The 144,179-nt window shown below is 40.9% G+C and overlaps 2 protein-coding genes and 1 pseudogene across 8 annotated transcripts in view; all 3 read left to right on the forward strand.

The window, feature by feature from the left end:
- LOC121921424 (myosin-1B) overlaps positions 1–22,867 on the forward strand; it is a 110,870-nt gene extending 88,003 nt beyond the window's left edge. For 2 of the 3 annotated variants that reach the window (XM_042449512.1, XM_042449514.1), the window contains 35 exons: positions 1,237–1,264; positions 1,938–2,055; positions 2,141–2,233; positions 2,376–2,439; positions 2,567–2,665; positions 2,777–2,880; positions 2,970–3,108; positions 3,509–3,627; positions 3,717–3,866; positions 4,357–4,527; positions 6,571–6,877; positions 7,004–7,071; positions 7,551–7,638; positions 7,732–7,849; positions 8,560–8,683; positions 8,768–8,904; positions 9,082–9,337; positions 11,083–11,325; positions 11,432–11,608; positions 11,695–11,840; positions 11,942–12,032; positions 12,127–12,516; positions 13,770–13,896; positions 14,338–14,456; positions 15,092–15,288; positions 16,596–16,779; positions 16,897–17,062; positions 17,369–17,493; positions 18,374–18,682; positions 18,756–18,959; positions 19,390–19,515; positions 19,608–19,778; positions 19,857–19,961; positions 20,561–20,656; positions 22,570–22,867. In XM_042449512.1, coding sequence (XP_042305446.1) covers positions 1,237–1,264; positions 1,938–2,055; positions 2,141–2,233; positions 2,376–2,439; positions 2,567–2,665; positions 2,777–2,880; positions 2,970–3,108; positions 3,509–3,627; positions 3,717–3,866; positions 4,357–4,527; positions 6,571–6,877; positions 7,004–7,071; positions 7,551–7,638; positions 7,732–7,849; positions 8,560–8,683; positions 8,768–8,904; positions 9,082–9,337; positions 11,083–11,325; positions 11,432–11,608; positions 11,695–11,840; positions 11,942–12,032; positions 12,127–12,516; positions 13,770–13,896; positions 14,338–14,456; positions 15,092–15,288; positions 16,596–16,779; positions 16,897–17,062; positions 17,369–17,493; positions 18,374–18,682; positions 18,756–18,959; positions 19,390–19,515; positions 19,608–19,778; positions 19,857–19,961; positions 20,561–20,656; positions 22,570–22,722 — 5,312 coding nt within the window. In that variant the 3' untranslated portion in view covers positions 22,723–22,867. The remainder of the gene's footprint in view (positions 1–1,236; positions 1,265–1,937; positions 2,056–2,140; positions 2,234–2,375; positions 2,440–2,566; positions 2,666–2,776; positions 2,881–2,969; positions 3,109–3,508; positions 3,628–3,716; positions 3,867–4,356; positions 4,528–6,570; positions 6,878–7,003; positions 7,072–7,550; positions 7,639–7,731; positions 7,850–8,559; positions 8,684–8,767; positions 8,905–9,081; positions 9,338–11,082; positions 11,326–11,431; positions 11,609–11,694; positions 11,841–11,941; positions 12,033–12,126; positions 12,517–13,769; positions 13,897–14,337; positions 14,457–15,091; positions 15,289–16,595; positions 16,780–16,896; positions 17,063–17,368; positions 17,494–18,373; positions 18,683–18,755; positions 18,960–19,389; positions 19,516–19,607; positions 19,779–19,856; positions 19,962–20,560; positions 20,657–22,569) is intronic. The other variant, XM_042449511.1, reaches the window with a different exon arrangement.
- Positions 22,868–33,075: 10,208 nt separating this feature from the next.
- On the forward strand, positions 33,076–85,146 carry LOC121921426 (annotated as a pseudogene).
- A 27,243-nt stretch (positions 85,147–112,389) lies between these two features.
- GAS7 (growth arrest specific 7) overlaps positions 112,390–144,179 on the forward strand; it is a 194,629-nt gene continuing 162,839 nt past the window's right edge. The window contains exon 1 of one of the 5 annotated variants that reach the window (XM_042449525.1): positions 112,390–112,675. In XM_042449525.1, the coding sequence (XP_042305459.1) occupies positions 112,472–112,675 (204 nt within the window). In that variant the 5' untranslated portion in view covers positions 112,390–112,471. Of the gene's footprint in view, positions 112,676–113,336; positions 113,373–124,786; positions 124,805–144,179 lie in introns of those variants that run through there. The other 4 variants (XM_042449526.1, XM_042449527.1, XM_042449530.1 and 1 more) reach the window with 4 other exon arrangements.

The raw sequence follows: 144,179 nt of genomic DNA on the forward strand, positions 1-144,179 counted from the left end.
TCTTCCTTTTGTGCGGACATATCCAAAAAAGCCCTTTTTATTGTTCTTAACCTCTCACAGTTGAGTTCATTCTGCGCTTTAGCTTTTCTGACTTTACCCCTACATGCTTGCTATTTTTTGAATTCCTCTTTGGTGATTTCCCATTTTTCCATTTCTTATACATTTTTCGTTAAAAACTTAGCTCAGTTCAGATAATGATAGATGTCTGAATCACTGACATCTAAAGCCTGAATGCTTGGGAAGACTGCCTAAAGATGAAGGTCTGCTGGGCTGGGGGCTCCTCTGTGTCCCATGATTGAGGTCAATACACTGTTTGAGGAAATGGGAAAGGGTCTTCTTCGGTATGATACTCCAACGAGGGAATGTCATTCCCTTGGAAGCCTGATTGGCACCAATGCTGGTTTCTTTTAAAGTAAAAGCATGGCTATTCATTAAAGATTTTGGGTCTCACTAACTTACTTCAAATTTTATGCAGGGTTTTAAAACTTTTAAAATCTTTTAAACTTGCTTCATCTGTTTAATATGTTTTTAGTCTATTTAAATTATTTTTATTCAAAATTCCTTTAATGTGTAAGTATTGATTTTACCTGTATGTCACCCTGACATTTTTTGATATAGGGTAGGATATATGTGTGTGTGTGTGTGTGTGTGTGTAGGCGCGCGCACTAGATTTTATCAGATAGTATGTCACTTTACGTGAAAAATTCTGAGTCAACAATCCAATCTCTGCATTAAACTCTGCAGACTTTATAAAATATGCAAATTAAACAAAGTTATTTTTTGTTTTGCATAATTTATTCCAGTTTTGGCAATAGTAAAGAGGTAAAAAAGAACTATGCAGATCACTGGAATTCAACTTACCCTTGCTTTTGATTTTTCATCAAGAATTGTCAACATGCAGCCTTTGCAGGCATTAAGGGCTATATAGGTGTTCAAAAAGAAACTGACATAAATAATAAAAGATTCCTAAGTATCGGAATTGTACGTGTTTCATAAAATTCAGTACTATTGTTTAGCACTTCTATGGTAACAAACCATACACACAATCTTGGCTTTATCTTAAGTACTTGGTGATTATTATATCATGTCTACATCAAAGTCATAATAAAAAAATCTTAAGCATATGTACTCAGAACCAAATCCCAGTGAATTCAATGTGACTCTGTTACAAGTAAGTTCACAAAGAAGTATAGTCATAGTATCCTAATAAGACTCCTTAATTACATGTCTTTCCAGATCGTGAGAATCAGTCAATCCTGATCACGTAAGTTTATTTCTTTATTGGGATCTGTGTTGGATTTGTTGTATCATACAGCTTTTCACCATGAAATAGCTCCTGTTACCTTGCTATTTTGCATACATTTTGATAGACAATGGTCAAGATTCTGCATCATCAGACATAGCTACAATGATGGAACTCTGTCATCATAGTTATGTGTAATGATGTCAGCTACCCAACACATACTTTTTGGACTTGGCAGTTCCCCAGTCAAAGAGTTTCTGAGGCACTATTGATGAGAGCACTGGGAAATTATGTCTGAAGTGTTCTCTTGGCTACAAGACACTTTGGGAACAACATTCAGATGGAGATATCCCTCAGGGTCCTGTCTGCTTGTTTCTAGCCACCCAAAATCAGGAGAGGGCTGTAGACATCATTTTTAGTTTCCCAATCTATAATGTCTCAAAAGATCTTTAACTGAGGCACTGCAAGGATGAAATTGTAAGTTTCAGTTGCCCACAGCCATAACTGCGGATCCCCAGCAGTTATGAGATCGAAAGTTCAGCTTACAGTTTAGGATGCCAGCCAATCTTTTCTATATAGAGATTTTCAATCTCTCATTTATTTTATCTTCTAGTTAGTTAATTCACTGTGAAAAAATGTGTCATTATTGGCTAGTCCTCTTTAATTTTACACACTTCTATGCTTTTGTCAACAGTGGAGAATCTGGTGCTGGAAAGACTGTGAACACGAAACGTGTCATTCAGTACTTTGCAACAATTGCAGCCACAGCTGACAAGAAAAAAGAGGAACCAGTTGCACAAAGCAAAATACAGGTATGCTTTTTCTGAACAAGGATGAGATGGCATTTTGTACAACTTCTGTTTGACTGATTTTGATAATTTGATATTTTCATTGCAGGGCACTCTTGAAGATCAAATCATCAGTGCCAATCCCTTGCTGGAAGCTTTTGGAAATGCCAAAACTGTGAGGAATGACAACTCCTCACGTTTCGTAAGTATTTAACACAGTATTTTTTATTCATTTTTGTTTAGTATAATGCTTTCTCAGATAGTATCTCTGAAGTGTCCATGAAAATGTATGCCAAACTGGTCTCCTATTATTTTTAATTGCATATAATTTCCTCTTTTTAAAGGGTAAATTCATCAGAATTCATTTTGGTGCCACAGGCAAACTGGCTTCTGCTGACATTGAGACATGTAAGGGACCGTCCTTCCTTCCTTCCTTCCTTCCTTCCTTCCTTCCTTCCTTCCTTCCTTCCTTCTCTCCATCCTTCTTTCCCACTAGTTTCTTATTTGGTTCTTTTTGTTTCTTCTTTTTTTCCAGATCTGCTGGAGAAGTCCAGGGTTACTTTCCAGCTGAAAGCTGAAAGGAGCTACCACATCTTTTATCAGATTATGTCCAACAAGAGGCCAGAATTGATTGGTAAGAGCTTTTCCCTGAGTAGCAGGCTTAACTTTTGTTAAAAATTGTCATGGATTATTTGCATATTGAATGAGAGGGGAAAATGACCATACTTGGTTTTCTACATTTCAGAGATGCTTCTCATTACCACCAACCCTTATGACTTCCACTTTGTGAGTCAAGGGGAAATCACTGTTCCTAGCATAGATGATCAAGAAGAGCTGATGGCTACAGATGTAAGTAATATGAATAGCTCAAGGTTTTTTGCCATAGGTGTGAGAAAAGATGAAGGATAGTCACTCAAAAATTTTTATTCAATTGTCAGAGTGCCATTGACATCTTGGGCTTCAATCCTGATGAAAAGACAGCCATTTACAAGCTGACAGGAGCTGTCATGCACTACGGGAACATGAAGTTCAAGCAGAAGCAGCGTGAGGAGCAGGCTGAGCCAGATGGCACTGAAGGTATTTGCACAATTTCAAATGGAAATATTAGCAAAGATTTTAAAAGCTGCTTAATCCTCAGCTGCCCCTTACTTTCACTTGAACAGCTGAAGTTGAATGCATAAGAACAAGGTCCAAAGGCTACAGTCCCATTCAATACTAAACTGGGAATAAGTCCCATTTAACTCAGTGGGGCCTGCCTCTGAACAGACATGTAAATAATTCCCCTGGTAATCACAATTTTTTAAAAAAATGAAGGAAGTGTTCTGCAACAATGATTTTTCTGTTGTTATTCCTTCTAAAACCTGTCTTAATGCTTTTTTGTTGTTGTTCACTCCATCAGTACTGTTTATTTGCACATACCTTTTTCCAGTATAAATAATACATATATAACATTTCATTTTTTCACCTTTATTTTCAGTTGCTGACAAGGCAGCCTACCTCATGAACCTCAATTCAGCTGATCTGCTGAAAGCTCTGTGCTACCCTCGAGTCAAGGTCGGCAATGAGTTTGTCACCAAAGGCCAAACTGTCCAGCAGGTAATAATCTTCAATACAAGGTTTGTGGTGGATACAAGTATTACTCCATTTGCATGCTGATCAGACTCTCTCTCATTACATTTTTGTAGGTGTACAACAATGTTGGTGCTCTGGCTAAAGCTGTCTTTGAGAAGATGTTCTTGTGGATGGTTGTTCGTATCAACCAGCAGCTGGATACCAAGCAGTCTAGACAGCACTTCATAGGAGTGTTGGATATCGCTGGCTTTGAAATCTTTGATGTAAGGAAATGGGGCCTCTGCACTCACTGTATGAAGCAAGAAGTGGGAATTTTAGAAGTATTCAGCAGTTATAATATGTAAAGTTCAACCATGTTCTGAATGTAAAGGCACTGAAGAAGTGAAATTGTTTTCAAGCTGACGAGAAGGATGATTGACACAGAAATATCTGGCACAGATAGGAAATTGTAGAAATGATTTGGCACAGAGGACATGGCTTATGAATGCAAGGCATCTCTGGGAACAGGGCAGAGTATAAGGCAAGCACAGAAAATGGTGAACCAAGAGCATATATGTAAACCTGACTAGACCTTTTAGGACTTGGAATACTTTCCAGGAAGGTATTCAGCCATTTATTAAATTTACATAGACCTTTAATACTGATGGAAATGTGTGCTGTTGTTTTTTAAATTAATACTAAGCTTTAGAAAAGTATGGTTAAGAGGATTGATAAACACTGTAGTCTCATTAAAAATATTTTTGCATTGTTTAGTTTAACAGCCTGGAGCAGCTCTGCATCAACTTCACCAATGAAAAACTGCAACAGTTTTTCAATCACCACATGTTTGTGCTGGAACAAGAGGAGTACAAGAAAGAAGGAATTGAATGGGAATTCATTGATTTTGGAATGGACTTGGCTGCCTGCATTGAACTCATTGAGAAGGTCTCTTAAAATCATTTGTTTAACTTACATGTATCTGCAATCAGTCACTGATTTAGGAGCACACTTGAGATCAGCTTTAATTCTAAAAACGGTTTTTCATATTTTCATGAATTCCATTTATTCTTAGGATATTCAAGATCATGTACATTTCTTAAGCCTATTGTAAGATATGGAGATGACCCACTCACTAACTGAAGTGTCTTTATTATTAATTGCTCTTATTACTCTTGGTAGTGTGTTTGTTGTTAACTGTAAATTACTTCTGGCCACTCGTTGGTGAACACCAAGAAAATAACTTTATTTACATTGAGAACCTATGATTGTATCTTTCCTTGTGGATGGTTCTCAAGCTTGTATACAAGTATACAAGTTACTTCAGTATTTATTACATTTACTTTCTTTCACTGACTATATTTATAGCAATATAATAACAACAAGTACATTTCTATTCCACTTATCAGTGAACTAAGCACTTCCTAAGTGGTTTACAATGTGTAAGCTAATTGCCCCCAACAAGCTGGGTACTCATTTTAGCAACCTACGGAAGGATGCAAGGCTGAGTGGCCCCTGAAACCCCTGGGATCGAACTCACAACCTTGTGGCTTGCAGGACAGGCATTTAACCACTGCGCCAACAGGGCTCCCTATATATTTACATTTCTTTACTGACTTAGTTCACACAGAACATATGCCCTTAATACCACTGGACTTCTCTTGTCCTCTAGAAGTTCCTTTTTACTGAACTGGGAGTCTTGAATCCCATCCAGCTGAACTCATATTTCTAACTGCACCTCCTGGCAGTTTTAAAACACTTCCTCAACAGGTTCAACAGACACACTCTCTTCTACAATCTATTCAATAGGAGTATGAATCCTATGAATCTTAGACTTTATACACAAGTCACAATTCTTCAGAACTATTGTGGACCTGAGCCTTTGCTTCACTAGGTCACCACTACTCACAGAGCCTATTAAACTGGTTTCCTAGGACTTTCTTTTTAGTCCTTTTTAAATTTATCCATCCCTATTTGGGAACCTAAATCCCAACTGCTCCATAGGCAGTTTATGTCACACACACACACCAGCTTTCTTGGCTGTTAATCCCTCAGGACCACAACACACTCTCCCACTCTCAATTGTTCCTCCTCCTTTTTATATCTGCTCATCCAACCAGCTCCCACCTTTTTTTGCCAGCTGGATCTTGATTGGCTTCCTTCAGTGACTGTCTCTCCACATAGGGTTATGGCTTCTTCTTAAAAATAATGATGTGTTTTATACTGTACTAGTTTAATTCTATTTTAATTCTCACTTTTATATGTTTTTAATGTATTGTTCTTTTAACCTGTAAGCCACTTTGTGTCTTAGTTTTGAGGAAAAAACAGGATGGTGATGATAATCATGGTGCGTTACAGACCGCTGAAAAGCGTCGGCCTGTACCCACCCCTTTCCTTGGGGTATCGGGGCCTCAGCGGCCAGAACGGCAGCTGCTGAGGCCCCAATCCGCCGCTTTCCAGGCCGCGGGGAAGCAGCAAAAGGCCGCTTCCCCGCAGCCTGGAAAGGGGTGTCCTTGGAGCTTCAAGCCCCAAGGACACCCCGTGGCGGTGGGGAGGAGGAGAAAGGGACCGCTTGGCCCCTTTCTCCCTTGCGTTGCTGGGCGCAGCCGTCTGAAAACTGCGCCCAGCGACGCAAAGCAGCGCCGCACACCAGGAAGGAGCTCCAAAATGGAGCTCCTTCCTGCTCCGTGCAAAGGGCGCACTAAGCATCCACGTGTGGAGCGACGACGTCATGTCCGCGCTGCCCAGTATAGAGGCGGCGCGGTCGTGACGTCATCATGGCAGCCCCCATGTAGATGGGGCGCCACCATTTTGTATGGACTCAGTACGTACTAGGGTTAGGGGGGGTGCGGAAGCACCGCACATTCCTAACCCTAGTATGGACTGACTCCGTACTAAATGGCCCGTCTGTAACGGGCCGATGATAGCTTTCTACAAGACTAATCTAATTTAGTAATCTTATATTTGTCTTCTGTTGTTGCTTCCCTCCAGCCTATGGGCATTTTCTCCATCCTAGAAGAAGAGTGTATGTTCCCCAAGGCAACAGACACTTCTTTCAAGAACAAACTTTATGACCAGCATTTGGGCAAGTGCAAGAACTTTGAAAAGCCCAAGCCTGGCAAAGGCAAAGCAGAGGCCCACTTTGCCCTGGTGCACTATGCTGGCACAGTTGACTACAACATCAGTGGCTGGCTGGAGAAGAACAAGGACCCCCTGAATGAGTCTGTCATCCAGCTCTACCAGAAATCATCCATGAAGACTCTTGCATTACTCTTTGCCGATCGCCCTGCAGATGCTGGTAATGACTCTACAGCTACAAACTTAATAGTTCCAAAGAAGATAGTTCTTTATGATATAATTTTATTTAATTGCTCAAAAGATGTCTAATTATTTTGTATTTTATATTTCTAAATGTTTAATTTAGAGGGCGGTGGCAAGAAGGCTGGAAAAAAGAAGGGTTCCTCTTTCCAGACTGTGTCTGCTCTCTTCAGAGTAAGTACAGTTTCTTTTTACTTGTGGAAGTGGCCATACACTTGCTTTAAATTAATAAGTACTTTTTCTGAATTATATCAGAAATGCAAAATCAGATCAATTAAAAAAAACCAGTAGAAGCAGAGAAAAGTATCCTGCAATTGCTCACTTATGCCACTATATTATTTCATATTAAACTTCATAAACACTGCAGAAGCAATGATATAAGGGTAGTGTGTTCAAATGCAGTATCCAAAAAGATTTTGGAAATGTTAGTAATTGTTCAAAGAGGTCTAATATGGGAGTGAGATATATTTAATGTGTAAGTGAAATATACTTAATAGTGAACATGACCAGATGTTTCTTACAATTTTTTTCTTCTTCTTAAAGTGGGTATCTACTACTTAGTTTAAAAACTGGTTTGGATAATTTGGTAGATAGAATCATGCGAACTGCACTTTATCCACATACAGATATAACAAATCCTTCTGGTCCCACAGGAGAACTTAAACAAACTGATGAGCAATCTGAAGAGCACCCATCCACACTTTGTGCGCTGTCTCATTCCCAATGAGACCAAAACTCCTGGTAAGGCAAATTAGTATACTATAATCAAAGAAAAAGTGTGATGTTCTCTGAGTTCTATCCTGTTGTGCTAATTACATTCTAATATTCTCTAAGGTGCCATGGAACATGAGCTTGTGTTGCACCAGCTGAGGTGTAATGGAGTGCTGGAAGGTATCCGAATTTGCAGAAAGGGATTCCCTAGCAGGATCATTTACGGTGACTTCAAACAAAGGTTAGCAGGCCCTATATTTTTCTCTTTTTATGCTTCTGAGATTTTTTAAAATACATGTTTACCGAGATATCAGTTCTACAAAGGCTAATCATTAGTAGCTCATAGTTAGTGTATTTAGAATATCTTAATGCTGGTTTTTTTTTAAAAAAATGTATCCATTAAGAACTAACTAAAGGATGAATAGTTCTATGTTTATAGTACATGTGCTTAAGTAAGTACGGATAGGATGAAGTATAACAGAGTTAATCATCAGGTGCATAACGGTATTCCATTATGGATTTTTTGCATTTCATCAATTTTTAGCAGCACACCAGGGCTTCAGGAGGGGCTAGGGAGAATAGTAATAGTAAGGTACTGTTGCTAATAAATCTATCAACAAACATTGTTGATGTTGCTGCTGGTGTGTGCCTTCAAGTCATTTCCAATTTATACTGGCAGGGTTTTCTTGGCAACATTTGTCCAGAGTGGGGTTTGCCCATTACCTTCCTCTGAGGCTAGGAGTGTGTGACATGTCCAAGGTCACCCAGTGGGTTTCCATGGCCAAGTGGGGAATCAAACCCTAATCTCTCAGAGTCAACAAATTCCCTGGACATGTGGTGGTATAGCTAAATTCAAATTTCATTTTAAGCCATAATAATTACATTGAGGAACATTTGTTCCATTTTTTGTCATGCTTTAACAAAATAAAAACTGTGACCTTCTCAAAACAGATACAGAATTCTAAATGCAAGTGCCGTCCCAGAGGGGCAGTTCATGGATAGCAAGAAGGCTTCTGAGAAGCTTCTTGGGTCCATTGATGTTGACCACACCCAATATAAATTTGGGCACACTAAGGTAAAATTACTTTCTGTCAAAATAATGTGACATTTCGATTTGCTGAGTGAGTGGCCAGTACTTTACAACATTTTATTTTTCCAGGTGTTCTTCAAAGCTGGGCTTCTGGGTACTCTAGAGGAGATGAGAGATGATAAACTGGCACAGCTGATCACACGCACCCAAGCTGTGTGCCGTGGCTACCTGATGAGAGTGGAGTTCAAGAAAATGATGGAAAGGAGGTAGGGTGTTTCCACCCATAAATCATGATCTCACTGACCTATTCAGTCCATAGACACTAGATAGCAGCAACAAAGCACTGAAATAATAGATTAATAAATGGTAAATACTGAAGCTTAGATCAAGTGTCTCAGTTAATTCTGGAATAATTCTCAAGATTTATTTTGTCTTCTTTATAGAGAGTCCATCTTCACTATTCAGTACAATGTCCGCTCATTCATGAATGTCAAACACTGGCCATGGATGAAGCTGTACTTCAAGATAAAGCCTCTGCTGAAGAGTGCTGAGTCTGAGAAGGAGATGGCCAATATGAAAGAAGAGTTTGAGAAAACAAAGGAAGATCTTGCAAAGTCAGAGGCAAAACGGAAGGAACTTGAAGAAAAAATGGTGTCCCTGATGCAAGAGAAGAATGATTTGCAGCTCCAAGTCCAGTCTGTAAGCATTTTTGTAACATTGTTGTCTTGTTCATTCAGGGTCTGATCAACATCTCATAAAGATATTCTTCACTGCGCATATTTTAGACTAAATGGGCATCAAGAAAAATAGAGTTCCATTTTTATGATTGTGGCACTGGCAGTTGGAGACTTTCAGGTCAGTAGGGTGATTCATCCACTCTGGGTTGTAGTTTGAACTGCAAGTGTGTTATCCAAGTTTTGACTTCAGCACCTTGATTAGCTCCTATTAGGTATGGACTAAACCTTGAAGCAGATTCACTGTTCTGTTGAAATGGGAACCATCATCTACCAGTGATTGGGGTGCACAATAAAGTACAAGGTGGAAGACAAAGGGGAAATGAACATCATTATGCCCTATTCCTTATTTTCTATTTTTGCTCTGGAATTTTTTGTTTCTCCATGATATCTCCAGCTTCTAAACTCTTTCCCTTTGTTCACTCTTTCCAACTCCACCTCAAGGCACTCATCTTCTCTTCTTTAACTTCCCCACATCCAGCTTCCCCATTTTTCTTCCTTGCCCCCTGCCCTTGAGCAATCCCCCACCACTTCTATTCCTTGGAGAATTGTCTAGATTATTTCCAAGTGTGCCCTGAGTTCCTCCATTATGTGAAGTCGAAGGCTTTCAAGGCCAGCATCCATATTTTTTGTGGGCTTTTCAGGCTATGTGGCCATGTTCTAGAAGAGTTTCTTCCTTCCTCCATTAAGCCTACCCCAACTTCCATCATTCCACAATGGCATAGCCTTTGGAGGGAGCAATTACACTTCTGGAACCCTCAGCAGCCTGCTTGTAGAACATAATTTTGCCGCTGGTTGCTAGTTCCTACTTCAATAGACCAATAAAATCCATTTGATTCATATAAGTGTTGACTTATGTTCAGCTATTGATTAGGTGGGTGTACTCTAGCTGGTGCTAACCTACTACTACAAATCTTAGTCCAGTCTCTAGTAGGAAACTCTGCCAGAACATAGGAACTCCTGAAATACTACCATTGCCTTTGCCTTCCCCATCCTTGAGTGAATTTCTGAGGGAACTTGGCTTTGCCGAAGGAGGTGATACCAGCCGTGGGTGCTTTCTTGATGTTTGGTAATTTCGTTGGATATGGAAACAAATGCTTGGGACAAACATGCAAAGGCTTGAGCCTTTTTGTGCTAATTAGACAGATGCTAAGGCCTTGTAGGAGTCCGTTAGGCACCCACACTGTAATATCTGCAGCAAGGTATAATCCTTGTCTATGAAAGTATGAATGAAGAGTTTGGATGAAACAGTTTAAATGACTTGAAGTTTTCTGTGAAAGTGAGGCAGATTTCCCCCCCCCCCCCCCCCCCCATGATAAAGTCCAGCTTATTATTTCTGCATCTTAACAATCATCAAATACATATTTAATTGATCTATGAAACTATGAATTACAAAAACACTATAAACTGATCATACAGCTCATTCTTGACACATGAACTGCTCCCTTTGGAGTTGTTTCACACTCAGTTCAGTAGAGACATGGATATCCTTTAAAGTGCATGGACTAATTCCTTCTGCTAAAGTGAATAGATGTACGCAAAAGATCTTGTGTGCCAGCATGTTCTTGAATCCATATCTGAGGAAAATTATCTTACTATTGCTATGACTATACTATGAGTTATAAGTATTTACTGAGAACCTCCTTTATTTCATGAAGACAGAGAAGGAAAGCAAACAGACTTTTAAAAAATAATGTTCTCTATTCATAGGAATCTGATGGCTTGGCAGATGCTGAGGAGAGATGTGACCAGCTGATCAAAACCAAAATCCAGCTGGAAGCTAAAATTAAGGAGCTGACTGAAAGAGCAGAAGATGAAGAGGAAATGAATGCTGAGTTGACAGCCAAAAAGAGGAAACTGGAGGATGAATGCTCAGAGCTGAAGAAAGACATCGATGATCTTGAGCTAACACTAGCTAAAGTTGAAAAGGAAAAGCATGCCACAGAAAACAAGGTACTAACACAAATATGCTTGATCCTGTGACAGATAGTCAGAATGTTGCATTGACAATGCTGAGAATATTAATATTTTGAATCATTCCTTCCCCTACCTCTAACAGGTGAAAAACCTCACTGAGGAGATGGCAGTCTTGGATGAGAACATTGCCAAACTTACTAAAGAGAAGAAAGCCCTCCAAGAGGCCCACCAACAGACCTTGGATGACCTGCAGGCAGAGGAGGACAAAGTGAATACTCTGACCAAAGCAAAAACCAAGCTGGAACAGCAAGTGGATGATGTAAGCATGATTAACAAGGAGAAACACAGCTCTGAGGTGAAGACAGTGTTATAATGGTAGAGTCTTTATGTCTTTTTTGTCTTCAGCTTGAAGGGTCTCTGGAGCAAGAGAAGAAGCTCCGTATGGACCTTGAAAGAGCCAAGAGGAAGCTTGAAGGAGATCTGAAACTGGCCCAGGAATCCACAATGGACTTGGAAAATGATAAGCAGCAGATGGATGAAAAGCTTAAGAAGTAAGACTTTTCAGTAGATGACATCTTAGAAGCTCTTTATTCCAGACATTGCTCTTAACACTTAATTTGGTGACTAATACTTTGCGATTTGTTGTTAAAAGGAAAGACTTTGAAATCAGCCAGCTACAAAGCAAAATTGAAGATGAACAGGCCTTGGGCTCCCAACTTCAGAAGAAGATCAAGGAGTTACAGGTAAGTCAATCCAACATTGGCTCCCTTTTGCCTGGGACAATAAATTATCCTGGGATGATGCTTTGAATATGTGTGGTTGCTCCTTTTTCTCTAGGCCCGTATTGAAGAGCTGGAGGAAGAGATTGAGGCTGAGCGGGCATCTCGGGCCAAAGCAGAGAAGCAACGGGGTGATCTCTCCAGGGAACTTGAAGAGATCAGTGAGCGCCTGGAAGAGGCTGGTGGGGCAACAGCAGCCCAGATTGAGATGAACAAGAAACGCGAGGCAGAATTCCAGAAACTCCGTCGGGACCTTGAAGAGGCCACCCTTCAGCATGAAGCTACTGCAGCCGCCCTCCGCAAGAAGCATGCAGACAGTGCAGCTGAACTTGGGGAACAAATCGATAACCTACAGCGTGTCAAGCAAAAGCTGGAGAAGGAAAAGAGTGAGCTGAAGATGGAGATTGATGACCTTGCTAGCAATATGGAATCTGTTTCAAAAACTAAGGTGTGTGTGTGTGTGTATGAATTATTTAAAAACACACAGCTTTGAGGGGTAAGGCTTAGTAACAGGTATATTCAAGAGATCAGGTGAGGTTTTTGTACTATATTTAATTGCTCGTTGGACTCATAAGGCCTTTTCTTATGAATACAGATTGTATGTTCAAACCAATTCCTTTACTGACACTTGCAACTGTGTGTTAATATACTGAAGGCTGAATGGTCAAAAATGACTTCAGCACTGCGCAGACAAGCCAGGAAAGCATGGCTGAGCCCATGCTTTCCTGTCCTTGGTGCTCATCCAGGTCAGTCCCTGGGTTGGCACCCACCCATCCCTGTGCCAACCTGCACACATTCTTTATCTTGCTGCGCCATCACTTTCACTCAGAAGCCACCCCCATCTCCATGTCTGACGTGGAAATGGGGTCCTTGGCCATGTGCGTGCAGGCAGGTGCCCTGTTTCTGCATCAGATGTGGCAATGTGGACTTCTGAGTGAAAGTGGTGGCTGGCAAGGTAAGAAGCGTGTGTGTGTGTGTGTGTGTGTGTGTGAAGAGCCCAGCTTTTCTGCACAATTTCCTAGAAACTCTTTAGAGGCAGAACCAGGCCCAGTTGTGAGGCTGGAGAGAACCTTGGCATTTTGGCCCATGTGGACAATCCCTCCTTCAACCTTATAGAATGAATAATTGTTTCTTGGCTTATGATGGATTGTTCTCTATGTTTCAAGTCCATGTATCTTTACAATGTGTCCATTCAATTTTTGCATCAAACTGTATTTTTTAAAAGGGAGGACGCTCTTAATTTAATTTTTTCTATACAAAATACATTCTATGTATTTTATACTAAAATGTGTATTTTGGTATGCTTTTTTGAATAGAATTGTATCATAATTTGTAGGAAATTGCAAAGAAGTAAAGGAGCTGTCTGTTGTGCCACATAAAACGTAATCTAGAAAGTATGAATTAGGTCAGTTCACATTTCAAAAATCTAGACTACCTACCATAACAGCAGAGTTACCATATTGAATCTCTTTGCAAAGTCAGTTATTTCCAGGACAAGTAAGTATCAGTTTCTAGAATCAATTTGGTTCTATCACATGTCTAGTCCTTTATGTTGATTGCAATTGAATGTATTTGGCATACATCTAAATAAATGTATTGATTATCTATGGTATTTTTAAAAATAGCTGCATACTTTTATGTTCATGATTTTTACAGCACAATTTGAAAGCTATTTAATGTATTTTTAATTGCTCATTTTAGTCAACTCTTGAGAAATTATCCCGCTCCTTGGAAGATCAACTCAGTGAGGTTAAAGCAAAAGAGGAGGAACATCAACGGACAATTAATGACCTATCTGCTCAAAGGGCTCGTTTACAGACAGAAACAGGTAAAAACCCTTGTACAGCAAAAGTGTTTTTGATCCAATCTGTTACCAATAATTGTATGAAGGAATGTCAGTTGACCAGTACATTGGTTACTGTAATTTAAAATTTGAAGACTAAAAATAATGATTGAGTTAAGAGTGGCACTGGCTGCATTGTTTCAAAGTAAAGGTTGCCATTTCCATCTCTAGTGAGATTTGCAAGCTCTTCTTTTAGTAAACATTAAAATTTGAATGAATACTGTTTATGAGCTATTTGAGAAAAGCATTGAGCAACAAGCAACAAGTTATTTTTAAAAAATGATTCCATATCTTGGATTAAATTAAATGCTGTTTATATTACTTTAAATAAACAATAGAAACCTTCCACCTGCTCCAGCTTCTATTTACTTCCACCTTTTTAGTTCAGTCATATTGAATCTACTCTGTTCTGCTTGTACATCTTAGGTGAACTTTCCCGCCAAGTGGAAGAAAAAGATTCTTTGATTTCCCAGCTCTCAAGAAGCAAGCAAGGTTTTACCCAACAGATTGAAGAATTAAAAAGACAACTTGAAGAAGAAATAAAGGTGCACATTGATCTGTAGATGGTATTTTCAGTATTGGACTGCTAACATTGGGAGTTGTAAAAAACTGATCTGTCTACATTCTTATAAAATAGCAACCCACAAGAAAAAAGACTTGATCTATTTGTTCTACACATCAGCTGTTAGTAAATGTATGTACAAGGGGAAATTTCTCAAGTACAGTTGGTTCTTTGGATCCACAAATCTGATCATTCGCGTGCAGGTCATCGCACACCATATTATCAAATGGCACTGATGCGAATGCGTACATGCTGAAACATGCATGTTCATGTTGCCACCATCTGATAATATGGGACACGAGCATCTGCCAAAACTGAATCCCTACAGATCAAAGGGCCAGCCGTATTTATTATTTGTAATCCAAAACATATTTACTAGCAAGTAAACCCTGTTGAGCATATTGGATCTTGATTTCTATGACAGCATGCTTGAGCTTTCACTGATACACATATTGTTTAAAACTAGGCGCTTTTACATTAGAGAAAAACACAATCAGGCATTTGCAAAACCTAAATGAATATGAGGAAGGCAGGGAAAGGGAACTATCACAAGAGGAGTGTTTTGAAATCCAGAAAAAGATTTCAGCAACTCATTTAATAATTTTTTCACTTGTCCAGGCTAAGAATGCACTAGCCCATGGCTTGCAGTCTGCTCGCCATGACTGTGACCTCCTTCGGGAGCAATTTGAAGAGGAGCAGGAAGCCAAGGCTGAACTCCAACGTGCCATGTCCAAGGCAAACAGTGAGGTTGCCCAGTGGAGGACCAAATATGAGACTGATGCCATTCAGCGCACTGAGGAACTTGAGGAGGCCAAGTATGTGGGGTCAAACTGGACATAAGAAAATATTTTAACTAGGTGGTCTAGCTGTCTCATCAGGTTGTTTTTACTGCTCATCTTAAACCATTTTTGATCAAGATTTTTTGCATATACTGTATGGCAAATTTGGGAATATACCAGGCCTGCTGTTACCACTTTCTTGTGTATGGTTGGTGTCACTGTAGCCAAGTAAGAATCAATACTCAATTCCAAACTTTTCAAATAAATGGAATGATCCAATAAAAACCTATTAATGTGCTGTCAAGATTTTAAACACTTTCTGCTGCTGTGTACCTTCAAGTCGTTTCTGATTTATGGCAACCCTAAGGTGAATTTATCATGGGGTTTTCTTGGCACGATTTGTTCAGAGGTGCCTGCCATTGTATTCTTCTGAAGCTGAGAAAGTGTGACTTGCCCAAGGCTACCTAGTGGGTTTTCACAGCTTAGTGAGGATTTGAACCCTGGTCTTCTGGAGTCCTAGACCAACATGCAACATACTTTACACTTTGCAGCACTACTGACCTGGAATAACCTTTTTGACAGGAAGAGGCACATTAACTTAGATGTTATTTCACATGTTTGCAAACACAATGTTTGGAAGATTATGCACAATAAAATAAATTATATTAAACTGTATGTTGTGTATGATCTTTTATAAATTAAAACAGCAATACTTTTTAATGACTAATTGGAATATTATTTGCTTTATTTAAGTTTGGAACAAGCATCTCATTGTTAAGTTTCATGCTGGCAGGCCATGTAGCTTAAGACATGTCTTCAGTGCTTATTTATTTAGGTAACCAAAATGTAGCTATAAACTCTCTAAAGCAATCTACACATAGTCCAATATTTGATCCAATAAAGACATTGTTAATGCAGGTATAAATTAACTGCCTGATGAATGCCAACATAAACTGAGAATTTGCACATGTAAAACTGTAGTCATAACACAAGCAACACAGATACCACTTCATTTGCATCACCCACAACAAATTATCATTTCATCTAATTTCAAAACAAATACTTCTCAAAACAAAAAATAAAGTAGTTCACATTCCTTAATGAGTCACTAAGTGTTGGGAAATATGGTTTTCTGTCTAAATGTGCTGGATTTAATTGTGGCCGAGTCAGCATAAGTCATAATTGACTTGAAGGCACAAACAACAACAACAGAAAATGAAGCAGCATCAGAAATACAAAAACAACAATAGTTAATTATTTGTCATGTCCATGGTAGAATATTAAATTTTCTTTCTTCAGGTTTCCAAAACCACTTAAAACCAATATATTTTATGTTCCACCAGGAAAAAGCTTGCCCAGCGTCTGCAGGATGCTGAGGAACATGTGGAAGCTGTTAATTCCAAATGTGCTTCCCTTGAGAAGACAAAACAGAGGTTGCAGAATGAGGTGGAGGACCTGATGATTGATGTGGAGAGGTCCAATGCAGCCTGTGCGGCTCTGGATAAGAAGCAGAAGAACTTTGATAAGGTATTTTTGGCAATCATCATTGTCATCACCATCGTCATCATCATCATCATTGTCATCATTAATGACTGTTCCATAAAGGTCTCTGGTTCAATAAATTAATTCCTTGGTGTATTACAGATTCTGGCAGACTGGAAGCAGAAATTTGAGGAAGCTCAATCTGAACTGGAAGCTTCACAGAAGGAGTCTCGCTCTCTCAGCACAGAGCTCTTTAAGATGAAGAATTCTTATGAGGAATCCTTGGATCACCTGGAAACTCTGAAACGCGAGAACAAGAATCTCCAGCGTAAGTCCCTGGTTTTGTCTTTGAAAAAGTTGGTGTAGCACAATGTAGACACAACAGTGAAAATTTACCAACATTGAAAACTATAAGCATGCCTCATTTCCAAAGGAAAAGTTCAATGATATAATCTTATACACTTCTCCCAGTGCTGATACAGTCACCACTATGCTGTTCAGTTCAATTCTGAATGCAGTACTAATGGTTCTAACCCTGATTAATGTGTTTAGGAGAATCAACACCTTCCTCCCATTCCAGCCCACTATTATTTAACCTCATCCATATAAACCTATTTTTAATTGTATTTAACAGAGGAGATTGCTGACCTCACAGAACAGATTGCTGAGGGAGGAAAAGCTGTTCATGAATTGGAGAAAGTGAAGAAGCAGATTGAACAAGAGAAATCTGAACTCCAGGCTTCCCTAGAAGAAGCTGAGGTACACACATCATTATTCTTAAGAGGAAAGTGAATAAAATCCCTTAATTTGTAATATATATTTAAAATGATGAAAGAAATTTTAAAACATTAAGAGAGCAGAAACATGATTATAATGGACACTGTGCCAGATGGAAAAAAATGCTATTTGATGTTAATCATACCTCAATGCACTGTAGAGCCAGCATAGTGGATTAGTTTGAGCATTGGACTGTGACTCTGGAGATTAGGGTTCAAATCGCTGCTCAGCCATGAAATCCCACTGTATGACCTTGGGCAAGTCACACTCAGCCTCAGAGGAAGGCAAAGGCAAAGCCCTTGTGAATAAATCTTGCTAAAGATACCACAGTTATAGGTTGCCTTAAGGTTGCCGTAAGTCAGAAACTACCAGAAGGCATGCAGCAACAACAATAGCTTTTAGGTAGTGGAGAAGAAGTTTGCATTTCATATCATTAACAACTGGTGTGATTGGTTTTCCTTCTTTGGAACAAGAGGAAGGGAAACCACTAGGAAGTCCACAGACAGGGCATGAAGGCAAAGATCCACTCCTGCTGTTACCCTATAGCAAATAGCAATTGGTGGACTATTGTCTCTAAGCCAGCAGTTCCATTTAGCAGTCATGATAAGCACCGATTTCTAACCTTGTACTCTGTGAGCTTCTCTACTTACATTTAGTGAATTCCAAATAACAGACGAGTGAAAAAGCACTTCTGTTTAATTGTCTTGAAAGTTCTGCCAGTCATTTCATTCGATGACCACAACTTTTTGTATGAGAAGGGAGAAAAAAGTGTCTCTGGTGACCACCCCTCATGAATCTTATATGTATAAATGTTTGCCTGAGGCTCTGCAATGTGTCATCTCATTAACTCTTTGGTTTTAAGGCCTCACTGGAACATGAGGAAGGCAAAATCCTCCGCATCCAACTGGAGCTCAACCAGGTGAAGGCTGATATCGACCGAAGAATTGCAGAGAAAGATGAAGAAATTGATCAGCTGAAGAGAAATCACCTGAGAGTGGTGGAGTCCATGCAGAGCACACTGGATGCTGAAGTGAGGAGCAGGAATGATGCCCTAAGGGTCAAGAAGAAGATGGAGGGAGATCTAAATGAAATGGAAATTCAGCTTAGCCATGCCAACCGCCAAGCTGCTGAGGCAATAAAGAATCTCAGGAATACACAAGGGCAACTCAAGGTATGTAGAAAACCACTTCAAGCAATTGTAATGATGCCCAGAACTTTGTATCTAATAATAATTTGTTTTACAGGATACACAATTACATTTGGATGATGCTGTGAGGAGCCAGGATGACTTGAAGGAGCAGGTGGCCATGGTTGAGCGCAGAGCTAACCTGATGCAGGCTGAAATTGAGGAGCTCCGGGCTGCTCTGGAACAGACAGAGAGGGGTAGGAAAGTGGCTGAACAGGAGCTTCTGGATGCAAGCGAACGTGTGCAACTCCTCCACACACAGGTGTGTCTAAGTCACTATGTCAGTAGTTGAGTATGGTTCTAGAAGGCAAAACTTCAGCTTGAGGGATACATCTTTTTCTTTTTTTTGCCCATTATGGTTGAAGAAAAAGCTATGACTGAACAAAATTTTTGAGTTTTACATGAAAATGTGTGGAAATTATGATTACTCTAAATTGTACTAAGAGACTTTACAAAAAAAATAAGACAAGATAAGGAAAACCTTGAAAATATTTGCCACAGAACTTTGTGTAACTTTTCAATATTCACTTCTGAGAAGATGCCAGTTTTCTGTTTTCCAATAAAACCAGTCTTGATTTTTAAAACAATCCGTTCATGTAAAGGAAAACACCAAAAATTCTAACCCCTCTGCCAGGATAACAACTTGATCCAAACCTTGGGAATAACAACAATCTGTTATCATTTTAAAACAGAACACCAGCTTGATCAACACCAAAAAGAAGCTGGAAACAGACGTTGCCCAAATCCAGTCTGAAGTGGAAGAGACTGTTCAGGAAGCCCGCAATGCAGAAGAAAAAGCCAAGAAGGCCATCACTGATGTGAGTTGGATAGACTTTCCTCAGAAACTGTAATTCTGTTTGGAGCCAGCATGTGTAGCTTCTTAAATTGGGATATGTTATTCTATTAACAGGCAGCCATGATGGCTGAGGAACTCAAGAAGGAGCAAGATACCAGTGCACATCTGGAGAGGATGAAGAAGAACCTGGAACAAACTGTGAAGGACCTACAGCACCGTCTTGATGAAGCAGAACAGTTGGCAATGAAGGGTGGCAAGAAGCAGCTGCAGAAACTGGAGCACAGAGTCAGTATCTCTCATATATTTTCAGTTTCTGAAAAAAAGGGCTAGGTCTGAGTGCTAATTATCACATTCCTCCCTCAGGTGCGTGAGCTGGAAGCTGAAGTAGAAAATGAGCAGAAGCGCAGTGCTGATGCTGTCAAGGGTGTGCGCAAATATGAGAGGCGTGTAAAGGAGCTGACCTACCAGGTAAGGGTGGTAGATATTTGCCAACAATTACATGACAACCATATAATTTACCCATAAAAGCCAAATCTACAGAAATTATTGAAACTAAAAACTGGAAATAAGTGATAGTAGGAAAATAGGGCAGACCCCCCCCCCCCCCCGAAATATCATGGCTCTGTTTGTATTTGTATCTTGTCCCTTCCTGAGAAACAAGTATAGTTTTTCACAGCTCAAAGCTGTTTTCTTCCCATGTAATTTGTAATCTAAACTATAAAACCCTCTTAATGGTATTAGTAACCCAACCATAACAAATGCCAGCATTCTGCAAGGATATATAAAATGCCACCCCCACTGTCATGGTATGATAATGCAAATCATACCCAGCAAATTAATGAAAATTGCATTGTCCATCTCCAAAACACCAATGGCTATCCATTTCCTGAAATCACTCTTTAATTCCTCTCCAATATGGATACTTTTTGTCACATTGTGTTCTGCACATTTATATTATTTTGCCTTCCATTGCGGAAAACAATATTACTTATAAAAAGCCAAATTGAAGAAAAGGTGTTAAATTACAGAAACTTACTTTCTTCCCACATTGTTCTAACTTTTTTTAGTCTGAGGAAGATCGGAAGAACGTTCTGAGGCTTCAGGATTTGGTTGACAAACTGCAGTTGAAAGTAAAAGCATACAAGAGGCAGTCTGAGGAATCTGTAAGTATTGCACTGAAGATGGAACAGTTCTAATATACTTCACAAAGATAATATGGAGTTACTATGATGGACATGACTAGGAATAGTGAAGCATAATGTGATATTACAAATGAGGACTGGGAGAATCAACAGACGTTTGAAATGGAAATACTAAATTCAGTAAGGAACCTAACAATATTGCATGGAGAGTAATATTAGCAACAATATTGTGAGATGTAAACATGAGATCAATATTTACATAGGAGGGAGTTGCTAAGTATCCTTCTGATTACTTTTGATGAGTCTCTTTCATAGTCCTTCTCAGCTGATGAAAGATTAGTTTCCCATATTTTCATACCATGTTTTTGAGCCTTAACAGGAATATGACAAACAGAAATGTTCTTCCACTATAATATTGATAGAAAAAAGCACATTGTTGAAAATAAAGGAGTCCTACTTTGTATGTAGGAGGGGGGATTATTATAGGTTGTGTAAGCAAGTTCCTCTACTGTATTCCCCCTTTTTGTATACCTCAGTTAATAAAGTAGATGTGTTCCTGAACATTACTTCTTTAACAGAAATATTGGTTCTAGAGGCAGAAATAACATGGAGATTATAGAGATAGGTTCATATACCATCAGAGAGTGAGCGAGAGAGAGAGAGGGGGGGGGAAGGAAGAGCAGTTCAACATGTTACAGATAACTCATTCCCCATCCACCCCCCCAAAAACTAACAGTATACACATATAAAATGAAACAAGCAGGATAGGTAAGCCTTGCATAACTAAACAAAAACCTTCTGGAGACCACTTAAAAGCTTCTTCCAGAGTATATTCAGGTATGATTTTTTTTAAAAAAAAATCAGCTAGTGAGGTAGTCTCATTTAATTTCCCCATTCCTCTCTATGTTGCTGTTCATCCATGCTTGGTGAGGGATTGAAGCAGTTGCTGTTTGTCTTGCCTGTTGTAGGCAAGAACACAAACAACAAGAATATTTTACTCTAGCTTTATCACACTGTTTACTGTAGACATGGTGCTATACTTCTCCAACTCTCCTTAGCCATCTTCCCAAATGTATCAAGCTAGACAGAGGTCAAAAGGGAAAAGGGGGTGCAATGGACAAGCATAAAAAGATTTTGTAAAAAGGAGCTTCTTTGTCAGAGGCTTTGCTAACTGAGGAATAGCGGTATATAACATCATCACATAATAAAGTTGCTTCCTCTGGATCTCTCCAGAGACAGGCTTTACCAATTCAGACACCCTGACTAGGTCCTGAGTTCTTCAAGAGAGGCCCTTCTCTTCACAGGCATGGCTTTCTAAATACTGCATGGTCTGCATATTGTAGATCTCTCTCTGTTCCATTATGTATTTATGATGGCAACAGAAAATAACAAGCATTCAAATCTTCAGATTTTGAAGTAAATGAAACTTCTTCTCATTCATTTTAACTGAATTACATCAGCTGAGATTAAAATCTTTCACACACTTTTGAGTGACTTGGAGATCAGGATGCATCTGTGGGTATATTCTATGTTATTTTTATGATTTAATAATTAAAACGCTCATCTCTAAGCTTGTTTGATGTCTAGTTCTCTTACTTTACCTAAAAGACTGTAACTTAAGGATTTTTAAAATTTAGAATATTGTTAGGTAGCATATTCCTTGAAAAGATTACAACAGATTTCAGTTCTCCAATAGAACAAAAGCATTATTTGAATTGGATATCTGAAGTATTTTAAATGGAATGTTAATAAATTATGAAAAGCAACATTGAACTGCATACTTACTCCTTAAATTGGGGAATATGATAGGGACTCAAGATCTTTATCCTCATCCTAGCAATCTGCCCCGGCCCCATCACTTTGTTAGGCTTCAGATAAAGCAAAAATAAAATCTTTTTATTCTTTGATGTTCACAACTCTGTTTCTATTCTCAGGAGGAACAATCCAATCTCAACCTGTCCAAGTTCCGCAAGATTCAGCATGAGCTGGAAGAGGCTGAAGAGAGGGCTGACATTGCAGAGTCACAGGTCAACAAATTGCGGGTGAAGACCCGTGATGCTGGAAAGCAAGCCAAAAGTGAAGAATAAGCTTATCTACATACTTCAAGGTGACTGAAGAGATGCACAAAATGTGAAGCCCTTTGTCACTTTGATTTGTAATTATTGTTTATTCTGTTCTCAATGTCTAGGTCCTAGGAAATAAAGATCGTAGAAACCTTTGCACACATAAAAATGTGTGATTTTTTTGTGAGTTCTGCTCTTCTTTATGTCATCTCCAGCTCTTTCTCATCTGATAGCCATCAAGTCTCTAAACTTCTGAATAAGACTGAAACTATAATTGTGCATCTGAGAATAAGTTTAAGTGAACTCAATTGGGTTCATTTCTGAGTAGACATGTATAGGATTGTACTATATTTGAACACTGTAGTCACTTATTAATGTAATAGTTGCTATTCATATGTGAATGTACCTCAGATATATGAAATTTATAACAAGGTTTTGGATCAAATGAATCATAAGAATACAGTATGACCTCCATACCCACAGGACCAGTAACTGTCATTACATTTACCTGCATCTAGAAAAAAATTCTCTCTCCAGTGCATCTCTGTGGTCAAATTCTGGTGGGAACATAGGGTTTGCCATTATCCACAATTTTTGCTATTCAAAGTAAGTCTGGGAACATAATAATAATAATAATAATAATAATAATAATAAATTTTATTTTTATACGCTTTTCGAAAAGATCAAAGCGGTGTACACAAAATTTACATATCTTTTGTTGATATTTGGGTCGTACTATGTAAGAGGTCCATCAAACCCAAGTTCTGTTTGATTTAATATTTCTTCTCCTACACATACTTCTAGGAAGCTCAAAAACAATACATCAGGCTTATATTACTTTGCTGTTTGCCCCTCAGAACTGGTATTGAGAGATGTAGCATGAGGATTCTTTATTTAGTGTTTTAAGTCTCTATATATTGTCTTTCAGGACCTAAAAACCCTAAAGGCACTAGGTCCCATCTGATTTTGGAAACTAAGCAATGGAGACTGCCAATGAATCCTGGGTGCTGTAGGCTATATTTCATAGGAAGGAACTGGCAAAACCATCTCCGAGTATTCCTTGCCTACAAAAACCCTATGAAATTCATGGTGTTGCCATTAGTCAACAGGTGACTTGAAGGTGCATGTGTGTGCGCCCACAAACACACACAAACTTTTAGGCCAAAACCCACATAACACAATTTACAAGATGATTTAAAATTCTAATCCAGTTTTTAAAATGCAAAAAACCCCAATCTAATTATATGACCAAAGCAGCAGTTAAAAGCCTTAATGCCAAGAAAACTAAAACAGAAGTGTTTTAAGGTGTGTTTAAAAACTAAATATGGGACCATAAGTGATTATTTCAGGAGAATTCAAGACATAGCTGTGTTAGTCTGTAGTATCAGTATGTAGAGAGATCTTCTAGTACCTTTAAGACTAACTAAAGAAAGAAGTTGGCCAAATGCATCTGAGGAAGTAGACTTAAGTTTACAAAAATTCATGATGCCAGCTTCTTTTTTTAAGTCTCAAAATTGCTACAAGATCTCTCTACATATTTCAGGAGAGGATGAGAATGGTCTAAGGCAACCATAAAAAAAGAATCAGTGCAGCCAATCAGTCGGATAGACTTTGATGGATGGTCTACAAGCAAGGGCATCCAAGGTACTTTTTATCTGTTATGACTAACAGACACCGAAAATAAAATAAAATGAATGAATGAATGAATGAATGAATGAATGTGCAATCTCAGAACAAAAAGTTGTGCTGTAACTGAAGGTACAATACTTCTTGATCTAGACTTCATGTGTAAAGTGCAAGTCAGAGAAAACCTACAGATCTCTCATAAACTAATTTCTTCCAGTCACTCCGTTTTCTAACCTGTAATATGGGGACAATAAATTGCATTTACTACAGAATTTGTATTACAGGGTAAATTTCAAATGTTTCTAAATAAAAACAGAATTAGGAAGAACAAAAGAACTGTGTGCCACTCCACATGCCATATGGTGTTGCAATGCTCCTCTGGCATTGCATCCACATGACACAGCTCCAAAGGAGTGCCTTAAAGCCATGATGCCACTGCTATCACACCATTTCCAGGGTGCAAAAAGGAGTAACTTTTTGCAGCTCCTTTTTGCACCCTGGAAAGGCCAGACCGAGGCCACGGCATACAGTTGCCATGGCCCCGATCCAGTGCAGCTGAAGGTGGCTGCAGGCTGTCCCTTAGGGATGAACTGCACAGCCCTAGGAAACATTTATAAGATTTTCTCATCAAGAAACACATCTCTATATGGTACCACATCAATATAGGTTAACTTTGCACAATCTATACACTAATGGTGTCAGAAGCAAAGAAAGTGCACAGACATGGGTCAGTGCAGGCCAGACATAAACCCTTTGTAAAATATGGATAAAGATAGTGTATTATTTGCTAACTATTCATTTATAAGATGCAGCAGAAAACATCTCTTTGACAGTTTTAAAACAATGAGGAAGCAATCAGCGAAAGAAATGAAAAACTCAAGCAAAGTTTAGGAAAATATGACAACTTGCCCCAAATGACGGAATCCAAAGTGACTTGAGCGTTGGACTATAACACTGGAGACTAGGGTTTGAATCCCCACTTGGCCATGACCTTTTGTGAGTCACACATTCTTAGTCCTAGTAAACCCCTGGTATCCCTTAAGATCGCCATAAGTCAGAAATGAGTTGAAAGCACAGAACAATACCAACAATAACCCCCAAACTACACAATATATAGAATTCAAAGTCATAATAATAATAATAATAATAATAATAATAATAATAATAGATTTTATTTCTATCCCGCTTTTCTGCAATGAGCAAAGCGGCATACAGATTAAAATTCCGACATCAAAGTGCATACATAGCAATAAAAACAATGTATAAAAATATCATAGTAAAAACAATTACACAGCCAGCTGAGTTGAGGAACATAAAACCTTACAAAAATCAATTACAAAATTACAAAATAGGGGATGTCACATTTCATGGGGGAAAGCTTGGCAAAAGAAAAAGGTCTTAAGATTCTTTTTAAAGAGATCTAGGGAGGCGGTGGAATGGAGCTCATCAGGAAGGTTGTTCCATAATTTTGGGGCCGAAATGGAAAAGGCCCTTTGCGAGGTCACCGCATATTGCACAGTTGGGACCCTCAGCAAATTCTTCCCGGCTGACCTGAGTGTGCAGTGCGGATTATATGGGGAGAGGCGGTCCTCCAAGTACCCTGGGCCCAAGTCATAGCCATGTTAGTCTGGAAAATCAGAATGCACTTATCCCCACACTCACAAAGTTCTGAATTCCTATGGACATTCCCACACAGAGACTGCTTCCCTGGACTTTCCACTCCACCCCATATATCTTGGGAAGTAGACTCAAGTCCACCAAAACCCATGCTACCAACATCTCTCTTTCACTTAGGGGCAAAGCAGATTGCCCCAAAGAAGTGGCTTTTGGCCACCCCTTTGGGCACCGAATTGGGGCTGTGGCAGCCACATGCTGCAGCCCTGATCCTGCGTTTTTCCAACCCCAAAAAGCCACTCCTTTTTGGGTTGGAAAAAACCTGCCCCTTTCGCAACATCAGTGGCTCTTCCATGTTTCTGCAGTGTGCAGCATCTAATCGCCATGCCACAGGAACCTCCCAACACTGCCCACCATCTAAGAGAGTGGGCAGTGTAATGCTGGCTTGAGATCAGGTGGGGCAGCATCCAGATGCCATGCCCCCACGCCACCCTGAAGTGGCTCTTTTTGCCAGTCTGTTCAGCCAGTTAGTTTCAGCGGTGCTACAAGATCTCTTTGCTTGCACAATATATATTATTCTTGTCAAGAGCACTATTAGCACCTTTCATAGCCAAACTGAACACCACTGCCCCTTATGTCTCCTGCCATTCTTACATTCACTTAGGCAAGAATCTAAGATTACACATATTTCTTTCTCTGGTCTACACACACTGCCACAGCCTGACCCTTCTTGACCAGTGCTGGATTTATGCAAAAAGTAAACCATTGCTTATGGGCTCAGATCACAAGGCTCTACAAACAAACAAACAAACAAACAAAATACACAAACACTGTTAAAATAATACACATTTTCAGAGGTAATCCTGTGAAGTCTCTTAATATGGGCAGATTATAAATCCTCACAATGTCCAATCTGTGTCAATCTTGCCCTGGAGAGCATGCAACTAGTCCAAGGGCACCATATAGCCAGTGCTGGGTAATTTGGTCATTGGCAGGGGATAGTGTGGGTAGAAATAATTTAGGGGGCCAGTTCAGTGGTTGGCCTTGAGGGGATGCTGGACCCCACCAGCAAATGGGGTTGGAATATTTGTCTGCCATATACCATCTATTGTATCATTTTCATCAATAAAACTTATCTAACAGCAGTAACATGTGTCAGTGTTCAGCACCAAATGAACTGTTGAGGTGGCCTGGAACAACAACCAATTCCAGAAGAAAACAGACACCCCCCTCTGCCTCCAAAGAGTAAAATCTGCAGCACCCAATGACCCCCTCAGTTGCCTTCCCCAGTTATAAATCTGCTCCTTGAAGTTCTTAAAACAAGACTAGAATTTACCCTTCTGTATCTCTGGCATTTCTTTATGAAGGGATAGAACCATGGCTCAGATAAGAAAGAAGTGAACAATGACACTGTTAATTAACAGTACTTTCAACAAAACAAGGAGCCTGTGAGCATTGGACTATGACTCTGGAGACCAGGGTTCAAATCCCTGCTCGGCCATGTAAACCCATTGGGTGGGTTTACTCACTCATACTCACTCAGCCTCAGAGGAAGGCAAATCTTGCCATGAACAAATCTTGCCATGAAAACACCATGATAGGTTTGCCCAAGAGTTGCCATAGCTTGAAAGCACACAACAGCAACTTCCAAGAAAGGAATACTTACACATTTCAAAGAAAAAAAATCAATAGTATAATCATAGGAGATATGCAAAGGAAGGGAATATGACTGCTAAGTTATAACTTGAAATTAAAAGAGTACAGAGCGCCCATGTCATATGCAGGCGTGCTTTATGCGGCTTTCAGCATATGCTGAAAGCTGTGCGAGGAAGAAGGGGTGGTGCGTCCCATAGGGATGAATGGGCCGTGCGCCGTTGCACGCACACTGCCACACCGCCACATGCACAAGCCCCATTCATTTAAATGGGGCTCAAGCATACACGTTATTTGTTTTACGTGAGGGAGTCCGGAATGGATCCCCCGCATAAACAAAGGGCACACTGTAGTATAAACTTTCGTACACTTGGTGTACTTCTCAGATGTATGGAATGAGCTAGTGTCATGCATCTAAAACATCGTTCCCACTTACTGGAAGATCCGAATCTTGATCCGGCTCTGCTCCACTATGCCAAATTGATTCTAAAAGGTCCCTTGTCCACATATGAATGGGGACTTTTTGGAACTGCTGTTTTTTGGTACAAACCTTTGTCCCCACCTGCTCCCCAACCTGACCTTGGCCCCTCCCCTGGCCACAGCGCTCCCTCCCCCTGGCCCGCCCATGGTCCCTTCCGTGCTTGCCTTGGCTCCTTCCCCAGTTGGGTATGAGGCTGAGAGACTGTGACTTGGCCAAGGGAAGTGGGTGGCTCAGAGGAGGAAGAGACACACCGGAGGGCAGAGATGGTGTCCGCCACCAGATCTCCCGGTCCCTCCCTCCATCCCTCCCCTGCCTGAATCACCTCCAAATGGAGAGGAGGACGGAGGCAAGGCCGGGTGGAGGGAGTGCGGACACTGGGGAATGGAGCCGGAAGGAGGAGGAGGAGGAGGAGGAGGAGGAGGAGGAGGAGGAGGAGGGGAGACTGTTTTTTTTTTTAAAAAAAAAAACTAATCGCAAAATTGCTAGAATGGCTTAGCAGCTACTTGTTTCTACAAGTAGTTGCTTTGTCATTCTATCACTTTTGTGCTTAGTTTTTTTTTTTAAAGACCCCAAAAGGTGGCACTGGCAGTGTGTGTGACATCTCTGGGGATGGACAACACCCCACACACACCATATGTCCCTCCCTTTTTTTAAAAAGTGATTCTAATCTGGTGTTCCCACTGTTAGGAATCACATCAGAATTTATTTTTGCCAAAAGAACCATCAAAAAAGGGCTACCAAAATACCCGGGGCTTTTGGCGTTTGCCTTGCATTTTTTCCCACTGGAATCGATCCAATGAGGATTGGGATCGATTTCCAGTGGAAACTAGATACATTGAATCAGGATTCAAGGCTTTTCCCAGTGGGAACAACCCCTAAGAAAGTAGACCAAGATTATGAAAATTAAGCTACAGTGTCTTTCACTCAGTCTCAAAGGTGCTACAAGATCCCTTTGCATCCTGATATTCCATACTAACAAGTTTATGTCTGTGAACACTATAGTAGGTGTCACTGGTGTGGGTACAATGGATGTAAGCATGGCTCTATGCAAGTACAGAAGACTTTGCTTTTTAAATTTTGCATGTATCAATGATACCCACTCCCTATGAGAGCAGGAATATAATCCAACCTGAATGCCTGCCAGAGGTCAAAGTGATTAAACTGAAGCTGGAGATGACACAGAATCATAGAATTGGAAGAGACCACAAGGGCCATCCAGTCCAACCCCATTCTGCCATGCAGGAACTCACAATCAAAGCATACCCGACAGATGGCCATTCAGCCTCTGTTTAAAGACCTCCAAGGAGGGAGATTCCACTACACTCCAAGGAAGTGTGTTCCACCATCAAACAGCCTTTACTGTCAGGAAGTTGCTCCTAATGTTGAGGTGGAATCTCTTTTCTTGTAGCTTGCATCCATTGCTCCTTCCTGAATATGACATCCCTTCAAATATTTAAACAGGGCTGTCATATCATCTCTTAACCTTCTCTTCTCCAAGGTAAACATCCCCAGGTCCCTAGGTCATTCCTCATAGGGCATGGTTTCCAGACCCGTCACCATTTTAGTTACCCTCTATTGGACACGCTTCAGTTTCTCCACATCCTTTTTGAATTGTGGTGCCCAGAATTGGACACAGTATTCCAGGTGGGACCTGACCAAAGCAGAGTACAGTGGCACTATTACTTCCCTTGATCTAGACACTATACTTTTATTGATGCAGCCTAAAATTGCATTGGCTTTTTTAGCTGCCACGTCGCACTGTTGACTCATGTTCAACTTGTGGTCTACTTGGACTCCCAGATCCTTTTCACATGAAGTCTCGTTCAGCCAAGTGTCCCCCATTCTATATCTGTTCATTTCATTTTTCTGCCCTAAGTGCAGTACCTTACATTTCTCTGTGTTGAATTTCATTTTGTTAGCTTTGGTCCAGCTTTCTAGTCTGTTCAGGTTGTTTTGAATTTTGATCCTGTCCTCTGGAGGATTAAGTATTCCTCCTAATGTGGTGTCATCTGCAAATTTCATAAGTATGCCCCCAATTCTGTCATCCAAATCATTGATAAAGATGTTGAATAGCACTGGGCCCAGGACAGAGCCCTGTGGGACCCCACTGGTCACTTCTCTCCAGGATGAAAAAGAGCCATTGTTGAGCTCCCTTTGGGTTCGGCCAGTCAACCAATTACAAATCCATGTAATCATCATCATTATTGTTTTTTTCCTATCCTGCCTTTTCCCCACATTGGGACTCAAAGTGGCTTACAATGATTTAAAATATTGTTAAAATTCCGCAAGATGCAAAAGTTAAAACACAACTAATAAGAAATTAAAAACATGTGTCATTAAATCACAAATAAATCTGAAGATGCAAGCTACAGATGCAGGAATAAACTCTTTCAGAACACGGCCACATAGCCCGAAAACCCACAAAAACTATGAGGCAGACTACAATTAATAATTCTGGTCAAGTTATCACTGCCACAGTTCCTTCTTACAATGCTGCCTCTGCTTTTTTACACTTATAAAGGGGTTACTTATCCTTCCCCTCCTAATCTGGTCTCAGCAGCTATTTGCTTTAGATTCTCTAAAACAGCTTTCATTACATGCACACCTGAAACCCCTGTGTAGCGTTGCTGGAGGCCACACTTGTTATATTACTTTACTGTACAAGATTTTGAACCCAATACATAAGCCCCTAACTTCATCAGCAACTACACATTTCTACATTTAGAAAGAAGTATGTTCTGCATTCTTCTATTGAGCTCTAATTTTATTACCAACTTGGTAATATGTCTTCTAATGCAATTTTAGTGTTAACAAATTTGGAAAGCATTGCTCTCACAAGACATGAAGTGAGCTTCACTTGTTTGGTTCTGAAGGCGTAAGTATGTGGAAACTTTAAGTGGTTTAACCTTGAGGAAATGAACTGACAGCTGACAGTAATAGAGAGATAGTAACACTTGTTTGTGAAAGAACGTGGCTGCTAATTCCACTGATGCTGCACATTTACTCTGAAGTTTCAGATGTAGAGTCCAAATCTCTCAAAGCCTGGTAGACAATATCTACATATCCTGTTTCTTATTGCTAAGTTCAGTAATGTGCTTAAAATGTCAACTGCATAAAATCTTGGTTTTATATTTGTATAAGAGCATTGTCTAAAATAGTAAAGTTTCCTTCTGCTCATGTGGTTAAATGGGTCCCACATTTTAAAGAATTCATTTATCTTGCTATTTTTAATAGGACTGTCGTTTTTGTCGTCTACCTTCAAGCTGTTTCTGACCAATGACAACCCTAAGACGAACTTATCATGGGGTTTTCTTAGTAAGATTTATTCAGAGGGGTTTTTCTATTTCCCTCTTCTGAGACAGAGAGAGTGTGATTTGCTCAAGGTCATCCTGTGAGTATCTATGGCAAAGTGAGGATCTGAGTCCCAGTCTTGCAGGAAGTATAGTGTCACTGTATTCTGCTTTGGTCAGACCTCACCTGGAATATTGTATCCAGTTCTGGTCACCACAGTTCAAGAAGGGTATTGACAAGCTGGAATGTGTCCAGAGGAGGGCAACCAAAATGGTGAACAGTCTGGAAATCATGGCCTATGAGGATCAGCTTAGGGAGCTGGGTATGTTTGGCCTGGAGATAAGAAGGTTAAGGAGTGACATGATAGCCATGTTTCAATATTTGAAAGAATGTCATATTGAAGATGGAACAAGCTTGTTTTCTGTTGCTCCACAGAATAGGACATGGAGCAATGTATTCAAACTTCAGGAAAAGAGATTCCACCTCAACATTAGGAAGAACTTCCTGACAGTAAGGGCTGTCAGAGAGTGGTGGAGTCTCCTTCTTTGGAGGTTTTTAAACAGAGGATGGATTGTCATCTTGTGGATAGAACTAGGCTGACACCATTTTAAAACAGAAAAGGCACAACAGCCATTTTATAAAAGCGAAAGAATAATCTATTTGGAGAGTGCTAAACACCCATGGAAAAATCATATTTATATAGTTTCTCTTTGCAACAGTAGGGAAATACTTTTCAGATCACCCCCTCCCCAGACATCGAATGTACAAGCCTAGCAAGAATGGAGTTGTTTGTTAGATGTTCTCCTGTAAGAACTAAAACTGCAAGCTTGCTTCTTAGAAATAGTCAAAATGGGAAACTGTGTACTATATTATTATTATTATTATTATTATTATTATTATCATTATCATCATCATCATCATCATCATTCCATTTATTTATATCCTGCCTTCCTCTCAGTACAGGGACTCAAGTTGGCTCTTTGGTCTAAAGTGTCTGAATAAACAGACACTTGGCCAACAGTTGACCTAAAATTGTGAGTTTAGATATGAAAATACTTTTGCGCCACGCCAAGTAGAAGAATAATATGTAATCAAGATGAGTGTCTTAATTATGTTTATAACCAATCATTGAGCTAAAATATGCATAGATTAAAATAACCACAAACTGGGAGTATAAAGATGGCAGCTTTGATAGTGTGTGTTGTCCCGACACTCCAGCACTCAATAAAACTTTTTCTTGAACCAAGAAACGTCTGGTCTTTCCCTGTGTGTTCCTGAAATGGCCACTCTGGAAGAGAGGCTGGGGTGACAATCTGTTGGGGGTCCTTTGATTGTGATTTCCTGCATGGCAGGGATTGGGCTGGATGGCCCTTGTGGTCTCTTCCAACTCTATGGTTCTATGATTCCAGAGTCCTAGTGAACACTCAAACCACTTTAATTGTTATGTTCTGTCCCTTATTTGAGACTTCACTGCAAGCTGCCTATTTTTGCATAATGGATTGAAGCTGGCAGAGGGTACTATAAGGTGTATGACAGAGGAGGAAGAGATGTCTCTGGCCAGCTGACTCCTTGTAACCTTCAGCTAATCATGTCTCTGCCTAATTAACAGAAAGAACATGTGAGATCAGGCCTCCAACACATTTGCAACTAAAGTATAAATTATTAATTCACCAAAAATAGAGGCTTAGAATGCTGCGTTGGCAGATGGCTGTGTATAAAGTCTCCAAGGCCCAAGGCTCCTTGTTTCTTCACTAGCTCAGTATCTTAAGGTAAGTTACAGTCCCTTGCTGTGTTCTTTGGGAATGCCCCATGCTGCTTCCCATTAGTGCTTCTCTGGATATGTTTTACATGGGCGTTCAGTAATTGCCAAGTATCAACAATATTTATACAAAGCACAATGATGTGCTTACCATGGCAGGAACCAAAATGTATTGGCATGCATGCTAGGTACCTTTTTTTTTTTATCAGTGCCAGTTTACAGGTTTATCATTTCCCAGAGTCACACTAAAACAGTTAACAATGAAGAGGCTGGTGGCACCTTGAAGACTAGCAAGTTTTATTCAACATTGAAATTTGGTTTACTTCCTCAGTTGTAATCTGGGCTACAGCCTGAAAAAACTTGTATTAACTAAATCTGGTTAGTTTTAAGGTGCCACAAAATGGTTGTTTTTGCTGCAGTAGATTGATATGGTTATTCTCCATGAAGTTTTACAAAGTAAAGCAAATAATATTCATAAAGCTAAAATGCATGCAGTTATATCTAATTTATAATATATTGGAAGCATTTCTGAAAAGCATGCTCAAATGAACAAAGGGGATCAACCCAAACTCTCTTGGAACTGTGTCTATGTTTGAAATGAACTGCAAGGGTATTCTACAAAAGTTTAGAGCTTACTCATAGATGAGAAAGCACAAATAATAGAAGTGGAACTTTCAATATGAATTTATTATTATGCCTTCCACAACAGTATTCATTTGTGTTACACAGAGTTAGCTATATGCCAAACATGTTCTCTTTCTCACCAATCTTTCTTTTTCCAATTCCAATTCAAAAGAAATAGATCTACGTACTTGGTAATTGACGGTAAGAGCAATTTTACTTCAATTCAGCATGCCTGTGGTTTGCAACATAAATAATTAATATACTGTACTTAAACATACATCTGATATATCTGACTCTTCACTTCCATTAAAAGATGAGTTTAGAGAGGAGCACAGTTAACTAAGCCCATTCAGTAGGTCAGTGGTAGACCACCTACTTTGCAGACAGAAATTCACAGAATAATCCGTGCTACCTTTTTTCAAAAACAGGAATCTCAAGATAGATGGGCAGGGAAGGACATATGCCTATATATTTTGCAAGCTGCTGCTAGTTACAATAGAAACTACTGGCCTTGATGGACTAATGGTCTGACCCAGTTTAATGCAGTTTTGCTTATATGTAATAGCCTTTATATGCTCATTCTGTAATGTTCACTTTAACATTACTCACATCATATGCTACAACCAGATCTAATAATGAAATATTTCAATGGAAGGTGTTTATCATCCTCACTGAAATGATGCTTGAAGGAAATGGCCACTGAGAGAACAGTAACATTGCTTTGAGTTACATCAGCATGATCCTTTTTTGTCTAATTAAAGTGGTATGTATAGGATCTGCATGGATTATAGAATGAGAATGTGTACATAATGTGTCAAATGGCAAGAAAAGTGATCCTACCTAAACATTATGAATACATTCCTGGTGGTAACAGCTATTTAGCAGTGGAATAGACTGGCATGGAGAGTAGTTGATTCTCCTTCTTTGAAGGTTTTTAAACACAGAGTGGATGCCCATTTTTCATGAGTGTTTTAGCTGTGCATTTTTGCATGGCAGTGGGGTTTGAATAGATAACCCTTTCAATTCTTTTCAGCTCTGTAACTCTATGATACTAAGATCAAATTCTAGCCACTTCCCTCCTTCCCCTGCCTTTTTGAATGAACAATTATCTGTGTCAACTGATATAAAACAAAATGTATTGTTTCCAATGGGTCTTTTAGTCAGACTACTGTAATCTAGTTCTGGTTGGTCAGACTTTAAGTTTATAGGAACTTATTCTTTCATGAAACCCAAAATTTACCCACTGAATGCAGGAACAAAGCAGCACTCAGAAAGGCAGACACAAAAATGTCTCCATGTGGGATCTTGTTTTTAACTATATAACTTTTTTTTAACTTTTGTATGTTTTATGTAATTGTTTTATTGAAATAATTTTAATTGTTTTTTAATGTTTATATTGTAATTTATAACAGTGAGCTTTCTCGAATCTCTTTCTGGGAGAAAGGTGACATATACATTAAATAAATAAATAAACTGACTAAACATGCTCACTGTAAAATGCATTTTCTGTATCAGAACAGAAGTACAGTGGGACTTTGTTATCCTCTGGGGTTTAGTTCCAGCACGCCCCATGGATAACAAAATCTGTGGATGCTCAAGTCCCATTAAATATAATGGCAGAGCAAAATGGTGTTCCTTATATAAAATGGAAAATCAAGCTTTGCTATTTTGAATTTACCCTTTTTTTGGAATATTTTCAAGCCTTGGATGCTTGAATCCATGGATAAAGAATCCATGGATAAGGAGGGCCGACTGTACAGGAAATACAATGGTATGGAATAGCTTTTTTACAACTTTAGATTGATTATCTGATATAAAAACCTAACATTAGCTTGATGAACTGTTAAAAAACATACTATATTTTAGTTATATAATGGGAAATGGTAGAAAAAGTATATTAAGAAGGACATCATGTTTTTTTTTTTAAAATAGTTTGGTTACAATAGTGTATCTTTGTTTAGAACTGCCACCTCCAAAGTTGAGCCATACTTTTGTCCATTTTCTGATAGATGAGAAATAATGACAACTAGGAGTGGAAGATCATAACTACAGAATGTTTACAGATTGTTCCACACACAAATATATGGCCTATCCCTGGTCATACCATCTAAATCCATGTAAAACTACTGTTGCACATAAAAAAATTAAAAGTAATATAAATATTTCTCTTATTTCAGTGATCTCTAGTATACTGAAAAACTGACTATTTTGTTAATCCTTTCAGCCAATCTATAATCATGACTTCGGACTCTGAGATGGCCGTATTTGGAGAGGCAGCTCCCTATCTCCGGAAACCGGAGAAGGAGAGGATTGAGGCCCAGAATCGCCCATTTGATGCTAAATCATCCTGTTTTGTGGTCGATGATAAAGAAATGTATGTCAAAGGCATAATCCAGAGTAGAGAGCCTGGTAAAATCACTGTAAAGATCACTCAAGATGACCGTGTAAGTAGGAGTTTAATCTTTTTGCTGCATGACCCTTGTTTGATTACCGTTTCAGGAGTCTCTCAGTTCTCCAGACAGTGATCTGGAAACTGGGAACAGTCAGCTTCATTACAAAACTGACACCATGTAAAGAAAGGGTTTCATAATTGTGGAGCATACAGGTTGAGCCTCCCTTATCTAAAATGCTTGGAAACCAGAAGTGTTTTGAATTTTGGAGTTTTTCAAAATTTGGAATAGTTGCATATATATTTATATATAATGAGATATCTTGGAAATGGGACCAAGTCTAAAAATTAAAATTCATTTATGTTTCATAATTCAAATTAATTATGTTTCATATACAGATAGCATGAAGGTAATTTTATACACAATACTTTTAATAATTTTCTGCATGAAACAAAGTTTGTGTACACTGAACCATCAGAAAGCAAAGGTGTCACTATCTCAGCCACCCATATGACAATATTGGATTTGGGAGCATTTCAGATTTTCGGAATTCCAGATAAGGGAGACCCAACCTGTATGTGCTCATGAACAGCTTTACAGGGAAATATATGCAGTGGCATAATGCATACAAAATCCAAAAGAAGCAAGTAAAACAATTGTGCTGAACTGAAGGGGGTTTGTGAATCATCTTCTGGCTTCTTACATGTGTTGTGAGAGATATGATGGCATTTGTTAGAGGAAGCATGTCTTTGCTGCTTTAAAAACCTTTTAAATATTTATTTTTATTATATTCAACAGACAATATGATGTTGAATAGGTCATAATCAGTGTGGGGAAGGCAATGGCAGACCTCTTCTAAACAAATATTTCCAAGAAAATGCTAAGTTCACCTTTGTAATAACTTGAAGGTACAAAACAACAATGACATCATCATTCTCAGTATACACACATACATGAGAGAGGCCTTACCACATGAGAAAAGAAATCCAGAACATAATGGGAGAATACTGGCTTTCTCAGTGCCTCTCTACATGACATCATAGCACTTCAGTTCTACTTCCTAAGGGGATAGTTGTAAAAACCTGCCTTTTGCTGAATAGGTTTTTCCAGCATAACAGAAGGCATGCTTTTGTAACAGTCTTCATTGGAAAGAGAATGGAAGTGACACAACGTCATGCAGAGAAGTACAGAGAAAGATGGTACTTTTCCTGGTATTGGGAAAGCCCTTGAGAGTTCAACCAGTTTTCATAATGTTTTAAAATAAATCTTAGAAAGCCATTACTAAAGCTTCAGATTATTTAATATTCATTTCTTACTTTTAAGAGAAATGTTGAAGACGTTATTGTTTAAAAACACCACAAATCTGATCTTAACTTTTTAAATGTTAGAACACATTTTATTCATCGTCTTTTCTTTGCTTCTGATTCAAGAAGCATTTCATCTGGAAATGAGCAGATGTTGAAATCAATATCACATTATTATTGGCTTCATCATAGGCCATCACTGGATTGCTGATATCATGATATCAAATAACACAGTTATGTTCATGACTGGCAGAACAGATAAGATTGTAAACACAGCAGATACAAACAGCTATTAACAAACACTAAAAATGTTGGTTTTACATGCATGGAGCCCTGGTGGCGCAGTGGTTAAATGCCTGTACTGCAGCCATTCACTCAAAACAACAAGGTTGCGAGTTCAAGACCAGCAAAAGGGCCCAAGCTCGACTCAGGCTTGCATCCTTCCGAGGTCACTAAAATGAGTACCCAGACTGTTGGGGGCAAATTAGCTTACTTGCTAATTAGCTTACTTGCTGTTCACCGCTATGATCTTTGGAATAGCGGTATATAAATAAAACAAATTATTAAATTATTAATTATTAAAAGGAATTTACTTAGCCCAGCAATAATTATTAAAGCATTTTAAGTGTCCTAACTTCCGATTTTAAAACATTTTGATAGGCTAAAAATATATAAGCATGTAGACCTCAGGCTACTGGCTGGACATTTCTGGCCTGCATCAAGACACTCCTTTCTTATTGTTGTTTATGTTTTCTGCCTTCCCCCCACCCCTTAGACTGTAACAGTTAAGGAAGATGAAGTCTTTCCAATGAATCCTCCAAAATTTGATAAAATTGAGGACATGGTTATGATGACCCATCTCCATGAACCTGCTGTCCTGTATAACCTCAAAGAGCGTTATGCATCTTGGATGATTTATGTGAGTTGAAACTAAACCTGAAGCTTAACACCATTTTTTTCAATCCAACATCTATTCTATATATTAAAAGCCAATATTGTTATCTACTTTTTCTGTAGACTTATTCGGGCCTCTTCTGTGTCACCGTCAACCCTTATAAGTGGCTGCCGGTATATAATCCAGAAGTAGTGTCTGGCTACAGGGGTAAAAAACGTCAAGAAGCCCCTCCTCATATCTTTTCTATCTCTGACAATGCCTATCAGTTCATGTTAACTGGTGAGTAACGAGAAATTAGTCTCCAGCTAGAATATCACACCTCTAGGTCACGCAAATATCGGTGTCATGAAAGTTAAACCCATTATCTCCACTACAGTCCCCTATTTATTGTTTTCTAGCTCTGATCCATGCAGTCTTTCATTCATGAACAATAGAACCCCTTAAGAGGAAAGCCAGATGGGTGGAATGCTGTTTTAGGAGGCACAGCATGATAGGTAGCATGATAGTTAAGAAAAAAAAGGAAAACACTAGGCTGAGAGTGGGTTTAAAATTCCAAAACAAAAACAAAATGAAACAAAACAAGAAACAGCAGAAATAAATAAGTCTTGCATATGAAACCTATATATTCATCCTACACATGTTGCTTTTTAAATATCCTAACTGGGGCCCTACTGTTCAGCTAAGTATGACAGCTGCTTCAGGCTGCACATCCTGAAATAAGTGAATGGCAACAAGGTGCTGGATGACAAAACTAGTCTGCTGTCCTGTGGTATATTGGAGGATGCTGCCTCATTGCTACTGTTGAAATTCAACTGCCAATCTTGCAGGCCTACGTACATGGATTTGGGGTGAGCACCTTCTTGTATTTTCACTTAAACAACAAAATATAATGAATCAGTCCTGATCACAACAAATGTCCTAAGAGCACTTACTCACCCACGTCTGATACCCCATTACCTTGTAAGTTTACACAGTATCACCTAGACAGACCAGTGGTCTGATTCAGTGTAAGGCAGCTATCAAAGTAGAATTCTCAAATTAACTAATAGGAGGTTTGGCTAAAATATAACTGATTATTATTTCTTTTTTAAACTTTCAGACCGTGAAAATCAGTCAGTCCTGATCACGTGAGTATTTTTCAAAAATAATTAATACTGTAAAAGAGAACAATGCAGTCACTATTTGCTTCCATACTTGCTTTTCATTGCCATCATTGTAGCCCAAGCCTGCTCTGTATTGATTAATCAAGCATAATTGAAATGCTTCAAGGCGACTGTATCTTTCATGAAAAATTTCCAGTTTGAGCATCTGTGTCATTTTATTCCTTTCTGTTGAGCAATGTTAACAGGTTATCTGCTGGTTAAACAATCTGTTTTGATTGTCCTGTTTTGTCAGTTTCTGTTCCTCCTTTGGAAATAACTTATATATATATATAAATGAGAGGAGGAGAAAGTGATAGAGAAGGCAGTAGAGAGATGGATGTAAATGTGGCAGGTGGCTCTCTATAAAGTATGGTTTAAGAAATTCTGGAACGTCTTTCTCAGGGAGGAATAGGGACATGTGAAACAAAATGGGACCAAGCTTTAAAAGAACTAATAGCATTTTCCTACCACATCTGGCACCTACCAATTTCTGCTTCAGTTGTTTCTAGGCCACAGACCACGGTGGACCTAGGTTTCAAATACAACCTACTGCATTTGCAATTGTAGTTATTTTCAGATATTTGACCTCCTTTGCCTTTTTTTTTCCATTTTGCTGCAACAGCTTTTGCATTTGCTAATATGAATCACATGCCTCCTCCACCTTTTCCCCACCCAAATGAGAGGGAACATCTTCTCTCAAGGTACAAAGGAAGACATACTGTTCAATTTACATAGAATTTCCAAAAGGTTTATATTGCAATGCACTACTAACATAATCATCAGTAACTCCACTATTTTGGTCAACAAAAGCAATAAAAGTGGAAGAAGCTGCAAGCAGGAAGTTTTTAATTAACGTTGCAGAGGGACAAAACTGACTTCAAAGTAAATATTATCAAAAGCTCTTGGTCATTATGGCAGTTCCCCTGCTACAGAAAAAGCCTTTCCATGGGCCTTGTGCTACCACTGAAGATATAGGATTACAGTCAGTATAAGCATCTTTACACACCAGTGATAGTGCTACCTGAAACCACCCTTAATTCCTCAGTCAACTGATCGGGAAAAAACACACGAAAGAAATGAAGAAAGACTGTGAGCTTAACAGATCCTGGAATAGAAGCAGCAGGTATTTGTTCATTTAATTTTCTTTATATCATTTCATTCCAACAGTGGAGAATCTGGTGCAGGAAAGACTGTGAATACCAAGCGTGTCATTCAGTACTTTGCAACAATTGCAGTTGCTGGGGACAAGAAGAAAGAAGCACAGCCTGGCAAAATGCAGGTATGTGATACAATCCAGACTTATTTTACATATATCCTTGTCAATCTGGAAAATCAAGCAGGTGTGAGTGGAGAAATTAGTTGAAACCACAATGAAACCCCTACTGGAAAAAATATTTTCTTCAACCATCCATAATACAAACTATTTTAATATTGTATCTAGTTCAACAGAATATCTGAGGCCGCTATGATCATTTGCACTTTCCCATGCATGTAAAATGAAATTCAGTTTAAAAATTTCATGTTACAATTAGGGGACCCTGGAAGATCAAATCATCCAGGCCAACCCTCTGTTGGAGGCCTTTGGTAATGCCAAGACTGTGAGAAATGACAACTCTTCACGTTTTGTAAGTATAGGGCATTTTCTTAAGAAAAATATTTATTATAAATTAAATGTGTGCATGCTTTTGGTAACTAGGAAAAGAAAATTTAATACCAATGGACTATTTTTTCAATTCATCAGGGTAAATTTATCAGAATTCATTTTGGGACCACAGGAAAGCTTGCCTCTGCTGACATTGAAACCTGTGAGTGGCAACCACATCTCTGCATAATGAATTAAGAATAATAATAAAGAAAACACCTTCTGATTTTCTTACTTATTTTTATTTTCAATTCTCTCAGATCTTCTTGAGAAATCCAGGGTAACATTTCAGCTTTCCGCTGAAAGAAGCTACCATATATTTTATCAGATAATGTCAAATAAGAAACCAGAGTTGATTGGTAAGTGGAGGCTGTATTATATGTACATTAGGCCATCATTTAGATTAATCAGGGTTGTGAACAGGAAACCAGTATAGCTGATCTTATTCTTTCCTTACAGACTTGCTGCTAATTTCAACTAATCCCTATGACTTCCCATTTGTGAGTCAGGGAGAACTCACTGTGGCTAGCATAGATGATTCAGAGGAGCTGTTAGCAACTGATGTAAGTATCCCTGAGGATGTATCATTTAATTGCTCACTTAATGCACATTTCTTTCTCACCAGCTAAAAGTGTATGGATATCTTTCCCCAAACAAGCACTTTTAATGCAGGGTTACTGCATTTGTCTAGTGGGTGAATTTCTATAGTCAGCAGTATATTTTGGTCCAGAAGGCTGGAAAATAATCTGCCCAGTTTTCTTACTGAAGCAGAACCTCATCTATCCTTGGAGGCATATTGAAGTTTGACTTTTTGTGTTCTCCTATCTACAGAGTGCCATTGATATCTTGGGTTTCAGTGCGGAGGAGAAGGTAGGAATTTACAAACTGACAGGTGCAGTAATGCACTATGGGAACATGAAATTCAAGCAGAAACAGAGGGAGGAGCAAGCAGAACCAGATGGCACAGAAGGTAAATGTTATGTAGTGTTATTTATAGACTGCACTGTGTTGTTACACAAATCTTTGCCAAACTGCTGTTACCAGCATTCTCTGGTACTTCAATTAACATATTATATGCTAAAACCAATTCTTAACATTCTGCCTCACGCTTCCAACATTCCATCATGTTCAGCAAGATGAAGAAAGAGAATCTAGTCTGGGATTATGGGAATGTGAGTCTGAATAGTTATGGTCAACAGAAGCAGGGAAGTGATTTATCTATAATCCCAATGGTATCATTACATACATGCCTTTAATAGAGGCAGCAACAAACAGAGGAAGGCAGTTGTACAGTCAGAAAAGAAAGGAAGCATGCAAAAATGTTCAATGATTGGATGACAGTATTAAAGCTGTGTACCCTTTAAGTGAGCATGTTACATGACCATGATCAGTATAATCTGTCTGAAGTTTTAAGTGGAGATGACATGAACAAAGTTTATAATTTCTGGATAATGACAAATGTTAACAATGCCAAAGAGATATCTTACATGAGACTAAGATTTTTTCCCCCCCTATTTTGTTTTCTTGTCTCTAGTGGCTGACAAGGCAGGATACCTAATGGGCCTAAACTCTGCAGATTTGCTCAAAGGCTTGTGTTACCCAAGAGTGAAAGTTGGAAATGAATATGTGACCAAAGGACAAAATGTCCAGCAGGTAGCAACAGCCCAAAGACATTTTCATTCAAAAACAGAGATTAAATTGAAACATTTCCAGATATCCATCAGAAAAAAAATAATCTCTTAAAAATCAAAACAGGGTGGTTGTGACCAATATTTCCAGGTTATACCAGCATAATAACACCGAGAGCAAGATTCTGACCATTGACCAGAGTCTATAGAGAGGGCTCATAAAAAAAATCAAAATCAAAACTTGCACTTTAACTGTATATGGAAATTAGATTGAAGCCAGTGCAGCATTCCAAACAAGTAGTTATTTCTGTTGCTTTTCCTTTGGTAGGTGTACAATTCTGTGGGTGCACTGGCAAAATCAGTCTATGAGAAGATGTTCCTATGGATGGTAACTCGTATCAACCAACAACTAGACACAAAGCAGCAGAGACAACACTTCATAGGGGTGCTGGACATTGCTGGCTTTGAGATCTTTGATGTAAGTTCAAGTTACTGTGATTTTATTGAAGAAAACCTCTTCAGTATGTACATAGCCATTAAAAATGCAACAATTCTCTTCTGTTTGTAAAGTACAACAGCTTAGAGCAGCTGTGCATCAATTTCACCAATGAGAAACTGCAACAGTTTTTCAACCACCACATGTTTGTACTGGAGCAAGAGGAATACAAGAAAGAAGGGATTGATTGGGAGTTCATTGACTTTGGAATGGATCTGGCTGCCTGCATTGAACTTATTGAGAAGGTGAGTAGTATTTCTTGTAGAGATCCATGTTTTATTTCTCAGCATTATTTTGTATGGCTCAGTACTTGCTGTTCATATCAGGTTCCTTGACCATTCTTCCTCTTCACTGCTATGGGGGTAGGGGAAAAAAAGGCATGCATCAATAAGTGAGCCAATGGGTGAGCAAAAGCACTCAAGAGATCTTAATGATTATTGGCCAATGTCTCCTACGATATGCTATGATACTGTATACCTTCCTTCATTTTTCTCACTCCCCACCATCACATTTTAAAGGGACTAAAATAAAAAGTCTAATATCACACTACACTGCTATAGTGCTATAATTCCAGGTTATTCCAGGTTAACTGCTACGGCTGCCTTGTGTGGAATTCTGGGGCTTGTAGTTCAGTGAGGCCTAAGAGCTCTCTGGCTGAGAATTCTAAATGCCCCTCCCTAAGCTACAAATCCCAGAATTCCACAGGAGCTAGCCATGACAGCTGCAGTGGAATTATAGCTCTGTAACAATATAGTGTGATATTGTTCTGTGTGCATGAGAGGCTGCAAGTAGACATAGAGGGAGCATCAACTGGCAATTCCTAGCATCACATGAATGGCTGAAGAGCTATTGCTTCTTTGTGCCAGTCTGGAAGAACTGTAAAGTGAGCAATTGGTTCAGGGATTTGAACTAAACATTTTAGTTGTGCAACGTATAACTCTCCCCACCTCACACCACCAAAACTTCCCTTGTATTATGTTCAGCAAGGACTCCTTTACAACAAGGCCTCTTGGTATCAAATGTTTTTAATACAGCTTCAAATGACAGTTAGAAATTTCACAGTTTAATGGTAAAGAAGGTAGGGATTAAAATCTTTGTTTCTTTCATTTTTTAACACAAGAATGGAAAATACAGTTGTCCCTTGACACTCGCAGCTTTGGCACTCGTGATTTTGATCTTTCATAAGGTTTTGATCATTCCTCCTCCTCCTCCCTCCATCCCTGGCTTTTCCGCTTGGGAGAAAAGAAAGCCCAGGAGGGAGGGAGCAACCAAGATGTATGCGTGTGCCAACTCCTGCCCCTTTCCAGGATGGAGAGCTACCTGGTTCCCCATCCTGGAAAGGGGCTTAGGGGACCAATCCTCCACCTCTTTCCAGGATGGATAGTTGCCTGGTTCCCCAGGATTGGTCCCCCAAACCCCTTCCCAGGACCAATCCTCCACCTCTTTTCAGGCCGGATAGCTGCCTGGTGAACCAGGCAACTCTCTGTCCTGGAAAAGGGATGGGGGGCTGATGCTCCACCTCTTTCCAGGGGTGGAGAACTGCCTGGGAATGTGATAGGGAGTCAGTTAAAAGGGCAGGAGGGTGGGGGTTTTGCGATTTTTCCACATTTGTGGGGGTCTTGCACCTCTAACCCCCACAAATGTGGAGGGACAACTGTATAAAAAATGTTGATTTGGAAAAGAACAAAATATAAGTGTTTCTTTTTTATTTTATTTTATTTTTTAATATTTTTGGGTGGGAAATTTACACAGTGGATTTTATGCCAAAAGTAGTGATCCTTGGTGCAAAATTATGTTTTTGCACTGAAAACCAAACACAGCCTTTTGGGTATGAACCATTGTTTTTTCTGCAAAAAATCTTCACTTTGTTTGCCAAAAAATTCTCAAAATACAAAAATTGTCTTGATGGTTGGCAGTTTTTCAAATAAGGAAAAGAAGATTTGTGAATTCCTATTCAAGAGCACCTAATGTAACAAAATATGCAACTGAAGCTACTGTACCAAATCTTCCATAACCTATCACATTGCTGTATCATTACAGGTACTCTGTTAACAAGATCTCTATCTGCTTCTCTTTCTCCCTCTAGCCCATGGGCATTTTCTCCATCCTAGAAGAAGAGTGCATGTTCCCCAAGGCAACAGACGTTTCTTTCAAGAACAAGCTCTATGACCAGCATCTTGGCAAGAGCAACAATTTCCAGAAACCCAAGCCTGTCAAAGGCAAGGCTGAGGCTCATTTCTCCCTGGTGCACTATGCTGGCACTGTGGACTACAACATCACTGGCTGGCTGGATAAGAACAAGGACCCTCTCAATGAAACAGTTGTCGGGCTGTATCAAAAATCATCATTGAAATTGTTATCCTTCCTTTATTCCAACTATTCGGGTACAGAAACTGGTAAGCACAATTTCAGAAAATCAGAGACTTGTGTACCATCTCTAGTTCTTTCTTATTTGTCTCTCTTATGCTGTCTTGGTTCAACCATTTGGACCAGGAATCTCAGATGATTCTTGGGTTAGGCGCTTGCTCTACACAGGATGGTAAGGTTTTGGACTTTGAAAACTGCACAGATTAGTTTTCAGGGAACAGTCTTTCTTATTCAGCACAGCTGACCCCTAGAAGTCTACATCTCTCACATTTAGCATAAGCTAAATTTATTTTGCAATCATGGTAATTTATTCTACAAACATGGAAAACTGCAAGATGAGACTATATAGAGGGGAAATGCTATACATTGAATCTTCCTGGGAGACTGAGGGGCTAAACAGATTGGCGATAAATGGCAACATCAGGGCAGAGTGGGAGTGTGGTGACTGCATGCTGCACATTCGACTCCACCCAGATGTTGGCATCACACTACCTGCCCGACCAGACAGTGGGCAGCATCATGCCATTTCTTTGGTGTAGCATTTAGAAACCCTGAAAAGCCGCTGCAGGTGCAGCAAGGGCACCTTTTTGCCAGCACTAAAAGGAGCAGCATTTTGTTGTTCTTTTTAGTGCTGGCAAAGCATGGGATCGGGGCCGTGACATGTGGTTGCTGTAGCTCCAATTCAATGAGGAAAGGGGTGATGCAAAGCCGCTCCAAAGGGGCTGTCTGTTTTCTCCCTGAATCTTGCTGTCCTGGTCTGAAGCAGCAAAGCAGAGTCTTTTGGGGAAATTTGCAGAACCCTCTCTTGCAAACTATATATCAGCAAACTCATTAGTTGTTTTGAATTCATAGATCATTCTTGTCTTATCTGAACTGACCTTGACTAAGCAGATCACCAAGGTATCTGTTATACTGGCTCCTTCCTAGGCTGCATCTACACTGGAGAAATAATTTAAGTTGACACCACTTTATCTACCATGGCTCAATGCTATGGAATTCTTGGAATTGTAGTTTATTGTGGCATCAGAGCTCTCAGACAGAGAAGACTAAATGGTTTACAAAACTACAATTTCCTGTATCAACCTGGATTATTTCCACAGTACGGATGTTACAATGACAGATAAATATGTGTTTGCATGCTATTTAAGACTTCAAGGAGCAGTGATGATTCTAGTTAAGGGCCAGGCTTTGAGGGACATAATCATGAGAGATTATCCTCAGTTAGCTTTCACTAGTCTCAAAAAAGTAGGCTTCCTCCGTTAAACTTTAATCCCTTCCTCTCAAGTGCTCAACAGAACCATTATTTATTTGTGATCTGGAGCATTAGGTTCTTAAATCAAATCAAAAGTGTTTCAAGCATCCCAGTCTGTAAGCATCATCTTTGTTTGTTTCTTCTTCAAATAAAGGTGGGTTTTTTTTAAATCACAGCCTTTCAAAAATTATTATTACTTTTTTCCTTCAATGGCAGGATACAGACGGGCAAAAAGGGGTGTGTTCATGACGTCATGAAGGTATAGCCTTCAGACGGCCCTTACCTGAATGCCGCCATGAACACACCGCCCGCACGCCCCAAGCAGGAAGAAGCGGCATTAAAAAGGTGCTGCTTTTCCCCGCTTCTTTTCTATATAGTGCGTCTGTAAGCTGCTGCACCGGTACGCCAGAATTGCTACGCCGCTAATTTAAGTTGCCCATTTAAAAGCTCCATGTCTGCTGCGTCGCATAATGAGTCGGGGTCCTGGAACATGCGCAGTTTGCAGTCAGGCTTTAATTGCAGCGTCAGCTGCCATGCAGGTGTGGAAGCTGCAGCACAGCTGCAGCGCATTTTAAGACTCGTAACCCTAACCCTAACCCTAACCCTAACCCTAGAGCTGCATGTACGCATGCACTGCTAGAATTGTGGAAAGTTTGGAATTTAAAGTGAACCCCTACACACATTCTTGCGCCATTTTCACCTAACAATAAAAAACGCTAAAACTTTAAATATTTACATATGTACAAAGGAGGTGATGGGGGATGGCAGGGGGACAGCGGTGGCAGCGGCTCTGCATTGCAGATTCAGCAAGAGCGCAGGGACCAAAGGAGAGGAGGCATCCATGATGCTGGTGACACTGGCAACGTGCAAGCGGACACGGATGCCAACACCAGCTGATCACCAGCTGGCAGGAGACCACCTTTGTTCTTGGCCAGGGCGGGGGGAAAAGTTTAAAGCAGCTTGGGTGCTTTAAATGTGCACATATGCTTTCTGCCGCCGGTGCTGAGCGCCGCAGGTGCACAGCTGCACATCCGCCAGCTGGCAAAAGAAAAAAAAAGCCCTGTTTTTGGCTGCCCATGCGGAAGCTGCCTCTCTCTTTGCAGCGTCCTGCGAGGCGGCGGTATGGAAACTGAGGGTTAGAAACGGCCCCAGGTGAGGCGTCTTCAATGCCCCCCATGTGGAAGCCCCATACACCTTAGCCACGCCCTCGGGGCGGTCGGTCTGGAGGCTCCGTATTCAGCAGAATACACCTCCAAGACGTCTTCCCCTGCCCGTCTGTATCCCGCCAATAACACTGAAAGTTTATCCATCTCTGTCAACTCCAAAATTTTAATAATCCAACCTTCATTTGAAGGAATTATATTCATCATCCAATTCTGGTCATATATCATTCTCTGCTTGATATTTTATTCTAAGGTGACAGTGGTGGCAGCAAGAAAGGTGCCAAGAAGAAGGGAGGCTCCTTCCAGACAGTGTCGGCTGTCTTCAGGGTATGCAGCACTTATTTCAGCTTTCTAACAGAAGTGGGAAAACTCTGGCAGCCTGAAGAAGGGGGAGCATGATCAATCTTTCACTTCTAGGGGCCCACCATAGACCACACCAGGGGAAAAGGGAGGAAAAATTAAACATGGAAGTGCCTGGACTCCCATTTCTCTTGTATGGTTTTGGACTGCACTTTGCCCACCCCTATGTTATAGTACAGCTCAGGGGTAGACCATCTTTAGCCTTAAAGCTGTATATAGCCCCCTGACTATTTAATGCCAGTGGGAAAATCCCAGAGGGAGAGGAATGGGGGAAATAAGTGGGGTGGGGTGCTGGAAGAATGGACATCACAGTTATGAAAAGAAGCAAGCCACCTACAAAGGTTCATTTCAGACACCTAATAAGAACAATCTGTCACTCCCCTGGTAGCAAGCAGGAAAGAGAGAAGAGATAGCACAATAGAAGGAGATAGCAGAAGAAAGGACAAAGTGTGATTAGAAAGAGTAGTGAAAAGTGAGACAGAAAAGAGGATAGAAGAAGCACAAGCATGCAGTCTTTGCACGTTTTCCAGGGAGATGTAACCCTCAGGTTTTAAAAAGTGTTACACCCCATGGATTAACAAGGGAAACATCTACATGCTGCCAAGTTTAAAACTTTTTCCTTCCACCTCCCTCCCCTGGTACAGGAGAATTTAAACAAACTGATGACTAATCTGAGAAGTACCCATCCTCACTTTGTCCGCTGCCTAATCCCTAATGAAACAAAGACACCAGGTAAGTTAAGGTCTCAGTGCTGAAGCTTCACATCAGTGAAAAGTCTGACCTTCCATTTTGAAGCCAAGCCCTCCCTCCAGTCCATCTGCCTTGGTCCAGGCCTCGGAGGTAGAGAGGAACTGCTGGACCTCTTACCCTTTTCCTCCACCACTCCCTTCTCCTTCTGTGTCATGTCTTTCTAGATTGTAAGCCCGAGGGCAGGGAACCGTTTAACTAAAAAGATCGTATGTACAGCGCTGTGTAAATTTACAGTGCTTCATAAATAAAGGTTAATAATAATAATAATAATTGTAATCTCTGTATAGGAAATGTTCATTCTTTGTAAACATCCATGGCATATGGATCTCCTAAATCCATATACAGCTTTTATTTAATACTGTTAAGAACAGGTTTTCTATGTAGTATAAAACAACTGGAAGGACCACAACAAAATATATTAAATCATAATTCTGAACTTTAAAGTGTTTTGTTCAAATAATCCATTATTGCTTCTCAGTACGAATGAGACATTACAGAACCCGGAATGACTGTAAGTGAGATTTTGATATTTTCTCTTATTTTTTCCTCTTCCTATTCAAAGGTGAAATGGACCACCACCTGGTGATGCACCAACTGCGATGTAATGGGGTGCTGGAAGGTATTCGGATCTGTAGGAAAGGCTTCCCCAGCAGAATAATCTATGCTGATTTTAAGCAACGGTATGACTTCTTCTAACAATTAATTGGTCTAGACTTTGCTAGGGAGCTATTGAATCTGAGGAGAGGGTTGACACAGCCTCACCTTGGTTCTTGAACCTATTTGGTTTCCTAAATACTACTGGAGAGGCAGTACAGTTCAAGTGATCCTAAAATTAGTTATACAGTCAGCCCTCCATTTTTGCAGTGGATCTGTTCCAGATCCCCCCCCCCCATGAAAATGGAGACTCACCTATATCCAAGCTCCATAGGCTTGAATGGGGCACATGCACACGAGCTCAGGGCATGCCCCATTGATAATAATAGAGGTTGCCCCTCCGTGAATAGTCAAGACAGCAGACCTCAAGTCCGCAAGAAAGGAGGGGCGACCGTACTCTACTTTCACAGCTATAGAAATAAGAGCTACAGATGTGTGCAAGCTTTGTTAATATGGTATGCTATATGCTATAAAGGTATACTTTTAGGAAATAAAAGATACAGCATTTTTTCATGTACCTTACCACCTCAGACAGGAACAGAACAAAGCATAGGCTGTTTATATATAACCAAAAGGTTGTGTTCCAAGTGGCATAGTAAGGTTGTTGTTTTTCATGGGAATACTAGCAAAAATATGCAGCTTTGCCCAGGTTCAAACCCCATTTGTCTCACCCTAAGCTCAATGTGTTCTCCTCTTTCCCCCACCCACCAGCTTTTTTCTTTCCAGCTGCTCTTTCTCTCTCTCAAAGTAGCAGCTAGATACATTTTCTCCAAAACTAAATCTTGCCCCAGTAAGCATCTGAAGAAGTGGGTTTATAGCCATGAAATCTCATGCAAATATAAAAACCAGTTAGACTTAAAGGTGCTATCACATTCCCCCTCCTTCCTCCTGTTTAACTTTAAAGAAGACCTCCACTGTCTCATTGTACCTTCAGGAGCAGCAGAAGTCTTTGTAGCTGGAGTCAAACAGAACCTCACTCATTGGTAGAAATAGATGAGACTGAAGACCAGATCTTGTAGGACTCACAACTAGATGGCATTTAGGCATCTTCTAAACAGCAGGTTTTTAGTGGGAGTTATAAATTGTCTGATTGAGAAGCTTGCTGAGAAATACATATCATTGCATTCAGTGGGCTTACTCTTGAGTGAGTACATATGGAACAGGTGCAGCTTGAAAGATAAAGTCTCCCTTACCTCTACGCCACCCACTGTTGGCCCCTTGATCTCCATCTTCTTTCACTCATATATACTGATTTCCTCCTCCCAATGCAGTTTGCACAGTAAAACGACAAAGTACAAAAAGCTATCATTCAGCTAAAGGAGAGAAGAGAGGAATACATATTAAGCATGAATTCTCATTTTTCCTGTGTATGTGTATCTCTCTGTGTGTGTTAACCTGTGTTGTTTGAATAGAGGAAAGACCAGAAATAAAAGTTTTTATAGCTTGGTTCTCCACTGCCCTGCTCTGAACCAGCTGCAAGCATTTGGAGTAAACATCAAGGCTTTCTTAGTTTTATGTGGGTTTTTCGGGCTATGTGGCCATGTTCTAAAAGAGTTTCTTCCTGACGTTTCAGGGCTTTCTGCTCTTAAGTAGACTTCTTCCTTCTGTGCATCCCTCTTACTTCAAAGGATTCTGGTGACTGTTGAGGCATAGCCCAGTAACACAATGGCAACTATCAATTCAACATGCGAATGTAGGCAAGAGATAATTATTAATTAGTTAAAATGTATCCATCTATTTTAAAATCTAAACAACTCCAAAATGTACATCCTCAAGGTCTTCTTAGTGTGCACATCAAGTTCAGAAGTCCAGACTGATTGTTCTGAAGTTGGGAGACACACATAGTCACATATACAGAGACCCTTTTATTATTGTAAATTAATCTGAAATACTGTGTGTTTTCTGCTAACATATTGATTGCCATTAAAAAATTCTTACATGAGCAGTGAGAACCTGCTTATTCTTATTTAAAATACTTATCAAAGATAATGGTTTCTTGTAATGATTGATCCTTAGTGTCAGGTTGATTTCATAGAACATATCACAATTAGACAATTCCATAATAGTTTTCTTTTCAATATCAGTTCTATTAATCCTTTCAGCATGTTACAGTGTAGACTGCCTCAGTCCACATTTCAGCTTACCAAATGAATGCATGTTCTGCTGGATTATGGCACAACATGCATTCAACGTGCTATCATTTGTGGAAAGTTATAAAACTCTTCCATGGAGATTAAGGACTTTATCATATGAGGCTAGAAAAGCAGAATTTTAACAGGATAAAAGTGCCTTTAGATGATACTTATCACACAATGGTGTGTCCATCCTGCTGTTGCCTTGCATTCCATTTGTTACTGAACTGTACTTTTCATTGATGGGCAAAACCCCTAAATAGGCTCTCAGTCTTGCTGCTGTTGCATTACTGCCTTGTGCCTTCTTCTGCAGTTCTGCTTCTCAGGCAGTCATGTGATATGAGCCGGCATGATTCTGTTCCTCTCCTCCTACCCCTAACAGTGATTTGCAGCTGCAAATACCGTCCTGAAACTGGCTTCTATGTCATATTCACACAGCAGCTGGCTTTGGGAGGCAGTTGGTAACCATAATTGTTTGTTACCATCCTTCCTCTCAAAAGATGGTATTTGGCAGGGCAGAAAACAAATCATGCGGCCATGGATCGCCAAAGCACTCTCATGGGGAAAAGTGTAATAAGAAATGCCAAACTGGTATGCTTCCATTTTTAAACTAGTGTGATTGTGGCAGGACAGCAGGCTGGTGTGATAAAATTCTAAGTGTATTCACATTTATTTTTATTAAATATTTTTATAACCATAGGAACATAAAAACAACACATGAAGACAATAACATGAAAACCACACATACTTCTCTTAAACATACCAACATATATCAACATAGCACATTTATGTTCATATAAAAGCATCTGTGAATCTGGTCACAGAATGACAGATTTGTATGCAGAACTCATAAACACTTTCCTTGCTCAAACCCCCCTTCCTCTACACCTCTTCTTTGTTCTCTCCATCTGTCTGTCTCTGACACACACAGAAAGACAAAATCGTATGGGATTTGCTTCCTTGTGGAATATTGCATGGTCCGAAAAGATCTGTATAGATAATTTAATGAAAGTGATAGGACCTATTCTCAACATGGATGGTTGTTACCTGAGCATCATCCTAAGAGTAGGAAAGGTTCTTCTGAGGTGAAAGACCCATGTTATTAGGATCACCCTGGAGTACTGATTTGTTGTTATTTATTATTAGCATTTTATTGACTGATAGATTTTTGACTGTGTTTTTATGTATTTTAATATTTGAAGATTATATATATATGTATATTTAAACTGAATGTAATTATATTCTTGATGTACACCACTTACATCATTGGAAAAGCGGTATATAAATAAAGTTTATTATTATTATTATTATTATTATTATTATTATTATTATTATTGAGTACTGGAGGATTACTGAGGAGAAATGACATTTGTGCTAGTGAAGGGGGTGGCAGAACAAGTTGTCCCATATGTTTTATTTCCCCATGAAGGCCTGAAGGCCTTGCACTAGTGATACATATTCTCTGATTTCTCTGTTCTTTTCTGCATCTCTTACCACAGTTATAAAATTCTAAATGCTTCTGCAATCCCAGAAGGCCAGTTTATTGACAGCAAGAAGGCCTGTGAGAAACTTCTCTCATCCATCGATGTTGATCACAATCAATACAGATTTGGCCACACTAAGGTACTGACAAGCGCAGAATCTGGCAGCTGTTTCCAGCAGATAAAGATTAAAGGGAATACTTGAGAGCAGAATAGTGAGGGGGGAAAGGAGGTAATATTAAGTATGCTGTGGCTTGCATACCTAGTTTATTTATATAATGCAAAATCCCATTATGTATGCAAATGTATCCTTTACCAAAGGTATGGGAGTCTGCCATTACACATAAAGAGTCAATTTCCATACAAAAGTAGCATCTTGTCAGAACTGTTGATGACTGGGTCCTATTTTATTGGCTTGGGATGATTTGGCCTTTCAATACACTTCTCCACTTTTCCTTACCTTGTTGGTGGGAGCAGAAGCAAAAGATACCAAGGGACAGGGATCATCCCATTCATGTACCTTTTGAAGAAGTGGCTGGTGTCTCCCGTGTTGAGGGAGCAGTGAATCTGTTGTAGGTCTTAATCTTAATATTCAGAAAGAGATCCAAGATACTGAACCCTTTGGAGTGTCAGAATTTTGGCTAGCTCCTTTAAAACTGGGATTAAAACCTAGATCATTTTGACTACCTGCTGATATGTATGGCCCTGGCCACTACATATTACAGTCGGCCCTTCTTATACATGGATTTTTTATACACGGATTCAAGTATCCATGGTTTGAAAATGTTCCAAAAAAGTATACATTTCAAACATCAAACCTTGATTTTCCTTTTTTTATAAGAGACACCATTTTGCTATGTCATATTTAATGGGACTTGAGCATACACGGATTTTGTTATACACGGGGGATCTTAGAACCAAACCTCAGCATATAACAAGGGTCCACTGTACTCATCTTTCCCTTTGTTATTGTTATGAGATTGCTTCATGAGAAACAGTGCTTCTAACTGACCAAAATGTCACAGGTATTCTTCAAGGCTGGTCTCCTGGGGCTGCTGGAAGAAATGAGAGATGAGAAGTTGGTAGCCCTCATCACCCACACACAGGCAATGTGCAGAGGATACCTTATGAGGCTTGAATTTCAGAAGATGAATGCACGAAGGTAATTAGCTGTTTCCTCTCTGAGCCTCCAGAGAGCGGTCCACTCAAATTTATTAGTAGACATTAGCATCAGAAAATGCCATTATCAGTCAATATGATCCTCTGCCTGTAGGATGTCATCCGTTGTAAGCAAGAATGTGTGGGAAATATTCCACTGTTACTTTCTCATCTTCAGTTTGAGTTGGTGCTCTTGAACTCGGGTTTTGAAATCCTTGTGGTCATTTATCCACAAATCCAGTCCCAATCTTTTGGAACTTTTTCCTTCTTATTATTTGGAAAGTAGAAGCCATAGGAGATTTCTACTGATAAAGGTGATCACTTTTTATAGAATTGGAGCATGAAACCATTTCCCACCTGAGGCACCTTTCTTTCAATACATTCACAGAGAATCCATTTACATCATCCAATACAATGTTCGTTCATTTATGAATGTCAAGCACTGGCCCTGGATGAAGTTGTATTTCAAGATCAAGCCTTTGCTGAGGAGTGCTGAATCTGAGAAAGAGATGGCCAACATGAAAGAAGAATTTGAGAAAACTAAAGAAGAGCTAGCAAAGTCTGAAGCAAAGCGAAAAGAACTTGAGGAAAAAATGGTGACACTAGTGCAAGAGAAGAACGACCTTCAGCTTCAGGTTCAGTCTGTAAGTAATTCATGCTTCCTTAACAGCACCCTTGATCTTCCTACTTGGCCAACACTAACTGCTTTCATCTCTAGACAAAGTAATAATTTCCCATAATGTAACAGCATGGATCACAGCAATATCTTACTGCCAGTTATCTACCTGAACACATAAGACTGTTACAGAATGTCTTCACAATGTTTGTTAAGGTTCAGATGTACTGATGCATTGTATTTGGTTTTTACAAAATTCACTGTTTCCATGCTGATCCCTGAGCCAATTTCCATTAACATAGGCAGCCAACTATGGTTGGACTACTGTAACACATTCTACTTGGGGCTGCCTTTGAAGAGTGTTTGGAAACTTCAGCTGGTCCAGAGAGCTGCAGCTAGACTGTTAACTAAGGCAGGTTATAGAGACCACACAAAGCCCTTGTTCAGGCAGCTCCACTGGCTGCCAATTTGTTTCCGGGCACAATTCAAAGTGTTGCTTATGACTTATAAAGCCATATATGGCTCAGGTCCAAGCTATTTGGCAGACTGTATCTCCCTGTATGAGCTGGCTTAGGCTCTGAGGTAATGAGGGGAGGTCCTCCTCTTGGCCCCACCACCATCAAAACCACAGTGGGGACACAAGTGAAGGCCATCTCTGTGGCTGCCCTAAACTCCGGAGAGTTATCTTCCTAGGGAAGCCAAAATGCCCCCCTCCTTGTTGTCCTTCTGTTGGCAGGCTAAGACATTTTTATTCAGACAGGCTTTTAAAACAGAAAGTCTTGGGTGTTTTAATGTTTTGATTGTACTATTTTTAAGCACTTCTATCTTTTAAAACTGTATTTCATTTTTAAACGAGTGATATGGTTTAATACTGTAACAGTTTACTTCTACTTTGTTGGAGGTCCCTAAATCCCATCTGGCGAGGACCTCACAGAGGGCTTTTACTATTGTTGCCCCCTCATTGTGGAATAAGCTTCCTGTAGAGCTCCGTTCCTCTGCATCTTTAGTTTCTTTTAAGAAACAATTAAAAACGCATCTATTCCAGCTGGCTTTTTCACCTTAGGTAATAGTGCTTCTTCTCTGCTCCTTGTCTTTTTGTTTTTCGACCCCGGACTAGTGCAAACATTGTTTTTTCTTGCCCCTGGTGAATTGCGATTTGTATAGATTCCCGTTCATACCCCTTGTAATGATGTTTTAAAACTTTTATATTGTGATGTTTTTAACTGTAATTTATTATTCTTTGTCTTGTAAGCCGCCTTGATCATGCATTTGGAAAGGCGGGGTAAAAATAAAAATTATTATTATTATTATTATTATTATTATTATTACTTTAATGTTCACTTTAATATGTTTTAATTGCATTCTTATAAATTGTAAGTCTCTTTTGAGTCTTAATTTTGAAGAAAAAGTGGGATATAAATAAATTAATAATAGTAACAATAGCCAGGGCAGGTGGAAGAATGTTATATAAAACTCAAGTAATATTGTACTGTAGGATGGGAGTAGAGATTTTAAGTCTGCAGGGGTGGATGGAGTGGGACAGAGGCACAAATATTTTGAATGAATTGATTGTGATAAATGAGGCTGCTATTGCTATAAATCACTTCATTTGTTTTAAAAAATATGTTGCTAGTTGTAAAATGTATAGAAAACTTATCAAGGCCTAATGAAAACAGACTATAATAGACTTTAGTCTAAAAAATCTGCTTGTATAGTATAGCATAAATTATTGATACCTAGAATCATAGAATTCTAGAGTTGGAAGAGACTGCAAGGGCCATCCAGTCCAACCCCCTGCCATGCAGGAAGTCACAATCAAAGCATCCCCAACAGATGGCCTTCCAGCCTTTGTTTAAAGACCTCCAAAGAAGGAGACTCCACCACTCTCTGAGGGAGTGTGTTCCACTGCTGTACAGCCTTACATTAAGATGCCTCTTAATTATAAGGTGGAATCTCTTTTCTTGTAGCTTGTATCCATTTATAGATATTTTACAGATGAGTCAGAAAAGAAAAGAACATCTTGCCATATTTTCTCCATATTATAGACAATTTCAGTGGTGGTATATAGCTCTGATTGTTATGAATAATAATAACAAAAGTCTGGCTTTCTCTTTTTTTACAACAGGAAACTGAAAATTTAGCAGATGCTGAAGAAAGATGTGAGGGTCTCATCAAAAGCAAGATTCAGCTCGAAGCAAAAATAAAAGAACTAACTGAAAGGTTGGAGGATGAGGAGGAGATGAATGCTGAATTGACAGCAAAAAAGCGGAAGCTTGAAGATGAGTGCTCAGAACTGAAAAAAGATATTGATGATTTAGAACTAACATTGGCCAAAGTAGAGAAGGAGAAGCATGCAACAGAAAACAAGGTGAAGAAACTGAAGTGTTATATTATACTATTATGAAACCTCACAGTTAAATATTTTTCATAAGAGAATATGTAGGGGGGGAAAATCTCAGGCCAATAGAGACAGGCAAATAACTTTAGTAAATTCTTGAAAAAGTGTTACTGACTCAGTATGAGTATGTTACAGTAACTGGAGTTTGTTGTATGCAGATATGTGGCATGCAGATTTATATTTGGTGCTGCTCACTGGGAGATCCTCAGCCAATCATGTGGTTTCAATTCTTTTACAGAGTGGGACAATATATATTTTGCTTTGTTGACTCTTTTAAGTCCAGTGGGAATGATTTTTTTAAAAGAAAAAAAATGATAATATAAATAGAGAATTTAGGTATATGCACATAATCCAAAATAAAAATAAATCCAAATTGGTCCCAAGATTTTGGATAAGGGAGACTCAAACTGTATATCAATCTGTGATTTCTTAACTCACAAGTTAAGAAGTCTGTATAGCTAGCTACTGTGCTACGAGCAGGTTGGTGGTCTCACTTGTTATTTATTGTTTCCTAGGTTAAAAATCTTACAGAGGAAATGGCGGCTTTAGATGAAAACATATCCAAACTCTCCAAAGAGAAGAAAACCCTCCAAGAGGCTCACCAGCAGACCTTAGATGACCTCCAGGCTGAAGAAGACAAAGTCAACACTCTGTCCAAAACAAAATCTAAGCTTGAACAGCAAGTGGATGATGTAAGATAATAGCTAGTGATGAGTAAACATTTCAGATTAATTTGTTGAGAGAGGGGAAAAACATCTGGTGGGAGAAGTGAAATCTGCTTATATACTTTTGTATACCTGCATTACAGCTCTGCAGTTGCTGATTGTAATTCATTTTGAATTTGCTGAATTTTCACTGTACTGGATTTCTTATATATTAGATCTTTGTAGCATCAACTGCTCCAAATAATTAAGAAACTAGTGTGCGCACAGGGTTAACACAATGTGATGTTTCATTTTACTAGCTAGAGAAGGGTGAGTCCCACTGCTGCCCTTTCTGTTTGTTGGGCCAGGTCAACAACAGTTGGCAATGTAAGCTGATATTTTTGTCCTTTCATTCTAATTGTTTTAACAGCAGATATATATATTAGCTTGGTTCCTAGGATAGTAAATGGAAGAAGGTTCTTGGAAGGGGAGTTTTATGTCTCCTGCTCCCTGCTATAGTTGCCTGCCTCTGCCCTAATCAAAATGCTCTCTGGAATGTCAAGGGAGACATTCTGAGAACATTCTCAGAACGTGATGAGAACGGAACACATTTAAGAATACCGCACGTATGTGTTCCAATCGGGTTCTGAGAACGTTCTAAATGTGTTCCAAATGTGTTCCAGGAGGGTACAGATTGAATGTGTTCCCAGAGAGCTGTAATGTGATGAGAACGTTCCAACAGAGGTCTGTGCTGTATTCTTATCCATTCTCAAATCCGTTCTCTCATTCCTCCGTCTCCTGATTGGTTGAAAGAATGACAGGCAGGGAGGCAGGCAGGCCAGCGACTGCAGTGAGGGAAGTGGTGTGTGTGAGAGAGAGAGAGAGAGGGGGGGAAGAAGGAGGGAGGGAAGGGAAGGAAAAAAACTTCATAGTAAAACAAAAAACACATGGAGAGGACAGGTGGGACAAGGAAAGAGAAGAGGAATGAACAGGGAAAAGAGAAGAGAAAGAGAGAGGAAAGAGGACCAGAGCGAGAGAAGAGGAGGAGAGGGTCTGGCTGCTTCTGCGGGGGCCTCTAGTGTCATGTCCAGTGGGGCTCCTGTGCTGTCACAATGCAGGAGGCAGGATGCCCAGGACCTTTCCTCCTTCCCTCCAGGAGGGAACCCACAAAAGCTCCTCTGTTTGGAGCACCACAAAAAAGCAGCAAACAACTCCCAGAATTCCATAGCAAAGAGCAGACAAGAGTTAAAGTGGGGAGGGAAGCTCACAACCTGAAGGCACACAATTACATGCACACACACACAGGAGCAAAAGGGTGTCAAGCTGCCAAAAGGGGAAATGGGATGACAGCCAGAGGACTCTTCTTTTCTAACCGGTTTTTAAAAGCTGCAATGGCTGCCGGGGCTTGCCCTTGGTCCAGTCCCCTCCCTTTCCCCCGCTTGAAGGGACCTCCGTGGAGCTCCCTTAAAGCCAGGCTGCCAGAGGGGACTCTGCCTTGGCCCATCAATTTACATAGGTTTTATCCTATTTCTTCCAAACATATGCCAGCATATGAAGCCCCCAACGTTTTATAGGGCTTGCCTTCCTTCCCTCAAGAGAATCCTCGGACTCCCTTCGAGGAAAGACAAGCTGGGGGGGGGGGCGCTTGCCTTCCTTCCCTCCCAAAGGAATCTTCGGAGGGAAGACTTCTCAGTGAGCTGAGAAGCACTCTCCCGGCCAGAGTCCCTAGGCTTACTGAAATCCCCCACCTCCCTTCCCCATAGAAATCAATCCAAAAACTGAGTTTAAAGGAGCAGAGGAGAGCCCTTTGGGTCTGCATCTGGGAGAGATTTTAAACTCCGTTTTTGGATTATTCCTAGGGGAAAGAGGGGAGAAGAGAGATGGCAGGACTCCCCTAGCCAGGCAACCTCTGCCTCCCCAGGTGAAGACCCATAGGGCTCTCTGCTCCTTTTAAACTCGTTTTTGGATTGATTCCTATGGGGAGGGAGGTGGGATTTCAGTAAGCGGAGGGACTCAGGAGAGGCGAGCTCCATGCCCAAGCCTCCCTTTTTCCTCTTTCCTCCCTCTCCCGAGCTGTCCAACCACTGAGTGGACGTCATCAGTACACAGCCCACAAAACGTAATACAGCAAAACGTTCTGGGAACGTTTCAGAAAAAGGAAGCGTCTGTACGGTAAAATGTGTTCCAATCACGTTCTGATCACGTTCCAGTTTACTCAATGCGGTAATATCCTTCCAGGAACATTCTCATCACATTACGTGCAGAACGTTCGAGAACGATATGCGGTAATCTCCAAGGATGGAAGGCTGTTTGAGGCAAGGCTATTGCTTGAAACAAGGTGAAGCTCCCTTCATGACCAGGGTGGTTCTCCTTTATGCCCACTAGTTCAAGAGGCTCTCCCAGGGGTTTTGAGGAAACATGGCAACTATAGCAGAGAGAGGGGAACAGGAAATCTTCTTTTGCTCACTTATTTTTGGATTCAAGTCATTTTTTTTTTTACAAATCTTCCATTGATTTTAACTGTGATTTTATACTCTGTTTTAATATCTGTCTGGTTTAATTACTTTTTAGTATAGTATGTTTTATACTGGGGGGAGGGATAATGGTTTTGAATTTTAACTGTATCCTCTTTTATTGTTGTAATCCGCTTGGATTCCAAGTGATTAAGCAAATATAATAATAATAAAATAAAATAAATAATAATAATTTTCATGATTAGGAAGTGAGATGTCACACTATAACTAATGGATAATAGTCTTCTATTAAGAAATATATGATGGTTGACTCTTGCTGATCCTGAGTCATAAGAGCTACTAATAGCAACTAGCAACTGTGAACATTTTGATTTTTTTTGAAATTGTTAAGTGGCTTCATTTGGTTTTTAATATGTACGTTCCCATATTGCTACTTGCAAATAGGAGTGCAAAAACACAAATTCCTACCCCACAAGAGACAAAGTAGACACACAGGTACTGAGGATAAACAGAAAATAACAATCAAGTGATTTCTTGCCTCTGCAATGGTACAGAGGATGATGGGGCACTCAACAGGTTCTTCCCAGCCTGAACCATGCTTTGGGCCTCCTCAGGCTAGGCAAAATTCTAGAGGTCAAATATCCTGTATATATATCCTGTTCTTGGGCCCTACATGAAGAGGCATGTCATTTTTCTCTCCATTGCACAGTGAGCTTTAAGCATTCAAATTACTTTCAGCAATGAATTGTGCCACCCAGCAATTATCTTTTTGTCGAAGGACATAATTTATGGTATTCTTGAAATAATCAGAATTTATAGTGTTCCTGAAGGAACTATTTGTAGGCAAGGCAGCTCACCTGAAAATGATTGTATTATGTCACAACTCTGTAACTGGGATGAAAGAATGTGTGATGTGATGCATCTGAAGGACACTGGATTGGGAAATCTGACAGTGAGTTTATCACACACCTTTTTTCCCCATTTTGGGCCCTGTGGGAGGTCGGGCTTGCGCGACCTGGAAAAAATTGGATTTATCTCTCACTGCAAATCGTCCTCCAAAGGGCCTTGTTCCATCCCCTGGGTGCCAAGTTTTGTCCCATTCAGTGCGGAGGAGTGTTAAATGTTCTGGTCAGAAGTCTTCCTTCCAACCAGGAAAATGGCATCCCTCAGCACCTGAATGGGGACAGCTTGGGACTGGGGGATGGAACGGGGCCCTTTTGAGGACGATTTGCTTGCGGATAAAATTCGTTTTTTCTAGGTCACGCGTGGCTCCAAGCGTCTCCTTCCAGTTCCATAACAGGGAAATAAATAAGGTGTGTAATTAACTTCCAGTGTTCTTCTAGCTTGGAGAACCACTGTTTTTCTGTAATGTTTGACGTGAATGTTTGTGATACCTCTCCTCACCTGGGCATAGGGTCTGAATTGAGCCTAAAGGGCATCTATTGCTCTGAGGCCTTTCAAAACTAATGTTTCATGATTTTCAACACAGTGTTTTCCTTGAAAAAGTAACTTTATACCATACCTGCTCTTCAAATGCATGTTTTGTTTTAGCTGTGAAGGCTCCCTGGAGCAAGAGAAAAAACTTCGTATGGATCTCGAGAGAGCTAAGAGGAAGCTGGAGGGGTTTAAGATGTCTCAAGAACTGTCATGGATCTGGAAAATGACAAGCAGCAATGGATGACAAATTAAAGAAAGTACACTGCTAAAATTTTACTTTTATGCATTTAGCCTTTTATTGATTGGTTCCCCTTAACTGTTTCTTTCCATATTTCTTAACTTAATTTGAATTTTTCTTGTTCACAGGAAAGAGTTTGAATCAGTCAGCTACAAGGAAAAATTGAGGTGAACAGCTCAAAGCTCTCAACTACAGAAAAGATCAAGGAGTTACAGTAATAACATAGATACTATACACTTTATGTCTTGGATACTGTATATACTCATGTATAGTCTGAAATTTGGTCAAATATGCAAAAAATCTGAGTCGCTTATCCATGGGTCAATGTAAGACAGTACTTTAACAGTTATAAGAACAGGACATTCTCCTGGTAAAGGCAAGATTATTATCTGTCCTGGAAGTGCTGACCCCTCTCTAACCTCTCCATCCATCCAAACTTTGGTGGGCACAGTTATGCCTGATGAATTTTGTAAGTTCTTTGACATTGTTTTTCTTTGCTTCATTCTTTTGATCCTGTTACACACCCCTAAGTTTCACCCGACTTATCCATGGTCACCAAAAATCTAATTTTGGTCCCCAAACCTGTCCTTGACTTTACATGAGGTTGACTTATAGCAAGTATATATACGGTATTTTAGGCCCTACACAGACAGGCCAAAATAAGACTGCTTCGGGTCACTTTGGAGGTATACTGTTTAAATGATGCATGCGTTACTAAAATTCCAGAAGCTGCGCCAAAGCTGCGCTCCCGTCCTTAGATGGGATCGTGGCTTTGCACAGCTTCCGGACTCCTTAGTATGCATGCACATTTAAACGCATACCTCCAAAGTGCCCGAAGCAGCTTTATTTTGGCCTGTCTGTATGGGGCCATAGTTTACTATCAGGCCAACCAACCCCATGTATTTTAATTTTTAATCAAATTATTCTCTTATTCAAAATTTAAACACATACCAGTTAGTATGAGAACCTGGACAAAACATCTTTTGACAGGCTGCATTATGGCTCCAGGTGAGGCCATCCTCTTTAAAGACTATGTGCCTGGTACAGACTGATTTATTAAATTGCTGAGGAAGTTCTTAACTATGTGCTGAACGGACAGGCCAACATAAAGTTGCTTCAGGTCACTTTGGAGCTATGCTTTTAAATGACACACGATCTTAAGAGGCCTGAAGCATGGCTTTTCTGCGCATCCAGCCTCTTAGGATGCATGCATATTTAAACGCCTATCTCCAAAGTGGTCTGAGCAGCTTTATTTGGCCTGTCTGTTCTGGCCCAAGTAAGAAGTTCTAACACTCAAACTGTTTTAATCATATGTATTTCTCAGGAAAATGGAATTTTCTTTTACGTTTCTAAAATAAATTGATTTGCATTAGTTTATTTTTTAATTGAATTGTATTGGTGGAATTTCTTTGCTGGCATTGTACCCTCTGATCTTAATAAATCACTTTTGCTACATTTAGTGCCTCACCTAAAATCTGATTTATGTTCAAGTACAATTAAATTTGCATATAAATCATAATCACTCTCTCAAATCTAGAATGAATTTATTTTATTTCCAAAAGGCCCGCAGGAAGAACTGGAGGAAGAGATTGAGGCTGAGCGGGCATCTGGGCCAAAGCAGAGAAGCAACGGCTGATCTCTCCAGAACTTGAAGAGATCAGTGAGCGCCTGGAAGAGGCTGTGTGGCAACAGCAGCCCAGATTGAGATGAACAAGAACGTGAGGCAGATTCCAGAAAATGCGTCGGACCTTTGAAGAGGCCACCCTCTCATGAAGCCACACAGCTGCTCTGCGCAAGAAACTGCAGATAGTGCAGTGAACTTGGAGAACAAATTGATAACCTTCAGCGTATCAAGCAGAAGCTGGAGAAGGAAAAAAGTGAGCTGAAAATGGAATTGATGATCTTGCTAGCAATATGGAGTCTGTCTCCAAGGCCAAGGTAGAGAGTTGAATTTCAACATTACTGTTAAAATTTACTGCATTCTGTAATATTTGATTCCAGCTATACCTATCGTAAAGGCACCCAATCCTATGTGAGTCAATCTTTCATGGCCAGCACCATAGTTTTTTTTTTTTTTGGGGGGGGGGGGTTCAGGCTATGTGGCCATGTTCTCAGAAGAGTTTCTTCCTGAGTTTCACCAGCATCTGTGGCGGCATATTTCAGAGAATGCTGGCGCACTCAGGAAAAAACTTTCTCAGAACATGGCCACATAGCCCAAAAATCCACACAAAAAGCACCCAATCCTGTCTGATCTGGAAGCTAGGCGGGTCAGCCCTGGTTAGTTCTTGAATAGGAGACCCACTCTAATAATAACAGGTGCTGTAGGCTATACGCCGACGACAAACTGGCAAAACCACCTCTGAATATTCCTTGTCTAAGAAAACCCTAGAAAATTCATGGGGTCACCATAAATTGACAGGTGACTAGAAGACACATACACATACCTAACAAAATAAATTTCAACAAGGAAAAATATAAAGTACTATATTTAGACTGAAATAAAATGCAGAGATATAATATGGGTGACACCTGGCTTGACAAAAGTACATATGAAAGAGATCTAGGATCCTTAGTAGACCACAAGTTGAACATGAGTGATGTGGCAGCTAAAAAGACAATGTGATTCTAGGCTGCATCAATAGACATATAATGTCTAGATGGAAGGAAGAAATAGCACCACTCTATTCTACTTTGATCAGACCTCACCTGGAATATTGTGTCCAGTTCTCGGAACCACAATTCAAAAAGGACGCTGGAGCATGTCCATGGGAGGGAGATCAGACTAATGAAAGGTCTGGAAACCATGCCCTATGAGGAGAGGCTTAGGGGGCAGAGAATGTTTAGTCTCTGGAAGAGATGGTTAAGAGGTGACATAATAGCCATGTTTCAGTATTTGAAAGGATGTCATATTCAGGATGGAGAAAGTTTGTTTTCTACTGCTCCAGAGACTAGGACATGGAACAGTGGATTCAAGCTATAGGAAAAGAGATTCCACCTAAATGTTAGGAAGAACTTCCTGACAGTAAGAGCTATTTGACTGTGAATATGCTGCCTCAGAAAATGGTGGTGTCTCCTTCTTTGGAGGTTTTTAAACAGAGGCTGGATGACATCTGTTGGGAGGGCTTTAATTGTGTTTTCCTGCATGGCAGGGGATTGGACTGGATAGTCCTTGTGGTCTCTTCCAACTCTATGATTCTATCTCCATTAAGGCAGAAGCTGTGCTTCTGGGTATTCTTTTGTTAACAGAAAAAAATGGTACAAGAAGCAGAAATAATGCCAAAAGAACAGGAACAGATTCATGCACTACAAAAAAGAAGAACAGTTGAATACGTTCCAGTGAACTTTTTATTCAAAACAATATCTGCATGAGAAATGAAACAACCAAGTCAAGTATGCGTTGTGTAAATAAACAAAAACATTTTGAACCTTCTAGAGATCATTTGAAAGTTAATTCCACTTTTCTTATGATTTCCATTTGGTGGCCTGACTTATAGATTTGTGCTTTTTTAACATTTTGGGGGAAGCTGCTGAGACAGCCTTAAATGTCCTCCCCTCTTCTTCATGTTTTGCTGGTCACACATGCTCAGTAAGGGATTCTGGAGACAGTTGTCCTTTACATTGCCTGTTGCAGATAGGCACAGCTACGGAGGGATCGACTACAATAGAATCTCATTCTTTCCTGACTCAAACATTATTGCTTTGTCTGTTGCAGACACACTACTGCAACCCAATATCAAAGGTCTGTGTTTCCTCCTTCATCATCATCCCAGTGTTGTTGCTACTAAAAAAATTCCAGCTAGAGAATAAGGAGGAGAGAGGAACTGGGAGCATAAAAAGACTTTCTAAAAAGAAGCTTCTTTGTCAGATGTTTTGTTAACTGAGGTGTGCCTATAATTAAAAATAAGACTTTTAATTTAAATTATTATTATTTTTTACAAAGAATAATCTGGAAAAGATGTGCCGAACCCTTGAAGACCAATTCAGTGAAATCAAGACAAAAGATGAAGAGCATGTGAGGCTGATCAATGATCTGAACACACACAAAGCACGGTTGCACACTGAAAATGGTGAGTTTGGCCACTTTCAAACTAAAAAAAATCATTTATCCTGACATTTATATATTTAAAATATATCTACTTTGTGTTTCCATGAATATGCTCAAAGTGGAAATTATCTGACTGTAATGGTAATAGTTGTGAAATAAAACAACTAGCAAAATTATAATATCATATGCACAGCCTAAATGTATTTATGTATACATATTTTCACGTGATTAACATGAAAATTTGGTAAGATTTGTTTTTAAAGAAAATGTAAAAAAATTAGAAATTAATTTTAAAAATATTGTTTTTAAAATTAAAAATGTAAACATTTTAATTTTATTTTATTTTTTTAAAAAACAAAAACCTGGGGCCCTCTCCTTTCTCCTCCCACTAAACCTTTCTCCACTCACACAGTCTCTTCAGAATTTTGAAGGGATGCAGGCAAACTCCACAGCTTGTTTCTGCCCAAAGGCAGATGTTTGGGGAGCAGTAGTGTCACCCGTCCTTAGGGTGTCACCTGGTGTGGTTTGCACCTCCCACACAGCCCTAGTGACAGCTCTGCTGTGAACCTGATGTGGCTTGCAGGGATCATCCTCTTCTACTGTTATCTCCAATCTGTGATGAGAGATAAGAGTGCATTTTAATACGTTGCTTAGAACTGAGCTTAGCTTTGCCAGCAGGAAAGATGTAGCACAAAACTGAGCTGTGCTTTGCAGGCAGGAAAACTATTGCACTGGATTTACACCTGAGCAGACATAGACTCAAACCCTAAACTCACCATTTTCACTTTGAATCTTAGTGGAAGAGTGTTCATATTGGTAAATATTATATCTGGCTCTACTACTTTGCTTTGCCCATGCCTATTTTCTCCTGGCCCTGTCCTGTGACCATAGCTTTTTTTGGAAAGTAAGCCCCAAGACCTTATCCAAATTGAAATTTGACCCAAAAAGTGGTTTCTACCAGATAGTGAAGAAACAGCCTCTTAGGACATTCTTTATTGTCTCATCTATTTCTGTTTACTGCAGCTTAATGCAGAGTTGGATATGTGTCTTAGATAATATCTGATCTGATAGTATCTGATCCTCCCTTCTGCGGCCTCTTGATCTGTTTGGCTCCTTTCTGCCATTGTCTTCTGGTGGGTGTGACTTCCTTTTTCCTTGAGGGTGGAGATCCTTCATAATAAAAACACTGATCTTGCTCAGGGAAGCTTCCTATCTTTGCTGTCTTGGTTTGTGGGGATGGGACAGTGGCACCAGGATGCTGGGTTACCTGGGATGAGACTCTTCTCCCCATCTGTACCCAGGAGGTTCATGGTGGAACACCAAACCTAGTGACACCACTACAAAATCTGAAACTTTTTGCTACCAGTGATCCGCTTTTGCCATCGAGCTAGCAGCTGCACTCCTGTTCATTTGTTTTTCAAGTCCTTGGTCAGTCTCTAGCCTTATGTCTCATACACAACATAAGTAGTGAACAAATGAGATGCAAGGCTGGAGAGATATGAACAAGAGGAGGATTGTAACCTCCTTGATAGTAGAAGCGGGTGGCTGGTGGCAAAAAGACACGCAGCTACAGAGAGACTGAGGTTTGGTAAAATGGCAGTTATCCACCTACCACTTCACAGATCCTTCCATCTCTCTCCAGCCACATGTCTCTCTGCAGCCTTCCAAATACAGTACAGGTGCCTACTACATTACTTATATATCCCACCCCCTCCCCCCAAAAAATCCCAACTCTGAAATGCTTCTGGCCTCAAGCATTTTGAATAAGGATATTCAACCTGTATATGTCGTAAAAATAAATGAAATATGCCCATTTTCTCCAGAGTGGAGAAGAAGTAAGGCAACAAAGATCCAAATCTGAATACATAATATTTGAAAATTTAAACTATATAAAATAATACCAATATTTTTTTTCAAATGATATGGGACATAGATGGGAAAAATTTTGGAAAGTCATGTACCATAGATGATCATACCTACCATTCACAGCCTATTCATCTATGTGGATATTTTTCCATCAGGTGAATTTTCTCGGCAGCTTGAAGAAAAAGAATCCTTGATTTCTCAGTTGATCAGAGGTAAACAAGCATTCACCCAGCAGACAGAGGAGCTCAAGAGGCAGCTAGAGGAAGAAAACAAGGTGATTTTTCTCTTATTGTATAATATTTAGTATCTGAGGGAGGAAAAGTCCAGATGGAAATTGGCAGAAGAACTAAACAGTAGTGGAAAGAGGCAATAAAACAATCACATCCAATTTCTGATATGGATATCTGATATGGACTGATAGTTATTCAAGGACAAATTATAAATATGGATAGGGCAATTCATACAACTAGCAAAAGTAAAGTAGACGCTGTTGCAAATTCTGCCCCTCTGGTTAAAAGGGCTGCAATAATGGTCAACTGTAGAATTATATTTTCACTGAATAGAATTACCCTATAAAATTCACTGTGGTGAGATAATAAAAGATAATAATAAACTGAAGATAATAAAAGAGAGAGAGAAGAATTCTCAAAAAGCAATGCCAATAATATTTGATTAGCTAGGGGCCTCAAAGGCACCTGATCCCTGTTAAGCAGCATCCGGAAGGAGCTAGCAAAACCACTTCTGAGTGTTCCTTGCCTAAGAAAAACCTATGAAATTTACCATAAGACAACAGGCAATTTGAAGGCACATATACACTCCATTAAGAACGGAGATAACTGAAACTTTTCAAGTTGGTATACAAATCAATGCCTGAAGGAAAAGACCTCCTTAGGAAAGAGTTGCTGAACAAATCTCCAATCCCCAGATGCCTTATGTGGCATCATGGACAGACTAGATATCAAATAGTCAATAAAAACAGACTGCACATTATGCTACCAGTGTGATCACATTTACAATTAATTTCTGAATCCTCAGGCAAAGAATGCTCTGGCTCATGCATTGCAATCTGCTCGCCATGACTGTGACTTGCTCCGGGAACAGTTTGAAGAGGAGCAAGAAACCAAGAGTGAACTCCAGCGTGCCCTGTCCAAGGCCAACAGTGAGGTTGCACAGTGGAGAACCAAGTATGAAACAGATGCCATTCAACGTACTGAGGAATTAGAAGAAGCCAAGTATGTACTGGGGAAGAAATGATTGGAGGTGTCAAGAAATGACCTATCAGTTGGAGGGATGACCTTTTGGGTTTTGACTCCAAACTCTCTTTTTCTGGTTTTGAGCTGTAGTTGCTGTTACTTAGTTTCTGTTGTTTTACATTAAAACTGAATTGTTCTCAAAGCCCTTTGTAGTCCAGTAACCTGCCCTTGCACCATTCCTCTGCCTTCCTTGGCTGTTGGTTCTCTCACACTGTTTCTCTAGCAGTCTTGCTCCTAGATGCACAACCCTTACTTTCACACTCTGTCCTGCCTGCACACCTTTCTATTTGTCTCCCATCATCACCACCGCCACCACCATCATTATGCTAGAGTCTGACATCTATCCAGGCTTCTTGACCACTCCTTCCCAAATTGTAGCCTAAGGCTGTTTGGAAAATACACTTAATTTGGATTGGGTTTTTTGCCTTTCAGGAAGAAACTGGCTCAGCGTCTTCAAGAATCTGAAGAACAGATCGAAGCAGTCAACTCTAAGTGTGCTTCGCTAGAGAAGACAAAGCAAAGACTGCAAGGAGAAGTTGATGACCTTATGATTGATGTGGAGAGGTCCAATGCAGCCTGTGCAGCCCTGGACAAAAGGCAGAAGAACTTTGATAAGGTGTCTTTTTCTTGTTGAGTAGAAGGCAATTAGTGCCATTGGTTTGGGAGAGAATTGTTGTAAAGGCTTCCTTTTGCATGAGGTGAACTCAGACAAATATTCTGTGCTAGCACCTAATTCTTCCCACTTTCACACATCTAAATGTGCTGTGTTTCTATGCTATATAAACATGCATTATTTAGGTACTAGCAGAATGGAAGCAGAAGTACCAGGAGTGTCAGGCTGAACTAGAGTCCTCCCAGAAGGAGTCACGATCTCAGAGTACTGAAATCTTCAAAATGAAGAATGCCTATGAGGAGGTGTTGGACCAGCTCGAGACTGTCAGGCGAGAGAACAAAAACCTGCAACGTAAGCTTCTTTTTCCCACACATAAATGCTTGCTAGTTCCTGATGTAAAAACCGTACTTGTTGCATTTGCAGCTTTAAAACAGAGCCATCTTCACCCTGGTGGTGGTGGGGGTATATTTGGGGGTGAAGTGTGGGGGGGAGACATTCTTCCTAACTCCCTTTCCCTCCATGCCCAGTCTTTAACATCTCTTCTTCAGAATAGTGAAACATGTATTTATCTGGTATACTTTCCAGTCCAATGGTACAGAAGACCTTCTTTCTTATTGAAAACAGTAATCTAAAGAATGTTCACATATCACATGATGACTCTAGCATTAAGTTAAGTTTTCTGTGGCTGAGATTGTGTAACTCACCCAAGGTCATCTAGTGAGTTTCCAAAGCTGAGCAAAGAATCAAATCCTTATTTCCAGGGTTGTAGTCCACACTCTACTACAACATGCTATCAAGGACCAAACAGCACCGTCAGAATTTTTTTAGATCAATTTAGTACAGTGGACCCTTGTTATCCGCTGGGGTTTGGTTCCAGGAACCCCCATGAATAACAAAATCCATGTATGCTCAAGTCCCATGGCATAGCAAAATGGTGTCCCTTATATAAAATGGAAAAATCAAGGTTTGATACTTGAAATTTATAATTTTTTGGAATATTTTCAAGCTGTGGATGCTTGAATCTGTGTATAAAAAATTCACGTATAAGGAGAGCCAACTGTAAAAAATTGTTTCACCCACATCCACAGTGATGTTCAGACTCTGTCTTGGGTACTTATGTCAGTGGTTATGCCTTTTGTATCTTAGATTGTACAATGTAGCCTGGTCATAGCACCTCACAATAAGTCATATATGTTCCCCCAAAAAACACACACTTTAAAGTCAGTTGAGAAGTCTCTCTGGTCCACAAGCTGTCAGTGTGCAATTGTACTTTAATGACGCTGCTGTGTTAGACATATTTATAATGATGAAATTAACTATAAATATTTGCTTGCTTTCTTCAGAGGAAATTTCTGACCTGACTGAGCAGATAGCTGAAGCTGGCAAAAGCAATCATGAATTAGAGAAAGCAAAGAAGCAGGTTGAACAAGAGAAGTCAGACCTCCAGGCAGCTTTGGAGGAAGCAGAGGTGAATATGCACTTTTCAGAAACGTTGTTAATTGGAGCTCTTATAAATGGAGTGTTTCTGCCCTCCAGAGGCTGCTCAATGCTACACACAGAGCAACACAGCCCAGCTTCTATGAATATTTTGCACAGTCTCTTGCCTGAAATGATAGGCTCTGTCAGAGCTCATGTGAATTAATTTACACAGTTGAAGTAACCACTGCTGCTCAACTGAAGTCTTGGATTTGTAGTGCCATCTCCTGGCTAAAAATAGAATGCATGGTTGAGCTGAGAAGGGCCATTAGCTTGTTTTGTGTGGGTTTTTCGGGCTATGTGGCCATGTTCTAGAAGGGTTTCTTCCTGACGTTTCACCAGCATCTGTGGCTGGCATCTTCAAGATTCCATCCACAGATGCTGGTGAAACGTTAGGAAGAAACTCTTCTAAAACATGGCCACATAGCCCGAAAAACCCACAAAAATCTATGGATGCCAGCCATGAAAACATTTGACTTCCCATTAACTTGGTTAAACATCCTCAGGGCAGCCAACTCAAAAGACAAAAATTAACTGCATTTTCTGGAAGGTGCAGGAGGATGAGGACTGAGTGAGCATCTAAAGATGCTTCCAGACAGGGCTGTTTTAAGTGAACAGCAGCATCTTCTGCTGTATAAGTGTGCAAAGGGATGTATAAGTGTGCAAAGCTGTCTTTGACCACCCAGGTAGAAGGATCAGCTGCACACTGGAGCAGAGTACCTTCTTCCCTATGTTTACAAGAGCAGCAGGACTATGACTGTTGAGATGGCCACTCAATGGCCCGGGAATGGAGCTGTGCTCAGGGCCCCCAGCAGCTGTTGTGTGCTAGGGAAGAAGCAGAGAATAGTTTCCACATTATAGGCAACCAGCATAAGTATATGAACAGACATTGATATTCCACCACTGGGCTACTTGGGTCTCAGCCAGACTTAAAAGTCAAAATAAAAAAGGAATTTTCTAGGATAAATAGAGGGAGAAAATGAAGTTCCCAAGCCACAAGTACAACTGGAGGCAGAAACAAATTGGAAAGGAAATAATTAGGAAGCAATTAGTCATGCTCACATCAACATCACAACATCACAAACTGTATCATGAACATACAACAACAAATGAAGCCAAATGTGTTGTCCTATACTATGTCAGTGTACCTGGAAAATATCCATTTATTTTTAAAATCAGTTTAACAAAACAACAACAATTGCTGGGGGGGGGGGGAGAAAATGATGTGGAAGAGCCTATAATCAGCAGATTGTAATCTGGATAACAGAAAGAAAAGTGATAACAACCACTCAGAAAGCCACCAGTAGATTAATGCAAATGGTATCTGAATAATCCCTAAGAGGCACCGGAGTTGTGATGAACCTTTCAGTTTCCTCTGTTGTGGAGACATCAGATTTTTATTTATTTTATTTTGATATAAAATCTGTTTTTGTTCATTTATCTGTGGGTTTTTTTTTTTTGTTCAGATAGATTCTGATGTAGGACTGTTATTTCAAGATGTTTAAACAAAATCATTATGAGGGTAGGAATATGAATGCTTTGGGATTATATAATGTTTTAGTACTTATTAATTTGTTTAAAGTTTTTTGACCCTGCTCTTCAACAGAAATGAAGAAAAAACAACCCCCACCTCCAAAGGGTAGTCCTCTCATCCAGCAGGAGTATGATACAAAGGAAAATGAGATGAGGGAAAAGGAGGAAAAGCAAACGTAGGCACTAGTTTAAATGGTATAGATTCTTATTAAAAACTAGCTGGAATGGCAGCAGTTCAGAAAGACAATTAAATAAAGACAGCTGGTGGTCTGAACAGAGTGGTGGAATGGCCTCACTTTGAATCTTTTCCTCTGCTTCATCCTGATGAGTCACAACATTTTGGGAGTTTCCATCTTATACATTGTGTTGATGACCTTTTCTAATATTTCCTTGTTTCAACTCAGAAACAGTAACAATATCTCACTCATCCCCCATGAAAGTTCTATATTGATTGTATTTTGAGAATATATTTCTCTGCAGAGAAAGGACAAGAATTCTGAATTTGCCTATATTCATAGTTTAAATTGTTTTGCATATTTTCTAATGGAAAAACAGAACTGAAATATGTAATTTTGTTTGATTGACTCAGGGCTCTTTGGAACATGAAGAGGGGAAAATCCTGCGCATCCAGCTGGAACTGAACCAAGTGAAGTCTGAAATTGATAGGAAAGTTGCAGAGAAAGATGAGGAAATTGAACAACTGAAGAGGAATCACCAGAGAATGGTGGATACCATGCAGAGTACATTGGATGCCGAAATCAGAAGCAGGAATGATGCCTTGCGGCTTAAGAAAAAAATGGAAGGGGATCTGAATGAAATGGAAATCCAGTTGAGCCATGCCAACCGCCAATCTGCAGAGACACAAAAACACTTAAGGAATATTCAAGGACAACTGAAGGTCAGTCTAATCATATTAATTCTTTAAGCCTTGTAACCATTAGCCTGATTCATTATGTAACTGAATAGAGGAGAGGGTCAATCCTAACTTCTGTAGCTGGGGTGGGGAACTTGAAACCTTGCAAATATTGTTAGACATTATCTCCCATCAGACAACAGTGTAAATAGGCAGGGAGGATGATGCTTACAGTCCAGCAACATATGGAGGGCCCGAACCTGCTGTCCAAAGTAATAAATGGTATGCTAAAAATTGTTATAGAACTGCTGTTTTACTGTTTTTGACAAATCACAAATGGAATGTACAGTGCCATAAAATACTGTAAAGACCTCAACATTTTGTTTGTTTGTTTTTGTTTTAAGCCAACAAAAAGAACAAGCTTAGCAAAAGCCTTCAACCATGATGGTGAAAGTAAAACACCAGTTTGTCAATTTTATCTTCTGGAACAAAATAGCAGAAAATGAATGATATGCTTTTTGTTTATCTTGGTTGTGTAGACTTGTTTCTGTTAAGCACTGTTCGATCTTTGTCATAAATTTATACAGCTGTAATTAGGGCAATAAAACATAACACTAGGCTTAGCCTTGCTCAGTTTGTAAAACATAAGGGGCTTTTTAGTCTAGTTTTATAGTGGAACAGAATTTAGACAACAGTGGGAAGGAGGGGTCTTGCTTATGTTTCACTTTGCTTCTGATATAATTCCAGGGATTTTGCTTTAAAAAAAAAGGGGGGGGGGTCCTGTTTGCCAGCCCTATTATGGTATTATTCTGTTCCTTTATCCTGGTGCAAAAGACAGCTTTCACACATATCCCTATTTAGGGTTGAGGTGGTTCCAGGAGGATGTGTTTTGGGCACATGGTGAGTGTGATTCTCAAGGCAGTGTCTCAGTCTTGAGCCTTTTCACTTTATTTCTGTGGAAGGGGAAGGAAATCAATAGTAACACTAGAAGTTGCCAGTTTTACCCTCCCATATTTCTCCCACACTGTTTTTTCTTGTAATTGTACAGTTGCACTCCCCCATCAGAGATTGTAAAAATAACAATAAGAGTGCAGTCTGCTAAACTGATTCCTGCTTCTGATCTCTCAATTCCCCTCCTCCCCACTCCAATTTAACAATCTCTCTCCCACTTTCCCCCTCGCATCTGCCAAACTCCCACCCTCTTCCTCTTCCAATATCTCAATCACCTCTCTTTCAAGGGATTGTGATTGCACTCTTATGATTTATTTTATGTGATGCAGGAGCACATTTTAAGAAACAATGTGAGAAATGTGAGGTAGTGGAAAGTGACAACCTCCAGGGCTGCAGCCAAATATTGATAGGGTAGGACAGTACTTCTCAAATAGTGGGGCGGGTCCCCCGGGGGGGCGCGAGGCTCCGTAAAGGGGGGCGCGAGGCTCAGGATACAGTGTTATGCAGAGGTGTACTTATAACAATTTTATAGACAAATGATACTATTTACAGTCGCACAGGGGGCGCGAAATGTTTTCTTCTTCCTAGGGGGGCATGACAGAAAATAACTGAGAAGCACTGGGGTAGGAAAATATGCAGGGGAGGTATTAAGGAAGTATTCAGTGGACACTTCAATAGGCTCCCACTTTTGGAAAACTAGAGCAAATGGTGATTGTAAGCATGGGGCTGAAGTTTGAAGAGTCACTTAGAATCCTGATAGCATAATGCCAGTATAAACCCCATTTCTCTAGTGGATCAAGGAGTTAGTGTCAAACAGCTCAATTATGACAAACAATCAAAATGGCAGCTGGATAATGGGGATAGCATTTTGTGGCAACCATGGCACAGAAATTTGAAATTAAATCAGTGTCTGGTTCTCTTAAAGCTGTTGGTATAAACAATGAAAAACATTAGTAACTGATGATTGGGGAGAAATGGGAAAGTGTGAAAGTTGCTTGTGAAAATTGCTTGAGCTGATCCACATTGCCAAGGGAAAATATATTTGGCCTAGAACCAGTACGGCAATGTCTGTTTTTTGAACCATCCAATGCTTTTAAAAAAAATTCTTTTGAGGGATGTAAAATGCTGTCTTAAATGCTATTGTTCAAAGAATACATTTAAACAATTGAACATTTGTGTAGGACCTGTGCCCCACCGCCTCCACCCTTCATCCAAGGAACTTAAGTAGTCTAACAATCCGTTAATATCATGCTGATACTGTTTTATCATGCTTATGTTATGTTGTTCTGATAGTTTTACTGAAGGGTTATATTTTTTTACATCTTTTAAATAAAACAAGTCAATAGAAACCGTTCCTGTAACAGGCGACTAGGCTGAGAAAGATTGGCTTATCCAAGGCCACTAGGCTGAGACAGACTGGCTTAAGCTTTATTTGTCTGGGAATTTGGATCTCGAGTTCCCATTTCTAAGCTCAGTGTTCAGATGAAATATTAAAATATGTGTCAAATAGCTAGGAAGATGTTAACACTGTGATGCTCAGTATGTTTTTAAATAAAGCTGTGAGATTTTTTTATGCAAGAGTTATGATCAATGGTTTATAAACTGCCTGATTTTGTTGGAAGGGTTTATCTTTAAAACCCTCAAAAAAGACTTGGGGGCTTGACAGACCACCCCAAAAAGGTGGTCTGAAGCCATCTTGTTTTAGCTCTCGAGGGAGCCTGCAGCAACCAAACCATGCAGGCACCCTCCGCACCAAAAAGAAGCTGGGAAAACCAGGTTCTTTTTGGCACGCATGGGTGCCGCCATGATTGCACCATTAGTGAAGTATGGCATGTCAATGATGCAAGCGTGGCACCCCGACGTATACACATGGCACCATGCTTGCATCATCATGGCGGACCCCATGTGGACGGGAGGCTGCCGTGATGGCGGCATCCATACAGACTAGGGTTTGGGAGCATGTGGTTGGTGCACGCTCCCAAACCCTAGAACCGGCACTGCCACGCCGCTTCACACCCATCGGTCTTGGGCCACGGTTTGTTTGTTTTTTAAATCAGCCATTTTAGTTATTGTGTTATGATGGAGGATAAGAATCTTTGAGGTGAAAAGTATTTATGCATACTATAGGATTCCCAGCTTCATCTGGATGATGCTCTGAGAGGTAATGAAGACTTAAAGGAGCAACTGGCGATGGTAGAGCGCAGGAACACCCTAATGACGACTGAGCTGGAGGAGATGCGAGCAGCTCTGGAGCAGACTGAGCGTGCTCGCAAAGTATGTGAACAAGAGCTGACGGATGCCAGTGAGCGTGTGCAGCTCCTACACTCCCAGGTACAGAACCATAGCACCGAACGGCCACTCTGCTGCTAAAACCCTGCTGTCCATCATGCCCTCAAGATCAGCTGCACCATCACAGCCATGAAGTGTCATGGAAAGAAGATTTACTACAGAAAGATGCTTTACAGAGCAAATAGTTAGGGATTTTGGCCTTCCTCTTTTATTATGAGTTATCAGAGTTAACTGTCCAGTCTCTTTGGGGATTAGAGTCATTGTCCAGCCTTCCCAGATAGCCTGAGTCATAAGCAGATCCTGTCCACTGAGCTATCCCATTGGAAATATAATAGGGCACCTTTCTACACTTGATTGTGTAGCAATGAACTGATGCTGCCATATAGTTAGGGGATGACACTGGAGGTAACTATATTGTCATATGTGCCCACAGAACACAAGCTTTGTCAATACAAAGAAGAAGTTGGAGACGGATCTTGCTCAGTTCCAGGGGGAGATTGATGATGCCATTCAGGAGGCACGGAATGCTGAAGAAAAAGCCAAAAAGGCCATTACAGATGTAAGTGTCCCTGCTTAGAGTCAGGTACTTGGAAGTGCAGCCAGACACTGGTGGGCCTATCTGACAAGCCATTCATGCAATGTTCATCTTGTACTTGGCAAGTTTATGATCACATGATGTAAATTATCAAAGCTACATATGAGGTAGCTTACATATCTTTCACACAATGGCTTTGTAGACAAACATGCATAAAGTTTCTTGTCTGTCTAAACTGAGCTTCAGAATTGTACAAAGAGGAAAGATAATTGTCACTAGGAAAGATATTTGGAAATTCTTTTTGTGCATTATACACCAATACTTAACAAGTTTTATCTAGTTGATTTATAGTTTTGTAGCTAAAATTTACCCTTTGCTCTGGCAAACCTCTAATGTCTACCACTTAGGGAAGGAAGTGAGGAACAATTCCTCCCAACAATGTTGCTGCTTGTCTATTTCCCCAGATTCTCTCTTGTGGTTGCAGGTGTTTTTTCCAGATGATCTTACTTGTCCCAGGGCATATAAATAAGACAGGAAGGAGATTAGTCCTCACAGGTATATCTGGCAATATGGCTTTGAAGGAAAGCTTATACACAAAGAGTTGCTATATCCCTAATCTACATGGCCTTTCATCATTTGTTATCAAACTCTTGTAGTTAAGAATGCCTCTAACCACACTTGGAAGTGATCCTACTTTTAATTAATGGATTCTGGCTTGATCTCATACTGTACCTGTTTGTTTGTGTAAGAAATTCCATCTGTGTAAGAAATTCCATCTCTTTTAGAGATGAATGAAAGAAGATGGTCTTTGTATTTTTCTACTTCTGCATTAGTGCAGTAAGCACAAGAGCAGAAAGGCTGTTTCTCCAGAATTTTTTGCATACAACTCCCATGAATCACATTCACTATGGCCAATGGTAAGGCACTGTGGGAACAGTTGCCCCATAACATCTGATGAACCAAAGATTCACTACTCTTTAGCTAGCTGGACAGGGTACAGATATTACTGCAGCACACAGAGACATAGCCATTTTAGTCTGAGTTATCAGTATGCAAAGGGATCTTGCAGCACCTTTGAGACTAACTGTGGGAAAGAAGTAGTATAACCTTTTGTAGACTTGGTTTACTCATGCATCTGAAGAAAAGACCAAGTCTATGAAAGTTTATGCTACAACATGCACAGTGCTACAAAGTCCCTTTGGATACTGCAGCACACACGAAAATAAAACATGCACGTACATTCTGCACATAAAAAATAAAGCAAAAATAATCATCCATTTTATCTCAGAGAGGGTGTATAAACTGAAGTCTTGAGCTCGGCCCAAATGACCAACCACAGAAAAACAAACTACGTAAATTGATTGTTGTAGACACACCATGATAAGCATCGAATATAACACTGGGAGCAAGACAGATAGGTGGGCATTTACAGATACCATTTGTGATCTGTCTAACTAGGCAGCCATGATGGCAGAGGAACTGAAGAAAGAGCAAGATACCAGCGCCCATCTGGAGAGGATGAAGAAGAACCTGGAGCAGACTGTGAAGGATTTGCAGCACCGTCTGGATGAAGCAGAACAGCTGGCACTGCGAGGTGGCAAGAAGCAACTGCAAAAGCTAGAGGCCAGGGTATGCATGAGCAATGGGCAGCAAGCCCTATTCTTTGGATTATTTCAGTTTGTTAGTTTGATTGGAGATGCAATGATTTTGTTACCATACTGATACTTGAATGAAATGTTTTGAAAACTGCACCTCCAAACCAGTTCTTAATATAATAATTTTCAAAAGATGTGTTGTTGTAGTTTTGTCTTTTTATTATAATATTCTGTTTAGGTGCATGAGTTAGAAAATGAGCTTGATGCTGAACAGAAGCGAGGAGTTGAGGCCATCAAAGCAGTGAGAAAATATGAGCGGAGAGTCAAAGAAATAACTTATCAGGTAATGCCACTTTCTTCCACTTATCTCATTTCTGGAGTTCCATTCTTCTCCATTACTACCAGACATACTGTTAATCTGTGAGAGAAGAGGTGTTTCAGTAAAACATTATGGTAATTTCTTCTGTCTGTGCTCCCTGGAGGATAACCATACCCCTCATATTCTCAGAAACCAGTTTGTAAGATCCCTGCATTCCTTTTAAATTCCATGCAGGCTGAAGAGGATAAGAAGAATGTTTTCAGGCTCCAGGATTTGGTAGACAAGCTCCAGCTGAAGGTGAAAGCATATAAAAGACAAGCTGAAGAGGCTGTAAGTACACAGATCTCAAATGGTTCTCACCATGCTTAAATATATATTGTCTAAATGAAACAAACAGGCAGCTTCAAAAATACCCAGAACCCAGTGAAATGCCCCAAAATTACCAGTGAAGTGATTTAAAACAACAACAAAAACCAACCCTGCCATTGTTTATGAGCTTGGACAACTGTGTAAACCATACCAGATTCTTATCCCTAACAGCACCAAGTTGGGGGGGAGGCGGGGGGAACCCTTAACATGCCCTTGTGACAACCTCCAAGCATGTGAGGTTGCAAAGCCTCCTTGTCTATACTCCTCAGAGGCAGGACCACTAGGACTTGTGCTTTAATAATTCTCACACCTTAGATATGGAGGAGTCCAGTATCATGTGATAATGTATCCCTTTCTTAAAACCTACATTAAACATCTGAACAACCAGACATAGTGTAATGATTTAAGTATTGAAATACAACTCTGGAGACCAGAATTCAATTTCCCACTCACCATGGAAAACCCACTGGGTGACTTTGGTTAAGTCAAACACTCTCAGCCCCAGAAACCACGTGATAGAGTCACTTAGGGTTGCCATGAATTGCAAATGAGTTGAAAGCACACAACAACAACAAACAACAGCATTTTTTTTTTTTTTTTTGCCAAGCAGTTTGCATATGGTGAAGTCAACCCTCATACTGAGCATGGAAACCCAATCACATTTCCCATTCAGGATATTTATTCAAGAACAAAAGCAGAGAAAACAGATATAGTCAGTTGCTTTAAAACAGCCTTTCTCAAATAGTGGGGCGGGGCCCCCAGGGGGGGGGGCGAGGCTCTGTTATGCAGAGGTGTACTGTACTTATAACAATTTTATAGACAAATGATACTATTTACAGTCGCGCGGGGTGCGTGAAATGTTTTCTTCTTCCTAGGGGGGGGGGGCATGACAGAAAATAATTGAGAAGCACTGCTTTAAAATAAAATGAATAATAAAACAACTAAAGCTTGTCAGTTTTCTATTGGGGAGAAGAGGCTTAAAACATTGGCCTGAAGCTTTTTTCATAGGAAATGGTATACTGTTGGGTAATCTTGGAGGACTTGGCCAGGTGATTCATGCAGTTTCCTACATCAGGTTTTATTCTTTGTTTAAAGACATTTTTGGAAAGAATGGGGAGAGTTTGAATTCATTATTTTGCTATATCTTTGGACAATCGTCTCCTCTACAAGGGGAAACAGTTGTTTCTTGTAGTTACCTCCTTGTATCAAAGGTATGTGGCTGGTAAAAATAGCATTCCTGATACCATCACTCGCATCTTTACAGTGCCTCTTCACATGGTAACAACACTCTCAAAGATGTCATCTGCAGTCATGAGTATCAATGCCTCTTACAATAGTTTCATTCTCATAGCCTTTAAAATAGCACTCATACTAACCTATTTTATTTATTTACTTAATAAAATTCTAAGTCATCATCCAAAACATAAATAACATTTAAAATCAGTGTATAATACCCAACAAGGACAGTTAAAGTAGTCATTTAAAACAGCTAAGTAATAAATCAAGAGCAACTTGATTTCATTTCAAATCAGCTATACTCTCATAAGAGGTAAAACCCAATCCACCACCACTGCAATCATATAGCCAATATATATGTGTGTGTGTGTGTGTGTGTATTTAACCTACCATTCTAATTACAGTTCCTCCACATTCACTGGGGTTAGGGGCACAGGACCCCTGTGAATGTGGAAAAAATGCAAATAACAAAAACACTTTGTTTTTACCTGAGAGAACACTTCTCTAGGAAGTCCTCCAGTGCAACTCTGTGGTCAACATCTGCCAGACACTGACAACAGAATTGCGCTGGAGGAGCTACAAATGACTAGTAGAGTGTCCTCTCTACGTTCTTCAGTGTGACTTTTGGTTAAAGTTGACCATAGAGTTGCACTGGAGGATGTGGATATTCCTAGATAGAACATATTAATAAACTCCATGAATAATCAATTCCACAAAATTCAAAGCTGCAAAGAGGGACAAGTGTAAAATGACAAATAAATACACATTCTGTGCTCTAAAAGAGAATGGGAGGATTTTCATAAGTATAACCTGCTTTGAATGCCTTCCTGCTCTAGAGCTTCTGAGCAGATGGTCCATTAAGTAACTTGATCTGGAACGTTTGGGGCCTTTAAAGCTCAATACCAGGATTTTATGTTGAACTCATAACCAGCATCAGATCACTGCATTCTATACTAGCTACAGCCTTTGAATCAATGGTTCTCAACTTTAGGTTCTCCAGATTTGTTGAACTTGCGGTCCCAGAATTGCTTATGATGGGTCATGCAGGCTGGAAGAACTAAGAAACACTGCTCTGAACCCTCCAAATATATCCTCATATAAAGCCCATTACACTGGACTAGTCTAAATGTAACCAAGGCATCAGTAACTGAGGTCTCCTTTGTCCAGGTAGCATACTGGTCTAAATGAGTGGTTCTCAAACTTTGCTCTCCCAGATGTTTTAGACATTGACTCCCAGAAGACCCAGCAACCTTGTACAATTGTGAGGAATTTGGGGAAACCCAAGGTCTAAATGATTAGAAGGCACTACTAGCCATCACTGCTTACACTTCTGTTTTTACAAGTAGTGTTGAGTCTAGAAACCCTAAGCTATGCACTTCAGAGGAAGTGTATCTCTGTCCAGGACAATGTATTCCCCACTCTCAGTAACTCTGTCATGCCTGTGTCTTCAGTTTGCTTGTCCTCATCCATCCCATAACTGCCTCCTGACAGCTGGTTAGATACCCCCCACCCAGTAATTGGAAGAAATGTCCAGATGACTTACTTTCTTAGCTGTTTCATGTAAATGCCCTAGTTTGGGACATAGAATAAAATCCTGTAAATCAGTTTATACAGTAGAACAAAAAATCCTTCTGTCCAGTTAGAAAGAATGAAAGCCGACATAACATTATGTTTTTAAGACCACCCAAGTCATCCCAAAAGGATACCATAGTTGATGTTTTCCATTAGCCAGTGTGGCCAAGGCTGTTTCCATCCCAGAATCTATCAAGTTTTCAGCATGTCTCAGCAGAGGTCAATGACTGCTCATACTACATTGTCACATAAGAAGGAAGAATATGCTTTTGCCAGGAAATGACTCCCTTATTCACATCATAGATCTTTTCATAGAGCAGCTGCCCCTTTTTCTAACAGAGAGGGAGGGAGGGAGGGGGCATCTTCTAGCCTTTACTTACCATCATATCCAATGTCCTGATGAAGGCCTGAACTTTTGCTTACACATATGTTACTATGATATGGCTTTACTTATAGTGCTGTTCTCACATTATGACTGTTATGTCAGGAGGAGCAGGCCAATACAAACCTGTCCAGATGCAGGAAAGCTCAGCATGAACTAGAAGAGGCTGAAGAGCGAGCAGATATTGCAGAATCCCAGGTCAACAAGCTGAGGGCCAAGAGCCGTGACATTGGTGGGAAGGTGAGTGTCTTGAAAGAGTGGGGTGAAGTTGAGGAGACAGTCTTTTCCATTCTGTCTTTCAAAGCAGAACATTACATGTGTGCTCAGGTTCTTGCCTAGCTCCTCCAAGGAGCCACCCCAGGAATACTTTTGTACATGAAGCTTAAGTGGCCTTTGATCCTGATCCTTGTCCTTGTTCTCCTCTCTCTCTCTCTCTTTTTACTATTTAACTCCACTAGTTAGTGGAGAGTGCTTGCGATGTACATGGGCATTCTGATCAGTGCAAAGCAATTGCTACTTTAAGGCTGTAATCCTATCAACATGTACCAGAGAGAAAATCCTGTTGAACTCAGTGGGGCTTTCTTCTTCAGTAGATGTGAATGAGAACATAGGAAGCTGCCTTGCCCCATTGATCCTTTGGCTCCATATAATGTCCTCTGTTTGTCATTGGCTCTCCAGGATTCAGACATGAGTTTTTTCACCTTAACCTCTTTGGTATTCATTTGGTGATGTGTCTCTGTATTTTTCTACTATTTGACGCCACAAACAAGAACGCCAATATCAAAGTTTTGTATATGAAAGTCTGAATGATCCTTCCCTGGCTTTGAAACCTACCAGTGTATTTATCTGTAGAGAATTTTTTTCCCCCTTCAGTAATAAGCTGTTCCCAAACATTTTTGAAATGAAAAGGGAGCAGGAGAGATGTGTAACTTGCTATAAAAGCTCAAAGCTGACTCTGAAGGGAGTAGAAGTATTGATAGAAGTGTGAATCTAGAAACAGTACTCATAGATGTCAGCAAGAGTTTCCCCACCGCATCATCACTGGATATTCAACTTTCTTTATTTTTGAATACAGTTCTCTAGCTTAGCATTTGACAACTAGATGTCCATCAGATGTAGTTGTATGGCAATTCATATAAGCCCTAGCCTGTACAGCCATTGATGAAGCATTATAGGAGCTGTAGTCTCACAGCACTTTGAATGGATTCTATTCACTTGTTCCTGCTCTAGCTATTTACTATTTACTCATCCCTGCTCTAGCCCTTCTAGAACCAGAGATTTGAGGCAAAATGTTCAGGCACTATTCTGCCCAATGTTTTGTGTATGAGAAAGGAGTCTGCTCCTTTTCTTTAGTGTCCTTAGTCATTGTAAGTCACTTAGAATGGCCAAAACATTATTGTCTGCCTAAGGAACAGCCTCTTTCATTTTTAAGCAATTTCTTCGGCTCTCCTATCAAGGAGAAGGAATTAGTGTCCCATACAGAAGGTTAAAAAAAGTCAAAGACTTTAAGATAGTTGTAACTGGTCAATAAGAAGTCTACACACCCCATACTTCTGTGCCACGAAAATAAAGGCACATCACTTTACATCACTGTAAAGGCAGTAAAGTGTGTGTGTGTATTTTGGGTTGATTCTCTCTTGCCAGAAAAAAAATGCAGGAGGAAAAACGCCCTTTGTGTTTCTCTTTGCCATTGTTATGCACCTACCTCCAACATTATTCTCATTTTAATTATTCACTTCCCCTATTATCTTACAACATTTGGATTTCTTTTTGTGCAGAAATCTGAAGAATGAGGTCAGCCTTGCTACAGCTGCAGTAATTCCACACAATGTGGAGTTCTCCACCAGCAATGTACATGTAAATGATCAATCTGAATAAAAATACATTTGTGCAACTAATTTCACTTCTGATCTTTTGAATACTATCCCAGAAAACATTAACCTGAGAAAAATAGTGGAGAATCCCATGAGAATAGAAACCTCAAACACAGGAGTATAGTTTTAACTTGCAAAGAGCTCCTAGTATTGTTGAATGCTGAGGCTCCATGATGATAATAACAACTGGATGGACTGGGTCCACCCTTTAAAATTATTTAAAGGCCCACCAGGGGCCTTCCTACATTCCACTCCTAATCAATCAAGCTTTAGAAACTTAAGCTAAGAAAAAGGCAACTGTTGCTCTCTGGAAATTAATTACTAGGTAAATAATGGCACAGATTTGAGAATATCTGATTTGTGGTGTGTTTATTTTTCTTTTATTTGGTTTCTATCCTGTGTCTCCTTAAATGAATAAAAAAATGGCAATAATAAAACAGCAGCAATCTTGGAATAAGAGTAGCACGAGGGAGCTAGCTAAAATGAACCAATCAATCTCTTAGAATGCCTAGGAAAATAACATAGCCGCCAACATTGCACAGAAGAAAATCAGGACACGTGTGGCCAAACAATGTCAGAGTATCGTCAAGTTGGTATTAATGAAGAAAAAGACACAAACTATAGGAGGCTGCAGCAATTTGCTTTTGCCTGAGCCAGATCCCATCTGATCTTGGAAGCTAAACAGGGTCAGCTCTGGTTGGTACTTGGATGGGAAATCATCAATGAATACCAGGTGCTGTAGGCTATATTTCACAGGACAGAACTGGCAAACCCACCCCTTGCTTGAGAAAAACCTATCAAATTCATGGGATCGCCATATCAGCAGGCGATTTGAAGGCACATATGGACACAATGGAAGAGCAGGATTCTTCCTCCTTATCCTTTCTCTCTCACTGAACTGAGTGTAATTGGTTTACAGCAATTGAAGTAATCTGAGAACAAAGGATAGAAGAGGAGAGAGAAACTGGGACATTTTAAAAACAGCTCAAAAAGTGGGAAGACAGAGAATTAATTGGGATTTCCTGGCCTAATCAGGACAGTTGGAGGGTATAGAGTAAGGTGAGCCTACCTGTATAGAGTGTTCCACAAATCAGGCCATAGCTGAAAAGTTACTCTATGTAGTTGCCATTCATCTAATTTAAAAGCTACAGGAAAATATATTCCACTTAAACATTGGGAAGAGTTTCCTGATGGCAAGAGCTGTTTGTTAGTGGGACACACTCCCTTGGAGTGTGGTGGAGTCTCCTTCTTTGGAGGTATTCAAACAGAGGCTGGATACCCATCTGTCAGAAGTGCTTCAGTTGTGTGTTCCTGCATGACAGAATGGGGTTGGACTGCATGGCCCTTGTGATCTCTTCCAACTCTAGGATTCTTAAGTGACTTCTGATCCCTTTCAGTTTTAGAAAAAAACATACCAGGCCTAAAACAGGGAAAGACTGTCCCATGGAGCATGAAGGAGTGACCTTCCAAGATCCAAAGCAGGCTTTTGTAACATACCCACCCCTGCTTAACATGAGTATCAGGAGTATTAGAACATATTCCTTGTCAGCTTGAAGCATGCTTGTTGGGGATGTGAGAAATATATGTACTTTAGCTCCATGTTACGCAGTGTTGTATTCCTTTGGGAGGAAAACCTGTACTCTAGTTTAAGAAGTCTGGTAGCTGGCTCAGGCATAATTGAGGGCAAGTAGTCACATAGATAGTAGTTCACATGAGTGCTCTACTTACAGGAGCAGTTTGCCATCAGTGCTTTCTTTTATGAGCAGGATGTATTAAACCCACTTTGCTACAAGTGGGTTTTCTAATAGCAAAATGAGATGGTACAGTCTACTATGAAGAGGTCCTCCAATGTTAAGATGTTCCCAAAAGAAGGTCATATATATTAGCAGTTATTTCTTCAAGCCTATCTAACCTATCTTTTCCACTGGTTCCAAGGGCCATTTCACATACATTTTTCTACCTGGGTAGTACTGGGAATATACACCTTATCATAAAGATTTTGTCTTTCACACACACACACACACACACACACACACACACACACACACACTTTATTGTGGGTTGCATTGGAAATTCACTGTCAATCTGGCTCAGACTGATAAGCCCACTGCTTTTCCACACTGTAGTGTACATGTGAGTTTCCTTCTTTATATCATGTGCAGAGATGCTAATAATTCTTCAGAGACTTTCAAACTCAATATGCTGCTCAAAAACAAAAACAAAGAAACCACAAACCAAACACACAGCTGGCAGAAATGTCAGAGCTAAAGCCATTCATTCTGAGTGAAAAAGAAAAAGATTCTTTGTTATGAATATATAATGAAATAAACACTGGCTGCTTATGGGAATGACACATAGACTCACAATTCCAGAAAATGATTGAGTTAGATGTTCAAAGTGGAATCACTTATGCCTCATCTAGATAGTTACAAACCATGCCTGTGTATAGGCAGAAGCAACTGCCAAATGGAAATCTTTTCCCAGCACTATATGCTGAAAAGCTTTCCCACCATCACATTACAAGGCTGAAGGACTTGATATTCACTAGAGGTTAAATTTCAGGGCTTAACTGTGGCCTCCTTTACATCCAGTGGCATTTTCACCAGTATCAGCATGAGCATACAAAAGCAAGAAAAGCTCATCACTGAGTGAAAGCTATCTAAATACCAAGAAGGAAATGTGATTTTATGGGCTCAGAAAAACTCCTGGACTTATTTTGGGTCTAGAGCTAGAGCTTCTTCTATGCCTTGCCTTGGACATTTGTCAGGGAGAAAAAAGTGTGTTTTTATGGAGTGAAAACATTTTTTATATGTAGGGCACAAACCAATAAAACACCATGGCACAAACACGTGCAGCATTCCTCTTAAAACCTTCATAGCATGGTTGCATCTTGAGACTAGTAAAAGCATGGCATGTGTAGGCATGGGAGGAGCAAGGTACAGCACTAATAGCACCATTAAACTAAGGCAGATGCTCTGGCACAGAAAGCAGAGATCACCCAGGTCTAGGGCTGGGATCCTCCAAGCAAACTGTACATTGACACACATACAAAATATAAATATTGCCAAGTACCAAACTCTATCAGTCCTGTGGTGCAGAGGCTACTGATTATTGGAATCTACTGGCATTCATGCAAGCAAAGTTACAATTCTGTTGTCTGTTTTATTTTTGCAAATGTTTTGGCATTTGTAATCTGTTCTTGATGCCTATAAAAATAAACTCTGAAGGCACGAGATCCCACCAATTCATGGAAACTAAGCAGGATTAGTACTTGAACGGGTGACTGCCAAGGAATACCAGGTGCTACTGGCTGCATTTACGAGGAAGGCAATGGCAAAACCACCTCTTAGTATTCCTTGCCTAAGAAAACTCTATGAAATTCATGGGGTCACCATAAATCAACAGGCAACTTCAAAGCTCATGCTCACACTCTCTTCTTGACAATAGAGTTAGCATAGTTTGGTGGTTTGAATGTTGGACTAGAACTCTGGGAGACCAGAATTCAAATCCTCACATGGAAAAATACACTGGGTGACCTTGGGCAGTCTCTCAGGAACAGGGGATGGCAATGGCAAACTCACTCAAGAAAATCCCATGGTAGATTTCCTTTAGGGTTAACATAAGCTGGGAAAAAACTTGATGGCATGCAACAACGACATGAAGTGCTGGTGTAAGTGTGTAGCTGTATTTGACTACAATGAACAGGGCTCCAGGTCTGGAAGCAAATGGGGACACCTGGTGTTCCCTGCCTTGCCCTGCCTGGCCACATCTTCATTGTCACTCCTGACACCCCTCTTGCTCTCCTCCCTTGTTCAAGCAGGGCCAAATGAGTCCTCCCTATTCTTCAAGAGATCTTTGGTAGGCCTGCCAGCTCCCTCCCTCAGGCTTCAAGGAGGCCCTATACAGAAAAGATGGTCTACCGCCACCTCTTGCTCTTGAACTCCTAACTCTAGATTATAGTACTATACTGATGAACTGGAGAGCCAGCATGCATAGTGGTTTTAGTATTGGACTATGACTCTGGAGACCAGGGTTCAATTCCCAGCTCAACAATGTAAACCCACTGGGTGACCTTGAGCAAGTCACACTCTCTCAGCCTCAGGTGAAGGTAATGGCAAACCTCCTCTAAACAAATGTTGCCAAGAAAACTTCATGATAGGCTTGCCCTGGAATTGCCAGAAGTCAAAAACAACTTGAAGGCATATAACAAACAAACTGATGAACTCCTTCATCAGTGTAATATCCTTTAATGATCTTCATAGGAGAGTCTTTGGCATATATGCAGCACTGTTTTAACTCAGGCTAATATTACCAGAAAGATTTCTCCTGTGGCTGCTCAGGAGTGCCTTTTTTGGATGGCAAACCTTCACCAACATCATAGTAAAGAGATTTGACTTGTCAGAAAAGGAGATATGAAGGAAAGAGGGCTTAATAGTTTGGGCTAAGAGCAGGACAAATACCTTGGAAAGTCTAGAAGTTTTGTTGAGTAACGGCCTGGTGAGTACAAGGGTGAAGGTAAAATTCACCTTGTAGAGAGCTGAAAGTGGTGTTATTATGATCAAAAGAATACTGGGGATTAATCCCTAGGATGAAATCCTATGGGCTGAGGTGGGAAACCATCAGCCATCCAGAAAGAGCCCCCAAAACTGTTTTTAAGGTGGGGAAGTTTGACATGAGCAGATAGGTTGTTACTAATTTTGGCTGATCACCAATACTTCCAGGGGAAGGGCAAATTACTTTCCCCGTCTATTATCACTGAAACATCCTTAAATATGAAGACTCCTGCAAACACAAGTGCATATAGAAGTGCCTTCCATGTGTTCAGTGTCACTTACTCCCAAGTTAATGCACACAGGATATACTGCCGGCAGCCTTTATGGCTCCTAGCAGGGCTCAATGACAACCATCTTAATCTTTCTTAGTACTTCATCATTTAGTACACTTTTGATTTATGGTTTCAGAGGAGGATTGACTGCATATGAATCCTGATGGTTCTGTTTGGTCAGATGGTTGGAAGGGTCAGCCCCACTACCTTGTCTTGGGGGGCTTGAGTCCCCCTGCTCTGCTGTTCTGAGGCCTGTGCCTCCAGATCTTGATGAGTTCCTACTCTTGTCCTGCCTCATTGTTGGCCAGGCTACGTAGGGCTGATGAGAACTAGAATTCAGCTATTTCTGGATTCCTGCAAAAATGAGTGAGCTGCCTTAATCTCTCACAAAATTTGCTAATCTATATAAGATTTCCCCTACTTGGTTGGTTTTATGACAGGAATTCCTTCTTTCCCAAAGGGAATGCAAAAATAGACATAATTACTAATTGCCTTATGGCAGTATATTCATATGTAAATACATTTACTCTCCTTTTTGCCTGTATCCTTTGTTACACAGGGCCTCAAGGTACCAGATCTGGTCTGACCTTGGAAGCTAAGCACAGTCAGACCTGGTTTGGACATGGATAGGGGAAACACCAATGAATCTCAGGTGCTGTAGGCTAGATTTCAGAGGAAGGCACTCTGTATTTCTTACCTAAGAAAACCCTATGAAATTCATGGGATCACCATAAATTGATAGGGGACTTGAAGGTACACATGTACATGCACACATCTATATCTATTGTTCCAGTAGCCCAAGGTTATGATCCTATTGTTCATGATCGAACAGAGGCACATTTTTCCTGCTTCCACTTTATCTTTTGCCAATCCTTCCCACCAAAAAAAAGTCCAGAAACCTCTCTTCTGACACTGAATCTATTGTTCCACTCCATTGCCTCAAGTTTTAAAAGAGATGTTTGTTAAGACTTGTCAAATCCAGCCCTTGTTGTCAGCAGAACTAAAAAAAGAAAGAAAATAGAGGAAGAAAGAAATTGACACCAGTAAAAAGCAGATACATCACAATTACTACTGAAGCAAACAATTTTTCAACAGTTTGCACTACGATACCAATACTGCCATGATAATATAAAGAAAGGAGGTAGGGGAATATATGGCTATACAATTCTTATCTGAGAACAGAAAGAAAATGAAACGAGGAGTTGAAATCTAGGAGGAACTGGAAATGAAAATCACAGCCAGGTATCTTTAGAAATAGGGTAGTTGCACTGGGACAAAAGGGGTGGAGCAGACAGTATTGAATGGGTAAGCTACTTAGCATGAGCTACAAGTCATTGGCATCAGAACTCATGGAGGCCTGGCACAACATAGACCCCTTCAGGGAGATGTCGGGGTAAGCCTTATTCCAAAACAACTTAACTTGGATATAATGTTTGCAGATTAGAGCACTAGTATATTAAAAATTTAAACTGAGTGACTAGGTTAGCTGGCATGGATTCCCCTCAAACACATTTGGGAATTACAACTTTCTTGAAGACAGAGAAGATTATTTGTGATGGATCACTACCTCTCTGTGGCAACAGAATGTCCATTGATATTTGAGTAGGACCTTAATTAGGCTTGAAAGTGGATTTTCATAGAATCATAGAATTGGAAGAGACCTCAAGGGCCACCAAGTCCAATGCACCCAATAGTTTGCCATCCAGCTTCTGTTTAAAAACCTCCAAAGAAGGAGACACCATTACACTTTGCGGGAGTCTGTAAACAGCAGTAAACAGCATTTACTGTCAGGAATTTATTTTCCTGTAGTTTGAATCCATTGCTCCAGGTCCTATTCTCTGGAGCTGAAGAAAACAAGCTTCAATATGACACCCTTTCAAATACTTAAAAAGGGCTATCATATCACCTGTTAACCCTCCTTACTCCAGTCTAAGTTGTGCCTCATAGGGCATGGTTTCCAGGTGTTTCACCATTTTGGTTGCCCTCCTCTGGATATGTTCACTCTTATGGAATGTCACTGCATGAAATCAACCATGCATGTCCTTATACAGAGGACTAATTTGCACCATGAAACTGTATTTGTGTCTCAGCTTACCCAGCATCCCTTTTTGGGGATTGGGTACGGAATCAGGCCAGAGGCCCCGCTTTGGCCCTGAGGATGTAGTATGCATTGAGAAGAGAATGTGTCTCCCCCACTAGCCTTCACAGTAAGCCAACCTATTGGATTCCCAGGTGCCTGGGGAAACCACATAGTCCCTTCAGTCCATGTGGGATGCCATGTTCTGCCAATCTGAGTTGGCCTTCCAGCAGAAGAGCTGGAAAATAGTTCATCACTCAACAGGTGGTTTGGCTATACCCTATATTGCTCCAAGGCTTGTATGTTTTTTTAAATAAATAAAGTTGTGGCCATTCTTTCCTCCAGCCACGTGTCTTTTGTGATATCTTTGTTCCACACACTACGATCCCTTTTGTAGCTAAACATGCCCTTACCAAACTAAAAACAAAAAACCCAGGGGTTGGGGTTGGCTGTGTTTCTTTGAATGTCTTTTTATCCTGCACCTTAGCCACTAAGGCTTCAAGAGGAGCATAACACAATCAGCCCAAAATAGCCTGGTGTCCTAAAGTTTACAGTGCAAAAAGACATGACAATAAAGGAAAAAAGGAGAGGAGGAAAAAGTGAAAGTGTTAAATTGAAGCACTGGCTCAAGAAGAAGAGAAGCTTTCAGCAGTAAGCAGATGCAGGGTGTCAATTCCTATCAAGAAAATGGAAGTGACTTTGGCAGCTCTGAGAGGGGAGTGCTAATGATGAGCTCAGGTACTTGATCAGTATATAAGAAGATGGGCAGGTTTCCTACCAGCCCCACCCACATCCTGCCTTTCCAAATACATGTACTCCTCTGCAAATTTCTAAGGATTAAAGTTGTCATGGGAATGTTAATTCAGAATTCCTGGGGGTTTAAGAGATTAGAGTCTCATCTTTACCACTCTCCAAACATGGCATTTTACATTTAATTGTAAGAGACTTCCACTCATGAGTCATGCTGAGAGAATAGCAGCTTTATACACAGATGGCTTCAGAACAGAAACACCATTGAGGAACAAATACTGGGGCAGCTATGTTGTGTAGGCACAGACACACATCTATACATCTGGGCCACAGAAAGCAGCCTATGTTAGCCATGCTCATTTATTTTTATGTATATTTTAAACAGATGCAGGACAATCCATCCTAAGAAATGTAAGTGTCCCTCAAATAGCTACACATCTTGGCTGCTAGATATTCTTGGTGCTCTTTGTTTTTGTTCCAGTTGTGGAACTGTGTCCCAGCATGTTGCCAATATTGTTGTTGACCCTTATCATCCCATTGGATCACATTCAAGAAGATGTCAACACTTCTCCTATTACTTGGCAGGGCCTATAGCTTAAGACACATGTTGGGAATTGGCTTCAATAGATGCATCAAAGACATTTGTGAAGTGCCCAGTGCTCAAAATCTGCCTGTCTTTGAAGATACTCTGGAGAAATGCTACTCTGAATCCTACCACAGTTGGAGATGTTCTTCGTGTAGTGGTGGGGCAGATAGTGTCACCTACACACACTCTCTCTCTCTGTCTCCCTGAGCTATGAAATAAAAGGCTGGTGACCATGAAGGCCTATGGGAGATTTACTCAGAAGGAAGCCTTCCCCCTATACCAATTAATGCAAAAGGACAGCCTTCGTGATGTCACTGAACTACAGCTTACAGTATTTTTCACCACTGACAATGATGGGTGTTGCACTGGAGTGGCTGCCATTTTGATTCTGTCCTGAATTCAAGGTTCTGGTGACTTTCAAAACCCTAAGTGATTTGGGATCACAATACTCAAAGGAGCACCCTGTACATGCCTGCCAGAAAACTGAGGTCTGCAAGAGGGTCTTTTCTCTATGGGCCAGAACAGATGGCTAGGAAAAAGCAGCTTGATTCTGCTTTTTCCAAAAGTGGGTTGAAACCCACTGCCCACATGGCCCACTCTCAGGGCAGGCTGAATACGCACAGCCCAACCACATGCTGCAGCATCAAGCTGCACTGCTGGGTGATTTTTTTTTGTTGCCTTCCCACCATTCATACATACCGTTACACAAACACACTGCGTGCAACTTCCAATTACCCCCACATTCACCCAGATGCCATCCCATTGCATGGCCACACCTTTGATAGGCCACATAATTGTGCATGCAATGCTCCACCTGTACATGGCATTGGTGCATTGGTGTGTGAGTGATATATTGGCAAAGCAGTATCATGGGAGGCTTCCCATACATGCCCCTTTCATCCCCCTTCACCCCTTGCTCCCTTGTTGAACTGTCTGGTTTGTGTATATTGTAAGTACATCCATTGGAGTTGTTGCACTTTCATTTCGTTGCTTTGCCACAGCCCAGAACTAGCATTGGGGCATTTACATGCAGGTACAAAGATGCACATTTTCCACCATGAGCGGCTTTAGTCTGGTTTCCAGCCAGTTTCGAATCATGCGTCATCTAAGCATCCTGTTTTCAAAGAGGGTGGAAACTGCTTATTTTGCCCAATCTGTTTCACCTCATTGTCTCATCCATGGAGATGAGAGAGGGCCTCCTTGGCTGTGGCACCCCAATTAGAGAATGCCTCCCCATGGAGACCCAACTGGTGTCAATGCGCCAAGTCAAGTCAGGACTTGTTATTAAAGCCTGTGAAGAAAAAGCAGATTGGAGCATTGGCATCATCTAATCAGAGTAAGCCTGGTATAAACCAAAGGGATCTTAGCCAAGAAAATGTGGGGACTACTCCCAGAAGCAAGTATAAATAGGCAGAGAAGAGTGTGTATGAGGCAGATAGGGAATTAGATACAGACCAGATAGAGACAGAGCTCTGAGTTAGAGGTTTATTATGCCCTGAGGGGTTTTAACAGCCAAGATGGCTGAGATACACTGCTGAAAAGGGCAGCAGGGAGGGGTTTGAGTACCCAGGTTGGTCTAAAAAGAGGTCAGGTGTGGAAAATGAATTGGTGTGGCTGGAAAAGGCATAAATTTAGCAACAAAGTTTTAAAGTTCTGAGTCTAGTCAAAAGTCGCATGTAAAACTGTAACTATTTAAGCTCATAAACACCGTATCAAAACTGTAACTATTTAAGCACAAAAATTTTGTATCAACTCTGAATCCACAGGAGAGAGGTACTGTAACCGACTATCTTGTAAATAAAGTTTTCTTTTGTTTCGGTTCAATATGTGGTTGCTTGAGGTATTTTAAGAAACTATAATGCTATCAGGAGTTAATAATACTTTTATTGCTCAGAACACTGTCATTCTATAGTGGCCCAGAGGTAAAGGAAAAGTGTGGGAGTCACTAAAGTGAGGGATCTGAGTTTGAGAGTCTTGTTGTACAATTTGCTGGCAGCCAAGGAGGTGGCATATTGGTGGCAGCGGTGGGTTAAGAAACCCATTGAGCTGCCATCTGAGAAAAACAGTGGGGTATGTGAGTCTCACCTTCACATAAGTGGTGGCAACGGTGGCACACAGTAAAAAGGAGTGAAAGATTTTGAGAGATTTGGCAGTGCCACATTGTCACCTTCATAAAGCCATTGGGAGCTAATTTATTTCTAAGCATGTGCATATTTTTTCTAAATCTTTTTACCCTTTTCAAGTTGTTTTAATTTAAAAAAATAATATCATTTTATCTTATTTAAATTATTTATTATTTTAATTTGGAATCTTTCCATATTTATAGTGTTCTAACTCTTTGCCACCCTGAGATGTCATGATAAGGGCAAGATAAAAAAAATTAATATATAAAGAATAAATAAATAAATTTCTGGAAAGCTGCACAGTTCCAGTGCCTGATTTAAAGATCCTTAAAGGGAGTCTGTTTATGGGATGTGAACCTAAAATGGTTTTGTTTAAATCTGACTTTCACACTGCCAGATATTCAAGTGTGTTATCTGTTTTATTATATTTGTGACATTCAATTGTCTGTCTCTTGAAACATTGTAATAAAGATAACCAGAAGCAAGCCTACTATTACAAGGACTCTTCTAGTGGTGACCCAAAATAAAGGAAACCTTGACTTCCCCAGCTAATGGAAAACATATTTTCATTATAGCCCAGTTGCAACAGGTTGGAACTGGGATGAGCTTAAGAAGAAAAAAGAAGTATACTCCAAGCAGCTCCAGATGAACAACACAGTGATATAACTAATGATTCTCAAAATGTTTGTAGATTACAGCTTCATTCTACATATTTTTTTTCTCTGCAAGTAGTCACAATTCCACTTATAATTAATACTGGGACATATTTTGAATGATTTACCTGGATGTCAGCATTAATAAAACTGGAGCAAAAAAAAAAAAAACACAAAACAAAACAAAACAACAACCTGTAGCCCCTGCTGCCACAGGCTCAGGAACAGGTTGTTTTGACACTTTACTCAGAGAACTAGGGCATTAACAATAGCTGCATTTTACACCAGCTCTACACCAACTTTACGCCCGTTTTGACTGAAAAATCTTCTTCATTGATTTCTAAAGTGGGTTGCCTCATTCTGTAGAAATCCTGTTTCCATTCAGATTCAAGGTAAACATCATGTGGCTTAGTTTTTGAAATCCACTTGATTACTTGGACAGAATTGAGAGAAATCTGGACATATAGCAGACTCTTCAGAGTGTATGAAGGCCATCACTTTTCAGACAAACAGGTGCAGGAACTTATAGAGTTCAGAACAACAATATTGGAAGCCAGTAAGAGGACCAAGAGAGCCTATGTGGTGTTGTAATTTGAGAGCTGGACTTTGGAAGAACAGGGTTTGAATTCCTGCTCAGCCTTGGAAACCTACCTAATTGAACAACATTGTTCTTCAACTGTACTATTTGCCAGGGACAGTACCTATTTTCTGATATATGTCTCTATTATAAAACAGTGTCCCCTGTTGTTTCCTTACTTTTCCTTCAGAGGATATGCAGGATTAAGATGTGTGTACACAGATTTTAAAATGCTTCTTCTGTGTCCTCCCCCATCCCCCATCTTTAGCTCAAGAAGTTTCACCTTGACTCTTGATACATGTGAATATGAATGAAGCATGTGTGTGCCCACATCACATCGCTGCACAACTTCCCACGCTTCTCCCTCTCCTCCATTAATCCCTCTAGAGTCCTTGCTTCAAAAGACAGTGCAGGGTGAGCTGTTGCAGAGTAAATGAGCAACAGGAGGATAGCCTTCAGCAATGTGCACAAAGGATGGAGAAGAGGAGGTATTTGTATGCGTGTATTTTAAACATTGATCCTAGGTGTGAAAATATTATTTTTGAAGTGCAGAAGATAAGAATTTCCTATTTTGCTTTGGAAACATTAGAATGTGTGCCTGGGAAGCCATCAAAACCTCCAGTAGCATAGTCAAAGGCATTTACAAATAAAGTGTCTATACCCATTTCTGGGATGGTCAGAAGAAAAAAAAATGCATTTGTAGAATTTGCTTTTCAACAGGCAATATCCCTCAGCCCTGGGGCTACAGCCATAAAGGCCCTGCTCCTTCTAGCTGTTATTTTCAGCTCTTGTACTCACAGGAGATTTTCAGACGGGGACGGGAGGGAAGCCTGTCCTTATGCCATACATGATAGCAATCACACGAAAGACATTCACACATTCATGCTGATTCTGTCATTAAATTGTCAGTGAAACAGAATTGCATTAACACATTCTTCCATTAATAAAAAAATGAAGGACAAGAATGGGACAATTCCACTTCAGTGATGGGACAGTGACAGGATAAGTGTGACGTCATGTGGAAGTCTTTCATGCAACCATGGTCAATCTCAGTTTAATGATATGACACTGACAGGATAAGTGCGACGTAGTATGAAAATCTTTTCGGGATTGTGCTATAAGGACAGGAAAAGGATGGGACAAGGATATCTCATCCTCTGTCTGGTAATCTCCATAAAGAGAAAAAGACAAGTCAGTGTGAGAGTTCATAAATTATGCAAGACAGTGCATTAACTGTATAATTCATGATAGTGAGTGTGCATTTAAAGGCATAGTCCTATGACACACTTACAAGAGGGTAAACCTCATTGAAGGCTTTGTATCTTACTTTTAAGTGAACAAAAATAGGATTCTAACACAGGTATTATCAGTTTCAATTGGACAGAAGTGACCAAGCATTGGCAAAAAGTCTGCAAACGTGCTGTACTTAAACTCCAATTTCATCCTGGGTTGTTTTGGCAAGAGGGATTTTCAGTATAAATAATCTATTGCAAGCTATCAGACTCTCAGCTCAAATAATTATCGTTAAAAAAAAATTCCAATGGATTTTGCAAATCAACATGATTTAGTTTAGAACTACTGTCTTCTTTAAACATCCTAGAAAACAATATTTGCTGTGATGTGTTATAGATTTATATTAATTTCCAGATGAGTAGCACATGTAGTAGGTTGTAGCAAAAAGCAACAAGGAATCTTGTTGGACCTTAAGGATTAGCAAATTTATTGAAAAACTGGTGAATGTAAAAAACCAGTGTTACCACTTAAAGCCAAAGGTAAGCGAGAAGTACACTAAACATACCAATTTATCCTTATTAATTATGATATTTACTGTATATCCTATCCTATATAACTGAACTTCAGAATAAAAACTGATGATCATCTATAATGAGAGGATAAAAACCAACAAAAGTCTAGGTTATCTGAAAAACCGTATTCTCATTCCATTTAAAAACTAACTTTCCAAGCTCTGCTCTGTCTCCGACAGCAATGAACCAAGCATCTAAAAGAAGCCCCAGGGTAGGATAGGATTTGTTTTGTGCATTTCAAACATCTTTATCTTGCCCTTTCCATAGTTCCCACAGTAATGCGTACACAACATCATTTGATGGTGATGATGAGAGCAGTCACCCGCTATTGGTCCACCATCATCTGGTAATAGAATATCTGCTGCAAAACATGAAGATTCCATTATTAACTTTCATGACTGAGGCTGCATCCACACTGTAGAAATAATCCAGTTTGACACCACTTTATCTGTCATGATTCAATGCTATGGAATTCTGGGAACTGTAGTTTGTTGTGGCACCAGAGATCACTGACAGAGAAGTCTTTATATCTCACAAAATTACAATTTCCAGAATTCCATAGGATATACAGCCACTGCAGATAAAGTGGAATCATAGTGCTATAATGTAGTGTGAAGGAGCTGTCCATTGTGTGGCAATGAATTTTGTAACTGAATTGTGCCAATACTTCCTGAAGGCTTTCATGGCTAGCATTCATAATTTTTTTGTGACTTTTTAGTGCTAAAGATGCCAGCCACAGATGCTGATGAAACATCAGAAACAAACTCTTCTAGACCATAGCCACATAGCCCAAAAAACCCACACAAAATGAATACTTACTTTGCTTATCTTGAATACCATTCCAATCAGAGCGGAGCTATTTGCTTGAGCCACGTAACTGCTTTGGCAGTGTGGTCCTTTTTTGCTTTCTCTTTATTCACTCGCTGCCTTTCCACCCCAGCAGGTGGTGCTGAAGACAAACTCAAGCAAAATGCTCTTGGTTCATATCCTGCTATGGCTGTTAGGGCTGCTTACAAACCTGTCTGCTGTAATTTATCTCTCATTTCTGGCAGATGGCTTTTCCCCACAAAGGTGTATAAAGCTTTGTTAAACCTCAACTGTCTGGGTGGAATACCCAGCTGAGCTGTAGATTTGCTGTAGGTATTTGGAAAGCATGTGTCTTGGGTACTTTCATAGAAAATAAAAATAATTATAATAAAATTGCCACCGGTTTACAGTTAGAAACAAATTATTGTACAAGAGACACTGCCCACTAAATTGACCGAACTAAATAAATATCCTGATAATATGGATCTCTGTGCCCAGTGTGATGCTGCCATTCATATCCTGTAAGCAATGAGAGAATTCTGGGGGAAAGGCAGATATTTTATGCAACCCTTAGGGCTGCCAGACTGAAAATTTGAAATGGCTCCTGTATCTAGTGGTTGTGGAGAAGAGACAATTTCAGTAGATGTTGCTTATCATGCAACAAAGTCTGTACTTGCACTGCAGAAATAATGCAGTTTGATACTGCTTTAACTGCCATGGCTCAATGCTACGGAATCCTGGAATTTGTAGTTTGTAGTGGCACCAGACAAGGAAAGCTAAATATCTCACAGAACACCAGCATCCTCATCTTTGGGGACTCAACAGGTGACTACAGAGCTATTGGAGAGAGAAGAACCTGGAACCCAAAATATAATAGTTTCAATCTTTCTTAATAGTAGCTGGTGGACAAAGCCAAGGTATCTTAATCCTGTGAGCTGGGAAAGGAGGGTGTTGTTTTCAATCTCTGCTGCTGCTACACAAATTTTAGAGTGTATTATCCATATATCTGTAACAGCTACAGCAGAGCTTGGAAAAGTTCTTTGTCTGGACTAGAGCTCTTAGAAAGTCCCAATCAGTCAAAGGACAGCTGCAGCAAAACTGCAATGCCTCGAATCACCTAGGCTGCATCCGCAATGCAGAAATAATCTGGTATGACATCAGTTTAACTGCTACGGAATTCTGGAATTTGTAGTTTGTTGTGCACCAGAGCTCTCTGACGGAGAAGGCTAAATGTCTCACAAAATGTCAACCTCCTAGTTTTTGAAGGCTCAAGAGGTGACTACAGAGCTACTGGAGAAAGAGAGAGAAAAGAAGAATCTGGAACCCAAACATAATGGCTCTGTTCTTGTGCCACAACAAGTTACCATTCCCAGAATGCTGTACCACTGGGCCATGGCAGTTACAGTGGCGTCAAACCAGATTATTTCTGCACTATGGATGAAGCCCTGGTTTTATACACACACACACACACACACACACACACACACACACGGTGATCCCTTAATGTCCACTGGGATTCCATTCCAGGACCTACCCACCCCATTCCTATACCTGTCAGTATAGATATCCGTGGATGTTCAGGTCCTATTAAATACAATGGGATAGTAAAATGGATGGCGTCTCTTATATAATAGAATAAAATCAAAGTTTGCACTTTGGGAGTTATATATTTTAAAAATATTTTCAAGCCATGGATAGTTGAATCAGTGGATTTAAAAAATCCATGTATATGGAGGGCCAAATGTTATGTTCACAAGCTGTGAGTTTTGGAAACAGTACTTCCTGGCTGGAGGATCCTGGGATTCTAAACATTGCATGCAGACAAAAACCATACCACATGTACTACACTAATGCGATTATGAAGGTTATAGGACTTGGCTGCAACAAGTGCGCTTCTGAGAACGATTGCAAAAGGAGACAGAAGTGTTTTAAGTCCAGGTGTGAGCCAGAGAAACAAGAACATTATATTCTTCCACCTGTGTTCTTGATGTGATTCCTATATTTGTGGTGGTGAAGAATTTGTTTCCATGGCTAGTAATACCATGCTATGGAGATGTCCTCCCCACAGTGCCTACTTTGACACTTTGAATTACTCTCTGAGTGCCTTGACTGACATACTTCGAATGAACTGAGTGCTCTTGACCTGGGACATTAAATCCTTTCTTGGCTTGTGACTGGCCATTGCTTTGGCTCAAATGTTAAATTGCCTGTGTCCTCTAATAGCAACATGTCTACTAGAGGACTGGAATATAGCCAGCATAATACCACTTTTTAAGAAGAGGTCCTGGGAGAGCAAGGAAATTACTCGCTAGTTAATTTAGCATCCGTTCTGGGTAAACTAATGGAAAAGTTAATTAAAGATCGAATGATAGAAGAGAGATTTGCTGATGAAGAATCAGTGTCAGCAGCTGGAATTTTATGTGTCAGGAATCCAGCCTTTGAGAAAATTGTTTTGACTAGGGTCCAAAACACACTGCAGGAAAAAAAAAATCCTTTTTGAGACTGCTTTCACTGCCCTGGCTCAGTGCTAGAGAATCCTGGGAACTGTAGTTTATTGTGGCACCAGAGCTCTCTGATAGAAAAGGCTAAATGTCTCACAAAACTACAGTTCCCAGAATTCCCTAGCAATGAGCCCAGGCAGTTAAAACAGTCTCAAACTGGATTATTTCTGCAGTGTATTTTGGTGTTCTTTGAGTATCTGTAATAATTTGTAATAATCTGTCAGAAGGGGCAGAGTTTTTAGCCAAAAAGGTCGAAAGATACTCTCAAAGCTTTCTTTGTTATTAAGGGAACAATAATATTGCTGCTTTAAAGGGATCATGGATACCTATTAAAACATTACACTTGTAACATATACCAATAAACATTCTCTCTCTCTCTCTCTCTTTTGTTGTCTCTCTCTGACATCCGACGAGGATGGATGGGATATATATGATAATATATATGATAATGTCACAAATACAACTTTGTCAGTGCATCAGTCATACAGGTACACTCATCAGGTATGTGGAGCAGATGAAAGTTCCTTGGTGCCTTGAAATAAAACTTCAGCGTGAGTGTAGGTTTTAAAAAGTGTAGTTTAAGGATGAATTTGGACTGCATCTTAAATTGTCACAGCTCTATTCTATGGAATCTTGATGTTTGTAGTTTGTTGTGGCACCAGAACACTCTGACAGGGAAGGCTAAATAGCTCGGAAAACTACAAATCCCAGAATTCCATAGCATTGAGCCATGGCAGTTAAAGTGTCCAACTGCAGTATTTCTGCAGTGCAGATGTAGCCTTAGGAGCTTATTGTTTTGGCCAATAAACTGGTTTACCTCTTCTGGCTTCATTTATGGATCTGGGATACCCCCGGATGTTATCATACCTAAATCACCACTGATCTACATGGAATGCTGCCACCAGGATGCCCAGGTCGAGGCCTTGCTCAGCCCACACTTTTTCGAAATTGGAGAGCTTCTGACGTCTGACAAAAACTTGGCTGACCGAGTGAGACTTCAACCCGGGATGCATCAATGCAGCGACATCCTGCGTAGATCGGTGACAATATAGGTATGATATCACCCAGGGACATCCTGGATCTAGAATTGAAGCTGGAAGAGGTAAGCCAGCTTATTGGCCAAAGCGATAAGCTCTTTAGTCATGTTTAAGGCAAATCAGACTTTTATGTTCACACAGGAGCCCGGCTGGCCTAAACCTCTTTTTATCATTACAACTTCCCACAAGGTCCCCCCTCCTCATAAAATCGCCAACTGTAAACATATGCAGCCATAATAGCTGAGCTGCAGACAACCTTTCAAACTGATCTGGAGAAAAGTTGATGGGATTTAAGAAGAATTTGGATCAGCATGAAGTCTTTCCCAGGGCATAAGGGTGTAAAAACACCCAGACATTTGAATGAGATGGAGAGAAACTTGGTAATGAACCAATGGATGGGCAAGATAGCTGGTTATATAGTCCAAAGACATTTGGAGAAGGAAAAAATGTACATGGTTACACTATCATGCCTGTAAGCAAGGTAAAGAAGCTGGAGCGAATGGTAACAAAAAGGGAGATACAAGCTAGAATATTAGAAATCTACCTGAATGGAGAGAATAAGCAGCGTCCGCACTGTAGAAATAATTCAGTTTGACACCACTTTAACTGCCATGGTTCAATGCTATGGAATCATGGGATTGGTAGTTTGCTGTCACACAAGAGCTCTCTACCAGAGAAGGCTAAATGTCTCACAAAACTACATTTTCTGAATTCCATAACAATGAGTCATGGCAGTTAAGGTGGAGTCAAACTGGACTATTTATGCAGTGTGGATCTAGCCTAAGTGGGATACAAATAGAATAGAATGAACAGGGTTGGGTGTCCTGGGTGTGTATGTGTTTTTTTTATTTTTTGTTTTTTGTATGTCAAAGAGTGTATTGAGTCTGAAAAATTAGAAAACAGGAACAAATTATTTCTGGATGGTAGTAATAGACCTGAAAAGCTATTTAGTACTAGGAAGTTCAGCACCAGGTCCTTAATACTTGGAGGCACCAGATCACATCTGATCTTGGAAGCTAAGGAAGGTCATCCTTGGTTAGTACTTTGATGGGAAACTGCCAACAAATACCAGGTGCTGCAGGCTATATTTCAGAGGAAAGCAAAACAGGAGACAGGTTCCGTGTGCTGATATATGGTCACTTCTTTCTTTGTTTTATTACTTTAAAGCAGTGCTTCTCAAATAGTGGGGCGGGCCCCCCAGGGGGGGCGCGAGGCTTTGTAAAGGGGGGCGCGAGGCTCTGTTATGCAGAGGTGTACTTATAACAATTTTATAGACAAATGATACTATTTACAGTCGCGCAGGGGGCGCGAAATGTTTTCTTCTTCCTAGGGGGGGCATGACAGAAAATAATTGAGAAGCACTGCTTTAAAGTAATAAGAAAATAAAGACGTGATCATCTATTAGCATGTAGTGCCTGTCCCCTATTGAGTATTTGCTTATCATGTCTCTCCTTTTCATATTTCAGGTGAAGGAAATGGCAAAACCAAGTCTGAATATTTCTTACCTAAGAAAAACCTATGAAATTCATGCGATTGCCATAAGATGATATGTGGCTTGAAGGCACATAAGAACCATAAAGACTGCTTCCAAGATAACTGAGATATTTCTGATTGTCTCACAGCAACTGGTTTCTAAATCTATCCTAATGAGCTAGGACATCATTTCTGTTTGTTGTTATTCTTAACTGCCTTTGAGTCATCCGCAGCTCATGGTGACCCTGTGAATGAGACATCTTCCAAACCCACTATCACTGCTCTGTTTACGTTCTGTAATTCAGGTCCATACCTTCCCTAATTAAGGCTAACCATCTGATATGGAGTCTTCCTCTGTTTCTCCTACGCTTCACCTTTCCTAGCATTATTGTCTTTTCTAATGAGTCATGCCTTCTCATGATGTGGCCAAAGTATGACATCCTCAATTTGATAATCTTGGCTTCCAGGGAGATTTCCGGCTTGATCTGCTCAACAACACATTTGTTTGTCTTTTAGGCTGTCCACAGGATCCTCAGGCACTCTTCTCTAGCACCACATCTCAAATGAGTAGATTTTCCTCTTACCTGCTTTCTTCACTGTTCAGCTCTCACATCTATGCATGGTTATGAGAAACAGAATGGCTTGCACAATTTAAATTTTAGTGCTCAATTGTATATTTTTATTGTTTAGGATGTTGTCTATTTCCTACATACAGGTAGCTGCCCTTTCCATTCCTAGTCTTCTTCATCTCTCTTGATTGCAGTCTCCATTCTGACCAATGTTTGATCCAAGATAAGGGAACTCTACTATTTCAATTTCCTGATCGTCTAGGTTGAATTTATGTAGTGTCTCCATAGTCATTATTTTTGTTTTCTTTATGTTCAGTATTAAGCCTGTCCTTGCATTTTCTTCTTTTACCTTCCTTAGTGATTGTTAGTAATTATTCCAAGTCTGTGATGTTTTCCTCTAGTAGTATGGTGTCATCTGCATATCTTAGATTGTTGATGCTCCTTCCTCCTATTGTCAGCATTTATCGAAGGATAATCAACTGTGATTGGGCTTTCCAGGTAGGCTTCCTTCCTAATCCTACCTGAAAGTGCCAGGGATAGAACTTGGGTCTTTAAGTATACGGACCACTGAACTACAGTCTTGTAATTCCCTCAAATCAACACATTGACTACCAGTAATTGAAACAACCACCAAAAAAGGTCCATAACTTCAGTGGTTATAGACTTGGCCCTGGCATGTGTTTTACCCAGACCCAAGTGCTGGCTGATGTGAGCCAAATGCCCAGGCTACCTGCTGGGAAATACCTAGGATGATAGCTCTGGCATGCCACATGGGTAGAAGCCAGAGTGTGTTTCCACATCACCTGGGAACAAGGTAGGAGCCACCTGCCCTCAAGATGGGCATGACTCCCCTTTTCTCACCCTGAAGGTCCCAAATGATTATATAAGAGGCAGCCTGCCCTCTATTGCCTTCCAGCTGGGTTTGGTCACATGTCCAAATTGCCTGTTGAAACAAATTCCTATCTAGTACAATGTGATGTTAAAAACTTATTCAAGAAACTTAAAGGTAGGAGGACAGGAAAAAAGTCAATAACAATTGGATCCAGGGAATGATAGAACCTTTCTTATATACCCAGGAGATTGGCTTGAGTGACAAATTAGGTCTGGTTTTCTCGGACCCCTACCCACCCCAGTATCATGGACAACCTTTCCACTAAGTACCAATGAGAGTAATTTCCATGTCCACCTCACCCACAATGCCTTACTCTGAAAATGCTTGGTGTATCATTGGATTAATTGGTTGCTCCAGAAAGCCAAGATGGCCACTTTCCAGCTAAGGCATTTGCTGCAACAGGAAAGTGACTGGCAGGTGCTTTACAGCGTGTGTGTGTGTGTGTTCTGTGCCTTCAAGTCATTTCCGACTCATGGCAACCCTAAGGCAACCCTATCATGGGGTTTTCTTGGCAAGGTTTGTTCAGAGGAGGTGTCAGCAAACAGCATCGATCAGAGGAAGTGAGGGAAAGGTGGACATTTTAAAAGCAGCTGAGAAAATGGAACAGCAGTGGTTTAACTGGAATTGTCCCAAAACAGATGGAGGGTATGCAAACCTATGGTTTGCATGCTGGCTCCATGAAATCTTGATAAATAGCATTTTCTGTGTGCAGTAACACTGCTGGCAGAGCTCTTGATTTCACTTTCTGGTTCTGGATGGGTTTTGGAGAGAATCTGGAAGGTAACTCGAGAGGAAACTGAAATGAAATGAAAAACAACAGACTACCAGCAGTGGATTATCTCTAATTGAAATCCAGTGGAAGTTTATTTATCTAATCCTTTAGTCCTCCAAGAAAGCTCAAGTCTGAACAATTGTGGCCCCAGTTCTAGACACACTTACCTGGCAGTAGGAGTTGTTGAACTTGGTTGACTTCGGAGTAGGCACTTTTGGGACTGCACTGTAAATGTGGTTGGTGGTGCTTTCCATAAATTATTACTGAAAAGTACCCGAACAAGGAAAAACAAGTACCATTCAAATACCTACAATAGCTGCACTTGTTACAAAGCTCATTAGAAGGAGAGGCTAACTTAAACATTTTAGATTTTGCAACCAGCTTTCTTTTAAATAATTGCTTTTGTTCTTCAATCACTCTCATGTCAAGTACTGTAGTATTGGTTTTAAGCAGTTTATGACTTGACATCCCACTGCCCTTTGGGAAAAATTCCAAGAGCAATATAGATATTTTAAGTGAAACTGATCTCTGCCTACAGGGCAACTTTCCCTAGAACAAAAGACTTATGTCTTCATCATAAACTTCCTGGCCTACCCCATCTATCCCTCTTATGCTTAGATCCAAAACATTAGCTTTGGCATAACTGCCTATGATGCTTCCAGTACATTACTGCAAAACTGGCATTATGTCATGTTCTGTGATGGATTGTTCAACTGAAACTGTCGGTATAGTACTTTTCTCCCAGATCCTCTTTCCCCAAGCTGGTGCTCTCCCTGCGTTTTGGACTAGAACCCTCATCATTATCAGTCAGTACAGAGACTGATCATAGATGGTGGCTATAGTATAAAACATGGGGATAGGGATGGGGATAGTATAAAACATCTGGAGGGCAGCAGTTTGAGGAAAGCAGCAAAAAGAAAAGAGGAAGGACCTTAGCCAAATCATGCTAACATTTTAATTTTACTTGGGTTTTTTTCCTTCACTCTTAATGATTTGCGTCTATTCCTGGAACTGGGGGAACTGATTTCATGTCTTCCAAGACCTCTGGATCCTTGGTGTAATTTCTGGCCTTAATCTAACATTTGTTACTTTGAGTAACTTGGTTACTATCTGGAATGCCACTGTTTACATCAGGCATGTGCATTGTACATCCCTTATGATGATGTTGGACTGTACTGTAGCTACCAGCAGCCCTAGCTAGCATAGCCAATGGTAAGGAATAATGAGAGCTGCAGTTCAACAACATCTGAATTCCCATCACTGATGTAAATAACAATAAGAATATTTATCATCATCATCATCATTTCTTACCTGCCTCTCCCCATGGATCAAGGCAGGGAAGAATGGCAATTAACTGAAATACCACATCAGTTAAAACACATCAGTTAAAATACATATCTATTTAAAAGGACATGCATACCATTTATAAGGACAAGATATACACATATTAAAATTCTGACCATTCTGATAATACCAGTGGAAATACAAGGAACACATCCTCATGAGCATTACCCCATTCAGAAAATCTGATATCTTCCTAGACCCATAATATATCAACAATATGGTAGCTGGATGCTTGCTCTGGTGCTGTTCCCTTTCTACTTCTCTAGCTCATTCATACTCTGGAGTAATAGATATTGTTTTTGAATACAGGTATGATACTCTTGAGGCAAAGACTGATATAATTTCACAGGACATGATGGTCAATCCTTATTTCTAAATGTCATATTCTCATGCAAAATCATAGAATCATAGAATCGTAGAACTGGAAGAGACCACAAGGGCCATCCAGTCCAACCCCCTGCCATGCAGGAACGCTTAATCAAAGCATCCCCGACGGATGGCCATCTAGTGTGTCATTCTTCACATACCAGTACTCCAAGGGCTGTTTATTTTTAAATTTCTAATATGGCAATCTTAGTCTTGAAGCAGCATCCCTCTATGAAAAGGAAAGGGAAGGATAGGCCTCAGGGAGGAAAGAATGCTTTGGTGAGGCACTAGAACTCCCTGACAGACCAGGCTCACCAAACTACAAATCTCAGGATTCCACAGAATTGAGCCATGGCAGTTAAAGTGGTGTCAAACTGTTTTATTTCTGCAGTGTGGAAGGGCTGTAACAGTTAGTTGAGCTGCAATCCTATATGCACTGACCTAGGAGCAAGTTATGTGACTCAAGTGAGACTTTTCTCAGCAGGCGTGATTGTGCTATTACTTTCTTTGGTATCACAAGGAGTTTTCAAAGGATATTTTCTATGTTTGTTGTTGATAAAGATACGCTCCAGACCATGAAGTATCACCTTACATTGGCCAATGGTTTACAGGCTTTGGTTTCTCGGGAAGTTTAATCGATAAGAAAAACTGTTGGTTTTCTGTAAACAATAGGTTTCACTGCTGCCTTGGATGTACCAAGAACAAAGGACAGAGCTGAGTCTTTGCTTCAAATGGCATTCACATTCTCAGTGGTCTCTGGCTATTTCAAACTTTTCTGTAGGGGTTTGCCATTCTGAAGTACTGAAGCTTCCTTTTTGAAGCACCTTGATGGGAAGTAAAGTTTGCTGAGCCTTTCTTTTCAAACCGTGCCATTTGTTGTCCTTGAAGGATGTTAACAACAGTTTGGCCTATGCTTGAACTTTCTGTATTTGCAGAAGTGACAATGTGGAAGATTTCCTTCACCTTTAATTTCTTTCCCTTTCATTTTGGCACCAATTGCTTCTTGACATCACAAGTCAAGAGAAAATGTACTGACTTCACTTTTTGTCTAGTAGGGCATTTTCTCATAAATGTTCAAAATGTAAAAAAAAAATCTTAAATTGGAAAGATATGATATTTTACTGAGTAGCATCTTTCACATAGAGGTGAAAAGGAGAAGGACTCTTAAGGCATCCGCACTGGAGAAATAATCCAGTTTGACACTTTGACTACCATGGCTCAATGCTATAGAATTCCGGGAATTGTAGTTTTTTGAGATATTTAGCCTTCTCTATCAGAGAGCTTTGGTGCCACAACAAACTCCAGTTCCCATAGCATTGAGCTATGGCAGTTAAAGTGGTGTCAAGCCAGATTATTTCTGCAGTGCGGATACAGCTGAATGTACTTATTTTCTTCTGAAAATAAATCCCTCAAAATACAGCAAAGGCTTATTCAAGCCACCTTTGTCAGCGTGTTTCCAGAGAAGGGGAGTCTAACGTTCATAACCAAAAGGAACTGCATAGCTATTCCACCATTTTTTTTTTGAACGGATTTTCTCTGGTTAGAAACAAGACAGAAGAAACAAGGGGGGAACTCTGGAAGGCTACAAATTGAAGCAACATTACCTAGACCTTCTGTAAATTTCCACGAATGGGAAAGTGTGATTGCACAGTAAAAGTCCCATCAGGTACACATGACAGGTGTCATGCTTCAACCTCAACACTGGGCTAAAACCAGAACAAAGGTTATTCAGAATGTTATTTTCGGCAAAATATTGATATTATTTTGAATTAAGCTGATTTATTTTGCCATGAGACATTTGTTGTTGTGTGCCTTCAAGTCACTGCATGCTTAGGATGACCGAAAGGCAATATTTTCTGGGGTCTTCTTGGTAAGACTTGGTCAGAAGGGGCTTGCCATTGGCTTCCTCTGAGGGAATGTGACTTGCCCAAGGTTACTCAGTGGATTTCCATGGTCAAATGAAAACGTGAAGATTTGAACCAGGATCCCTGGAGTCCTAGTCCAGTAATGCTTAAACCACTACACTGGCTCTAAAAGTTGACATACAGTTCAATTATCCATCCTACAATCAGCAAGATCCTCATAATGCCCATCAGAGTATATCGTTGTTGTTGTGTGCCTTCAAGTCATTGTCACTGTATGGTGACTCTAAGGCAAAGCTATCATAGGGTTTTCTGGGGCTGAGTATGAATAACCCAAGGTCACTAAGTGGGTTTCCATGGCTGAGTGGGGACTCAAACTCTGGTCTCCAGAGCTGTAATCCAAAACTCATACCATTACACCACCAGACCTGTCCGTGTATTGCTCATCCATGTGCGCCTTAAAGTCATTTCCAACTTATGGAGACCCTAAGGCGAACTTATCACAGGGTTTTCTAGGTGAGATGTGTTCAGAGGAGGTTTGCTATTGGCTTCCCCTGAGGCTGAGAGGGTGTGACTTGCCCAGGATCACCAGCAGGTTTCCATGACCGAGCTGGGATTCAAACCTATAGTTTGAATAGTCCAATACGCAAACTATTATACCACACACTGGCTCTTAGGTAGAATATAGAGCTGCTGTTGCTGCTCCTGTTTTACAAAACCCTCCTCTTTTTAATATTTAACTTTTACTCTGTGGGAAAGAGAGAATGAGAGAGAGGGAGAGAAAGCAAAAATAAAAATAAATAAATAGCAGAAGAGTCTTGTAAAATGGCTGCTACAAATATCTTCACATTTTTACATACTCTGACTCAGTTGTAATTGTGCAATTTAGGGTTGGGTGGGTGTAGTAACTTTGCCTTTTTGCTGTAACATATAGGGCTGAAGATTACAACATTAGGGCAAAAGGGTGGGCACCCTGGTTTGCCCATCAAGTGCCTTAGGGCCCTGTATGGTACTTGTATATTTGGAAGCTTTGGGCAACTGGTTCAAGCTCCTGTTTTAAGGTGCCACAGAAGGCAATTTCAGAAGGCCATGGCAAACCTCCTCTGAACAAACCTTGCCAAGACAACCCCAGGATAGGGGTTTGGGTCTTAGGGTCGGAAACAAATCATTTGAGGTGCTGTGCCTCTGGGCATGATGTTAGAGTGACCAGATGGCCTAACCTCAAAGGAGGACAAGGTGCAGCAAAATGTAGGACATTCAAGAAAAATGGAGGACCCTCCCAAAGAACAGCTCGAAATGCTCACAGACATGTCAACGCATGCTTTTTAGGCCTGCTCAAAATGGTAGGCCTTCTGGAATTCCTCCTGGACAGCAGGATGAAATGGAGGACACATCCTGGGAAAGGAGGACACAGCTGGCTCACACTGTATTAAATCTAACATGGCATTGACATCGGTGGGTGGGGGTGGAGAAGAAGAAGACGAAAAAGTGCGTAATGTACTTGGGTGAAGTGCTTTTTTTAAAGGGAGGGAATGGAAGACAATGCTATTTTGATCCAGGGGGACCAGGCGTCCTCCATTGTCAGGGCATGGAAATTCCAGGAGGAATTTCCAAATGTCCTCCATGTTGAGCATGGCTAAGGAGCACGACCTTGTCTGTACACGGGCATGTTTAGCTTCTGTTTGGTCGCATCCTCCATTCTGATGGAATGTCCTCCATCCCAACCTCTTGCCCAGGAACATTCCAGAACATCCCCCCTTTGAGCATGGCCAAGAAGCATGCGTGTGTGTGTGTGTATATATCTTTTCTGGGGGCCTCTCCTGCCCTGTCCTGGGACGACCTCCATCCCTACCCTTCGGCCCTCCATTCGAAGAAGTCCCCCATTCTGGAGGTGCTTTGCTTTTGGGTCACCTCCTCCCTTCTGGCCTCTTCATCGGAGGCAGCCAACCACCACCATCAGGTCCTCTCCTGCAGGTCCTCTTGGTCCCATTGGGTGCCTTTGGAGAGAGAGAGAGAGAGAGAGAGAGAGAGAGAGAGAGAGAGAGAGAGAGGTCTGTCTGTCTGTCTTTCTAGCGGAGGGGTGTTGTGTGTTGTGTGTGTGTGTCTGTTGTGTGTGTGTTGGAGGGCGGGCTGAGGGCCTGGCCCGGGGGCGGGGCGGCCTCCAATCCTCCACTCGGGCTTTTGGGGAGGAGAGGAGGAGGAGGAGGAAGAAGAGCACTGCTTCCTCCTGCTGCTGCTGCTGCTGCTTTGGGCACCTGTTGGAGCCGGAGCCTGCTGCTGCTGCTGGTTGCCTGGGGCTGGGAGTCCTGGGGCTGCCGCGGGCGATGCCTCCTCCTCCCCTGCAGCCGGGGGCGCGATGCCGGGCCCTGTACCCCTTCTCCGGAGAGCGGCACCGGCAGGGGCTGCGCTTCGCCGCCGGGGAGATGCTGACCGTCCTGCAGGCGGGGCCCGAGGGCGGATGGTGGGAAGGCGAGAGCGCCCAGGGGCTCCGCGGCTGGTTCCCGGCCAGCTACGTCCAGCTGCTCGAGGTGAGTCGGGCATCCCTCCCCTGCCCCGAGCCCCCGAAGCCCAAGGCCCCTTGCTCCACCTGGGAGCCTTGGGCAGTACAGTAGTGCCCCCAGGAGCCGGGCATGGAGGACGTCAATAAGAAGAAGGGCATAAGAAGAATCAGACATCTGGAAGCCGGGCTTTTGGGGTGGGTTCTTCGGACCAGGTCCGGTGCTAAGTTTCTGGCTGCAGCCGTGGATCTGTCTGCGCCTCTGGAGAGAAGGGGGCCTCTGGGGAGCCCCTCTTCCAAGGAGGCCAGCCGCAGCTGCTGGGCGAACGGCCTCGGGGGGGGGGGCCCTGCCCCCCAGCAGCCCCCCCGAAGCCTGGGCCCGCCCCCCCCCCCCCGAAAGGCCGGGCCTGGCAAGGGCTGAAAAGCCCCCGGAGGAAAGGGAAGCCAAACAGGGGCAGATGCAGGACATGGAGCCCAGGGAGGCGGAAAACCCTCCCCAGAAAGGGCAAAGCCTGCTGCTCCAGCCTGCTTCAAATGTAGGGCAGTTGGGGAGTTCTCCTGGACCGAAGGTGGACCTGGAGGACCTTCCAAACTAAGAGCAACACTAGTAGTAGAGGAGGAGGAGGAGGAGGAGAACCCGGCTAGAGAAGAACTAAAGGCGCTGGAAGAAACCTCAACCCGCGCTTCTCAAAGTGGAGGACATGCGGAAACTCCTCCCGGACAGGAAGGTTGGGATGGAGGACGCGTCCTGGAAAAGGAGGACGGCCCGGTGGGAAGGCCCGAGTCCCTCGGGCGGGCGAGGGCTGAGTTCGAGTGCTGCGGGGGTGGTTCCCTCCTGGGCTTGGTCCCTTCGGGAGGAAGGGGCCCTCTCCCTGGCTCTGAGGCACCTTGCCCTCTCCCCCCCCCCCATGGGCCTGGCTGGGAGGGAGGGGGCTGAGGGAGAGCGGAGCCCCCAGGGCTGGAGGGGAGAGGGGAGGGTTGTGGGAGTCCTGATGGTAGTAGTAGTGGGGGTCCTCCTTGTGGCCTGGGAAGCGTAGGTCTCCCGGCCACCTTCCTCTTCGGCCTTGTGGCGGGTAGACTGGCGCAGGCTGTGGCCGCCGGATGCCTGGGGGGAGCATGAGTTAGATGATCAGGTTGAAGAGCCAGTTTGGTTTGGGTGGCTGGCTGGGGTGGTCTCCCCCTTGGCCTGGGGGCACTTTTCCCTCCCCTCCGGAGGGGACTAGCAGCCAGTCCCTTGGGCCCCTCTTCCCTTCTCTGCCTGGGGAGGCGCTTGTGCCTCAGGGCCCTCCCCCCCCTTCCCCCGAGGCCTGGAGGTGGGCTGCTGCTTTCTGCTAGCTCCAAACACACATGAAGGAAGCGTTCCTTCCGTGGAAGAAAACTGGGCTGAAGAGCCAACTCGTCACATGCTGAGATGAGTAACTCTCCCTTTCCACACAGGAACAGAGAGAGGGAAGCTTGCCTTCTTCTGAGTCAGACCATCCTTGAGTCCAGCTAGCTCCCTGTGGTCCACACACACAAACCCTGGCTGCCCAGGGCTTCAGGAAGGGCTTTTGGAAGGGGGCTAGGCAGAAGAGCCCAGCTTCCTTCACCCGCAACTTGGGGGGTGGATTTGGTGTGCCTTCCCGTTGTTTCTGACTTATGGCAACCCTGAGGTGACCCTATCATGGGGTTTTGTTGGCAGGATTTGTTTAGAGATGTGCCTTTGAGAGTGCACATTACCCAAGGTCACCCCATGGGTTGCCATGGCCAAGTAGGGAATCAAACCCTGGTCTCCAGAGCTGTAGCCCAGCACTCAGACCACTACCCCATGCTGGCTCTCTCTTTCCTAGCCTTCTGGGTCTGCAACTCCCCTACTGCTGAGTGTTGAAGACAATATTGAGCTCTGTAGACCCACTCAGTAAACCCTTCCCACTGGATAACTTGAAATAAGGGGGGTTGCCATTTTCCAGTGAGAATGAACTTTCCTGCGCAAGAGTCTTTATAGGTGTCCACCTCAGTATCTTACTGGCTTAGGGCCACTCATGGTCCTTGGAAGGGGGGTCAGGGAGGCTTGGGTACCTCCCCTCAAGACAATTTTAGACAAGGTTGAGCCCCCCGCCCCCCCAGTGATCAGGCAAAATCACTGATCTAGACTGTATTTAATGATCAAACCCCGAGAAATAGTGAACCCTCCCGGCGATAATAAACGCTGACCTGCTACATTGAACACATAAAGGGCACCCGTCAGTATACAAACTGTCTGTAAGAGTCATAGAATTGGAATTGAATTGAGCCCCATGCTCAATTCAAGATCTCCAGCTTGAGCATCCCCAGCAGGTAGCTGCCTAGCCTCTATTTGGAGATATCCAGAGAAGGAGATCCCACCAATTGGTCCCATTTATCTCAGCCTAAATCTGTCCTCCTATAACGTAAAACCATTAGACTTGGTTCTACTCTCAGAGGCAGCAGTGAATAAGCCAGCACTCTCCTCTTTGCGGCAGCCCTTGAGGTAATTAAATATCAGATCACTTTTCAGGCTGCTGTAACCTGCCTTGATCTTAGGAAAGGCAGGCTAAAAATACAGTTTTTATTATTATATTTATTATTATTCTCTTTACCAACCTGAATATGCCCAGCTCCTTCAACCACTCTTCATATGTTTTGTTCTTCAGACCTCTTACCATTTTCACTGCCCTTTCCATAATCTTCATAGTTAGGGAGATTGGTAATGAATGAGAAAAGCAATTTGCCCTCCAGCTGAAAGTAGTCAAAATTACTAACAACCTGCCTGCCAGTTTGGAGCCTCCTACCTAAAAAAACCCAGGGGACATGATTTGCTATTGTTCAGGATGGCTGTACTTGTTTATCAGAGGCCTCTGTGGGTGCTCTTTCTGGCAAGCTTCCCGTGGGCAACTGGTTGGCAGCTGTATGAACAGGATGCTAGACTAGGTAGGCCTTTAGTCTGGTCTGATTCTTCATGGTGTGTGGGACATCTTACATTCTGTGGCTATGACTTCAGTGTAATCAAATGACTTTCTTTAAAAAAACAGCAACTCCAAATCCAAATTTGTCTGCATTAATCATAAATTCCCAATGTCTAGCCTTCTGTTAAAAGATAGCAAGGTTTACACAGTCCACTCCACTGAGCTGAGGGGGAGTTGAGGAGAGTAGGGAAGAGATTGCGTGAAGCTGTGCTAAGCCCATGCAACATATATTACAATTAAAATGCATGAACTTTCATTTTGGCAGGATTTATGTCTTAAATAATCGGCACTGCACAGTTCATGCACTACAGTGCTGCACCAGTACAGTGAATGGTGTTAATGTAATATGGTCCCATAGCAACTCTGAGCCGGTCTCATAATTTATATGTTTATTAGTCTGATGTTGTCACTGATTGCTTAGGAAGGCTGTTGGGAAAATTTTCATCTTGGTATGAGACAGTCTAACATAAAAAGAGTCCTGCTGGATCAGAACAAAAGCTTAGCTTCTCCAGCTTTCTTACCCCACAGTATCTAATCCAGTCTTTCTTTCCCCACAGCAGCCAACCCATTACCTGTGGGGAGTTTTCTATCGGATGCATTTGTGGGGAGCTTAGAATTAGGAAGTGAGCAGCCTCCCATTCCTGTTTCCCAGCAACTGGGATGGAGGATGTTGTCTCCAGCAACACCCCAGATTCCACTTAGAAGGCTTTCCAGATGTTGTGTCTAAATGCATTTTAACCATTGTTTCTGGACCACAAATGTCTTTGGCACAGAAAAACTGTCAGGCTCACACATCGACATGATATTCAGAACCAGAAGTGTTTCAAAGCAGACCTGTCGAATACTCACTTTCCTATCTGTGTTATTAAGGGATTTGAGGACCTGTCAGCAAAAAAAAAAAAAAGGTCAAATTCTGCTACCAAGAAATGTAAGATATTTTAGGCCTCTGTGGTGATACTGGACAAGCCAAGAGAGAGAGAGAGAGAGAGGAAGAATCTGACTGTAACATAAAATACAAAACTGGTTCTGACTGCAAAATACAGCTTAACTGGTCATTATGAAAAGTGGGTATTTGAAACATTGGGACAGACATCGGGAAGTGCAGAATGGGTCTGTAGATTTTACTGAGATGCTGAAATACACATCTGTAAGGGCCAAACTATAATGCTGTTCAGAACAAGTTTATATATAGCCATGTGCATGGTCACCTGTGGTGAATTGCCTTCAAACAACCTGGCAGAATCTTCTGTATGAACTAGAAAAGAGAGAATTCTTTTTCCCATTCAGATTGTCAGCATGCCATAAATAACTAAAAAGGATATGTATGAATAGTTGTTCCTGTACCATTCTTGGAGTGCTGCTGGCCTTGGAGAATCAAAAGCAAACTTAATAATGGGTACTGCCATCAAGATAAGCATGGCATCTTAGTGCTGTACATTCTACCTTCAGTTTTCTTCCACTCCATAGGCTAACAAAAGCCCTTGAATGGATAGGTCAGAATACAGAGAAGAGTTATGTTTTATGGCTGCTGCCACATAATTAATGCAGTTTGACACAACTTTAACTGCCATAGCTCTGTCCTACGGAATCCTGGGATATGTAGTTTGTTGTAGCGCCTGAGCTTTCTCATAAAAGTTATATATTTCACAAAATTACAAATCCCAGAATGCCATAGCATTGAGCCATGGCAGTTAAAGCAGTGTCAAACTGCATTAATGTGCAGTGAAGATGTAGCTTGAATTTGTATACTGTCAGTTGATTAGCATCCAAATGTGAACTTGCAGCATATACTTGAGACTGTTCTCTTTTTTCAAGTAGTTGTTTGTGTTTCTTTCTATTTTATGCATTTGTTTTTAATAGGATTTCTGTGTAGGGGTGCAAATAATGCTGATCACAGGTGGCGCCTACCTGTGATATGAGTGCTCATGAGCAATGGGCTGGGCTGTGTACAGATAGTGCTTTTCGAATTTCTGCCACCTGAAAAAGAGCAGAGTCATTTTCTCACTGCAAATAATCGCTAGACTAAGGACTCAGTCATACTACACCATTATAGCACTATCATTCCACTTTAGTTAGTGGCCATGGCTTCACCCAATGGAGTCTTCATGGGTCTTACAGTTCTTTCCCACAAATGCCAGTCCCAGGGTGGCACCATACTGTAGAATCATATTGCTATAATTGTGTGAAGTAAAAAGGGCCCTAAGCTGTTGTGCTCATTCTTCAAAGCTTCTGGAGATTGTATCCATCCCTGTTCATGTGCACATTATGTCCCTGTCTATCTGTCCATCTACCTATTTTTCTTTTTCCACATGGAAAGCTAGAAATGAGAAAAGAAAAGCAGCATGGGTATTGTGTGATGAGACATCACTACAATGGTGTTCTCAGTAGACTGTGTTTTGAAGAAATATCCTGGATATCATGCACACGAAGTGGTCTCAGGGTAAAGAGAAATTTTGCCTGCATGAGTTTGGCTTTATTTTTTCAAACCAGAATTGGATTTATTTCTCTCTGCTTATTTTTGTTGCTTACATCCATAAGGTGGGAGAGCGTGCTGCTGCACAAATATGAAGTGCGTTTTACAAACCCTTGAAGTGTTCTTGGAGTGCAACCGTAGAACCTTTAGCTGTTGACAGTTTGCAGAGGTGTATATACATGAAACAGAGTTCTCCCTGGGCTCAGGTTTTGGTAACGCTGAAACAGTTGCACCTTTATATTTGTACATGTTTTTCAAACATAAAACAACCAAACCCTGAATAGTCCTGAGTGCCAAGTTGTAAAGGATACTTAAGAAGGTATATAGGTCCTTTATCATACGAAGGGTATTTTTCCCAGTTCACTCCCTTTCCTGTTTTTAAAAGCTTAAAACCCTTTTGCTACAGCAGCAGTAACACATCTCTGTATTACAGCTCCCTGTTGACCATGCTTCTGAAGTGGTTTCTGTGTCTTGTTTGTTTGCCTATCAGAGTATAATTGCTCTCAATGAGTTTGTTCCTGTTAAGCCTGTTTGAGATGATAGTGTAATAGACATTACCCTATTTATGCTCTTAGGCTTCCAGATTCATACATGGTTGTTGGCTAATTAGAATTGCATAGAAAATCTAGGGGATTACTTTAATCATATGGTAAAACAGCTGTGCATGTGGAGAAGGGGGGACAAAACTATGTGCTGTGATTGTGTGTTCTAAATCAGGTATGTCTTCAGGCCTGTGTTAATCTGTTTATGTCTGTTTTCATAGGCAAAGTGGATCCTAACCTTTTAAAACTAATCCATCTTTCTAAGGATACGGTAATATTATGGAATGGGAGTTGGCCTGGATGTAATCTCTTGAGTTACTCAAATCCTGTGATTCTTGATTTTAGGATTAAAGTTTGGGCAGGAGTAGGACTGGTGGAGATTATCTCCATGGCTTTTTGGCAGAGTGGCCAAGTATACTTTCATTATTAAGAAGGTTGCTCTCAATAGCTGGACTCCTCTGGAAGGAAGAGGACCATTTCGGAATGGGGGATTAGTGAATTCATCTTGGTTCAAGGCCAGGAACTAGAAAGCAGGGCTATTGAAATCAATGATGTGAACAGCTTCCACATGCTGAGTCCAAGGTGTGAGGAATATATATGGAGTCTGGCTTAGAGGGTCATTTTCTCTGACTATTTGCTCAGAGAGAGATGAATGTGATGGCTTTGGCAGAAATATAAGAATCCTAGCTCTTAGTTTGCATAGGTTTCTAGCACTCATGAGAGCAGAGAAGGTCTTGTTAAACTGATTGCAAACAGAATGAGCCTTGTGTTAAAGGGACAGGATAGAATGCTCTGCCAGATACACCACAAACTGGTTTACTAACACCACCTTTGCATAAATGTGTGGTTCACCAAAGGAGTCACTGTTGTACACAGTGGAGGAGTCTGCCCAAGCCTCTGGCCAGAGACAATGATATTTATTCAGTTAAAGATTTATAAGAAAAACATTATTGTCCATCAGTTGCTGCCATCAAACATAATGGTTTTTAGTGCATTCCAGTGTGGTGCTGACTCCCTACTCCCCCAGGTCCCATGGGTCCTGCCCAAAATGGTGGACAGAGCTTTCCATCTCATGTTTTGGCTGGGAACATGGGTTTTTTTCTCCCCTTCCCCTCATAGAGAGGGAAGAGAAGAGTGAAGTCCTGTGAGCTGGTGCTTGCTGTTTTCAGCTGAGAAAACAGCTAGCTTTGCTCTTCCTACCCTTTCTCAGTGTGGGGAAGGAGAAAGGAAGCCAGGAAGGGCATCTCTGCCATTTTCAGACCATGGCTGAAGTTGTGTTTGTGTATGGGGAGGGGAGAATTATCTTCAGCCTAGTTTGCAGTGTCTAAATGCCCTAAAGGCTCCAGATCCTATATGATCTTGGAAGGTAAGCAGGACCAGCCCTGGTTATTACTTGGATGAGAGCCCACCACTGAATACCAGGTGCAATGGACTTTACTTCAGAGGAAGGAATTGGTGAAACTACTTCGGAGTATTCCTAGCCTGAGAAAAACCCTATGACATTCATGGGCTCACTATAGGTGAACAGGTGACTTGAAGGCAATACACACACTTGTAGGAGCAATACTTGGATGAAGGCTCTAGGGAAAGGATGGCTTTGGTCAGCAGGGCTCTACAGGTAGATAGGGGAAACTTTGTGGGCTGGATTAGTCCTGTACATGAGAGACACCCCCCGCCATAATGTGCAATAAGAACATGTTATGGTGAGGCTTGGGCTTGTGTGTTCTCCCACCTGTCTCCTATAAAATTAGGTAAAAGTATCATTAGTGTTCTCAGTATGCAACATGTAAATGTGAACTTCTGAGTACTGAGTTGGGGCTACCAGAAGATAGTTTACTGCCTGAGGCAAAGGACAGGATGATGTCTCCTGCCTGCTGTATGGCCAGAAGCCAAGTGGGCTTTCAATTGAATCATCTGTTGATGTTGGTGATGAGGTGGATGTAGTGGAGTAGTTTAGAGAGTTCGGGTGGGTGCTGTACTCCCACAGAAGAAGCAGCCACAAGGATGGCCCTGCTGTGCCTTAGCACTTGCTGCCTGAAATGATCACCTTGCTATACTAAATGATAGGTTTGGCCCTAGGATATCTGTAGTGCCTGAACTTTGTGAAGATGTATTTCACCATTCAAGTCACTATGGTGTAGTGGTTTGAGTGTTGGACTGAGACTCTGAGACCATGGTTTGAATCCCCACTCGGCTCTGGAAACATACTGGGTAACCTTGGGCAAATCATACTCTCATCCTCAGAGGAAGGCAAAGGCAAACCCTCTCTGAACAAATATTGCCAAGAAAACCCTGTGATAGTTTTGCCTTGAGTTGCCATAAGTTGGAAACGACTTAATGGTACACAACAATAATGACAAATTTCACCTTTCATTGGGAGATCAAAGTGTTTAAACCAGTGCTCCTCAGTCTTTGCTCCCCACATGTTGGGACTTCACCTTTCAGAAATCCTGGATCATTATATAAGCTGGCTGCAGGGAACTTGTCTAAAGTGTCTGGAAGACAAAACAATGAGAACTACAGTGGGCCCTTAGTATCTGCTGGGGTTTGGTTCCAGGACCCATTGTGGATACTAAAATCCATTGATACTCAAGTCCCATTATATACAATGGCATAACAAAATAGTGTCCCTTATATAAAATTTGCTTTTTGGATTTTTAAAATTATTTTAAAGCCATGAGTTAATAGATGTAGAGTCCATGGATACGGAGGGTCGACTGTGTTGGTTTAGAATTGTAATGAGGGAATTGGACTCGGAAGCAAAATGAATACAGTAATTTTTAAAGCAAATTTTACTGAAACACCTCCAACTGAAAAGAAGGGGGAGATGAGTTATCAGGTATATGTATGAGAAAAACAGGATTATTCAAGATGTACAGAGCCAAGTGTAGTATAGGTGCTTTCACAGTTCTGCCCTTATAATCTCTCCTCCCTCTTTCCGTGGCCTATTCTGTTTGTCTGCCTTTCTGCTAGCAGCCCAGCCCCCTCTAAATCATTCTGTCTTCTTAAACTTGTATCAGCTAAACAAACAAACAAACAAACAAACAAAATAAAGCACATTTGAGGGAGAAGGAGACAAAAGTCCAGTCTGCTGCTTTACGATGGGGACCCTGTGCTTTCCTATCCATCCCATTTAAATAGTTAGCAAAGCTTAGAAGGGAATACAGTAAGGGTGCTCCATATCAAAAATACACGCAGAATAAATGATTCCATTTTCTTTGCACTAAACTACTTATGGCACTTCTCCAAGTTGTGAGAAGATGTTTGCATAATAACGTCCATTTCACTATTCAGGAATTAGCAAATTCATTTTCTGTGCATCCTTTGGGAGCACTTATGCCTGCATGGTGGTCAAGAGTCCTGCCCCAGCATGTGTGATGACTTCTGGCTCTTTCTTACAGGCAAGCCAGTTGCCAGAAAAGTTGAGTTGGGGTGGCCTGTGTGGAATGAAGTGTGGGCAACAGAGTTCAGTCAAAAGCAGATGAGCCACAAGACATATAAATACAGTGTCTTTACATATGCATGGTATACATATGGGCACAGGGAGGCCAGGTACACACTGTTGAGTTCAGTAGCCAAATTGTTACTCTGTTTGGAAGGGAAACCAAAGGAAAAGTTGGAGTGGCCAAGCTCTATGCACTCTCATGGCTATGGGTCTGCTTAGTCCTTATGTTAAAAATCACCTTCCTTAATGTGTCCCCCCCCCCCCCCCATTGTAACTCCCATCATTCTTTGCCTGCATGGTCAATGGAGTTGTGCCCCAACACATCGACAGGGGCAGTGTGACCCTTTTGGTGCTTTTAGACCTCTCAGCAGCTTTTGATACGATAGATCATGGCATCCTCTTGGATTGCCTGAGGGGGCTGGGAATTAGAGGCACTGCATTGCAGTGGTTCCGTTCCTTTCTCTTGGGCAGATCCCAGAGGGTGATGCTTGGGGACAGTTGCTCCAGTAGGAGGGAGCTCACCTGTGGTGTTCCACAGGGTGCTATTCTGTCCCCGATGTTATTTAACATCTATATGAAGCCGCTGGGCGAGATCATTTGGAGTTAAGGTGCTGGGTGTTATCAGTATGCTGATGACACCCAAATCTATTTCTCCATGTTTCATTCGTCAGCCTTGAATTCTGATGGTGTCTCCTCTCTCATTGAATGTCTTCAGGCAGTAATGGGCTGGATGAGGAAAAACAGATTGAGGCTGAATCCAGACAAAACGGAAATGCTCACGGTAGCTGCCCCGAAACCAAGAATTGGGTTGCAACCTCCGGTCCTAGGTGGGGTCACACTCTCCATCAAGGACTGTGTTCGCAGTCTGGGGGTGCTCCTTGACTCGTCGCTCCTGATGTCGAACCAGGTAAATGCGACAGTCAGGAGCGCCTGTTATCAGCTTCGGCTGATACACCAGCTGCGCCCTTTTCTGGAAGTAAGGGATCTTGAGACTGTTGTGCACACGCTGGTAACCTCACGTCTAGACTTCTGTAATGTGCTCTACATGGGGCTACCCTTGTGCTTGGTCCGGAAACTGCAACTAGTACAGAATATGGCAGCCAGAGTAATTTCTGAAACATCCAGGAGGGACCATATTACCCCGGTTCTAAAGTCCCTCCACTGGCTGCCCATTAGCTTCCAGACCCAGTACAAGGTGTTGGTTATCACCTTTAAAGCCCTAAATGGTTTGGGTCCAAACTATCTTCGGGACCGCCTTCTCCCCTATAATCCTCCCCAAGCACTCCGCTCCTCTGAGAGAGGCCTACTTCAGTCCCAAATATCTAGGCTTTCGACTACCTCCCAGAGGGCGTTTTCCATCATTGCCCCCAAACTGTGGGAGGGCCTGCTGGATGAGATCCGTCTACTTACATCCTTAGACAGCTTTAAAAAGGCTGTTAAGATGGATCTCTTCCGCCAGGCCTTCCCAGAATAGAGAACCCGGCCTCAGAAAAACGTCTGGGAATAAGATACTGCCGCTCCCATTGATTGCTTGCTGAGTGATGTTGTTGACCTTCTGGTCAGTTTTTAACTTGTTGGTTTTTGTTTGTTTGTTTGTTTGTTTTTGAATTTTGCATTGGATTTAATACTTTTTAAGGGGGGGAGGGCACCAGGGATTTTATATGTGCTGTATTTTTAACTTTGTTAGCCACCCCGATTGTTCTCAGAGGGGCGGGATACAAATAAAATCATCATCATCATCATCATCATCATCATCATCATCATCATCATCGAGTGCCAGTTTGGGGAAGGCTGGGATAAGAAGTGAGATGCAGTGGAAAGATAAAGTAAAGCTTTATATGGGTTTGGTCTTCTCTAGTTTATACCAGGAGAAACATCCTCGCTCTATAGAAGAATGCAATGCAAAAGGTACACAAGTGGTATAAAACTTTACTGTATAGCTATTGTGATAAATTTACTGTATGTTTATGCAGTGCAGTGCAGTATGTGTTGAATTGGAAGTCAGGGCTATGGTGTACAGTGGGACTTACTCCCATATAAATGGCTACAGGCCTAGGGCAGGGTTTCTGCTTAATTTTTGTGTTTTGGTAGTTGATTTTTAAAGTTTGACATACCAGCTGTAGGCCATACTGTTGCCTAGTATGGCTCAGTGTTTTCTTTATGTGCATTAGATGCTAGGTTGGTGATGTTCGCACAAGATTAATATTTTAGGACAGATTATTTGGATGCATATATCAATTGGTTTTTCCTCTCTCTCCTTTTGAACTAACTTTGAGAAATCACTTATGTAAAGAAACAGCAGCCAATGTAAATTTTTTCTTCACTGAAAAGTGCTAGGACTTTTTATAGCTGCTGTCACCTCCCTTAGTTGCAGATCTCTCTTATGAAGCATAATGTGTCATTCCAATACTGAAGGAGACAGCTTGGGAATTGGAGATTCTGCCAGCACCCATCCATTCGCTGAGTGTGGTTGTCGTCTTCAGTGGGTTTCAGTTTAGTTTTATAACAGGCTTGGGGGAAAAATAGATTTTAAAAAATTCTGCTTGTAAGGCATCTAAGAGATCAGTTATTTTCTATATGCTGCTCACCCACCAGTGCAAATTACGTGTTTTATCTTACCATGCCTATATTAAGACATTAGAGTTACTTATTCATGTATTATCACTGTACACAATGCAGTTTTTCCCTGAAATGAGAAGATAGACAGCTCTGTGATTCTGCTGCGCCGTGATATGTGGTAAGAGAAACCATGAACTTACACTTTAGTGCCTTTCTGTCCAGCTCAACTGGTTGTAATGGCAGGGGTGGGCAGAGCTAGGCTATGCTAGGCAGATCTAAAGGCTTGCAGCAGGTTATGCTTTATTTTTCAATAGAACCCCAGAGTCCTGCTTAGAAGAAAGAACAAGATTTGGCAGATGCAGAAATGCACAAGGGCTTTTTAGAGCACATGCTAAGCTTAGAAATTTGTTTTCAGAACCAGAGTGGGAGCTTTCACACACAGGTCTGTTCCTAGCCATCTTGATTTTAACAGCCTAATTTAGGATAGAGGCAAAGCCTTTTTGTTGTTCCTGTTGTTTAACCATTGGGAGTGGGAATCGCTTGGAGATCAACTGCAAATTACCTAGAGATCTGTTAGTACCTCTGACTGTGCCTGGTGTAGAATCCACTCCACAGCAGATAAGCTTAGGTGTGGGACCCTATTTGCCAAGTCAAAGTGTGTGGATTCATTAGCACAGAGGAAAGTATATAATCTTATAGCATATATAGAATATGTCTTGAGCATTCAAATGGGATCTTTCTATTTGGTCTTGTAAATGCAAACAGTCTCTGGGCTGCAAAACTTAAGGGATTGTTACTGCAAAAAGATGTGTTATCAGAATGGTATCCCTTTAGTAACCTTGCATTTATCTTGGCATATACTAGGTTCACACTGTGAAGTGAACAAGAAAAAACTCTGGAAGGTTTTTTGTTGCTGTTTACATTGGAAGAGGCTTTGTGACACCTGTGCAATAGCTCTGAGTTTGTGAAGATCTGGATTTAGGCAGAAAAGTCTATTCTGCCAGCTGTCTTTGGTCTCAAAATGTGACCCTTGCTGAATTGCTCTAGATTTCTTTATTTGTCTTAATAATAATGGAAGACTGTACAGTAATTGTCTAGTGAAGATGCAATGACAGTGGTGTAAACAGTACTGAAAAAATGTACAGCAATTAGGTTATGATTTATTAGAGGTGTTCAAATGTAGACCAGTGCTGAAATTACCCTTCTCACTTGGAGGTTATGCTGTTTAAGGTGGGTTATAGTTACTGAATTAGGAGGGACAGGCAACTATAAAGGTTCAGAGGCAAAGTGTGCTCTTGGTATCTGTTGGGGTATGGTTACAGCTCCCCCCCCCCCCCCCCCCCCCCCGAGTACTAAAATCTGTGGATGCTCAAGTCCTATTAAATACAGTGGTGTAGTAAAATGGTGTCACTTATATAAAATGGCAAAAATTCAAGGCTTACTTTTTGGAATTTTGTAAAAAAAAATTTTTTTTAACCTGTGGATGGTTGAATCCATAGATGCAGAATCTGGGGATTTAGAGGCTGACTGTACTCCATTTTTTAGTCTTTCTAGTCAATAAAACTATGGCTGCATCCACACTGCAAAAATAACCCAGTTTGTAACACTTTAACTGCCAGGGCTCAATGAAATGGAATTTGGGGATTTGTAGTTTGTTTTAGCACCAGAGTTCTCTGAGAGAGAGAAGGCTAAATGTCTCACAAAACCACAGTTCCCAGAATTTGCAGGTGTCTGGTTCTGGAGAATAAAAAGGCAGGTTTTGCTGGCCACTAGTCGTTTTTTGCATGCAACAAAAGAATTTGTGCTTAAAGCCTTATCTATCTTGGAACATGAAGGCTAGGTTTTTGCTACCTGTTTTGCCAGTGAGTTTTAAACTTTTGCTGCAGTCCCTTTTTCGGAGACCTTTGTTTTCTGAAGTTAGGCAACTCTTGAGAGACACTCTTTGTCAGTGGAATCCCACCCCAAGCAGGCTTGCTCTGGAGCTTTGTGTTCTTTGGCCTGCTGAGTGAAGACTTGTTTGTTTGTTTGTTTATGTAAGTATTTATTTATTTAAATATGTATTTATAGCCAGCCTTTTCCTCCAAACTGGGGCACAAAGTGGCTTACGCTAATTACTGCAGATTAAAAACAAATGTCACTTAAAAATATGCAAAAAAAAAAAAAGGATTATTAAAATAAAGGCCAAGATTTTGTATCATCTAAACGTAAATTTCTGCCAGATGGAACAATGCCCTACATCCCTTGCCTCAAAGGAAGATCTCGCCTCTCTTTTGCACTCCCAGGTCATCCAGTGGCCAGAGAGGAGATTGAGGTACAACCACACTAATGTCCCTGAGGATGATGTCTTCATTGTGTCCCACACCCTATCCCAGTCACTAAATGACAATGTGGCAAGCAGGACACTGCAGACAGATGAATCCAGTGGCCAGGTGGAGTTTGCTTAGGGAGGTAAAAAATTTGCCCAGCACACCTGCCTGTCTGCCGGCCTGCCTGTCTTCTTCTTGTTGTTGGTTTTTTTTTGTTTGTTTGTTTGTTTGGAGGGGGGGATGTTTCCTATGAGTTTTGCTTGCCATATGACACACTGTAGCATCATGGGATGTGGTTTCCTGTTGTGGTGTTTGTGATGTCACTGGAAGCACATTCAGTGAATGTGAAAGATATGAACACTCACCCCAAGAATTATTCAAACAACTATTTTTCAACAAGAAGAAATTGCTGTATGAACTGGTCTTTGGTTAGATAGGGTAAATTTGTGTGAACGAGGGCTGTAACTGTTTGAGCATTTATGTATTAAGAAACCTCCATACTGAGACTACTGCACATATTTGACAGTCCTCCACCAACAGGGGTGAGCTAGAGGCTCACAACCAAGGGCGTAATTGAGATGTCCCTTTTTAAAAAAAAATCTGCAGATGCTTAATTTTAAAAAATGAATTAATTTATATATATTTTATACTTTTAAATAAAAAATTATAAAGAGCAGTATGAATAGGGTTGCCATAATTGTCCACTAAAACCTGGGACAAAATGTAGGATAAAATCTAGACCAAACTGTAGGACAACTGCAGGACAAAGCCCAAAATGTAGGACATTTAAGGTCCTCCATTTTTATTAAATGTCCTACATTTTGGTCTAAGTTTTGTCCTGCAGTTGTCTTACAGTTTGGTCTAGATTTTGTCCTACATTTTGTCCCGGGTTTTAGTGGACAATTATGGCAACCCTAAGTATGAACTCACATGCACTTGAATGAGTCCCAGAATTTGGGAGTAGTGTGTTACAAGTAATCATATTACATGTAATGTGACTGGGGTAGGTTTAAGCATGGACACAAGATATAAGAACATGATATTTATATAGAATCATAGAATCATAGCGTTGGAAGAGACTGCAAGGGCCATCCAGTCCAACCCCCTGCCATGCAGGAAATCCAAATCAAAGCATCCTCAACAGATGGCCATCCAGCCTCTGCTTAAAGACCTCAAAAGAAGGAGACTCCACTACACTCCCGGGGAGTTTGTTCCACTGTCGAACAGCCCTTACTGTCAGGAAGTTCCTCCTAATGTTGAGGTGGAATCTCTTTTCCTGCAGCTTGGATCCATTGTTCCTGGTCCTGTTCTCTGGAGCAGCGGAAAACAAGCTTGTTCCCTCCTCAATGTGACAATGTGTAATTATTTATGGGATAATTATATATTATGATGTATTATGTATCGACCAGTCATTACATGTTTTTGGGGTTAGCTTGTGGAATTATTGTTTACTTGTTATTTCTAAATTGTGTTTGAAAGAGCATTTGGGAGGATATTTTTGCCAGTTTTTGTTTTAAAAGCAAATACAGTATTTGTTTCTTCTTAAGCAATAAAAAAGTAATGTTAGTATTACTGTTAAGGTAATGACTTATAACTCCTCCTCCTTTTACAGAATGGTTAAGCCTTTGGAACAACTTTACTGAATTTCAAAAGTTAATGAAGTGAAGAAAGTAATTCCCTTTAGAAGGTACAGAAAGGCACTGAAGATGGGAGAGCTGTTGTTCGTTGCTAGATTAGTAACACCAGAATGCTGTCATAGTCCACAGGACATTCACAAACCCAGAGGAATAGCTGGCTGGGGAAAATGGTATTATATTTAAACAAGAAAAATTACATTGTGGGTACTATAAAATGCACTGCACTTACAGTGGGCCTTGGTATCCACTGGTGTTTGGCTCTAGGCCCCCCACCTCCCGGTGGATACCAAAATCTATGGATACTCAGGTCTCATTATATACAATGGTGTAGTAAAATGGCATTCCTTATATAAAATTGTGAACAACGCAAAGGTTTGCTTTTTGGAATTTTGGGGGGAATATTTTCAAACCATGGTTGGTTGAATTCATGGGTGCAGAACCTGTGGATATGCAGGGCCAACTGTATTTTGACTTAAAGCTTGTAGACTGGATACTTTGCAAGACCTGAGAAAATCTGTGTGGGTCTCTGGAAAGATGTACAGGTTTGGATTCATTGGGAACAACTAATAGTATGTACTGTATTGTTATCTCCCAAAGTCTAGAAAATCTCTCAGCTGCCATTCAGACTACCTTTTGTGTCAAATTGTAGCCTGGATTAAAAGTGGGAAGTTCCCACTGGCGCCAGTTTAAACACATCAGGATCAGGGTGTTGCACACCAGATCCAGGGCAAATCCCCCTTAGAGCGGATTTTCTGAAAGTGGATTATTTCCTGTTTCTTTTTGGAAAACCCGTTTCCTCTCTGCTGCCGGCAAATGTGAACTTGGCCCCGGTCATGATCGGGTCTAGCTCAGGGAAGGGATTTAGGTCAGAGGGAGGACAGTGGGTGGAAGATGCCTCCCCTCTCACAAGCAGCTTTGTCTCTCTTTTTTTGTAATTTTTATTTTTGACAGATTATGTGAATGCTTGTGGTACAGGCTGATACATATTGATAAAATGTGTATGCTTGTGCTACATTTCCCTTTTGCTTGCTTGGTGCCGGTACGGCACGTCAGTTTGCAAGTGGCATTTTTAAAAAATTATTTTTTTGTGTGTGTGACAGAATATGCAAATGCTTGTGCTACATATGTTTCCCTTTCAATTTGGCAAATTGATACAATGTGTGAATGCTTGTGCGACATATGTGTGGGAAACAAAGGGAAAACAAGAGGATGCAAAGGAGGAGAGAAGTAGAGATTGTATTCTGGGATGGGAAATGAAGGGAAAACAGAGGATGCCAAGGGGAGGAATCTGAAATGACCTGAAGGCTCACCACACATGCACATAACACACACAAGTTGACAGAATATGCAAACGCTGCCGCCAGTTTTTTAAAAAAACGGAGGGGGGAAAGCACCCATTCGGTTGCCCAATGGTTGTAGGACACGCCACCTTTGACGAAAGCGGAAGTGAATTTGATTGACAACAAAGGAGGCTCCATTTTAAAGCGGTACTTCAAATGTGAACTTCAGAGGGGCAAATTGCATCAATCAAGGTAAAGGGTAGTGGGAATTCTTTCTGAGGAGATTCGGTACTGGATCAGCAAGTCCAGACCAGATTTACCCAGGGCAAATGAGCTAGTGGGAATGGGGCCTCAGATCATTTAGTCTGAGATTAGAAAGAACAAACAAACTGTAGCACTTTTCTGAAATAAAGTATTGCGGCTTCTCATAGATTAATTGCTGTGTCTCCTGCCTTTGCATGCCTTGGATAGTGAAGAGTTTATGTGCTAAACTCCAAAAACATAAAATAATCCAGGAAAGAATGACTCTGAGAATAGGCCTCTGGGATGAGATTGTGAAAACTGTCTCCTTTTTGATCATTGTTGAAATATGAATATACTAAAGCAGGCCACCCAGAGTTTTTGTGAACTTTTCATGTGTTCTGTGTGCCTTCAAATTGTTTCTGACTTATGGCGAACATAAGGTGACCCTATCATGGGGTTTTCTTGGCAAGATTTATTCAGAGGAAATTTGCCGTTGCCTTCCTCTGAGGCTGAGAATGTGTGGCTTTTCCTAGTGGGCTTCCATGGCTGAGCAGGGATTCAAACCCTGTTCTCCCAGTGTCCAACAGTCAAACCACTATACCGTGTTGGTGGGAGGTTTCAAGCTACAAACGAGGCTACCTTATACAAGGTTAAACTATTCATCCATCTGGCTTAGTTTAGCTGGCAGAGTCTCTTCATGGCCTCCAATAGAGTTGGGATCCTAGGTAGCTGCTTTGTACTAAGTCAGACTAAGTCCATTTAGCCCAGGGCTAGGCAGCCATGTGGGGCATGAGGGCTAATTTTCACTCTTAGCAGTAGCCACAGTGTATAATTTCATACCCTCAAACACCTCACCGATGAAAACTGAGACATGTGTAGCCAAGGAACATCAAAGTGCAGTAAAGATGGTACAAGTTATTAATGAGGAATATCACACAAACTAGGAGATGGTGCAACAGTCTGCCTTTGCCTGAGCCTCCTGGGAAGGACAAGATTCTGCCCTTTCTCTCCTCTTCCTTCTAATGAATTGACTGAGCACAGATTACTTTTGCATTTTGTACTCAGTCTGAAGCAACTGAAGTAAGACGAACAAAGGGGGAACATTGGAGGAAGAGAGAGAAACTGGGACATTTTGAAAGGAGCTGAAAAAGAGGGATGACAGAGGATTAATTGGGACCATCCCTGCCAAACTGAGACTTTTGGAAGGTGTGTTATTTTGGCCTGCAAACCTAGCTGAAAGTGGCAATCACTTCTGGTTGCAACCTTTTGGTTCAGTGGCAGGTTTGTAGGGCTTGAGCAGTTTCCAAACCAAATCCATGGAAACCAAGTCCAGAGCCTAGAAAGCTCTGCTTCTCAGCTGCAGTGCCAGATGCTTTGTAAACAAAGATGAAACACCAGGGCATGTGTCAGTACCTGGCATCCCTGGAAAAATTGCTCGGACTCCAGTATCCTTGCCAGGGCCCCTACCCTTCCACTCTGTTACTATTTTATTGGTTTTCCACATACTCAAGTACCTCTTGGTTGAGGGGCATTTCAGGAAATAATAAGTGTGGCTTTGATCTGCCTCTCCAGTGCTTCTCAGATTGCTTCCCACCTGTCCTATGCTCGAGTCAGCATGTGTGCCAGGAACCAGATGGTTAGAATACAAGGGCAGTTAATTCAGTCCAGGTCAGTCACAAAGTATCCAGCAGAATGAAGAGAGAAGCAAGAGGGTGGTGTTTGAAGGGGTGACATATTGAGGATGGAGCAAGCTTGTTTTCTGCTGCTCCAGAGAATAGGACATGGAACAATGGATGCAAGCTCCAGGAGAAGAGATTCCACCTCAACATTAGGAGGAACTTCCTGACAGTGAGAGCTGTTCAACAGTGGAACACACTCCTTCCTCGGAGTGTAGTGGAGTCTCCTTCCTTGGAGGTCTTTAAACAGAGGCTGGATGGCCATCTGTCAGGAGTATATTGAATATGTGTTCCTGCATGGAGGGGGTTGGATTGGATGGCCCTTGTGGTCTCTTCCAACTCTATGGTTCTATTACACTGCTCCCTCGGGTTACGAAATTAATTCGTTCCGCGGCCGCTTTCGTAACCCGAAAAGCCTTCGTAAGCCGAAATGCCATAGGCGCTAATGGGGAAAAGCCGCGATTCCGTGCGAAAAAGCCGAAAAAAGCACCAAAAATTTTTTCGTAACCCGAAAAACATTCGTAACCCGGAACAATTATTTCCTATGGGATTTTTTCATATCCCGGAAATTTCGTAACCTGGGTATTTCGTATCCCGAGGTACCACTGTATTCTATGATCAACCTGTCCAGAGGTCCTTCAGTCAGTATGGTCCAGATAAACGAAGCCAACAAAAAGTGAAACAGGATCATAAATCATAGTCAGTTGGAGGTCAAAAGTGCAAACACCAGAAAGTACTGCTGGTCACTAAGAAAGGAGGCTTGAAAGCAACAAGCTGCCTGGGAGTTGCTGGGAGATTTATCGGATGCTGTTTCAGGACCCCAGGTGCCCAATTAGGTCAGCCTCTCTTACTTAATAACTTCTGGGAGTGGCACTGTCTCATTGTTGCTTGATAAATGATGGCAATTGATCTTCAGTGTCTGTAACCTCCTCCTGGGAAGCAGAGTCTCAACCTCCAGTTCTTCAGATTCAGATAGAATCAGGAGCTGGAGATTCCTGGCAATCTGCCTCCTCCTCATTGTCTGAATTGTTGAACTGCAGACGGTGAGGTGTGATATCACCAGCTGGGTAAGCTTGGTAGAGTAGGGCAGACCCACTTTGCAATGGATCCCCTCAAACACGCTGCAGCTGCCTCTGGGAAATGTGACATAACTCAATATGTCAATTGGCTCCTCCTTCTTTTTGATAACAGTTCAGCTTGACTTACTTAGACTATCCCTATCCAATTAAGAGACAAATTTCAAAAGTAAACAATTCTCTATTTGTAGCCCTCCTGTAAAATTGCACATCTTTGGAGGAAAGAAAATACTTTTTACATTGGCTCTGTACACAGACTTAGGGTTTCATTTCCCTAAATAAAGGAAAGCATAGCAGGATAACATGTTTGGCCTTCAAAACTTGTGAACATTGTTTGAGCCCACATCTCTGCTGCTTGCCTGCTGGCTTACCTTCCTTCAATAATCTATAGTATTGTTTTGGATTCTCAGCTGTCCTGTTAGAGATGAGACAGTGAATGTAATGGCTTTCTCTTCTCTACTGGGGAGGCTTCGAATCCAGGCCAATACCACTTCACTGAAAGAAACCACGAGAGGAATCATAGTGCCAGAAGAACCAAAACAGAAAAGAACAGCTGTGCCAGTGTATTCCCTCAAACCTTTCTTTTTCAGTCCCAATGTGTGTCGATATTACAAATCCTCAAGGGGACAATTTTAAAACAAATCTAAAGCTTCAAAAAGACTTTAAAAATCCCCTTGGACTGATTTTCTTTTCTGCTTGCTCATGAACTCATTGAGTGAGCAAGGAAGACAGTACGTTTCAGCCTTTTAAAAAGCAACAACTATTGACTCCATCCTGTATGAAACTTATGAAAAACGAAATAATCGAGAGTATTTGGTGGGCATTCACTAAGATGGGAAGTTGGTAAGATGGATAATTCATACACCCATGACTCATTGGCTTATGGTCCTGGATGGCTACAACTCAAGTACCCCTAGGAAATGGTATGCCTTTCCCTATCATGGAAATGATCAGAAGGGAAGTGTCTTTGAAGGCAGGAATGGGGGAGAACCAGTGTGCATTGGTGCAGCACATCTTCTGTATATAAAAAGTCCTAGGTTCAGTCCTTCCCAACTGCAGGTGAGGCTGGGAACAACCTTGGTTGTTAACCTAAAGAACAGTAACTAGTCAGTATGGATCAGAGATGGGAAATCCGTGGCCTTTTAGAATTTGTTAGTCTGCACCTCCCATTATTCTTGTCCTTTGGCCAGTAACATTTGGAAGGCTACACATTCAGAACCACCCTTCTGTATACAGTATTGCTTTGAGGGAATCAGTGATCTGACATGGTGTATAAGACATTTTCTTGTGCTGCTACGGAAGATTGACTAGCACTGCAGTGGTATAGTCCTCTCCAGATGTTAAGAGAGTGTTCATTCTGTGCACATGAACAAAAAGACGAATGGGAATGAGTAAACTTGATCCCCTGTTTTGTCAGCCTTTTCATGATGAGTAGAGTCTTCATGGACAGAGGAGGCTGAACTGGGATTTCAACTGTAGCTGAGCTTCTAATGATAAAGAACGTGTCCTGAAACAAACAGTTGGAATCTATACAAGAAGTCTGGATAAGAGGGATGGTGGTGAGGCTGGCATCCTTATCCTCACTCCTTCTCTTGATGTGCTTTGCAAATGTGTCAAGAGATCTCATGGGACTATCCACCAGCCAGGTGACATAACTGTCCTTTGTGGTGATATTCCTCCGTCTTGTGTTTCACTGTCCATGTAGCAGAGAAAGGGCAAAGTCAAGAGGCACAGTCTGTTTATGGAACAGCATTGTCAGTTCCGGGATTTCTTAAGTTGTGTAAATCTTTACTAGAGCAGAATTTGTTTGCTGACACTTCTTCATGCTTTTTTTCCTTCTGTGCTTGCAAGACCCTGGCAATCCAAAGACTTTAGGTGCACACATGATTCCTAATGAGACCAATACAAAATAATGCATTAGGGATGAGATTTATCAAAGAGACAAGTGTCTGTGAGAAATGAGGCAGATCTGTGGTTAGAAAGCTCCCTGTGCATGCTTGAGAGACCCTTATCTTGTTTTTCTAGAACTGAAAGTATTTCCAGTACATTTCAGGGATATGTCATCAGTGCTTTGACTCAGGCCTTATTACATTGCCATTGTGTTATCTTTGTGTTTAAGGTGTGTGTGTGTGTGTGTGTGTGTGTGTGTGTGTGTGTGTGTATTGGCCACCCTTTCTGGATTGTATGTGAAAATGCTGACTGCCAGCATCTTCAACATTCACAGAGACCTGCCTAATAGCTACATGAAACCAGTTGTGATGATCCACTTTCAGGCTAAAGTAGGTGAAATTATGTGAAGTCTGTAGTTGGATTTCCTCTATGGCTGCATACGCATGGCAGAAATAATGCAGTTTGATACTGTTTTAACTGCCATGGCCCAATGTTATGGAATCCTGGGATTTATAATTTGTTGTGGCACCAGAGCTCTCTGACAGAAAAGGCTAAATATCTTACAAAACTACAACCCTCAGAATTCTATAGCATTGAGCCAAGGCTGTTAAAGCAATGTGAAACACCATTGTTTCTACAGTGCAGATGCAGCCTATATCTCTTTTCATTTCAAAATGCAATGTGTTTTGGAGGGATGGATGTAGAACAAGTAGGTTCTGGGGAAAAGGTTTAGTCTTTCTTCCATGGCCATACCCTGAACTAAATTGAAATGACTATTTGCCACAAGGGGGGAAATGTTCAGGTAGAAAGACTTGCTACCTTTTTCCTTGCCTACAAATGAAAGCTTTCAGGGGAGAAAAATGCTACAGGAAAAATGCTAAAGGATTGCTCCCTTTGTATGTGTTCCTGATCCAGTTACACAGCCCCATCCTGAGGCTGCTTTGATTTAAAACAAAGCAAAACATGGTACTTTAGGATCTGGTTGCAAATCTTTCAATTTTTCATCTACACAGGCTCTGGTCTCCGTGCCCTCCCCCCACTCCACTTGTTGCTCACTCATATTCTATTTCTAAGTATTCTTATTAGTTTGTTTGTTTGTTTGTTTATGCACCTTTGCTCACCAGGCCCCACTTCTAGTTCACCTCTGTTGGATATTCTGTTAAATGTACCATGGGCTCTTGGTATCCGCTGGGGTTTGGTTCCACGACCCCCTGGGGATCCCAAAATCTGTGGATGCTCAAGTCCCATGAAATACAGTGGGAGAGTAAAATGGTGTCCCTTGTATAAAATGGCAAAATCAAGGCTTGCTTTTTGGAATTTATATACAGTATTTTAAAAATACTTTACAGCGGTGGATACTTGAATCGGTGGATAAAAAACCCGTGATTATGGAGGGCCAGCTGTACATGTGTTTCACTTTAATGCCACACTCTCCCTTTTTACCTTGAAGTCACCTCTCTTTTGTTTGCACTACACACCTACTGCTTCATCATGTACTAAAACTGGGGTGGTTAAAAACAGAGTTCCTTGTCAAATATAATTGGATTCTAATAAAGCCTTAGGATATACACACAATAAATTCCAGTCTACCAGGAGGGTCCCAACGAGTGACCTCAATTAAAATTACTTGGACATTTAAGAGACAGTTGCCTCTCTCTGAGGTCAAAGTCAGATTTTTACAATGAATATCTAGCTGTTGCCACCTCATGTATCCCAAATAATGTTTTTGTTAAATCCAGTGTGTGGTATTGGTGTCATTATCCTCCATACCTCCCTCCCAAGACCCCACCCCCAATAGGCACTGATGTGAAGTGGAGAAACATTGTCTATTATGCTCATGCATTGCCTTTAGCTAACATAACCAGGGAAATGCATGTTGCCAGTAGGAATGCTATTGTTCCATGGAGACTGGCCTATAGTGGGAAATGGAGCACCATCATTTTTCTTGATAGGGCAGAGGTTTCTTTTGAGGGTTTTAAAACTGTAGTTCTAGGTATCCTCAGGCTTAATACTCCCCAAACTGCTGAGAGCTTGGCTTTGAGGCATCAGCAACAATATTTGTTGATTTTTCAAAGTGTAAAACTTGAAAGAGCATAGGCTGTGCCTCCATTACAGACTAAATTGGATTTCTTTCAACAGAAGGAAAAGTTGTTATAATTTAAAAACTGACTCAAAACATACTTTATGCATGCTACCTTGTAAGTAGGTGTGGGTAACTTCAGTGTGGGAAGGCTGCTTGCCTAAGCTTTCCATGTTTTCTGGCATTCTGTATAATCACAGTTCCAGAAAGTATGTAAAGCCTTAAGCATTCACACCTATTGCATGGATGGCAGGGATGTTGTCACCCATCCATCCATCCCAGTCTTTTTCTCAAGCAACTTACAATAAAATAATGCAAGTACAGAGTGAAAACATGTTTAAAAATACAGCAAATAAAGAGAAAGTCACTACTCATCCAAGTGGAAAGTACCTCCCACAAATGCATGCCAAAGGCCTGCTTGAATAAAATTATAAAAGCTGGTTCCAAGACCATGGGCACACAGTCCCCATCTATGCATGGTGCATTTTGCAATGCATGCATTTTTACTTTGAACCAAATCTTTTTGATTTTCAGCAGACAACATGTAATGTAGACCGTGATTTGCAGTCACTCATGGCAGTGGATTCATGGGGAGCCGTTTTCCTGCTTCCAGACTCCATCTTTGTGGAGTCAGTGAGAAAGCAGTGGTTTCTGTTCAGCTTTCATTCTCTGGTTCACTTATCAGCCCCCTCTCTTCCAAGTATATCCAGAGTTCAGTGGTGGGCATCAGTAAGGATGGAAAGAAACTTTGTTGAGCAGTCTCAGTTGAAAGTAGAATTTTTGCACCTCATAAGTAAGACACGGCATCAAAAGTTCTCACCTCATTTGAAGTATTTGTAAAGCTTACATAGTGTTTCCAAGAAATAAAGTATGCATAAAACCTTATGCATACTTTAAAGTGCAAATGGATAAAAAGTGCATAATTGGGGGAAAATACATAGGAACAGGCTTTAGTCGATGAAAAATTGGGTAAATTGTCCAGATAATAGGAAAAATACATACAAATTTAAGAATTTTACTGCAGGAAGAAAAAAACTAAGCCTCAAAACCTGATACAACATCAGGATGGGAAAAAATGGCAGCTGGGATTTGGAGAAGGTGAAAACAAGGAGATTCTCACATTCTTGATCCACTCACTTGAAATAGATGATGGAAAGTAGGAGAAAACAGAATGGAGAACTGTTGGTAGGAGCAGCGGCTGTTTTGTTTAGAAGACTGTTTAGGTTCATAAATAGCAATATGGCAATTCGTAGACTGCACGATGTTGATAAGATCTAATAGCATCTAGCTGATAAACCTAATCAATCAGTCTGAAATCACGTATCTCAAATGATGCAATTTGAATATTAAAGAAGGGAGTTCCATCCTGTGAGGAATCTGCTCAGTTAATCAGGTTTATTGGGTAATCACATGTAATAATTGATTTAATTCTTGCAGTTATGAAGCATTTCGTTTGCCAAGTTAGTGTCAGCATGTTTTCTAGGGCAGAACTTTCTTTATATGCACTAACCAATGCATTGCTTTTATGAGAGTGCAGTGCTTCTGATTGTGTAATCTAAACTGGTAGTATAATTATAACTGCAGGTATTTTATTGGACCTTGTTCTTTATTTGTGCTTATAAAATGCATCATACAAGCATGGCATTATACCTTATTTTGACTGACAGTTCTGACATTTTGCAATCTTTTCACTAAAAATGTAACTAAGCCTGTAACTCACAGATATGAGCCTCTCTTGTACACTAGACTTGTAGTTATGTATTGCTTTATAGCAAACAAAAACCTACTTAATATATGAGTCTGTGGGAGAAAAAACAACAAGCAAAGAAGTTACACAGCATTGTTAATGTGCTTTTTGTTTAATTATCTTTTCCCCAACATCTTGTATGTGTATTGGTCTGAATGACTACCCAAATTGGTTATGGAGCAACAAAAATAGGGATTAATGGTGTGTCATCTGGGAACTAGAATATGCTGTAATTTGAAGAAGATGGTACAGCAGCTCTGTTTACATGAAACAGAAGCTGATGGTTAAATGAAGCTGGACTTCTTATGTTTTGCTTTTATGTGGTGCTATTGTGCAGTGTAGCTTTTACTACCTTTTTAAATTAGATGTTACACAAAGGAGTTCAGGAAGATAGGCACCAAGAATATGTTTGTGCTTTGTGAGTTTGTGCCCACTGAGTGTCATGGATGCTTGTCTTTAAAAGATAATGAGTTCATGTGACTCTTCCTTCTACTGACAAATTATCCCTGTAATTGTCTCACCACTTCAGTCATGGAGTATATATTACTACAAAGATTCAAAAGATGGTGCGGTTTGTATATTCCTACATGAGGTACTTAAAATTAAATGCAGCCCATAACCCTGGATGAAAGCATGTAAATCAGGGATGGGGGACATGTGGTCCTTTAGTTGTTTTAGACCAGTGCTACTCAAAGTGGTGATTTGTGGACTGGTGCTGGTCCACAGGCTATTGACTATTGGCCCATAAAGCGTTTCCAGGAAAGAAAGAAACAGTGGTAGTTGATGGTTCCTGCTAGTCCCCCAAATCAGGTAGCTTAAGAAGCATTATTTTAGAGTAACACATCCATAGTCCTTTGCCATTGGCCATGTTTGGTAGTGCCTGGTGGAAGCTGAATGCTGAAATATCTGGAAGGAAAAAGTTTCAATTGATGAAGGTGCAATTATTTATATAGAAAATAACTGCATTTCTAAAACTATCATTCATTTGTTGTGCTATAGCATCATGGAGATATCTGAGACATTAAAAACTTGTTTGTTGGAACATTTTCTTGTGGGACTTGTGAACATAAGGGTTTTGAGGGTTTTTTATTTTGTGGGGTTTTTTTGTGAAATGAGATCTTGGGATCCTATTATTTTACAGAATATGATTTGATTACTTTTTATATAGGGCAACTAGTGAATTAAATTTGATGGAGTGTAGATGTTCTGCTAAGAGAGTCTGCATGATGTAGTGGAACAGAGTTCAAATCCCTGCTTAGTCCTGGAAATCTGTTGGGTGACCTTGGACAAATTATACACACTCAACCTCAGGGAGGCAAAGGCAAATCCCCTCTGAACATATTTTGACAAGAAAACCTCATGATGAGTTTGCCTTGGTGTCATCATAAGTCAGAAATGAATAGAAGGCACATGACAATAGCAACCTATGTTTTGCTAGCTAATGGTGCAACAGGAGAAATTGCTGGAATAAGGATGGAAGCTCAGTGGTAACCCTGACATTGTTGAACTGCAAGTTTTCAGAACCCTAGCCAACATAGTCAATGATGAAGAATGCTGGGAGATGCAGTTCCAAATCTTGAAGTTCCAGCCATAAGCTAAGGGGTAGAATAATTAGATGGTTACCAAAAGCAGTGTTTGTTTCCCTTTTTGAATCTCTGTGACACAAATTTGAATTGTAATGCGCCTTTGTCTGATAATCCTTTGTGTTGTGCAATTTTGCATACCAGTCCATAGAAAGGGCAGAACAAATGCCTTTATTGTTAAGTGAGACATCATCATTTTCAATTATGTACAGTAGAGGAATGCATCATTTTAAAGCTGCATTGTGGTGCTCATCTCAGACTGGTTGTTGTATACCAGCATCTCACTGGAGAATGATCAACAATGGAGTCTTCAGTGGAGGGCACATGTGCTTGTGAAGTGAGCAGTTTAAAGATCATGTTGTGCTCTTAGAAAATCCTCCTGTTAATTCCCATGGCCTGACATACATTAGGCTCTGAAATATGCATTGCATTCTAAATAATGAATTGATATGAAATTTTTTGCTACTTTTAAATCAATTTTTGAGTATAAGAGTTAAAAGTGTATCTCTGGGCATGGCTGAAGCAATGGGCAGTTAAGGCTGCCTCTCCAAATTGCTACTATCTACACTGAGCGTGGATTATTCAGTGGGAAAGTCTTGAAAGCCTTGATGGTAAGGGCTTAGATGGTATGACCCATCAACTGGATGCCTTTTACTTAAGGGTGCATCTACATTGTAGAAATAATACTGTTTGACACCGCTTTGATTGCCATGGCTCTATCCTACACAATCCTGGGATTTGTAGATTTGTGAGGCACCAACACACTTTGGCAGAGAAAGCTAAAGTCCTTGTAAAATGACAGACCTCAGGTTTCCATAGGATGGAGCTATAGCAATTAAAACAGTGTTAAACTCCATTATATTTATAGTGTACATGCACCCTAAGTCACATTTCTAGGATGTGTGGGTGGCTTTGGTACATATGTTTGATAGTTCTGGAAAGGTAGAAAGTAGCTAGTCTTCAGTGCCGCAGAAAAGCTATATTTTTACTGAAAGATAACTTTTCATAATCCTTATGAATTGCAGTTTTGTGAAATGTTATACATTTCTGATATGTAAAATGTGAGTCAAATTAGGCAAATCTGATTCCTTCTCCCACATGAGAGTATGCTGACCCAAGAATGTACCCTGATTGCCATGGATCTCCACCATGGATTCAACATCTTGTAGCAGTTCAGCGTCACTTATTACGTTAGAGGTTGTGTGAAGTCTTTTAGTACAATTAGTAGAAAAAAACCTTCTTTATCTAATGAAACTGTAGAATCACATTTACAAGTGGTATATAAGATAGGGTATAAAGACTGACTGTGGGGTTTTGGTTTTGGGAAACCACAGGTTTCACTCTGGAAGAAAGGCGGCATACAAATGAAATATCTACAGATTATTTTTGAACCCCTTCTACTTCCCTCATATTATATTTTGCTTACAGTAGCACACTGGAAGATGAAAGGCCCAATGTGGGTTGGCAAAGTGTTTACTGCATCTAGGGACCTGCATTTTGAAGCAGAAGAGAAATCTTCACAACTGACACTGTCAGCAGCCTCTAACTTCCTACCCTGCACCACCTGCTTCATAATCAGACTAACTCTTTTATCTTAAGCCAGGTAATCACTTTGAGTAGTAAAATCATGGATGGAGTCAAGGCTTTGTCTTTTTGCATTCTGTGAGAGTGGATTTTACAATTATACTCCTCCAAGAGGATTGTTGTAAAGTTCTTAGAGGTGCCAAGAGGTACAGACGTGAGTCGTGTATTAACTGTACATACATGTGGGTGTTTGTTAATTGTTTACATCTGATGGAACAGAGTGCATATTTTGGTGTAAACTCAGGAGAATATTGCCTTGAAATAGTCTGCTGTTGACCAGAATATTTCCATGGCATAAACTGAATTCAGGAATAGATTGGGACCTGCAGGGGAAAATCTCAGATCTCCCTCCTTAACATGGTGCATCAAGATTTCCTTGTCTTTTGGCATGTCTCTTGCTCATCCTATCTTCTTGTCAGCCTTTTTTTAAAAATTGGATTAACTGAGGATATGCTTCCTTGGAGCTGTAACCTCAAAAGTTGTGTGGATGCAGAAAACTTATTTTTCTAGTGCTCTTGAACCTGTTTAAGTTGCTAAAAAAATTGGTATCAGTTTTTCAAAGTACACATCAATCTGTTAAGTTTGATGTCTCTTTTGCATAGCAGTGCCCTGTTTGGAAAAGTGGAGCTCTGCTGCACAGTGGCTGTTGCTTTTCAATGTGCAAATCCAGTTTAGAAGCCTCTACAATAATCGAGAGAAAAATGAGCCATTATATCTCTGGCACATTATCTGAATGAGATTCATCAGCCTATTGTTTTTCAGCAACCTCCTGACCCTAGTCCTGTTCATGTTAGACCCTGCAGGGGAGGCTTGAACCTGTGATGGAAAATAAAAGCTTTCCTCTCTCTCCATCGTTGAGGCGAGAGTTCAATTGTAAATTGATTTCTTTTTCTGTTGCTCTGCAGAACAGTCGCTGACCACAGGATTAACTGCTTAATTGGTAACTCAGTGATGGCTTCTGTGGCTCATTCAGCATTGTATAAGAATGGCTTCATCCCAATATATTTGCTTTGTATAGATGCTGAGGTCTGTATATCTTTCAGGTGAAGGAAATAAATAGTAGTTGCATGCTAGAGAAAGGCTTCTTCCTGTACAGGATGGAATACCCCAAAAAATGCTTCTGTGCATCATAGGGTAGGGTTAAGGTACCTTCACAGACCACCCACTATCAAGTTGACTAATACAGGTAGACAGAGGGGTGGGAAGTGCTGTTGTTGGGCCGAAACTAGGGTTCGGGAGCACACAGCTTCCGCACACTCCTGAACCATAGCGCATGGCATCAGCATCATCATGGCGGCCATCCATCCACATGGGGGCCAGCATGATGACACAAGCGAAGTGCAGCGTCCACATATTGTGGGGCCATGCTTGCATCATGGACTCAACACAGTGCACTAATGGTGTACTGATGGTGGTGCATGCGTGCGCCAAAAAGAACCCACTTTTAGCGGGTTCTTTTTGGTGCAGAGGGAGCCCGCATGGTTTGGTTGCTGTGGGCTCCCTCGGGAGCAAAATCAGGCGGCTCCAGATTGCCCTTTTGGGATGGTTTGTCAAGCCCCATAGTTTATAAAAGTGAGGATGAGGTAAGCAATGCAGCACACTGGAAAAAAATGTGTGTGTGTGTGTGTGTGTGTGTGTGTTTAATAAATATTGTGAAGTAAAACAATTATCAGAAGTGGGCATTAAATTCTAATGGCTTGACACGGATGTCCATATCTAAGCTTATTAAATCAGAGCATGTGAAAGCCTTTTGCCTATCTGTTCAGCCCATTTATTTCTCTTTTCAATTCTATCTGCTTTTGTTAAATCAGGAAGGGTGCATCTACACTGTAGAAATAATGCAGTTTGACACCACTTTAACTGCCATGGCACCAACCTACAAAATCCTGGGATTTGTAGTTTTGTGAAGCACCGGCACTTTTCATAGAGAAGGCTAAAGACCTTGTAAAACAACAACAACAACAACAACAACAATAATAATAATAATAATAATAATAATAAAATTTTATTTATATTTCCCGCCTCTCCCTTCGGATCGAGGCAGGATTACAGCACTTAAAACAACAATACAAATACAACCATTCAATAAAATTACGACAATTATTACATTATTAATAAAAAACTGATTTGCCACCTGTTTACTGTTCTGTTTTCGTCAAGAGTAGGGATCGTTCTAAAATTATTCACAGGAGATTGGGTGGGTAGGCCCGCCGGAAGAGATCTTGAAGGCATTTAAGGTGGTAATAAGATGGAACTCTTCTGGCAGATTTTTCCATAAATTGGGGGTCGCAGCCATGAATGCCTTATGGGAAATTGTTATTAACCTTGTTTTTGAGTATTCTAGTAAGCTCTTCCCTGATGTTCTGAGAGTGCGGAGCGGAGCGTGTAGGGAGAGGCGTTCCCTTAAGTAACTAAGGCCCAAGCCATGTAGGGCTTTAAAGGTAATGACCA

The sequence above is a fragment of the Sceloporus undulatus genome, chromosome 2, assembly GCF_019175285.1.
Source record: "Sceloporus undulatus isolate JIND9_A2432 ecotype Alabama chromosome 2, SceUnd_v1.1, whole genome shotgun sequence".
Lineage (NCBI taxonomy): Eukaryota > Metazoa > Chordata > Lepidosauria > Squamata > Phrynosomatidae > Sceloporus > Sceloporus undulatus.